Source organism: Monodelphis domestica, chromosome 2, assembly GCF_027887165.1.
Source record: "Monodelphis domestica isolate mMonDom1 chromosome 2, mMonDom1.pri, whole genome shotgun sequence".
Lineage (NCBI taxonomy): Eukaryota > Metazoa > Chordata > Mammalia > Didelphimorphia > Didelphidae > Monodelphis > Monodelphis domestica.
In genome coordinates, this window is record NC_077228.1 from 484,675,388 (window position 1) to 484,819,566 (window position 144,179).

The 144,179-nt window shown below is 40.2% G+C and overlaps 2 protein-coding genes across 8 annotated transcripts; both read left to right on the forward strand.

The window, feature by feature from the left end:
* Positions 1-21,197: 21,197 nt before the first annotated feature.
* On the forward strand, positions 21,198-69,038 carry HIPK1 (homeodomain interacting protein kinase 1). Of its 7 annotated transcripts, none has more exons than XM_056819232.1 (16): positions 21,198-21,461; positions 33,886-34,963; positions 42,529-42,652; positions 46,566-46,685; positions 47,516-47,602; positions 48,194-48,378; positions 48,742-48,904; positions 50,064-50,289; positions 54,350-54,471; positions 55,551-55,685; positions 58,356-58,495; positions 58,972-59,154; positions 59,666-59,878; positions 61,459-61,700; positions 62,929-63,059; positions 64,081-69,038. In XM_056819232.1, the coding sequence occupies exons 2-16, from the start codon at positions 33,888-33,890 to the stop codon at positions 64,564-64,566; spliced, it is 3,633 nt and encodes a 1,210-aa protein (XP_056675210.1). In that variant the 5' UTR covers positions 21,198-21,461; positions 33,886-33,887; the 3' UTR covers positions 64,567-69,038. The 7 variants fall into 7 exon arrangements, with proteins under 7 accessions (XP_056675210.1, XP_001382044.3, XP_056675211.1 ...); XM_001382007.5 differs by having other exon boundaries at positions 21,201-21,461; positions 58,353-58,495; XM_056819227.1 differs by lacking the exon at positions 21,198-21,461 and adding an exon at positions 21,828-21,959 and having other exon boundaries at positions 58,353-58,495.
* An 8,060-nt stretch (positions 69,039-77,098) lies between these two features.
* OLFML3 (olfactomedin like 3) lies at positions 77,099-80,581 on the forward strand. Its single transcript, XM_001373010.4, has 3 exons — positions 77,099-77,631; positions 78,600-78,885; positions 79,188-80,581. The coding sequence occupies exons 1-3, from the start codon at positions 77,518-77,520 to the stop codon at positions 80,006-80,008; spliced, it is 1,221 nt and encodes a 406-aa protein (XP_001373047.1). The 5' UTR covers positions 77,099-77,517; the 3' UTR covers positions 80,009-80,581.
* The last annotated feature ends 63,598 nt before the right edge of the window (positions 80,582-144,179 follow it).

The following is a 144,179-nucleotide window of genomic DNA, read 5'->3' on the forward strand; positions in this document are numbered from 1 at the left end:
GCAGAGGAAACTGAGGAAAACAGGTTAAAGTTTCCCAGGGTTACACAACTAGTAAATGTCAGAGGTATTTGAACTTGGGTCTTCATAACTCCAGGCCCACAGCTCTCTCTTCTGTACCATTTAGCTATTTACTGGTCATGCAGCCCAGAATGACTTTGGAAACAGGTTTGCCTAGTTTCCACTTGGTCCTTTGGATTGAAAGTAGGCAGGAAATATCTTCATATATTTTAAGGACCGGTCCCCCCTAGGAAAGTTCATACCCATTGCAAACAGAATAATCACTAACTTGTGTATTTTGACTTAAGGATCCACTTTTAGGCACATAATGCTAACAAAGTGAGACAGAAAGGTCACATCTATAACAAAATACAGCATTCTGTAGTAGCAACAAACTAGAAATAGAATGATGACTCATTGTGTTATTGAAGTATAGAAAATAGTGAATATGAGGAATTTGGAGGAATATGAAAAGAATTGTATGAAGGGATGAAGAACAAAAATCAGCAGAATGTAGAAAATAAAATGCATAAATTTAAAAATGTGAATTAAATCAACACTGAAAAGCCACTGAACTTGGACTAATTGCATTGAAAATCTTGGTTCCACTGATCCAACCATTATGGAGATCAACTTGGAACTATACCCAAAGGGCCATAAAACTGTGTATACCCTTTGATCTGGTAATGCTACTACTGGGTTTATATCCCAGAGATAATAAAAAAAAGGAGAAAGAACCTACTTATACAAAAATATTTATGGCTGCCCTTTTTGTGGTAGCAAAGAATTAGAAATTGAGGGGATGTTCATCAATTGGGGGATGGCTGAACAAATTGTGGGACATGTTGGCGATGGGATACTATCGTTCTATAAGAAATGATAAAATAAGCAGGATGATTTTAGAAAAAGTTGGAAAGATCTGCAGGAACTGATGCAGAGTGAAATAAGCAGAACTGGGAGAACACTGTACACAGTAACAGCAATATCGGATGATGATTATCTGTGAAAACATGGCTACTCTCAGCAATGCAATGATCTGGGACAATCCTGAAAGACTTATGATAGGGAGGGCCATCCACCTCCAGAGAAAGAACTGTTGGAGTCATCTTTCACATCAGGGTATTTATGGTTTTATTCTGGGATTTTGGTTATGTATGACTGTGCTCTTACAATAATGACCAATAGGGAAGTGTGTTTTGCAATTGGAAGGAAGGAAGGAAGGAAGGAAGGAAGGAAGGAAGGAAGGAAGGAAGGAGAGAGAGAGAGAGAGGCAGAAAGAAAGAAAGAAAGAAAGAAAGAAAGAAAGAAAGAAAGAAAGAAAGAAAGAAAGAAAGAAAGAAAGAAAGAAAGAAAGAAAGAAAGAAAGAAAGAAAGAAAGAAAGAAAGAAAGAAAGAAAGAAAGAAAGAAAGAAAGAAAGAAAGAAAGAGAAAGAAAAAGGAAGGAAGGAAGGAAGAGAAAGGAAGGAAGGAAGGAAGGAAGGAAGGAAGGAAGGAAGGAAGGAAGGAAGGAAGGAAGGAAGGAAGGAAGGAAGGAAGGAAGGAAGGAAGGAAGGAAAGAAGGAAGAAAGGAAGGAAGGAAGGAAGGAAGGAAAGAAAGAAGAAAATCCTGGTTCCAGAAAATAAATAAAGCATATAACCTTCCTCTCAGTAGAAATGAGGGGTATAATAGGTGGGGAATGCTACATAAAGGGGAAGGTAGGGTTAGTTGGTCAATTGAGTCAATTTTGTTAAGTTGTTTTACTTTGTTATAGGGGAGAGTTTAATGGTGATAGATGCATTTTTAAAAAGACATCGAAGGAAAAAAAATATACATGTATATATATTTTAAACACTAAGAATCAGTTCCAAGACAGGAGACGGGTAAGGGCAAGGCATGGGGATTAAGTGAGTTGCCCAGGGCCACATAGCTAGAAAGTGTCTAAGGTCAAATTTGAACCCAGGACCTCTCATCTCCAGGCATGGCCTTCTATATCTATGTCTATAATCTATATGATCTATATTAGATTTTTTTTTTTTTAAGAAAAGGAATAGTCAGGAGTGTAGGAGAAGCAGGAGACAGTCCTTGTTATAGCAGTAAAGGCAGGAGAATATCCAGGAGGGAATAGTCAACATTGTCAAAAGCTGCAGTGATCAGATAGGCTGAGGACTGGAACATGACATCAGAATTAGTAGCTAATGAATCAATTAGCATTTTAAAGTGATTACTAATGTATTAAGGTACTATGCTAAGGGAGAGGGGGACGGGCAAAAAAAGACCAAAAAAAAGTCACTTCCCTTAAAAAAAGGGTTTCCTCTAAAGAGGAGGCAACTCTCAAGACCAAGCTGTCAAACTTTGCTCACCTACCTGAGAGCTGGCATTTCCTTGCTTGCAGTTCCCTACATCAATGAAATCACCAACACTGTCAGTGACTAGTTTAGGCCAGTGAGTTTTGTTTTTTTCCCCCAGTGGGCCTTGCACAGCTGTGGCCCCTGGTGCCATGGCTCAGAGCAAACAGCCCAAGCAGGGAGTGGCCCCCTCAGTCCCTTTAAGAGCACGATGACCCAAAGCTTATCAGTGGACTCTGACCACCCCCACCTCCTACAGCTGCCCTCCTAGAACAACTCACCCCTCTTTCAAACTGATCCTCCTGCCCTACCCAACTCCTGGGCCTCTAGATCTGAAGAAAAGCAAGAAGCAGCCCTTCAAGAAAGGCACAATATCCATAAAACCACCTTCCAACACATCCCCATCCTCCCCTAAGAAAGCCTAAAAGGCTCCCTTCTCTCCAAGTAGACCATGGATGAGGAGGAGGTTCTCTTCCTGGGCTGCCTCCCATATCTTTCAGTTGGTCCTTACAACAACCCTGGGAGGGGGATGATATAATTATCCCTATTTAAGAGATGAGGAAACTGAGGTAGAGGCTAAGTGATTTGTCCAGAGCCACACATCTAGCTAGGATAGCTATGTGCAGTGGATAAATTAACCTGGTCAGGAAGACTCATTTTGAGTTCAAATCTGACCTCAGACACTCATTAGCTGTGTGACCCTAGGTAAGCCACTTAACCCTGTTTGCCTCAGTTTCCTCATCTGTCAAATGAGCTGGAGAAGGAAAATGGCCAACCACTTCAGTATCCTGAAGCCAACATACAGCTAGCAAGCATCTGAGGCCATATTTAAATTCAAGTCTTCCTGACTTCAAACCCAAAGTTCTATCCATTCTCTTCATCTAGTTGCCTTAAGATATGCTATGAGTTGTACCTGAAGGCCTATTGGCTCCTTGTATAAAAGCAGAACCTCCCTGCCAAACCCTAGGCCAGGAAGGAGATCAGGTCATCTACCATTGCCTTCAAGCACTGCCTATGCTCCCCAAATGGACTGCCACCTTTACTCCCAATGGGGCTATTTTTTTTTTTAAACCCTTACCTTCCATCTTAGAATCAATACTGGCTAGGCAATGTCTGAGGTCAAATTTGAACCCAGGACCTCCCATCTCTAGGCCTGGCTCTCAATCCACTAAGCCACCCAGCTGCCCCCTTCAACAGGGCTACTCTGTCACTGATGTCCCTCCTCTACACAACCACCAAGGACAACAGACCTGAATGGTATTTTACACTTCTCCCCCTGCTTTACACTTCATTCCTGGTTAGCCCAGGTGTTTGAGGCTCTGGTCTTGGTGGCAAGAGGCTGAGGATCCTGGAACCTGAGGTGGCATTGCTTTGTTCCCTGTTCCTTTCTGTATTTGCTCTGCCCGTTTGATTCTGATATTCTAAAGCCCAACTCAAATCTCCCCCCCTTTTTACATCTTTTCATTGATGCTTTATTTATGTATCCTCGTCATTTCCAAATGGTTTTGCAACTTGGTCTTGAAAGTTGCCTGTAGCAGAGATTTTTGGATTTTTTTTTTAACATCTCCATAACTTCCTCCAGGATCCTTTCCTTTTCCTGAGAGCTACCCCATAGAACAAATATTTTTAAAGACCAAAAAAGGAGGAAAGAAGGTGGGGAAGGAGAGGAAATCAGGAAAATTGATTAAGGTATCATACTTATCAAAAGTCTGTTTCTTTTCTTTGCTGGATCAATAATCAAGCTACACCTCCTTTGTTGGTGGGTGGACCTCCCTGCTCTCTCAGTGATCCCATCAGCTCCTAAAGGGCCAGAATATTATTTCTACTCATAGTTAAACTCATCAAAGCATTTTCTCAGCCCTTGACCCTACTGACCCATCTCCTGAATAAGGTGTGAATGGCAGAGAAGGTAAACTGTTCCATGGCCATTGATGAAGCTGATTGGTCTAACAATGACTCGAGTTCATAGCCTAGCTTTCTTTATATCAGGATCATTGAGTTTGGACCTCCTCTGAGTTCACACATCTCAGTTGCACTCCTTTAAAAGAAGCTGGCTGAGAAGGAGAGGTACAGAATGGAGATGGAAAGCCAAAGAGAGGATCAGAGAGAAGAGGAAGTTCTTCCTAAGGGAAAGAATGCCAGAAGCCACAGAAAGGCCCTCTGGTTACCATGGAAGGAAAACACGCTAACACGCAAAAAGGGGTTGGACATACATTTCTTGCAGTGGGGTAAGTCATGTGATTCTGTATATTTTAGAGGAAAAGCAGGATCTGGAAGACAAGAGAGTTGTTTGATATCTTCTGGGAAGAGAGGGAGAAGTTTGTTTGTTAGTTTGTTTGTTTGAAAAACCCTCACCTTCTGTTTTGGAGTCAATACTGTGTATTGGCTCCAAGGCAGAAGAGAGGTAAGGGCTAGACAATGAGGGTCAAGTGACTTGCCCAGGGTCACACAGCTGGGAAGTGTCTTGAGGCCATATTTGAACCCAGGACTTCCCATCTCTAGGCCTGGCTCTCAATCCACTGAGCCACCCAGCTGCCCCCAGAGGAGAGATTTTTTAACCATTTAGTAACTCTGGTACAAACCTGTTTGTTGTGAGTTTTTGTAATAACCTAGTATATTCATGAGGTTATTAAATAAATCTTGTTATCTGGTAGCTGGTTGGCTCAGATCTTACTAAGAGGTCTTACATTTCCTTCTTCAGGTCAACCAGATATCAGATACAAGAAGCCCTCACTGTTAGCCTAGTCTACCATGTCAAAGACCAAGACCCAGCCACTACCTCTGTACAGGGATGAGCTGAACTACTGTACTGATCAGTCCATTCCTGGGTTGCTCCTATGTCTTTCTTCTTATCTTTTTTCTCTCTGAAAGCTTCTAGTTGTTTTTTATTCTTTTAAACTCTTACCTTCCATCTTGGGGCAGAAGAGTAGTAAGGGTAGACAATGGAGGTTAAATGACTTGCCCAGGGTCATAGAGCTAGGATGTGTCTGAGGCTAGATTTGAACCCAAGACCTCCTTCCTCTATGCCTGTTTCTCTATCCACTACCCCATTCCAGTTTCTTTAACAATCTTCCACTTCCTAGCCAGGGTCACTATCCCTTAGCTCACTTCTCAGTCACATAACATAAAGCTTCATTCAATTAAATGTCCTTTCAAAAATGGGATGGCCAGATTTGAACACAATATTCCAGGCATGCTCTGACCAGATCTGACTCTGTGCCTTAATTTCCTCATATGTAAAACAGGAATTGGTCTACATTACTTTGAGATCCCCAAATCAATGCTCTTAGCTAAGACCCCACGACCTTCCTCATTCAGAATATTTTACCCCTTTTTTGCCAGTCAAAGTTTGGAGTCACTTTTTTGACTACCAAATCACATTGCTGACCCAATGAACTATGAACAATAAATGAGGGGTAATGAACTAGAATTTGTTTTTGTGGGATTGAATTTGTAGGATTGTCCTTTACTCTTTAGAATTTGGCTACTTCAAAACAAAACATTTTTATCATATTCTCTCACCAGTCTAGAAGCTTAATTTAAATATATATATATTTGTTTGTATATAGATGTAAAAATTATAAAAATATATGTAATTGGATATGATGTATATGAAATTATATGTGTATACACATACACAATCACTTTTAGGGTCAACTGCAAGTTCAATCTTCATTTGTTCCGTTGGATGAATTAAATGAATGAATGAATGTTGCACATCTCTCTTCTTACCTTTAGGATCAATAGCAAAATCCTCTACTTGGCTTTACAAAATAATTGTTTTAGCCTTCCATCTGAGAATCAATACTCTGTATTGGTTCCAAGGCAGAACAGCAAGGGCTAGGCAATGGGGGTTAAGTGACTTGTCCAGGGTCACATAGAATTATTCTTGACTTTTAAAGCCTTTCACAATCTGGTCCTTTGCTACCTTTTCATTCTTCTTGCCTCTCATGTACTCTAGGCTCTAAACACACTAGCCTCATTGTTGTTCCTTAAATAAGGCACTCTCATCTCCCCACTCCCAAAATGCTATCCTCACCTCTCCTTTCTAGATTCTTTCAAGACTCAGCTAACACCCCACCTTCTGCAAGAAGTCTTTCCTGGTCACACTTACTGCCAGTACATTTCTTCTATTATCCTGTTTACCCTCTATATCTTTTATGTACATAATTGTTTGTATGTTGGCTTTCCCATCAGAAATAAGCTTGAAGGGACAGGGACTTTTGATGATGTTTTTTGTTCTCCTTTGTATTCCTAGTATTTGGCATCTAGTTGTAAATACTTTGGAAAAGCTTATTGACTGAATGAATGAACTAAGGAATGAATGAGGAAGCATTTCTGTGGTTGCTATGCCCTAAGTATTTATTCATATTTGCAGGATGGTGTATTAGTAGGCATTCAAGAGATTTTGTTCCCAGCTGGCTAGTCTTTTTTGCCACTCAATGAGGTCATTAGGATAATCAGAAGAATTTGGGTGGGCAGTGAAAGGTCTCTCATCCAAATTGTTTGTGATGGAACTTTGGGCTTTGTAGGGAGCACTGCATAAAAGTGAAGCCAAACTCCCACTGCTAAGAGAAAAACAGAGATAGCAGGTTTGGGTTAGACCTTTTGTGGGGATGGGAGGGAGTCCTTGAAGCAGTCAGTATCAACATACTCCCATCCAATTCATAGAATTTGAGAACTAGAAAGGATCTCATCCAATCCCTCTCCTAGATTGTTGTCATGTGCTTTCCTCTAAGGCTGTGATGGCAAACCGATGGCATGGGTGCCAAAGATGGCACACAGAGCACTCTCTGTGGATACATGGCTGCTGTCCCCCAGTTTGTTACTAAAAAGGCAGAGGGGCTCAAGGGGAACCACTCCCCTTTCCTCCTCCTTTCCACCATGTCTGATAACATTTTTTCACATTCCCCACCCCTCTACCCAGCAGCCCAATGGAAGCACACAGGGGGTAAGGTGGGAAGCTCACAAGAGGCAGAGCTGGAGGGAAGTGGAGAGCTCCAGCCACTCCATTCTTCCTCTCCACACTCCCTGATGACATTACTCACTCCACCCTCCAATCAGCCCAGTGGGAGTACTTTCTCCCTCCCCTGTGTGGGCTAAGGGGGTGGGAGGGTGACTCATCTAGCACTCCTCTAAAAGGTTTGCAATCACTGCTCTAAGGGGTCTAAGGCAGCAATTTCCCAACTATGTGCTGTAGAAGTCTCATGGGCCATGCATGACATATGAATAGGGGTTATGTGAGAAAATGTAAATGTTGAAATATTTCCCCATTATAACATTAAATAGTGTGTTCTTTATAAAATAGTTCATGTGGCAGTATTTCAATACAAAATAGATTCAATGCTCTCTATTATGATCTAAATTTTTAAAAGCTTCTTGTTATTTTACATTGTCTTTCTCCAACAATAATGGTTCCTCATAATGTCATCCCTTGTGACAAAAAGTTCTGAGAAACAACTGAATTCTTCACCTTATGTGGCAGTATTTCAGTCTTATGGCCCACCACCTCTACTGAGAGGAGAATCAATCTTTGGAAAACAAGATCAGTTATTATGAGAATAATATAAATTCTGATGATTTTTTGGGTTTTCCTTTACATTATTTTTTTTAAACCCTTACCTTCTGTCTTGTAATCAATACTTTGTATTGGTTCCAAGGCAGAAGAGTGGTAAAGATTGGCAATGGGAGTTAAGTGACTTGCCCAGGGTCACACAGCTGGGAAGTGTCTGAGAACAGATTTGAACCTAGGACCTCCCATCTCTAGGCCTGGCTCTCAATCTACTGAGCTACCCAGCTGCCTCCTTTCCTTTACATTATTGTTGTCACTGTGTAAATTATTCTGTCTCCTTTTGCTTTTGTCACTCTTTATGAGTTTGTACAAATCTTGATGAGCTTCTCTGAAAATTCTCTTATTCTTTGTTTCTTTCTATACAATAATCTTCTGTGATATTGTAAGCTCCTTGAAAGAAGGCACTGTCTTTTGCCTCTTTCTGTATCTCCAGTGCTCAAGCATAGTGCCTGGCACACAGTAGGCACCTAATAAATGTTTGATTATAGCATTCATGTACCATAACTTCTCTCACATTATTCCAGCCCCACTCTATTACCAGATGTACTCTTTATGCCAAACACTGGGTCTAGAATTTATGGACTCTCTTAGCCTATCATAAGGCCTAAGATATCCCATGGCTAAATCAACTGGGGAAATACTGGTTTAATTAAAAAAAAAAACAAACCACACCAAAAAACCTTTTCCTTTTCCTTTCTCAAGAAAGATGCTTCCTTGATTGGATGTAGACAACCCCCAACTTAGAGTCCTAAAATGAGTACAAGTTCTTTTTTGGTCCTGTGGAATAGTTAATTTGAGGGGAGGTGCTTGGAATGAAATGAAATTCTACGGTATTACTTTCCTTTCTAGAATGTACATCATCAGAAGTGAGCTCTGATGATTCCCAGAGCCTTCAAGAATCCTAGGGGACACAGTAGATGGAATATTGGCCCTTGAGTCAGGAAGACCTAAATTCATATCCAGCCACTGTGTGACTCTAGGCACACTGCTTGACCATCTGTTTGCTTCAGTTTCCTCATCTATATAACAGGAATAATAATTATATGTTGTAAAGGAGGGAAAAGGGAAGAGGATAACCATTTATTAAGCACCGACTGTGTGCCAGGCACTGTGCTATGTGTTTTACAAATGTTATCTTATTTGTGAGTATCAAATAATATTAAAAGCATTAGCCCACCCTACCCCTCAGCACGTGGGTTGGATCTCCAGGGGAGGACTTAACTGGACACAAGAGGATGAGGACTGAGTGGGATGAGATCTGCATTTTGTCTAGAATAACCAATTTAATGTCCTCTTTGAGGACAAAGAAAAAGCCTCAATTCAGTTGAGGGTGGGTGGAAAAGAGATGTCATCAAGTACCATTCCATTAAAGAAAATCCCCCAACAAATCCTTACCTTCCATCTTAGAATCAGGATTGTGTCTGAGGCTAGATTTGAACCCAGGACTCCCATCTCTAGGCTTGAGTCACGTAGTTGCCCCCTACCATTCCATATGAACGACTTGTTGCTAAACTCAGTTGTTTCTATGCTGCTGAAGGACTTTGCACCCTCTCTACCCTGGATGCCTGCAGTTGTCTAGATTTCCTCTTCTCACATCAGAAGGTGAGCTCCTTGAGGGCAGGGACTTGTTTTTGCCCTCTTTTTTTCCCTAGGGCTTGGCACCTAGGGAGCATTTTGTTCACTGTCTGAAGGAATAAGCATTTATGAAGTGATTTCCTCAGTGGGTGTGATGATGCACTCATGGGGGCTCAGAGGGGTTTGTTTCCCAATGGCTGGCTTTCTGTCAATGATAAGTTAGTTCCATCTAAATTTTGTCTTTGACCCTCATGAGGCAAAATCCCACATCTCTTACCCTTTTGGCTAACAAAACATTATTATGTTTCCAAGTACAAATGGATGTCTTTCACACAGCATGCCTGAGTCCTACTCATGATTGGATGGTCTAAATATAAAGATCCCTCAAAGTGAGTTTGGAAGGAGAGGAAGGAGTTCATCTGATTTGCAGCTGAAAATGTCCATTGATTTGTTTCCTCTCCTAGAAATGTGAGCTCCCTGAGGGCAGGAGCTGCCTACTTTTAGACTTCTAGCTCCAATATAGTACTTTGCCCTTGATAAGAGCTTCATAAATGCTTCATTCATTAATTTGGAAGAGTGAATGGGGGACACATGTACAAATGTCTAGTAGAGGCTTTCTAACTTGCGTGATGTAGTCAATAATATTCAATTTTAATAAGCCACCTTCCTGCCCAATTCATCTTCCCCTGGCTCTTTGATTTCTCTGTAGGTTGGGGAGATGGATAGTAAATTCCATGAAGGGCTAAAAATGCCTCTCCAGGGGCAGCTAGGTGGCTCAGTAGATAAGAGAGCCAGGCCTGGAGACAAGAGGTCCTGAATTCAAATATGGCCTTAGATAATTCCTAGCTGTTTGATCCTGGGCAAATCACACCAGTTATCTAGCCCTTACTTAGTATTACTTCTTCTTTTAAAAAATTATTTAAATTAAAAAAAAAAACTTTACCTTCTGTCTTAGAATGAATACTGTGTATTGGTTCCAAAGCAGATGAGTGGTAAGGGCTGGGCAATGGGGGTTGTGACTTGCCCAGGGTCACACAGCTGGGAAGTGCCTGAGACTATATTTGAACCCAGGACCTCCTGTCTCTAGGTCTGACTCTCAATCCACTGAACTACCCAGCTGCTCCTACATAGTATTAATTCTAAGACAGAAAGTAAGGGTTTTTTAAAAATGAAAATAAAATTAAACTTCTTAATTTCCTACCCTAAGTGCAGAGGTTAATTTGAAGCAGAGAATCCCCATCTTATTCCCTTGTTTTTTTGTTCTTCCATTATTTTTATTTTTTTAAACCCTTACCTTCCATCTTAGAATCAAAACTGTGTACTGGTTCCAAGGCAGAAGAGTGGTAAGGGCAAGGCAATGGGAGTTAAGTGACTTGCCCAGGGTCACACAGCTGAGGAAGTGTCTGAGATCAGATTTGAACCCAAGAGCTCATGTCTCTAGGCCTGGCCCTGGATCCACAGAGCCACCCAGCTGCCTCCATAAACAACTGTTTTTAAACTGTTCTGTCAAATACCATCTCCCTTCTCCCCACTGAGCACTGTATAATCTCTCAAAACAAATTTCCACATACCCCATGTCCAAAACTACATTTCTAATCCTTTAAGTTCATCACCTCTGATAGATGAAAGCTATGTTTCACCTTCATTCTTTTGGACTAAAAAGCTTTTTTCATTTTGTTTAGAATTCGAAGGTTTTTAAAAATTGTCTTTCTCTGTAATTTTGTTATTGCATGAATTATTCTCCCAGTTCTGCTCACTTTATAACTTTTATCATTTTATAAGTCTTTCCAGTTTCTAGTTTTCTCTAAAACTGCCTGTTTCATCCTAACTTATGGCATGATATTATTCTACTACATTCCCATAGCACAGTTTCTTTAGCCGTTCTTCTATAGGAGGACATCCTTTTGGTTTCCAATTTTAAGATATCACAAAGGGCTTTGATAAATATTTTTATATGTGTAGACTTCCCCCTTCTTTCTCTGATTTCATTGAAGCATAGGCTTAGTAGCAGCATGGCCTATGGGGAGGGGCAGGGAAAGTACACACAGTTTGGTAAATTTCTGAGTATAGTTCCAAATTGCTTTCCAGAATGGCTGGACCAATTAAAAGCTTGACCAAGAGTGTAGTAGTGGACCTGTTTTCCCATAGCCCTTCTAAAATTTGTCATTTTCCTCTTCTGTCACCATTTCAGTCTGATAGGTGTGAGGTGGAACTGAAAGTTGCTTTAATTTTCTAATTATTAGTTATTTAGAGCATTTTTTCAATGATTGTTGATACCTTTATCGGCTTCTTTTGAAAATTACCTATTTATATCTTTTGGTCATTTTCCTATTGGAGAATGACTTAATCTTATAAATTTGAGTCAATTCTATTTACATTTTTGAATTGAGACCTTTATCACAGAAACTTGCTCCAAAGATTATTTCCCTTCTAATTATAACTACATTAAACTTTCCCCAAAAAACTTTAAATTTTATATAGCTAATATTTTCCACTTAACTCTTCACATGAACTTTCTGTAATCATGAACTCTTTCATTCCTATATCCATAGATCTGAAATGTAACATTTTCATTCTTTTTTTAAAATGTTGAGCTTCAAATTCTCTCCCTCCCTTCTTCCTCTTCCTCTAGAAGGCAAGCGATTTGATATAGATTATACATGTATAGTCATGCAAAACAGTGCATCTTTCTTAATAAAGGAAATGGGAAGGCCCAGTGTTTCTCAAATGGATTTAGCCCAACAATGCCTTGGGCCTTATAATAATCTAATAGAATTAATAAGATTTTGCAACTATTTGGATATGTGGGCTGAGGGAGAAAGAAGAGTTGAGGGAGACTCTAAGGTTGTGAAAATTGGTAACTGGAAGGATGGCATGACATGAAGCCTAAATAGGGAAGTTAGGAGGATGGGTATGTTTAGGAGGAAATAGAAAACATTTTTTTGGATATGTTGAATTTGAAATTACTATGAGATCCCAGTCGAGTTGTCCATTGGCAGTTGGTGGTACAGGGAGAGAGATGAGAGCTGAATATATAGGAGTTATCAGTTGATCCGTGTTAAATATCCTGGGTATTGAGGGACTCACCAAGAAGAAGGCCCAGAGTATTACCAGGATACCCAGAGGGGGCAGGATTATCATGTTAAAAGAATTGAAAATCTTGTATTGTAGAAGAGCAATGATAGTACAGTGGCAGGAAAACCCAGGCAAGAGAGAATTTTCACACTGAGGGGGCTGATACAACAGAACAGGAAAGTAGCCATTTCTTTCCCTCGTAGGTCTCCCCCAACTCCTTCCTAAACTCAGATAAACTTTTCAAACAAGAGTTCAGAGGGGAATAGAGAACGAGCCACAAAGGATCAGAGAAGTTTGACAATTCCTGCTGGAACTTGTCTGTCATTATCAGCTCAGTCCAGAGAAACTTTCTTCTCTCATCCTGACAGTCTTAAAGGGGAAGAAGAATCATTATTGCTCAAGCACTGGGTCACATCATATAAGGCTAACAATCTTAGAAAAATGAGTTTCAGAAAGTAATAGTGCAGCAATAGGGTTGAATTCAGAGCTAGTGACAAAGATCAGGCTAGAAACTTCCTAGAAACTAGGGAGGAAGGTAGCTAGGGAGCACAATGGATAGAGAGCCAGACCTGGAGTCGTTTGGGAGGACTTCCGAGGAGACCTCCTAGCTGTGTGCCCCTGGGTAAATCACTTAACTCCAATTGCCCAGCTCTTACTACCCTTCTGCCTTAGAAAAAAATAGGTAGTATCCATTCTAAGACAGAAGATAAAAAACAAAAATCTTGTTTAAAAAACAAGTAGAAGCTCCTATTATGGCTTACTTAATTCAGATACTTCTGGCATTACTCAACCACCTCACATAGGCTGCATGTCTCAGAAATCATCATTTGTTGATTTTTGAAGAGTTCTTAGGAAGACAACCTAATATAATTAACCTATTGACCAGATCTCAAGTCCTGAAAATTCCACTCCTACTTACATTCCGTTTCCACGGTTTTTGGCCACTGATTTAGCGAAAAGAGAGAGAGGGAAAAAAAAGACAGTAGAAAGTAGAAGCTTCTCTGAGAGTGGCTTAGAAGAGAATCAGCACAGCTGAAATCTGTAGTAATTAGTAAAGACCAAGGCAGAGGAAGAGGTACTAAGGATGGTATTTGTGAGAAGTGTCTGATTCAATCATTTAATCAAAAAACTTTTATTTAGTGCCTACTATATATCAGGCACTTGTAGTAGGCTTGTAGATAAAAATCAGACAAATCCTGAACTCAAGGAGCTATTGAAAGAGAAAAGTATAGGAGGGACAAGTGGGTCCAATTTACCTTTATATAATGCCCTAAGGTTTGCAGAGCACTTTACATATATATATGTATAGATAGATAGATAGAGATAGATTTTTTGGGGAGGCTCATGAGTGAAAGGCTACAGTTATTTCCATTTCTACCACCGAAGAAGAAACTAAGACAGAAGAATGTTTAGTGATCATCTAGAGTCGCAAAACTAGTGTCTTGTGGGATTTGAACTTGGGTCCCCCTGATTAACCCAGGTTGCCCCATAGGCATAAATAAGGTAGGTCAAAGGGATTACTCAAGGAAGTGAATAAATGAATGAGCAAGCCTTTATTAAGTCCTTACCATGTATGAGTCACTATGCTAAGTACTGGGGAATAGTCCCTGCCTCAAGAACTTTACATTCTAATAGAGGAGATAATATAGAAATAGGTATATGCAGAATACAGATTTGGGGGTGGGGTAATGGGGAGGGGGTTGTGAGTGTGCTGGCTCCAGCTTGAATTGGCTTGGCCCTTGTAAAATTTTCAGTGTAAGCATTTATACTTTGGAAATTGGCAAACCACCAGCCACAATTCATTCATTTTGTTTTGTTTATTGTTTCATTGATTTTCTAGACTTAAGTGGTAGAGGAGATGGCAATTTAACACAGATTAAATTTAAAAGTGTGTAGTGAGTACATATCCCCTCCCCACCAGCCATTTGTTAAACATTTACCAACATCCCCTTGCATGCAAAATAAATATAAAGTAACCTTAGAGAAATATGAGATGTCCTACTCCTTACAAATACCTTCTTCCTGTATCCAATTTGTTATCAGAGAATCATAGATTTAGGCATGGAAGGGATATTAGAAATCATAGAGTTCAGTCACTCACTGTACAGATGAGGACACTGCCCAAGATTACAAAGTTAATAAGTATCTGAGATAGGATTTGAATCCATGTCCTCCTGATACCAAATCCAATACCTCATTCATCATACCATATGAAAGCTAGCCTGTCAACACTTGGATGCTCCATCTTAGCAGAACATCTTGTAGCACAGTAGAAAGAGCATTGAGCTGGGAGTCCTGGATTCTGTTTTTAGCCCTGTCCCTGACTTGCTTCATGACTACTAGGGGAAAATCATTTGACCTCTCTGAGCATTGTTCTCTTCGTCTGTCCAAGGACTGGCATTGTTCAATCTAACAATCAGAACTGGCCCGGATGCTATCCTCTCTTCCAGTGCCACTTTTCTGTCCTTCTGTAGCAGTCAACTTGGACTGACTCATTGTTTCCAATTTCATAGGCATCATCCCAAGCCAAACCCTTACTGTCTAAGATCTCTGCCTCCTTCGTGCTGGATTTCTAGAAGCACAAAGGGTCAGGTCATTCAGTAAACATTTATTAAGCACCTGCTACGGGCCAGGCACTATATTAAGCATTAAGGACATGAAAGGCAAAAGACGGTTCCTGTTCTCAAGGACCTCACAGTCTAAAGGGGAGACAGTATCCAAACAATTATGTGCAATCAAACTGGATAGTATTAATTGGGAATAACAAAAGGGGAAGGGAGGGACTAGAATTAAGAGGCAGCAGGAAAGATTTCCTGTAGAAGTAGAATTTTGAGCTGAGATTTGAAGGAATCCAAGGAAGCTTAGTCAGAGATGAGGAGAAAGGGAATTCCAAACATGGGGGACAGCCAGTGAAAATGTCCTGAGCCAGGATGGACAAGCAAAGAGGCCAATGTCACTGGATCTTAGAGTAGGTGAAGATAAGGGAGGTTTAAGGTATAAGAAGATTAGAAAGTTGAGGGGGAGAAAAGGAAGTTATACTGGATTTGAATGAGAAGAGGCTATTGCATTTGAAATCTGAAAGTGATAGGGAGCCACTGGAGTTTATTGGGATAGGGAGGTGAAGATGCTCAGAGAGAAGGGCAACAGGGTCAGACCTATGCATTATTAGGAAGATCACTTTGACAGCTGAGTGGAAAGTGGATTGGGGTGGAGAGACTTGTGGCAGGTAGACCAACCAGCAGACTATTTCATCTAATTCTCCTGTGAAGTGATGAGGGTCAGCACCAAGGTGGTAGCAATGTTAGAGAGAAGGGGGCTTGTTTGAGAGATATTAGGAAGGTAAAAATAACACGTTTTGGCAGCGGATTGGAAATGAGGATTGAGAGAAGGGAGGGATCAGATCATGGTTTGGAGCCTGGGTGACAGGGAGAATGGTGGTCATTCTCAACAATAGGGAACCTTTGCTTTGGAAAGGCACTTCCTTATATGAGATGAGGGTGAAGGTGGAGTTAGTGGCAAAGGGAATCAGGAAGATATTAGTTGAGAAGGTTGAGAAGAGAAAGTATAAGCAGCCTGTTTTTTCTTTTTAAACCTCTATCCTTTGACATAGAATCAATACTATGGACTGGTTCTAAAGCAGAACAGTTAAGGACTAGGTAATTGGGGTTAAATGATTTACCCAGTCACAAGGCTAGAAGTGTCTGAGGACAAATTTGAATCCAGGACCTCTCATCTCCAGGCTTGGCCCTCTATCTACTAAGCCACCTATCTGCCCTTAGCTTCCATTTTCCCAATGACATATGAGACAAGGTTCTCCTGCTTAGCTGAGAACCTTTTTTCATGTTTCATTGGGGCAGGGGCATAGTAGGTTTGAGTAGGGATGAAAAGGTTTGGGAAAACCCCTGTGGCAAGTTGTCTTCTAGAATTTATTTTTTCCTGCTTCCTCGTCTGGATCTTCTACCCAAGAACCTGGGAAAATCTATGTTTGCTTTTCCCTTCTGTATTTGTCATATTTCAAATGAATTTAATTGTCTCTTAGTACAGTAAAACTAATGTAATAATGGCAGTAGAATGACCACCAAAGTCAGATGATCTTGGTTCAAATCCTGGCTCTACTTCTTATTAGCTTGTGTGACTTCGGGAAAGTCATTCAACTTCCCTGGGCCCATTTCCTCACCTACAAAGTGTGGAGGTTGATCTTTGAACTCTTGCCCAGGGTCACATAGCTAGGAAGTGTCTGAGGCTAGATTTGAACCCAGGACGTCCTGTTTCTAGGTCTGATTTTCAATTCACTGAGCCACCCAGCTGCCCCTTCTTTTTTCTACAGTAACTCACAACTCCCCTCAATTCCCTTGATGTATGAACCCCATGTACAATCTCAGTGACCCTGTATGCAGTCTCAGTCAGCTGTCTGGGGATGGAGAGGAGGAGAAACATTGTTCTTGTATTTCAGAAGCTACCCGTTTAATGAGGAAAGTATACAACGGAAGAAATTTAAGTTCATTTATAAAACAACCTATGGACACATGCAAATAGTGGTGTAGACAGGTATTGTACCATCTTGAAAAAATAAGACAGTGATGAGGAATTGAAAGGCTTAAATAGGGTGGAGTTAGAGAAGGCTTCTTGGAAGCGAGTCTAGAGAGGAAGGAAGGGACATTGCTGGGGGGAGACGGGGGAATGCCAAAAGCACACAAAAACATATTAACCTCTTATGGGTTAGTTTTGGTGCCTTGGATCCCTCCCCCCCCCCCCCCCCAATGATCCTGATAACAAGAAAAAGTTTCATAAAAGGAATATCCTTGGTTCAGACCACGTTTCCTAGTCTGGTGGGTGGAAAATAGAGATGGTCCCTATCATTATGGCAGAGTACATTGTCTGGGGTGTGTTTCAACTGCTAAAGGCCAAGGGTAGCTTTTCTGCTCATTTCTTCTGGGTCACCAAGCTGTTATACTCAGATTCATTCTCTGTCTTGTGTCTTGTCATTTCCCAGGGCAGTGGAATGTGGGGAATATGGGGACATCTCTGATTTCTCATTTCCTCTTTCTTTCCCAGCCCCCTTCCCTTGGCCTGTCACCTCAGTGATCAAGACTGGGTCGCTGTGTTCCTTTCTGTGTTGTTTCTCAAACAGAAAGGAGGAAGTTCCTGCAAAAACCAATAAATACAAATGCCTCATGGGATTGGGTATTCTGGCTAAGCCTGGTCCTCCGGGAAATGTACTTCCCCCATTCTCTGAACAGTGAAAATCAAATGATTCCCCCCCCACACTCTGGAAAAAAAAAGGCAATGTTGACCATTTCAATGCGTCTACACAGAGCTTGGCTGCTTTCTAAGGGGATAAGGATGCAAAGGAGGTAATAACTCATAGTGTTTTAAAATCTACTAAGTGCTTGACTCAAAATAATTTTTTGAAGTAGGTAACATATGTGAATACCTATTTTGCAGTGAGGAAAGAGTCTCAGAGGGGCCAAGGAACTTCTTAGGGTTGGTCATACCATGAATGTGAGCAGAGCTATGACTAGGCTAGGGTAACAGGGACTAGATGGGGACAGTGCTCATACTGTCACCTGGAAGAAACACCTCAAGTTTAGATTTAGCAAGAGTAATAGCTACAAGGTACACAATAGAGTTTTATTTTTGTCTGATACACCCTGGCTGGGGGACCCTGGATAGGTCATTTACCTCTCAGCCTTCCCTCCTACTCCACCCCCCAGGCAGCTCTCTAAGACCACAATTTGTAGAACAGGTGCTGATTTGCATTTGCAGAGGAAGTTTCCTTACTGAAAGTACCCACACCATGGAAATCACAGGCCCCAAAAACCAAAATGGCAACAACCCAGGTGAGCGCCTCCCTGCCCTGATCTCTTTAGTCATATACTCTTTGGAAGCTGCTTCATTGTGTTGTCATCACTTTTTTTTTCTACCAGGAGGCAGAGGCAGTGTTCAGGGTCTTTCCCTCTATTGGGGTCTTCTGTTCCAAGGTCCAAGGTTTCTCCTCATTGTGTTTCTTTCCTCAGATGAATTTATCATTATTTTTGGCATGTTTCTGTTTTAAGAACTGCTAGTTCCAGCTTGGTGCTAAATGTCAAAGCTAGGGCTCAGGCCCAGCTCCTCCTTACTTCAGATCAAATGCTCTTTTCATTAGACCAGGGTGGCCTTATGGAAAGTTTTTAATAGTAAAAAAAGTTATAATAAAGAATATTAACATCAGATTATCTGGGGTCTGGACTACCAACTAGCCATGTGATTTCTGACAATTCAGGAAGCTTTTCTGGGCTGCTTTCCTTTAAGATCTCTTCCAGCTCTAAACCTATGATCTTTTTTTCTTTGCTCGAGTCATTCTCTTTCATCCTTTCCTTAAGTTCTTTCTAATTTCTCCTTTCCAAATTCAATCTCTGGCCTTCTTTGCAAGTCCCAAATCTCTTCAATTTCCTTTTCCTGATTCAGCTGGATTTTTTTTTCTGTATTCTATCAAAGAAACTTTTCCTTCAGAAACGGGAAGTAAAGTCATCTACCCTCATACCCAATTAGTTGCCCTGACTTGATTTTATCTCTACATCTCTCACATCAGAACCCTTTTCTTCCCTCACATAGCAATGAGTTATTATGATAACTAGGATGGGGCAGGAGGGATTTTGGTCCTAGAAACTAATATCCAGGAGGAGCACACTTCTTTCCCTTTAGTGGTTTAGAAGTGTCAAACACATGGGTCTTGGGCACATGCCAACAGGCCTGAGTGTAGCTCAAAACAAATTAAAATATAATGGAGAAATATTTAACAAAATAAAAATATAAACATGGGTAATATTATCTGTGATTTTCTAAGTTAATATGCAGCCACTATGTCTAGCAGGCACCCAAAGGAAGACTGGAGGAGGTAGGTCCCTCAAAAGGGTGAAAAGGTGGGGTTTGGGGCCAGCTGAGGTCAAAGGAAATGAGAAGACAGGACACTCTCTTCTTGTCTTTTTTTTTTTTTAAACCCTTACTTTCAGTCTTAGAATCAATACAATGTATTGGTTCCAAGGCAGAAGAGCAGTAAGGGCTAGGCAATGGGGGTTAAGTGACTTGCCCAGGGTCACACAGCTAGAAAGTGTCTGAGACCAGATTTGAACCTAAGATTTCCCATCTCTAGGCCTGGCTCTCAATCTACTGAGCCACTCAGCTGTTCCCAAGTCTGACTTTACTTAAAGTTTGTCTTTTGTGTGTTTTTGCTACTATTCATCCTCATGTCATCTTTGCTGTTCTTCTCCCAATTGCTTTTCCTGTTTTTCCTCATGTGAAATACTTTCTAGCCATGTTTTCTCACAGTCACCATCCTAGATCAAATCTTCATCATCTCTAGCCTCTACTACTGTTAAACCTCCTGATTGGTCTCTGTGCTCCTAGTCTCTCCCATCTACAAATGATCTGTACCTAGTTGCCAAAATAATCTTAAAAACGTTCTGTGGTTCCCTATTGCCTATGGGATAAAATTCAAACTTCTTAGTCTGGCATTCAAGGTCTTCTACAATTTCTCCCTCTCTCTCTCCTATCTACATTTAAGACTAATTTCACCATATCCCCTCTTCATGAATTATACCTTCCAGTCAAACTTACATGTTCCCTGTGATATTCCATCTCTGTGGTATTTAAGTCATCTCTCCTGTCCAGTGTGCACTTTCCTCATCTCTACCTCTCAGAATCCTTCCAGGCTCATCTTGGGCACTTTTTTTTCTCTGTAAAGCATTCCCTGATCCTTCCAGTTATTCGTACTCTTTCCTTTCTGAAATTTTCCTCCTGCTGTATAAATCTTATTTCTCTTAGTAGAATGTAAACTCCTTAAAGTGATAAAATTCCTCTCCGGGGCTGCACTTGATCAGCCTCCCAAGAAGATTGTTCATCATGCCATAGAAACCTCTTTGCTCCTAAAGCTTACTTCATTCCTGGACTACTTCTCACATTAGAAATACTCTTATTATCCTTGGCTTCTCCCAGAACCTCCATTTTACAGAAGAAACCCAGAAAAAACATTTCTTCTTTCTTTCCAGTCTGAACTCCTGACTCTCTTCATACCTTTCTCTCAACCTTCCCTTCCCTTCAGCTGGGCAGGCCTTTATAGCTGCTTTCTGCCATTATAACAGAAACCCTTTGAGGAGAGGGATTATCTTGCTTTCTGCTTGAATTGCCATGGTCCAAGAGGTTGCAAGTGGATTTGGAAAAGGGGTTGCTTATTCTTGGGGGAAATCTATATTTTGTACACCCAAAGCCTTAGGGGATATGGTTGGAAGGATGGGACATGGAAAACGACCTTACACAGGAAATCTGGGAAGCAGTGGGAAAGAAGCTAGTGTCCAAAAGCCAGGGAAGGAAAATGTGTACAGGAAAAGGAGGTAGATATGGTGCAGGGAAGTCCTTAAATAATGCTCTGGTATTTTTTTTTTTAGCCCTTACCTTCCATCTTAGAATCAATACTGTGTTAAGAAGTGTCTTAAGTGAGATTTGAGCCAGGCACTCAATCCACTGAGCAACCCAGCTGCCGCCCCCCTCTCCCACCTTTCTAAGACGCTAGTGATGTCACACTGATCCGAGGTGATATCACACCTTGCTACTTGCCCAGGCTGGTAGGCTCTTCGGGTGGGGGAGTCTGGTCAGGCACGGTGACGTCACACTAAACAACGGTGACGTCACATTGCCCGGCCAGTTTCCCAGCTGGCCCCTCCCCCACCTCGGAAGGCGAGTCGGGTCAGAGTCACTGCTTCGGGATCTACGGGGAGAAGGCGCTGGCAGGCCAGCCCCACGCCCTAGACATCTAACTGGATCCAAGCTGGCTCCCCACGGAGGCCCAGCATATAGCCATCCTAGGATGCCCAAAGGGACAGACGGGCGCATCATGGCGGCATCGGCGCCGGCGCCGACGCCGACGGGCACTTCCGCCTCTGTAGGTGTCATGGCGGCGAGGGGGCGGGCTCCTGGCGAGTAGTTCCGGCCTGGCGGGGCTGGGCCGGGGCTGGGCTAGGGCTGGCTGGCGGAATGGGGGCGGCCGCTCGGCATTCGGCTGGCTGGGCCTGGCGGCGGTGCCTGCAGAACGAGGGGCCCGTCTGTGGCCCCGGACGGGCTGAGCGGGAGGTCGAGGCGGGAGCGCGGGGCTGAGGCCGCGTCGGCGGCGTCGGCGGCGGGAAGGAACCGGAGCCGGGGCCGGGGCCGGGAGCGGCGGAGGAGGCGGCAGAGGCGGCGGAGTCTCCCCGCCTCCGCCCGGGAAGGGACGGGACGGGCGGGCGCTGGGGCATCTCCAGGGGGCGGGGGCCCGGGACCCGGGCCGGCTCGGGCGGCGGGGATCATGACCCGGCGGCGGGGCCCCGGATCTCTCGGCCTCCGCCTCCGCCTCCTGCTCCTCCCGGCAGCCCCAGCCCGCGGCTGAGACCCAGACCCACCGGCGGTGAGTGCGGGCGGGGGTGGGGGGGACGTCCCGCGGCGCGGCCCGGCCCCGGTACTGCCTGGACTCGCCCGCAGCTCCTCAGGGGTGTGGGGGGGTGGTGGTGGTGGTTCCCGGGCGAGGTCTCCACCCTCGAGCGCCTGGCTCCCATCCCCCCGCGGACCGCCCCGAGACTGCCTGGGGGCACCCTGGGGGGGGCGCTGACGGGCGGCAGGGGCGCCTTCGAGGCCGCCCGGGTCCCCGGCCCCAACTCCTGGCTCGGGCTCGAGCTCTGGGTAGGGCGGGGAGGGGAGGGGTGGCCCCTGCGCCTGGCAACGAGCCCTCGCCTCCCTCCAGTTTGTTGTGGTAACAGACTCAGCCGCTGGCCTCGGCTGGCCCTGGGGCTCGGGGAGCCCCTTGAGGGGGCGGAGGCGAGCACGGAACCCCCAGGCCCCAGGGTCCTCCCCCCACTTGGGCCACCGGGCCCCATGGCAGCTCATCTCGGGGCAGCAGCATCACGTTTTCCATCTCAGATGATCTCATGGACTGGAGCCACCTTGGGAAGCATCAGTTAGAGCAGCTGAAGTGCTGAGGCCTCCCTCCCCACCCCCCAACTCCCCTTTTAAAAAAAAACAACAAAAACAAAACCCATCTGTTATCTTTCAGAGGGCCAGGTCAGAAATAGAAGCTTCTTGGTTGCCGACGAGAATGGGATGGGGAGGCAGAATCCTTCCAAGTTTCCTCCTCCCAACCCAGTGGGGTTAAATTATGTGGCTGCTGCTGCTCCCTTGGCCAGCGTAAGACCTACAATTTTGCCCTTGTTTACGTAAAAGTTATTTTTGATTCCTGACTGACTTCAGTTTTTTTTTCCTCTCCAAGATTACTGAAGATAACCAAGCTTGTGACTTATCTGCTTGTTGATTACTCTCAGATCTATAGCAGATCAAAAACTTTAAGGAATACATTTTAAAATCAACATTGGCTTTCACATTAACTAATTTAGCTTGACATCTCGTCACTTGAACCCATCAGTATTCCAAACCCTAAAACTTTTAAAGTTTTAGAAGTCACTTTTGGTAGAAGGAGCTTCCTAAACAAGAGCTGAAATTACAACCTGCCAAAAAAGTATGATGCAGATTGTCATTGATTTTGAGAGATAATAATGAGATTTGATATTGAAGAGTTTTTGCTCTGATGACTTTTGGAAGCAGAGGCCAGCAGGCTAATAAAACATTTATCGGTAAAATTGAGAACTTGATGCCTCAAACAAATTGGCTTTTGGTGAGAGAATATTCTTGTATGTACAAATCTTAATAATAGGTACAGCTTCTATCATCTGGGCTTATTGATTTTAGGACAGGTTGATTTGTAAAATGAGCTCAAAATCAAACCAGAATGCCTCATTTGCCTCCCCTTTAAAGTGAACTTTAAAGTTCACAGTAACCTGGTTTTTAAGGCACATCTAGTCTAATGCTGTGTAAGTAGAAACTAATGAAACAAACCATCCTGGTTTGCATTTAGCCTCATAATTAGGTTTTATAGAACTTTTAGTAAATGTTATTATACATTGTTGCATGTCCTTGTGGTGTTATGACCTCTCAAGTCTGGTTACAACATAACTCCGTCTTTCCATAATCTGTTATCCTGCACATCCCATTCTTTGTGACCTATCTACCCTTTGCATTGTACAGCCAGAAATTCTTCTCTCTTCTCCCCCTCTCACCCATCTTTGAAACCCTTCCTGGCCTTAAAGGCTTAGTTATAATGCCACATCCCACCCTCCTCACAAAACAGTTTCCTGATTTCCTCCCAGCCAGGCCTGGTGTTGCTTGTTTCTCTAGCCCCTTTCTTTTCAGAGCCTTCTACTATAATAGGCATTTAAATGGATATTGAATTGACCCATTAGATAGAATTCTTAGCATTTTAAGTTTGAACTCCAAACCTCTCATTAAGGATGATTTTAAAGTAACCATTCACTGCTGTTCAGCCTGATAGTATAATTAGTTTTAGGAGTTGGGAGGCACTTGAAAGTGTCCAGCCACATTATCATTTGCCTTCTCTCCACTTAATATAGAGCTTCCATCTTTTTCCTCATCTTTTGTTTATATTGCTGTAATAGGCTTCCAAATGACTTCTCTATTTACAGCCCTTGTATTTTCAACTCATCTTAAACATGACTACCAAAAGAATTATTCTCAAGTCACAAGTCTGACCATGTTGTTCTTCTGCCCCCAAACCCTTAATGGTTTCTTATTTGACACTAGGATAAAGTATGAACACATTAGCTTGGTATGTAGGACCCTCCGCAGGCCAGCTCCATTCTACCTTTCCAGCCCTCCCTTGTAATTACTCCCCTGTAAATATTCTAGCTGAACTGGTCTACCAAGCACCCCATCTTCTGACAAAAGCCTTTTCATAGGGTACCTCCATGCCCCGGAATGCATACCCTGCTCATCTCCATGTCTCAGAATTCTTATCTTCCTTCTAGGCTCAGCTCAGGTCCATCATCTCAGGAAGTCTTCTCTGATCCTCATCAATTTAGTACTCTTTCTCAGATTACTCTCTAATTATATACCTGTATCTCCCCCTGCCCCTCCACCCCCCAAGCTTCTTGTGAAGTGGGCCATTTTTATTTTGTACTTGTATTCTCATGGATTCTTTCCTCCTGAGAAGGAATAAGCATTATATAGCACTTACTATGTGCCAGGCAGTGTGCTAAATAAGCATTATCCTAGAAACAGCCCTGCTATGGAAGATCCCCATTTTATAGTTGAGTTTTAAATGGAGGTTAAGTGATTTAGCTAGTGTCATACAGTTCTTCAAGAGTCTGAGCCAGTCCTTCCTTGACTTTAGGCCTAGAGTTCTCTCCATTATACTACTATCTGCCTAATACACAGGATCTTGCCCATAGTAGACACTTAATAAATGTTGAATTAAACGTTCCCCTTCACTCTCCACTCCCATTTACAGATGAGGAAATTGAAGCTCAGAATTTTTAAGTGACTTATCCAAAGTCACACATATAATAATTGTCAGATCTAGGATTCAGATCCTTTTCTCTTGATTTAAATCCAGTTCTTTTCCCACCAGTCTGGCTTATGTTTAATGCTTTGTTAGAGTTCTTTTAGCTTAGCATAGAGTTATGCTATTTTTTGTCTTATGTTTTTTGTCTTATGTACCTTATCATCTACGAAATTCAAGCTCATTGAAGACAGGGATGTTAACCATTGCATATAGCAGATGCTAAGGAAATATTTGCAAAAAAATGGTATTAGGATCTTCAGAGTTTTAGGTTTCTTTTGTTGATCATACACTTATCCTGTCTAAAGTCATTTTCTCTCCCTTTCCCTCCCTTCTACCCTCTCTAATCTTTTCTTGTAGGATTATTTGGAGTAATTTTACTCAAGTACAATCTGGTCATCTTTTGTTCCTCAGAAACCCAACTCTGACTCTGAGGCTTCCATCAGCTGGTGAACCTGCATACCTCCTTTTGTGTCCTTTAATTATCCCATTCCCCCCCCCCCCCCCCCACACACACACACTCCATCATATAATTCTAAGGTAGAAGAGTGATAAGGGCTAGGCATTGGGGGTAAGTGACTTGCCCATAGTCACATAGCTAGGAAGTGTCTGAGGTCAGATTTGAATTCAGGACCTCTTGACTTCAGGTCTGTCACTCTATCCATTGTGCTACCTACCTGCCCCTCCTTTTAATTCTTTATACTGTGTTCTATCTCATGTGTCCAGGTGTCTCTTCTTCTTCTTTTTTTTTTTAAATATTTTTAAAACCTTAGTATTAGTTCTAAGGCAGAAGAATGGGTAAAGGTTAGGCAACTGAGGTTAAGTGACTTGCCCAGGATCACATAGTTGGGAAGTGTCTGAGGCCAGATTTGGACCCAGGTCCTCCCAACTCCAGGTTTGGTGCTCTTTCCCCCGTGCTACTCAGCTGTCCCTGTCTCCTTTTTGTAATTGGGAGAAATAGTAAATGCCTATTTTGAGCTAGGCCTGATGGTCCAAAGGCAAAATGAAATAGTGCCCCTTTTCAAGACTTGTCCTCTATTGAGGAGAAACAATATGTGCTCATTCCAGGAAATCCACAATGTGGTCACCAAACCTCAATAAGCTCTTGCTCTGGGCCCTCTTTAGTGCTGAGGCCACAAAGAAGGGCAAAGACATGGTGCCTACTTTCAAGGAGCTTACCTTTTAGTAGTGGAGATAGCAGGTAACATTTTTAAGTAAGTATAAGATCCATCCAGTATAAAGAGAAGCTGCTCTGTGAAGGAAGGTCCTAGCTGGGATGGGGACCAGAACAGCTTTTTGTAAGAAGTAGGATTGGAATGGGGTTCTTGAAGGAAGCCAGGAGGGAGAGTATTGTAGGCATGGGGGATAGATAGCCAATGAAAAGGCACAGAGTCAGACTTTGGGAAACTGCAAGGGGCTGAATTGGAGAATGACTGAAGAGAATAAAATGTAATAGACTGGAAAGGTAGGAAAGAGGGCAAGTTGTGAAAAGCTTTGAATACCAAATGGAGGAGTTTCCATTTGCTCTTGGCCATGAGGAACTTACTGAATAGCAGGGCCTAGGGAAATGACACGGTCAAACTTGCACTTTAGGAAATCCACACCAAGGAATTTCCAGGGAGAGTCTGTAAGCTGTCAGCAGTAGAACAAGGGTTCCAAAGGGCACAAAGCTGACCAGAGAGGTATAGGAATACTGAAAGGATGGAATATAGAAACCAATCAATGAGAATCAGGACCTGGGTTCCCATCTTAGCTCTGCCCACCAACTGTTTACCCTTTGTATAGAAACCTCTGCTGAAGTTCTCTCTTGTAGGACGAGGAGGATGGATTATAGAGAGGGGTGTCATGGACCTCTGGGGCAGTTTGATGAAATTTCTGCATCTTAGAATGTTTTTAAATAGATAAAATATATAGGTTTACAAAGGGAGCTAATAATATTAAAATGCAGTTAAAATATTTTTAAAAATCTCATGGATCCCAGGACTAGATCTTTCAGTTTCTTTCAGGTCTAAGAATTCTATGAATAGGAACAGCTAAGTAGCACAGTGAGTCAAGTGCCAGGCCTAGAGTCAGGAGGACCTGGTTCAAATCTGACCTCACTTCCTAGTGTGGCCCTTGGCAGGCCATTTAATCCTCATTGACTAGTCCTTGATAGACTTCTGCCTTAGAGTTGGTACTAAAACAGGTGAGGGTTAAAAAAAAGCTATCAACCTGTGAGATTTACTTCATTTATCTTATAACCCACAATTCTTCTGCCAGCATTCTCTGATCTAGTCAAGTAAATCTTTTGTTTTACATTATTCTCCCATTTTCTGTTTCTGCTTAGTTCATACTCTCAAAAACTGCCTCCTCCCTCCTCTGCCAAGCTGTAGCATTACTCAAGTTCTGTTTTCTCTATACAGTTTGGCCTCTCATTTGTTAATGATACACACTAAGATAAATGTGTGACCTTTTTTTTTACCTTAAAAAAATTGATCTTGAACACACCAAAAGAGAAAAGAATTTCTGTATGTGGAGAATTCAGTATTTTAGAATTTTTAATCATCCCAGTGTAAAACTGAACAGAAAAAGATTGTATGTGCAACCAGGACCACATAGCTCTTCTTCCTTCAACTGTGTAACAGATTCAAAATGTTATTTTCAAAGCTGTATGCTTGTCCATTTTCCTGCTGTCTCTAGTCTTTTGACTGTGTATAAAGCTCACCTAATTACTTTGGGGAATTATTTTAGAATGTGTTGTTCTGTGGATATAAATTTTTCATTTCACATTATCCTTGAGAAGAGTTACTGAAATTAGTTCAGAAAGAAATAACCTGCTTGGAAGGAAAGCAGTTCTTCCCCAGATAATGAAGACTAGTCTTGAATAAGAAGGCCCCATAAAACCCTAGAAACCTCATAAGACTATAGAGTGAATCTATTTACAGGAATTTCTGGAACACCCTTAACTTCATATGTCCACTGGGGAAGTGGTTTTTTTGATGGTTTCATTTGTGAGGTTATTCTGAAAGGAAAAGGGTGTGGGGAGTTTGTTTTATTCAAATTAAGGTCATAGTTTTACAAACCTCCTTTTTTGCATTTCTACATTCAACACCTGTGTGTGAAGTTCCTTCATTTCTTTCTCCCTCCCCAGGTGATATGATCTTTTTTTTTTTGATGGGCCCGGTTACAATAATAGTACTTGTTTAGTTTATTTGGAAGTATTTCTGAGATGCCTTTTACTATTTAGAGAGAGGGAATATGGCCTCTTAGGTAAAAGTCCTGAGAGTTCAATTTTATTTCTAGTACTTCTGTTGACTCCCTTGGTGACTTTGGGATCAGTCATTTAGGGGAAGCTAAGTGGCCCAGTGGATTGAGAGCTAAGCTTGGAGATGAGAGGCCCTGGCTGGCCTCAGATACTTCCTAGCTGTGTGACCCTGGGCAAGTCACTTAACCCTCATTGCCTAACCCTTACCAGTCTTCTGCCTTGGAACCAATACACAGTATTAATCCTAAGACAGAAGATAAGAGTTTAAAAAAAAAGTAAATTGTTTAGCTATAGTTCCTTAGTTTTCAAGGCTTTCAAATAAGAGAACTTGTATCTGCCACCCCATTTTATGTGAATGTTGAATGCCTGCAGAGCTCTGAGTTTTGCCTCCCAAAGAGGTTTCTACTGAAGTCCTTCAACAGGCGTTTGTAGCGTTCCACAGCTTCACTTTTTGTGTCCACTGGAACACTCCCATGTAGTATAAGAATGTGTATCTCTGTCATTTGTAGTTAAAATGGTCAATTATTTTCTTTTATTTTTTTATAATTTTCTTCATTTTATTTTAATAACAAATTTCCACCTAAGTTTTTCAAAGTTAAATGATTCACGTTGTCTCCCCTTCCCCCTTCCTGGACTTGACAAGCAGTTCAGTCTGGGTTATACATAGATTATCAAGCAAAACACATTTCCACATTACTCAAAAAATGGTCAGTTTTTAATTAAAAGAACCGATAGTAGCTTTCTAAAGCGTTTCTTTGTCCTTATAGTATACCAGCACTTTGCTTACCTGACTATCACTATAAATGCTCATTCTTGTTTAACCGGTGCTTGTAGATTCAAAGTACATACATATATGTATCTACATGCACATATATTATTAACTAAGTGATTCATAGGGCAACAAACATTAAAAAAACCAATAGGTGTTTTAGTCTTATTTCTGTCAAGATATAAATGCTAAGGATCACATTATAACAAGATTAACAAAATAGTTGACTTCATTCCTGTTTTTTTTTTTTAGTTCAGTGACTTGGAAATGGTCACATATACTTTTGTTCAATTACCAAAAAAGCATTCACTTTACCCATTTGGATAATAGTCTTCTGAACATCAAAGCCAAAAGAATAGTTTATGGCAACTGGCTCCAGGACCATTTCTTGAAAAGATGGTTTGAGGGGGCAGTGGATTGAGAGCCAGGCTTAGAGATAGGAGATCCTTGGTTCAAACACTTCCTAGCTGTGTGACCCTGGGCAAATCACTTAACCCCCATTGTCCAGCCCTTACCACTCTACAGCCTTGGAACCAATACCCAGTATTGATTCTAAGATGGAAGGTAGGGTTTAAATAAGAAAAAAAAGATGGGTTGATTCCCATTTGTAAAATAAAAATAATTGTCACTGTCAGAGAATAAATCAGCTTGTGATGAGTGTCTATATTTGGGTATTTGATAAAGAAAGGAGTCCTGGCCACAGATGTACCTTTTTGAAAGCCACTTTGTTGGAAGAGCAGGGTGAAAAACAGTATTTGTAAGAAGGCTTTTCATTGGTGGCCTCTCAACTCTAGATAAACTGTCAAAGTGGAGGAGTTGAGGGAGCAAAGCATTATTTTTTTAGTACATCTCTGGAATCTGTTGGTCCTAGCAGAATTTGAGTGGTCTTAAAGGAATGTGATGATGATTTTTTTCCTCAGGCAGTTATGATTGTGTTTTTTTCTGTTCCACCCTGCCGTGCTTCTAATTCTAGATGACAGTGGGGGTTGGGGGGGGGAGAGGAAACTCAGCCAGCAAAAGTGAAGAAGCTACAAGCACAAGGCAGTTCTGGTATTTCGATACTGAACAACTGTAGCTGTTGTGAAAGCTAGTGAAACACCTCTAGCTTGAAATCTTGACAAAATTACACAGAGGTGGGGTTTAGACCTGCAGCAGGATTATTAGTTCCTCTGTTGGGGATAGACTTATCAGTTTATGTCATTGAGTAAGAATTATTTTCATATGCACACTTAGAGCTTCCAAATTATTTCCAAGAACTTGAACCTCACTGATAATACTCAGCCTAGAGATTTTATAACCTTTGGAAGTATAAATTTTAACTTGGATAGAGGTCATTTGGTGTTGTCAAATTTGCTAACCTAGGGTTATCATTTTTAAAAACGTGTATTAGTTTACAGGACTTGAATTAGCCTTTCATTTCAGGAAAGGATTTCAGTACTCATATTTATAAACCCACCATGATATATGACTGTGGGTAAGTCACTATTAATCTTTTAGAGCTTCAGTTTCCTAAAATAGGCATGAAACTATTTGTATTACTACCTTAGTGGTGTTGTGAGGAAGGTAACTTTGTAAACCTTCAAGTGCTATGGAATTGTGAATTGCTAGTTGTTATGCTATTATGTTGACCACATATCTAGGCATAGCTGTAAACTGGATACTTGTGTTAATATTATTTAGGCTAATACTTACATATTTTTGAAAGCTTGTGTTTTGGTTTCAACTAGATGAGTAGACCTTCAAAATGGAAGAAAAGTAAATTTTGGTATCCCCCGTCTCCCATTTCATTGTTCAAAAACAGTTTGGCTTATAATTGTAAGTAAGAAACAATCCTGTAAATACTTTTGAAGGTTTTTTTTTTTTTGCATATGCTTTATTTGGCTTTACTGGTGGGCATGAAATAAGATGATTTGTAAGTTATAAACAGTGGGAAAACATTACAGTGAATTTAACTTTGTACTCTTAAAGTAATGGCTAGTCAACTTGGATTGCCTTTAAATAGAATACTATATAATTTGTTCAGTTATAGGCATGCCTTGTGAATTATGTAAACCTTTTCTTTTTTTTGTAAGTTAAAAAAAATACCAATAGTTTTAGAAACTGAAAGCTGGGAGTTGTTCATCATTCTTGCAGCTTAGGCTTAAATCCAGATGGTTTTCTCTTGTATTCAGGCCAAGAGAAATGTACACAAATGCTTTCTGATGTTCTGTAACATCCTTTGTCATGCTTCCTTCCTTTCTGGTTGTTCTGTGACTAGTAAACGTATTATATATGTTGAAACGAAGATTAGTCTCTAAATCTTAGACCTTTACATACTTTTCCTTGGTAAACTGAATTTTAGAAATGCTTATTCGAATCTACTAGCCTCCTAAGTACTCTGACTTTCTGATCAAAGTTTGCATCTTGGATATTTCAAGTAGTCAGAAGCATTGCTACAGTTCAAGGACAGTTTATCATTTTGCAGATTATCAGATTGTTTTTTCTCCCTGAAGAACTTTGCTTATATTTCTTTTCCTGGGTGCTAGTTTAATTTAGAAAAGTGTTCCAGGACTTCCTGGGAATGTATGTATTTTAAACAGAAGCAAAAAAAGGAGGGTGTGAGGGTGTTGTTATGCCTGTGTGGCCTGGAGTCTCAGTTCATTAAGCCTCTGTGTACCAGGCTCTGGGAAATACAAATACAAAGTGGAATTACTGCCCTCAGTGAGCATGCATTCTGCTAAAGAGATTCCCTGGATTCACAAATATATATAAACAGGCTGTATGGAAAGATTTGTTAGGGCAGTCATTACTGAATTGGTAGTGCTTGTTCATTTGTTTTAGTCATATCTGAATCTTCATGACTCCACACTTGGGGTTTTCTTGGTAAAGGTACTGGAGTGATTTGCCATTTTCTTCAGCTTGGTTTACAAATGAGGAAACTGAGACAAATAGGGTATAATTTTAGTCCATTCTCATGTGTCCTTCCATCATAAGAATCACATCAGCCTCTTGTTTGAGTTGCTGGAGCAGAATTTACAGGTGAACTTAGAAAATTTCCAAAATTAAAAAAGTTACTTTCCCAGCATCACCTAGTTAGGAAGTGTCTGAGGCCAGATTTGAACTGAGGAAGATGAGCCTTTCTGACTCCAGGGCCGACAGTATCCAGCTGCTTCACTAGGAGAATTGGGAGAGGCCTTTTGGAGGAGATAGAGCTTAATAGGGGCCTGAAGAGGTGGAGAGATATAGGGAAAGTATCCTTCGAGGGGGTGGGGGGGTTTGGAAGAGAAACAGAGAGAGAGAGAGAGAGAGAGAGTGTCAATCTGGAGAGATAGGTTGGAGCTATATATCCCAAAGGGTTTGAAATGCCAAATTTCCACATTATTTTTAAGCCAATGGGAAGCCCCTGAAACTTCTTCCTTTTTTTTTAAAAAACTTTTAGTTCCATGCCCCATATGCCACAAACTTTGCGCCTCAGTCTTTGGACTTCAAAGCCACATGAGGGTACATCAATAGATGATAATGCACAAAGACAATTGTCATTCTTGGTCACCGAGAGACTACCACTATACCTTCAATCTTAGAATCAATACTATGTATTGGTTCCAAGGCAGAAGAGAAGTAAAGGCTAGGCAATGGGGATTAAGTGACTTGTCCAGAATCACAGCTAGGAAGTGTCTGAGGTCAGATTTGAACCCAGGACCTCCTGACTAGGCCTGGCTCTCAATCCACCTGCCTCTTTCCCAAAACTTTTTGATCAGAGGTGTGACATGTTCAGATCTATACTTTTAGTTGTCATTTGTGTGAATTTACAAGGGGAATAGATTGGATAAATCAAGAAAACTAATACAGTAGGAAGATGACATTTTATGAATCAGAATGTTGTGTTGACAGTGTTGACAAACTCAAAACAAGGTCACTAAACATACTTAAGAATCCCTACAGGGCTGCATCTTAACTTAGAAAACTACAGATCAACATAAATTTTTTTAGTTTTATTTATTTTGTTAAATATTTTCCAATTACATTTTAGTCTGAGTTTGGGCTGCACCAGCAGTTATTATAGACCTATTTCTGAGATGTCACTTGTAAGATTACTTTAGAAGTAATTTAGTCCAATCTCCTATTAGTAATCTCCTTATACAGCTATTTGCATCTCCTTTATAGTGCTACCTGGTTACTTCAGCTTTTGAGATTTGACACATATGCCATTTATCCATTCTGTGAATATTTATTAAATGCTTACTGTTTATAAGACAAAGCTAGATACTTGAGAAAGACAGAATTTAAAGTTTCTATCCTTAGAACTTACCAACTGGTGAAGAGGGGATGAGATACAAGAATGAGTAAGAATAACATGTGCTTATTAAAAATTTTTTAGTTTAACTGTGTGTGTGTGTGTGTGTGTGTGTGTGTGAGAGAGAGAGAGAGAGAGAGAGAGAGAGAGAGAGAGAGAGAGAGCACACCCAAGAGTACAAGAGCAAGCAAGCTCGAGTATACTCTATGGTGTAGGACCAGTTATCAAACAAACATCTAGTTAGGTGAAAAGCCTTGACTTTCTATGGTAGGAAAAATCTTTTGGTGAGATATGTTCTAACCCAGCTTAGTCTCAAAGAAAAGGCAGGAGCAGGCATCTCTTCCCACTTCTTTGCAGAGATAGGAGCACCATGGATGGGAAACTAATGTCAGGCTTTTCTGGTATGTTGGGTAGTTCTGGTATGTTGGGTAGGCTTGGAGAGGGGAGAGATTTGTTTTAGGAATTAAGAGAAATATATGTGTTGTAGAAACAAAAAATATCAGCAACATTTTATTTAGGAAAAAAAAAAGGAAAAGAAATACTTAAAAACCAGACCAGACAGAGGCATACTTTTAGATTTTCCTGAAAGAAAAAGTTTGCAGACTTTGCTAATGGCTTTTCTGTTTCTTGGCTGTCTCCTTAGGTATGGCATCACAGCTGCAGGTGTTCTCCCCCCCGTCAGTCTCGTCGAGTGCCTTCTGCAGTGCAAAGAAACTGAAGACAGAGCCTTCTGGCTGGGATGTTTCAGGACCAAGCAGCAACGAAAAGTATTATACCCACAGCAAGACCCTTTCAGCCACACAAGGGCAAGCCAGCTCCTCTCACCAAGTGACAAGTTTCAACCTCCCTTCTTACGACCAGAGCCTTCTCCTGCCAGCTCCCACGGTGGAGCACATTGTGGTGACGGCCGCTGACAGCACAGGCGGCGCTGCCACAACATCCTTCCAGAACAGCCAGACCCTCACTCATAGAGGCAACGTTTCTTTGCTGGAGCCCTATCAAAAATGTGGATTGAAAAGAAAAAGTGAGGAGGTGGACAGCAACGGTAGCGTGCAGATCATAGAAGAACATCCCCCTCTCATGCTGCAGAACAGGACTGTGGTGGGTGCTGCTGCCACGACCACCACTGTGACCACCAAGAATAGCAGTTCCAGTGGAGAAGGGGATTACCAGCTGGTCCAGCATGAAATCCTTTGCTCCATGACCAACAGCTACGAGGTCCTAGAGTTCTTGGGCCGAGGGACATTTGGGCAAGTGGCCAAGTGCTGGAAGCGGAGTACCAAGGAAATAGTGGCGATTAAGATCTTGAAAAATCACCCTTCTTATGCCCGACAGGGTCAGATCGAAGTGAGCATCCTCTCCCGTCTGAGTAGTGAGAATGCTGATGAGTACAATTTTGTCCGCTCTTACGAGTGCTTCCAGCACAAGAATCATACCTGCCTCGTATTTGAGATGCTGGAGCAGAACTTATATGATTTCCTAAAGCAGAACAAGTTCAGCCCATTGCCGCTGAAGTACATCCGGCCTATCCTGCAGCAGGTGGCCACTGCCCTGATGAAGCTCAAGAGTCTCGGCTTGATTCATGCCGACCTCAAGCCAGAAAACATCATGTTGGTGGACCCTGTGCGCCAGCCATACCGTGTGAAGGTTATCGACTTTGGTTCCGCCAGTCATGTATCCAAAGCTGTGTGTTCCACCTACTTACAGTCGCGCTACTACAGGTAAGTGCCTCCCAACAGAATTGTTTCCATCAGTGCCCCGTAGGACCTCACAAAGATGGAGGTGTGATCTATACAGAAACTTGCTTCTAGACTTGCCTTGTTTAGGGTTAATTGGGGCTTCTCTATGACATTCCATTGTAGGCAGTTAAATTTTTTTTTTTAAATCCTTATCTTCTGCCTTAGAATCAGTACTGTGTATTGGTTCCAAGGCAGAAGAGTGATAAGGGCTAGGCCACAGGGGTTAAGTGACTTACCCAGGGTCACACAGCTAGGAAGTATCTGAAGCCACATTTGGAAACTCAGGACCTCCTGTCTCCAGACCTGGTGCTGTATCCACTGAGCTACTTAACTGTGATCCCCTCTTCCCCCCATTTGTTTTTTTTGCAAAGATACTGGAGTGGTTTGCCATTTCCTTCTCTATCTCATTTTAGAGATGAGGAACTGAGGCAGGCTTGCCTAGGGTTGCACAGCTAGTAAATAGGCTCTAGGCCTGGCACTGTATCCATTGTACTACCTAGCTGTTGGTAGATGGTTAGTGCAAAGAAGGCTCTACTTATTTACTGATAAGCTTATGATTACATACAGCTGTTTCTCTAAGCCTTTTAACTGGGAATAATGAGTAAGTATCTTAGAGAAAAAGAACCTCCACCAGCTACAGCCCTAGTAGCCATTATATCTGAATCACATTTTAGGCTATCTTTTCCTTTTCTTCCCCAGGATCATAAGATCAGAGGTTTAGAAGGGTCGACCCTAGGTTATATAGTTCATGTTATTCTTTCTGTTTTCCTTCTAATCATAGCCAAAAGATTTTGACTGACTTGGCCTTTAACCTGAGGGTCACATAATTTTTTCATTTATATTCCAAGACTGATACTTTTATTTTTTTATTTTAAAACTTAAAAAATTAAACATTTTTTATTTTAAAATCCTTACCATCCATGTACGATGTATTGGTTCCAAGGCAAAAGAGTGGTAAGGATTAGGCAATGAGGGTTAAGTGACTTGCCCAGCGTCACACAGCTGGGAAGTATCTGAGGCCAGATTTGAACCTAGGATCTCCTGTCTCTAGGCCTGGTTCTCAATCCACCTGAGTTACCCAGTTGCTCCCCCAAGACTGATACTTTAAACTTTGTTATCCTAATTAATATATAATGCCATAGTTATTGAAAGAACTTTGCCTTTTTAACAGACTTAGTTACTACCACTACTCTAGTTAACATAGAATTTAAGAAAAAATACAGCTATAAAATAAGTAAAGCAAAGCCCTTGACTAACAAAAACTTTTACTGCTCTTTACTTAGTCAAGAACTTTTATTTCCTAGATAATAAACACACTCCAGTATTATTTGCATATTACTTTCAGATCTTTCTCCTGCCCTCCCTCCCCCCTCTTCCTATTATATTAACTCTAAAATACAGTGGGGAAAGGAATTATGAGAACTTTTGAGTTTTGGTCACCTGTTGCCCTAGACAGCTTACCTCTTAACTTTTCAAAATCTGATCCTTATTTACTTGGGGGGGAAAATGGTGCTTTACCCAGAGTCACACAAGTTATGGGCAAAATTTACTTGACTTAATTTTCTCCCATCATAGATTATATGTATTTTGAAGGACTGTCTAGTCTCCTACCAATGAAGGTAACAGGGAAAAATATTCCATAGCAAAGGAGTAAGTGCTTTCTAGCTTTTCTTTCCTTCTCTTATCCTTTTATCCTTTCTGTGCCCCCATCCCAGCCACTTCTTCCGTGCTGTTCCTTTAATTTAACTCTTTAATTTGTATGGACACAATGGATTCCACTTTTAGAATTTTGCCTTTGTTAGCAATTGCTAATAATTTCAGAGATAAAGAAGTTGGGGAAACTTCAATCATAGTATATATAGAATTACTTATGGAAAACATTTTAATGGATTTTCATTTTACAGAAAGGCCATGAAAGGAGACTAGGCCTAGTTTTAATGTGTTAGATAGAATTCAGTGGCTCTCTAAAGAGAACTGATAACTGTAATCTCCTGGCTTTTCATTTGAAGTTGCCACTTGAGCAATTTTGATCCTCAGTCTACCCTGAATTGATGAAGTTGGATTTATTGATTTCCTTTTTCCAGAAAAGGGCATCGAATTTTCAATTGCTTTGAATCCATCCTCTGGCAATTCTTCAACAATGCTCTTTAACTACCCCCAACACTTGACCCTTCAACTATAGCTATGATATCTTAACCCAAGCTAAGCAAGGGTCTCACCTAGAACCAGAGCATATTTTTTGCCATTTTTGAGATTTATGATTCAGGACTTTGTGACTTTGACATTATCTGTGTTCCTCTCTGGTTTCAGCAGGGCTGAGGTTTTCTAGCTTTATATCACTGGCTTTTTTTATCCACAGGAGAGGTCTCAAACTTCTTTCATGCTGCTTTCCCCCCTTTTTTGGGGGGGTATATCAAACATTTGCCCCTTTCAAAGGGGAAACACAAACCTTTCTGGTTACTGAGGCATCAAAACTCCAAAGTTAGCATTTTATCTCCTTAATTATAAAACATGTCATCATGATACTATATACCAAAATATTAGCAGCAGTTGCATATTTTTTTGCCAGTCTTTTTCTAGTAGATAATATGACCTGCTCAGATGGTGGATATAACTAAAATCAGTGTGCTTAGCCCTCCATGAATGGGGATTTGCTTCAGACAGATTATTGTCTTTGAGCCTTGAGTTCTTAGGGGACAAAGGTTTTGCTCTATTGTATGAACTCTTGTATAACTAGCATCACCAATTTCCATGCCAGTGGTTTTCTGTTCTTCAACAGACCAGCTGGCCTCTATTTCCAGCTGAGATTCTATTATTTGATATGAAATAGGACAGGATCTAGTTAGGAAACGTACTTCCCTACCCTTTTATCATTTAAAGAAAAAACAACCAAAAAATTTTCAGCTAGTTACAATGAAAACTATACATCCTAACCATCACTGTAGAAAGTTAGATTTGATGTAACATCTCTGATCTGGTAACTGGACTTAATGCCTTTGAGATGAGAAAGGGGAAAATGATAGGTAGTGAAAAGGATGATTTGTCCTAAATGGTCCTGTTGTGAGGGCTTTCCAAACTCAGCTAGCTGTCTGGGCCTCAGTGAAAATAAGTTTTACTGCTTCAGAGAATTTTTCAATTTAAAGTAAGTTTGAAGTTTGAGAAGTCACAAGGGAGAGAGTACTGTTCCCACTGCTGACTTCAGTAATTAGAGCATTTTTGGTGTTCTGTCCAAAGTGGGCTGTATCTTCAGAGGTACAAAAAAACTAAATTAAGACCTACCCAGACCCAGAGATTTCCTTTCATGGACAGCAGTTAAAACCATTTTTCCACTAAAGTGGGGCCTCAAACATTTGTCATATTTTCTGCTTCAGTTGAAGCAGTGAACACCTGGCAAGTGACACTTCGCAGGTGTCATTGAGTTATGTAGGTTTTTTTGAGAGATTCAGAGGGTATATGGGGTGGGTTTAGTGATAGAAGATAATGGTAAAAAACATTTTTCCAAGAAATATAATTAGGGGTGGGTTGTTATTTATATTCCTGTTTCTACATGAATTCTTCTAGGATTGTTTTCTATGAAGAGGGAAATAGTTTGTCTTCATTGTTTTTTGTATATATGTGTGAGTTGAACATTTCTGGGCAAGGAAATACAATTAGAAAGATACCTGAGCACATCTAATTTTTTTGGAGCTATCTTGTGCTTTCTCTTGTTTGCCTTTGATTTTACACATGGGGCTGTTGTCTGGAGGCAACATCTATAGATTTCTCCAGCTGCTTTTGCTGCCCCAGAAACAGAAGGAAGCTAATGTGGGGAAGTTATGTTTTCTCTAGCCAATATTTGTTTTCATTTTTATTGGAAGGGGGAAGAGAGAGTATTTTCCTTCATTAACCAAAGCTTTGAGCTTGAGAAACATTAAAAAGAATATTTATTACCTGTTCCATAAATGAATCATTCATTGGATGACCAGGCCACTTCCTGTAACTCTATCCTTCAGGGATTTAACCTGTTTTCCTTGTATGGCTAGGGTGGCAGAATTCATTAGCCCCTCCTCTGTGGATGATTGGCAGTGTTCTAAGCCCAAATCTTGAATTTGGCAGAGAGTAGCCATATTTGAAAATGATGGTTCTGCTAGCTGAAAGTTGACATTTTATGACATCCTTTGTCTCTGCAGTGGTTTTATGTTGTTTCTGTACATGTTAGCTTTTCAGTTGATTAGAGAGAGCTCCTATCACCTTTGGTTTGGAAAAACACATGCCATTAGCATTGCATTAAATTGAAATTCCACTGTGTAGTTACAACCACCTGCAACAGGAATGGTGCCTGGACCTGGGTTGCTGCCCATAATTTAAGTATTTGAGTTTTTGAAGGTTGCTTCTTTGATTAAAAATTCCACCATCCAAGTCAAATAGTCTGCAAGAGGTAGCAACAAGTCACACTAGATATTGAAAGTTAGGAGCTGGCTATGAGCTTTCAACTTGCTGATCTGTTTAGAACCAGTAACTCACTAATAAAATGCTTGAAGCCTTCTTTCTCAAGGACTATGAAGCATTGTGTTTTGTGAGGAGTGTAGCATTGGGAATTAATTAAGGGACCTGATCTGACTTGCTAGCTAGGTGTTCGTGGGTACTTAACCTCCCATCTTCAGTTTCTTTATCTGTAAAATGATGATGGTGATACTTGGATTATTTGTGCACATAGTTGTAAGGGTCAAATGAGATGTATGATTTATGAGCCCTAAAGTACTTGAGGAATGGGTGGGACATTGTGATTGTAGTAGAAAGATTACCTGATATGAAGCTCCCAAGCTATATTCCAACCACTCTGGACAAATTAACCTCTCCTTTTCAGTTTGTTCACTTGAAAAATAAAAGACGGGGCAGCTGGGTGGCTCAGTGGATTGAGAGCCAGGTCTAGAGACGGAGGTCCTAGGTTCAAATCTGACCTCGGACACTTCCCAGCTGCGTGACCCTGGGCAAGTCACTTGGCCCCCATTGCCTAGCCCTTATCACTCTTCTGCCTTGGAGCCAATACACAGTATTGATGGAAGGTAAGGGTTTAAAAAAAAAAAAGACAATACTTGTACTACTTACCTCATGAGATCATTATGAGGAAGGTACTTTCTGAACTTAAAATGTTAGGGTTTTTTTTTAAATTTGGACCACTTAGTAAAATCCTTTAAAATACATTTTACTGGTGTTATTGGTTTTTCCAGTTATGGGAAAAAACAAAACCTTTCTTGTGACAAATAAAAACAAATAAAGCAAAGCATCTTATACCAGAAGATGGCATTTTCCATTATTTAGTGCAGGCTTCCCTAGGAGCCCCCACCTCTTTGCTGTGAGAAGAGGGATATGTTTGAGTTCTCTCTTTCCTGGGGCTTTCATTGGGGAAATCCTCTTTTTAAATTGTGAGCTCTTCTGAGATTAATAATGCCTAGAAAATGAACTTTTTTTGAAGTCTAGCTACTGCTGGCTAATAGGAAAGTTTCCTTCCTGGAAAGATCTATACTCGGAACAAATAGAGGAAATCCTTGGGACAAGATGTATTATAACTTTTTATTAAATTGCTTAAGTTGTATGTGAGGATTTCTGGGATTGTAACTTCTTAACAGAATATAAGATCCTGTTTCCTCTGATATAGTATAGGTACTTATTGGGATTATTGCTTTAAAAGAATTTGAAATGAAAGGAATTTGAGACTTTGCAGATGGCCTAATGTAATCTGAGGATAGCTAGAGCTTGTTATGGAAGCCTGGTCCTTTTTGTACCACTTCCCTCTTTAGCCACCCAGACTCATTCCTAACTTTAGCCAGGCCTTAGTACCTTTGTTTCTTTTCCAGTATTTCTCAGGTGAAGGGCTTTTCCTTCTGGGCATTCTCCATGCTGGCTTGTTTTACTTTTATGACAGGTGACTGCTTTATTTCTTCTGCAAAAGGATCAATTGAGAACACTATAGGACACGTTGTGGGCTCTGGATTTTGTTAGCATAAAACATGAACAGATCTTTGGAAAGTGAAAGCAAAGAGACCTTTTCCTTTTCCTTTTTTTTTAAACCCTTACCTTCCACCAATACTGTGTATTGGTTCCAAGGCAGAAGAGTGGTAAGGGCTAGGCAATGGGGGTTAAGTGATTTGTCCAGGGTTACACAGCTAGGAAATGTCTCAGGTCAGATTTGAACCTAGGACCTCCCATCTCTAGGCTTGGCTCTCAATCCACTGAGCTACCCCCCCCCCCCCCCCCCAATTGAAAGCCGAGGGCTACCCTTTGAAAAGGGTTGATTCTTCCTACATTTTTTCTTAAAGGGATGAGAGGTAGAAATTCCCAATTGTCATGAATTTTTCTGAATGACTTTTTAAAAGGGACAAGGGGCAGCCTCTTGCTGAAAACTGGTATTTATGGTGTCTTTGTAGTGCATTAAGTTGGGATAAAAGCAAGAGAAAAACCAGCCCATAAGGAATTTTCTGCATTTTTCTAGCACTTGACACTGAAGCTAATACAAGATGTATGAACAATTGTAGTGAAGTCTTGATTTCCTTGGGTCTTTTCAAAGCACAGTTAGTCTGTGAGTAGAGATGCAATAATAGGTTAAAAGAAAGACATTGGAGGAGAAGGGTTGGAACTCTCCTTTATTTCTTCTTTGTCTGAGAAAGTTTATATATGCCTTTAATTTTGTTTTGGTGATATTAGGCAGAATTGGTCAAGAAATTCTGTATCATTCTGTACTCAGTTCATTTACGTAGATCCTGAGAAATCAATGGGCACGTTATATTTAAAGGTCTACTGAATGCAAGAAACTCCCCCCCCCCCTCTTTTTTTGGAGGGGGAATTTAAATATATTTTTCAAATTACATGTAAGAACAATTTTAAACTTTCATTAAAAATTTTTTTGATTTCCACATTCTCTCCCTCATTCCTTTCCCTACCCTTTCTCAGGGCTGGAAGGCTAGGTAGAGATTATATAAGTACAGTCTTGCAAGACACATTTCCATATAAGCCATGTGTGCAAGGGGTTTTTAAAAAATATAACATTATTCCATAGAACTCCTAAGCTCGTTTACTTCTAGAACTTATTTCTTGATTCTGCTCTTTTTCTGGGCACTCACTTCAGAGTTCCCTTTGAAATTCCAGGAGTTATAAAAGAGGACAGAGGCAGTGCAATGTAGGAGGACCCATATTCATCCCAAGAAACGTACTAGCTGTATGACCTTGGACAAGTCATGTTAATCTCTTTGTACTTTAGTTTCCTCCTCTGTAAAATGAGGAATTTGGACTTAGTAGCTTTTAGCTCTAAGCTTATTGCCCTGTGATAAATCCTTCTGCTTTTGACTTAGCTTCACATTGGTAATGAGGCAAAGAGAACTAATTCATTCACTAAATACCTTCATAAGAGGAGAAAGGCACAGAATCCTTTGGTGTGTAAATCAAAGAGTATTTTGAGTTTCATTAACAAAATGTGCTTCATTTTCTGGGCAAAAGCAGGACTCACTTGACATTTTAATGTGCTTAATTACTTATAATCCATCTTTTGGTCTGATGTTTTTGTTTTGTAGAGCTCCTGAAATCATTCTTGGACTGCCATTTTGTGAGGCTATTGATATGTGGTCCTTGGGCTGTGTAATAGCTGAGCTGTTCCTGGGGTGGCCTCTGTATCCTGGTGCTTCAGAATATGATCAGGTAAGAATTGTATTTGGGTGGGAACAGGTCAAACAAGTTATTTCTAGTGGAGTGGTTAGATATTAAGAGGAAAAGCAGTTCTGGTGAAAGTCCAATCCCAGTGTTGTAAATTTATAGATTTTAGAAAAAGAATAGTGGCATGTTTTAATACTTTCCCCCAACATTTGTTCCTTGACTATAATGATCAGGGCTTTTCCTGATGATTTTTGATTTTTGGTGTTTCAAAAAAGCTCTGGAGGAGGCAGTCCTGTGATATTGTGTTTTACAATAGCATCTACTTTTCTCTCCCTTTGGAATGATTAATCATGGACAGCTGCAGAGGCTTAGCATCAGGTAATTTTTTTCTTACTAATTAAGGTACAAAAGAAAGATAAGGATGAGAAATTAAAATTTTCATTATGGAATTCTATGAGCTTCACAGGAATGTTTGAAATGAACCTGAGCTTTGTGAAAACTGTTACCTCTTATTTAGAGGTAATGTACTAGAATAAAATATTCTTTTCCAACTAAAATGTCAGCTCCCCAAAGACAGGTATTTACAGTGACACTGTGGAAAAGAATTTATGAAGAAAATAACCTAAGATGGAAATCATACCTCAGTTTTTTCTGTCTGTAAAAGGGGAAGTCTGGACTAGATAATCTTAAAAGTCCCCTCTTCCCTCCCCTCCCCTTTTATTGGGCTAACATATTATGAGTGTGATTCATTCTGATGGTTAAGAGAGAAATTGGCTGTAGTAGAAGAGCTGTACTTCAGTTTCCTATGTTGTTAAATCATTATGAAAGTTGCCCTAGAGTTTGAGAAATTTGGGAGGAGATTGGTATAGAGACCCTGTGGCCTAGAAATCATTCTCACATGATTGCTTCTAGACCCTTTGCTGTGCTGCCCCCCCCCCCCCCCCCAAGTGCTGTGGTACAGAGCCATTAAAAGAAAAAAGGTGAACTCAGGTTTTTTATTTCCTGTTCATATGAGGCCAGCAATATTGTTTGTTAGTCACTGGAGGAAAGATGATATTTACCAGTTTCCAGAAGTTGACTTTTGGCCAAGGGCTTTAACTAAAGCATAGGTTTCTTGTATTCTAAATCATTCATATTTTTGTGCTGTAATTTGTGTAATTCCATTCACTCCATCTTGTGAGAGTTATCCAGGAGCAAGTGGTGTTTTGCACTGAGGAGACTGGCCACTGCTTAACTGAACTATTTAATCAGCCCATTAGCCAGTCACCTCTGAAGGTACCAGTCTTCTCTTTCCCAGTGAAAGATTGCTATCATACCTTTTCCTAGGGAGTGGAGCCTTACAATTAAAGAATAAACTGAAGGCATAGATGGGCGTTTTCATTGTTTATGGAAAAAAATGATCTGATAGTTCTGAGAATCTTATCAGAGTTTGGGTGTGGAGCTGGAGTGGGTTGGACAGGAGGTGGTGGATCCAGGAAGGTGCTTTTTTCATGGTTCAGTAATGATGATGTTGCAGTTATGGGGAAGCATTAGAGCCAATGTTTCATCTGACCCATGTATGATCGTGCAGGAACATGGTTGCTGTCATTAACATCCATCAAGTGTTTCTTGGTAATATCTTCTGCAGCTGTATGTGAGTGTAATCATGTTAGTTATGAAGAACAAACTGGTGGTTTCCTAGGCTTTTATCACAAAGAACAATTTAAATTTTGGAGTTTTGCTATTTGTATTTTTCCTTGCATGTACAAACAGTCCTGAATAATGATCACAGCTGATATTTTATGTAGTGCTTTACATATTTGATCTTATTTGATGACATTCCGTCTCTGGGCATTTCTACTGCCCAAACCTAGAGCTTTATCCCTGGCATCTCTGCCTCCTGGCTTCAGCTAAGGTTCAATCTTCTGCAAGGAGTCTTTCCTAATAAATCTTAGCATCTGAGCACTCAGAGATTGCCTCCAGTTTATTCTTTTGTATATGTTTGCATACAACCATTTGCATGTTGTCTCCCCTCACCCCGTCAAACTGCCAGAGTCTTGAAAACTGGGATGATCTTTTGCCTTTTTACCCCCAGCACTTAGCACACAGTATTTGGCACATAGTAGGTACCTAATAAATGCTTGTTGACTTGACTTGAACCTCAAGAATTCTGTGGGACTAGATACTAGTGTTAACCCCATTTTACAGATGAAGAAATTGAATCCCCAAAAGGTTAAAGAACTTGCCCAAGGTTGTATCACTACTAAGTATCCCAGTCTATATTTGAACCCAGGTTCTCCTAACTCCAAGTCAAGCCCTCTGTCCACATGAAGACAGAAATCTTTTTCCATGTCTCCTGGGGTATGGAGTTAGGGGTAGGGGGAGATTGGAACCAATTTTTGCTTGAATTGGTACTTTTTTATCCTCCCTGCTTTGCTAATTGTTTTTCACCTTTCAAGGTTAAGTAGTATTTCAGATTTTGAAGAATGTACTACTGATGTGATAAGTTGGTTTGATTTTACTGCACAATTTTTATTAATTTTTCAAAAATATTTACACTTTATAGTTGGAGGCAGAATAGCCCCCCCCACCCCCACCCCCTTTACCTTCTGACTTAGATTTGATACTAAGTATTGGTTCTGAGGCAGAAGAGTTGTAAGGGCTATTCAGTTGGGGATAAATGACTTACCCAGGGTCACACAGCTAAGAAGTATTGAAGCCAGATTTGGTCCGAGGCCCTCCCATCTTTAGGCATGGGTGCTCTGTCCATTGAGCCCCCAGAACAATTCTTTTAGAAGAGAGGTACATTACCATTTTGGAGATTAAGCACAATTTATAATTTACATGGAAACCAATCAAGTATTTATCATCTTTGTGCTTAGCATCATTTTACCAGAGAAAAATAAAGAAGGAAAGACATGGTTTCTCTTCCAAAGGCATTCACAATGGGTGGTAGTAGGAGTTCATATAACTTTGGTGAAGTGGGAAAAGCCTAGATTGTGAGATTCTGAGACACAGGTTTGAATCTCAGTTCTGTCATTTAGCAATTGTGGGAAGTCACCTGGGCCAATCCCTTCATCTCTCTGAGATGCATTTCCCCATCTATAAAATGTTGATGGAGGAGATGGTGCTTGGACTGAATAATTTCTCAGCTCCCTCTTGTGTGTGTGTGTTTTTTTAACATTGATCCTTTTGCAATAGAAACAGTTAGCCATCAATATAAGACAATGTGTAAACCAAGTATTCAATTGAGTGGTACAGATGAGAGCAATTAAGAGAAAGAGGAGATACATGAGTGAGAGTTGGGAGTTATTAGGGGAGATTTCATGGAGAAAGTGGATCTCTTATATGTATCAAAACTAACTGAAGATCCTTGAAAGCTCTTCTAGGGGATCTTTCACAATTGATACCGATAGTTTCTTCCCCTCAAGTGTTCTAAACATCATATCAAAAGAGTTCATACTACGTTCAAAATTGTGTGTCTCTTCAGATAATTCACAGATGTAGTAACAAGGAAATGCTGAGTAAACATTTGGGAATTGCAAGAATGATGATGCATGTGTGTGTGTGTTGGTATATATATGTATTTATCAGTAAATTTTGGTTTTTGTGTATTGGTTAAAAATTGAACAGAATTTGTTTACCATGTCTTTTCTTTTTATTGTCAACTTGCTAAAGATCTAGTATTTTATTTTTTTTTTCAGGTTTTGGAAAATTTTTATTAATTAATTAATTTAGAATATTTTTCCATGGTTACATTCTTTCTCTCCTCCCCATAGCCAGCGCACACTTCCACTGAGTTTTACATGTGCCATTGATCAAGACCTATTTCCATATTATTGATATTTGCACTAGGGTGATCGTATAGAGAGTCTATATCCCCAAAGATTTGATATTTTAATGTGAAACTCAGTTATACATTTTTTTTTAAACCTGACATTCTAATTAGTGTTTTGAATAATTTTTTTTATGTTTTCAGATTCGTTACATTTCACAAACACAAGGCCTGCCGGCAGAATATCTTCTGAGTGCAGGAACCAAAACAAGCAGATTTTTCAACAGAGATCCTAATTTGGGTTATCCGTTGTGGAGACTAAAGGTCTGTTTTTTTTTTCTTTCTCTTAAATCCTAAGAATTCACTAGTTTAGTATAAAATTTTAATTAAAATAAGTTGAAATGAACCATATGTGTTTGTTAGCTGCTTTTAAAAATGACTGTATACATGTATGTATATATATATATATATATATATATATATATATATATATATATATATATATATATATATATATATGCACACACATCCACTTGGCCTTAGCTACTGGTAAAGATTTGTTTTAAAACATCAGTTATTTGAAGTTATTTTGCTTGTTTGGAATCAGTAGTTGTGAAAGAGAATTAAGTGATATAAGTAACTAGAATAATTTATATAATAACCATCTATTAGGGAATGTTCATTTTGCTTGTCAAAAACCCAGTATATTTTTCTGGTAGTACCAAGCATTGAGGCCTTAGGGGTTTCCTGAAAATAAATTCTGCCTTTTTTCTTGGGCCTACTTCTCTCTCAAGAGAATCTTTGCTCATAATTTGATTAACCCCTGGCACTTTGCCTCCTTAGCTTACCGGACGGACACTAACACTAAGCACCTCTAGTTTCTACCATATCCAACCAACCTCCATAAAAGATTGCATGTTATCATTTGCCAGGAACTGTGTTACACTACTGGGTTTTTTTTTTTTAAACAAGCTATTGAAAGGATGGCCAAATATTAGAGTTCACTTCTCTTCTTATTGCATATTTTTATTTACTATCTAGAATTGATAAGGTAACCATACTTGTTTCTTTGCTTTTTGGCTTTTATTAAAAGAAAATGTGAACACTGTCACCAGATGGAGTTTATTATTCCCCCTGCAAATCATATTTTTCAGACACCAGAGGAGCATGAATTAGAAACAGGAATAAAATCAAAAGAAGCCCGGAAGTATATATTTAACTGTTTAGATGACATGGCTCAGGTGAGTATGGAAAGTGCAGATACATGTCATTAAATGTTACCTTTCTAAATAAATAAATAAAAGACTTGTTGACATGGCTTACAGAAGAAATTACTATATTTCTTAATGCAGCATGATCAGTGCTCACTGCTTATAGAAAGAAATTTGCCTATGAATTCATGTGTGTGATTAAAGAAAAAAACTTGCCAGATTATTATTTTTAGAAATACTTGTTTCTCAATCATCTCTGATTATCTGTTCTAATTGGGCTCAGATATCTTGTGAAATGTGTTTATGAGCAGATTTCTTCCCCATTCTAATTCTTCAAAACAATAAATATGTGTTTATTTGTTTGTGTCTAAATTGTGAGTGAAAAAGCACTCTATATTTTTAATCTCTTAAAGTTCTTGTCTGATAAATTTGGGGTAGGTTTAAGGTCACACAAGGAAAGGAGAATTTTCCATTTGGATACTTGGGGAATCCATTAAAAAGAAAATTTTCCAATATATCTCTGTTGGGTAGCCCATAGTTTGGGGAAGAAGCAAATGGCAGATGTCTGTAATCCATGTTTTACGTGATTGAACATAACATCTGCAAATTTTCTTTGGAAAGGTGAATATGTCTACGGACTTAGAGGGAACAGATATGTTGGCAGAAAAGGCGGATCGAAGAGAGTACATTGATTTGTTAAAAAAGATGTTGACGATTGATGCAGATAAGAGAATTACTCCACTAAAAACCCTCAACCACTCATTTGTGACAATGACTCATCTTTTGGATTTCCCACACAGCAATCAGTGAGTTTGGGATCATTTTGGTATAATTTTTGCTTTAGTTTTTGACGTGTCAAAATTTGTATTGTCCACTTCATTCCTGTTTGGTATTTAAGGAAAATTCTTAACTTGAATATCATTTTAGTTCTTATATATTGGGAATGTTGGGGTATTTTTTCTTTTTAATTTATAAATCATGAGATTACAGTTCAGTTGCTGTTTTTCCCATTTTTTAAATGAGAAATGTTTTTTGAAAAGTATATTTATTAAGCACTTTAATACCCAGCCAAAGATTAAAAAAAAGAATTAAAAACCACATTCTTTGTATTAATGCCAAAGCATTGTGTATTTGTATGGTATTCTGACTCTTCAATTTTTGTGTTACAGTGTTAAGTCATGCTTTCAGAATATGGAGATCTGCAAAAGGAGGGGTCACATGTATGATACGGTGAAACAGATCAAGAGCCCATTCACCACCCATGTTGCCCCTAACACAAGCACAAATCTAACCATGACCTTCAGCAACCATCTTAATACTGGGCACAATCAGGTATGCCAAGGAGCTGGATAAAATCACTTTGGAAATATAAAGCAAAGTGGGATGAAACGAAGGTGGTCGGATGTAGCAGCAGGGGTAGGTAGCCAAATCTTTATTGATGAAGCTTTGTTATGACGTAAGGAATTAACTCTTCATGATGGTGGTGCCATGATTGAATCAAAAGGTGCTTTATTAAGCTACCTAATCAGAGATTAAGCAGACCTGAGCCATGCCCTGTGAGAACTTTTGGTTGACAAAAAGAAAAAAAAATGGAACCAAACTCTTGAACTTTTTGCCCATTGCTAGTTGTTATCCTGGACCTTAGGTTCATGGCTGTTATGATGATTTCATTTTGGGCTGATCATATTGAATGGTATTTTCTATAAGTTAACTTTAATAGCTTATAATTTCATAATCATTTGTTATTCAAAGAAAGCAATCATGTAAATCTGGGCTTTTGAAAACCTAGATTTAATATTTAAACTGGACTCATTTAAAAGTAAAAGATTGCATAAAGATTTTTGAGTGTGGGAGTGGGATTTAAACAAAGGGGGGTATTGTGACATCTCAAATCCAGCCCCCTCTTTTAAAAAATAAAAGCCCTTACTTTCTGTCTGAGAAACAATACTAAGTATCAGTTTCAGGGTAGAAGAGGCGGTAAGGGGGTCACACAACTAGGATATATCTAGACCTGGCTTTCTATCCACTGAGCCCACCTGGATTCCCCAGCTCCTTTTGACATGGCATGAAGTAGGGACATCCACTTTTGACTGGTTTGAGAACCAAAGAAGAGGTATATATTTTGAGCACCAGTCCTGGAATTGGGAAGACCTGGGTTCAAATTTGACTTGAGACATTTCCTAGCTGTGTGACCCTGGGCAAGTCATTGAACTCTCATTTGCTTAGCCCTTGCCCTTTTGTCTTAGAGCTGTTACTCTAGATAGAAAGTAAGGGTTTAAAAAAAGGATATATTTTAAGGGGGAATGGCCACTTAATATTTTAGAGAATTTTTCTTTGGCTAAGCTTATTCAAAGGCAATCTTAATCATAGTTCTCTAGTTTATTTTAGCTGCTGGACAAATGTCATGTATGTATATAAAGTTGCCCCACCCACCCCAATCCCCTCTTCCTGCCATCCTCTGTTGTACGACTCTAGTCTCTTTGTTTTTTAGGCCAGTGTTTTAGCGTCCAGTTCTACTGCAGCAGCTGCTACGCTCTCTTTGGCTAATTCGGATGTCTCCCTGCTAAACTACCAGTCTGCTCTGTACCCGTCATCTGCAGCACCTGTTGCAGGAGTTGCCCAGCAGAGTGTTTCCTTGCAGCCTGGAACTACTCAGATTTGCACTCAGACCGATCCATTCCAGCAGACATTCATCGTGTGTCCACCTACTTTTCAAAGTATGTGTACTGCATGTGATTGGGACTCCACTATGTTGTCCAGTTGTATTTGTTTTGTTTTAGTTATTCCTTTTGGAAGCTTGTTATTCTTTGAGTCTTATAGGCAGTGTAATTTGAGATCAGGTCTTGGCACCAAATTCATTCCCTTCTCCTTTCCCTCTGGTCAGATGCACATCTTATATTCAAGGTCTGATAATTCTTTGGCTTCAGTACATATATCAAGAGAAAATAAATATGTTATTCTTAAAAAAGTTGAGTATAAATGGAATTTTATATATTAAATTTAATTTCTATTCCAAAAATTATAAAAAGAACTAAAACATAATAAAATCAAATCCCATGTAGAAGTTTAGAGTTGGTAGGTATTGTAAACACAGTTTGCTGGCCTCCTCACTTTGGGTTGAGGGAAAAGCATATTTAGGTGAAAAAAAATTATAATAAAGTATTAATTACAATACTTAAATTACAAAATAATGTTCAATAGGAAAATGTAAAATGTCCAAAGCTGTGATCCTTGCTAAATGCAAAGGAAGACTAAGAGAAAGTATTAGGATTTTCTTACCTTGTGAATCATTTTGTTGTTTCTGACTCCATTATTAACAGAAGAGCAAGACATCTGGAAAGGAGGGGGGAAGCTTTGTCTTAAGGTGTCTCAAAAAACCATTTTTGTTTTTCCTTTGTTCCTCTTCTTCCATGATTATATCGTCTTGGAAAAAAGCCTCTTTAACTCTTCCCTCTCTGGCTCTTTCTGTAAGGAGGTTTTTGGAAAAAAGAAGTTTAGTGGTCTGAAAGTCTTTTAAAAAGTTGCTTTAGGGGCAGCTAGGTAGCTCAGTGGATAGAACACTAGGCTTATTGGAAATGGGAGTAGTTGGTTCAAATATGGGCCTCGGACACTTTCTAATGGTGTGACCCTGGACAAGTTACTTAACGCCAGTTGCCTAGCCTTGACCTTTCTTCTGCCTTGATACCAATGCTTAGTATAGATTCTAAGTCAGAAAGTTAAGGTTTAAAAAAAGTTGTTATACTATTTTAAACAAATCTGAGTAGTATCTCTTATTTCCTCAATGGAGAAATACCTGTGCTAGAACTTCAAGGCAAGCAAGCTAGGGTTTAAAGTACTTTTGGATGCTTCCCAGCCCTTTAAGAAAGCAAGGTGGTTTTTCTATTCATATTAGTTGTTGATTGTCATTCTTTTGTTTGTCTGGTTTCTGCTAGAGTTGGAAGAAGCAGAAAGGAAGGAAGGACTAGAGGAGACAGATTGCTGGCATGACAGGAGAGCAATAGCCATGTATGCCAGAAACCTCAGGGAGAGTAGAAGATCAGATTTGAATTTCTATAAATGCAAATTTAACCTAACCCTATGCCAATTTCCCAGATTTATAAAGTTCATACCAGGAAAATTCCCTATGTATATATTGGGTTGTAATGAATAATGAAAATAAATGGGTTTTGAATAAAACTGTTCTGACCTTGCTGGATGGCTTCTTTTCCTCCTTATATATAGCCCTCCTACTTTTCCATCTTCACTTCTTTAACTATGCTTTTGGGGGTAGTTTTCACAGCTGTGGCTATTGCTTCTCAGTTGGAGTTTTTTAGGATATAGGGGAGCTGGAAGAAAAAATAACTTCTGGAAACTTGGGGGGGAAAGTATTGTTTTGGTCTTAGGAAATATCTGAGCTGTGGTGGAATGAGCTTGAAAAGGAATTGTTCTGTATCAGAGACTTCTGTATTTTTCAGCTCAGGACATATGTAAGAAGGGTTGGGCTCTGGACAGGCTTATCTCTCTTCTGCAGTAATTATTCTTGGAGTGGCTAGAACTAGAAAGAAGGAGAAGTAGAAAACTGAAAATGGAGAAGCAATCTGATAGCTTATAAAGCAGGATAAAATGAGTGTTTCAGAATCTTGCCATTTCCTATAGACAACAAAAATAATATATTCACATGAAGGTAGTTTGCAGTTTTTTTGATGCTTCACAATTTTGACTTTTTGTACTATCCTTATTTTTATCTTGTGATTCCATATTGATTTCTAACATTTCAATCAATGCACTTGATTGGTGTCCACCTTGCAACTTTCATGCAGATGCCAGCTCTGAACAAGATAAGTTAGAATCATGGTCCTTTCTAGTGACTTTAGTCAGGTCAGAATCCCATACTTTTTATTTTTAGGCTTTTATTTTCTGCACAATTGCAATTGAACAGATAGATTATGGCTTTTGTTTAGAGGTGACAATCACTGCCCCAGTTTTCTTTTCTTTTAGACCATTACCTTGAGGGTTGCTTTCTTCAGTGACTTCCCTAGCGTTTGCAATTTTGAGGAAGCTGATACATTAATATATAGCCTTGTAGGTAGCCAAATGCTTTAGGCATATAGACTGGAAATTTGTTTTGCTGCTTGCTAAGATTGTGCAACCCAAGGGGCAGGATGGTTGGCATATCTTTTTATTTTAATCTCAGACTGCATTAAAGTTGTTTCTGAAAAGATCATTTTAATTTACTTCTTTTTTTGATGGTTCTGGATTGGCCTTTCCCTTTATTCTAACATGTTAGGATGCAGCTGAAGCACTGCAGACAGAAAAGGTTGTTAGGTTTGTGGATTGTTCTTATTTCATGCCAGCATAGTGATATTAGAAAGGAGTTTGGGAGATGATGATAGTTTAGAAAATGTCACTTGGTGGAGTTCTCTGACTAGAATAGCTTATGTTCTGGATCCAAAAATATTTGAAGGCTTGAGTGACATGGAAGAAAATGGTGATTAGCTACAGGCAAAACTGACATTATTTTAATTTCATCATTTTAGTTGATTATTAGTAAGTTAGAGTTATGTTTTTCTTAGTAATTTGTTGAATGCTACTTCTTTTCTTAAAAGGCTTAAAGATACTCCCTTCTTATGAAGCAAACTCTCTAAGGTCTTTTCCCTTTTTTTCCATTGTCCCTTCTCCCAGATGAAATATTTTCATTTGCATGAAAAGTCTGTGAACCCTTGATGTTACCATAGGCTTTTCCTAGAAACCTTAGTTAAAATGGTTTTGCTGCTGTGCTCTTAGGAAGCAAGGAAGCAGCTGCCCTTCCTTCATAGCAGCATACTAACTGCAAGAGAGGCTGGCCATGTCTGTGAGATCCATGCTGTTGATGTTTGTACTAGGGTGATCATTTAGAGCCATATCTCCATCGACTCATGTGATCAACTAGTTATTTTTCTTTGGTGTTTCTGCTCCCACAGTTTTTCCTCCGAATGTGGATAGTGTTCTTTCTCGTAGATCACTTCGGGTTGTTTGTGATCAATGCATTGCCATTAATGGAGAAGTCCATTACATTTGATTGTACCACAGTGTATCAGACTCTGTGTACGATGTTCTCCTGGTTCTGCTCCTTTCGCTTTTCATCACTTCCTGGAGGTTGTTCCAGTTCCCATGGAATTCCTCCACTTTATTATTCCTTTGAGCACAATAGTATTCCATCACCAACATATACCACAATTTGTTCAGCCATTCCCCAATTGAAGGGCATCCCTTCATTTTTCCAAGTTTTTGCCACCACAAAGAGCACAGCTCTGAATATTCTTGTACAGGTTTTTTTCCTCATTATCTCTTTGGGGGTATAAACCCAGGAGTGCTATGGCTGGATCAAAAGGAAGACATTCTGCAAAAAATCATTTTGAAAAGCAGGTTTAAATTTTTACTTCAGTAGATAAAAATGGTTGGGAGAGAATATAGATGTGAATAGAAACATTTATTGGATTATTCTTAGATCAGAATAGAATGATTAAGTCATAATTTATGGAATAATTTTTGTTCTATTCTGATAAGGAGAAGTTGGAGAAATTGAGTTCAATTTTACTTTATATATGTCCTAGGAAATAGCATTTGATTTTTTGTTAGAGGTGGGCTTAGAGCTCACCTAAACCAGGTTATCATTGAGCAAACTTTTTCCAGGACAATCTGTTCTGGAGGGAGCCCACTTTGCTTTCCTTGACTCCTAAGAAAATGGCTCTGAAGGCCTGAGAGAGCAGAGTCTGACTAATCAGTAAAACAATCTCACCATATTATTGTTCCTTGCAGCTGGACTTCAGGCACCTACAAAACATTCTGGATTCCCTGTGAGGATGGATAATGCTGTGCCAATTGTACCCCAGGCTCCTGCTGCTCAACCACTACAGATCCAGTCAGGAGTCCTCACCCAGGTAAAATAGCCAGGATGGATTGGAGACCCACTAATGCTGAATTACTAGTGAGACCTTGGCTCTCACTGCTTTCTGACAATTGTCCCTCATAATGGTCTTTGCTCTGCCTAGCCGATCTTTCTTGGTCACAATTCAGTGGACTTGAAGCAAAACCTCTCCAAAAATGACAGTTGAAATGCTTGTCTTTATTGAGGACACAGTTCTGTTTGTATATCCTTTAGATTTGCAGGAATAAAAGCCAGGCAATAGAAACCCACCTGAGTGGGACTTTTCCCTGCTCCTGTGGCTGGAATTAGAGCCTTACTTTTAAATTGATTAGAGTGAGAGAGAGAAAGAGAGAGAGAGAGTGTGTGTGTGTGTGTGTGTGTGTGTGTGTGTGAGAGAGAGAGAGAGAGAGAGAGAGAGAGAGAGAGAGAGAGAGAGAGAGAGAGAGAGAGAGAGAGAGAGGGAGAGGGAGATAGACATACAATACTTTGATTCATAAATACACGCTACCCACCCAAGTTGTATTCCTGGGCATCTCCATGATAGGTGTTTGGGTGACTGGATCGCAACCTCATATTTCTTTAAAGACTGTATCCCCTGATCCCAGTGTTAATTTCATTAGTTTATTTTAAGAGTAAATAGTTGATTCTTCCTTTAGAATATGCAACTGAGAATCCAGGATGGCCTGTGGTATATGTGTATAAAATAGATAACTTGTTATATAATTCAAATGTATACATTTTTGGTCCTTGGCTATGTAAGGAATTCTAAAAATCTTAAAGCATTATTTTGAGAGAGGGAATAAACATTTTTTAAGCAATGCTTTAATTGACTGAGTTTCAAAGAACTTGTCCTCTGAATCTATCCCAGGAAAGATTCCTAGACTTTTTTTCCTTTGGTCCATTGGTATTTGACCTAATGGGTGACCTCTGTGGAGAGCTGAAGGGGAAGGTTGTGCCTGGTACATGTGTTTAGGTGATTTAAGATTGCTGATAAGTGTCAGTAATGATCCCGGGGTGGGGCAAGACCCTTCTGAACCCAGTTAACCTGCCTCCATATGTTTGTTTCACTCACCTGCCTAATCTACGTTTCAGGGAAGCTGTACACCACTAATGGTAGCAACTCTCCATCCTCAAGTAGCCACCATCACACCGCAGTATGCGGTGCCCTTTACTCTGAGCTGCGCAGCCGGCCGGCCGGCGCTGGTTGAACAGACTGCCGCTGTACTGGTAATTCCCCTCACTTGATTGTGTTACTAACGGAGTTTCTTTGGTTTCTTTTTTTTCTGTTTGTTTTTTGTTTTGTTTTCTCATATTTTTTTTTTAACTTAGACTTTGCAGAGGGCATGGAAGCATGTGCCATCTTGTGGCTGTGTTCTTGCTCCATCTTTAATGTCTCATTGTTTTCCTCCCTGATACTTGCTGAAGCACTGTCTGACTGATGTTCAGTGTGGCTCTGTAAAGATTCCAGAACCCTTGGCTTCTGTTCTTTACCAGCCTAATGTGATAAGCCTCTGAAGAGCTTCTGCTAGTCTGTGCTTACTGTCCTAGCTTGGCCCACCCACCCTTCCTAAAGGAAGTGGGCTTGAGTTTGGCTTGGCTACAGGCACCCCCGGACGGCCAGCATGTGAATTTCTTGGCAAGTCATTAGCTTTACTGGTTTGTTTTTTTTTTGCTCTTTGAAGCATCTTTGTTTTTACATAGAAATATGGCAGGTGGTGCTCAAGCTGTGGTCACAACTCACATCAGCAATGCTTTTTAATTTATCACTTTAGTTGCTGGTATTAACCTCCTTTGAACACATGGAGAGAGTCTCTAGTCTTTAATTTTCCACAATTAATGATAATTTCCACTATCTAGTTAAAGCTGTTGTTCTCTTCAGATGCTTTTAGGTCAAGTTTCATGTTTAGCTAAAATTAAAGAAAGATGAGCTCATTTTTGGGGTCTGAGATGCCATCTATTTTACAGTAAATTTAAGTTACTTATCTTTGCTTAGAGTATAAAGAGAAAACTTATCTAGAGGTAAAAATCCATCTTCCACTTAATGTGCTAGGCACGTGTTTGATTTCAAACAGCAGTTCAGTGGGGATGGGAAGAGTCTAGAACAGTTGCAATTGTAGAATTAGGGGAATAATAGGAAAAAAAAATAGACATCTGAGAGACATTTTAGAATCGATCACCATTTAAAAAAGTGGTTGTGGTTGCCCCTGACTTTGATTTTTTTGGTATTGGAATTGACTAATGGAGATCTAGTGTTTCTCTTATTTGGAAAACTCTTAAAATTAGATGAGAGAAGCTTTTACGCTCCTAATGATGCACTTAGGTCTCAAAGCAAATACGAATTTGTCCTTTGTGGCTCATATCAGGTATTCTTCCCCAAATACTCTTTAGTTCTTGGGAGAACTGTCCTGCCACTACTGCACAACCTGGTTATATATTATTTTCCAAGCATTGGGGAAGGAATGTAGCCCTATTTGTCTCTTAATTTTCTCAATGACTTAAAACCCATATATGGCAAAGGGAGTCATATTTTTGCAACTTCCTTGACTTGAGCCCCTGATTCTAACTTGTTTATTTAGAGTTTAGAAGTCAGGAGTGTTCATTGACACTCCTTTGCTGCTTTGCCTCAGTTTGCACTAGCCATTTGCTAAGCTTTGCATATTTTTGTCTTTCCTCTGTCAAAACAGTTCGTCGCTTGGAACGCCAGATTTCTGCCTCACGTTGGGATGTTTTTTCTTGCTCTGTATTAAACTACATGCTTTGTCTTGTGCAGGTGTTGGCTTTTGGAAAGACGCATGGTGTGACTTAACGTATTTCTCTTTTTTTTTATTATTCTGCTTATGGTAGCAGACGTGTTTGCAGTTTCTCTGCTTTGAAGGCTTCTTGTTTGGAACCAGTATTTGTAATAAGTGGATCTGTTACTTGCAGAAATATTTCAAAAACACTATGTGTGATGGTAGTCTTGCAGTTTTCAATTCAAGAAATAGACCCATCTGTCCCCCCCAGTCATTGTAGGTATATTGTACTGCAGACTTTTAGTCAAAAAAGGAAGTTTGCAGATCTGCTTCTACTTTTTTTCCCCAGTAAATACCGGAACTCTTTTGTGTAGCAGACACAGTAAACATGTTTGCTGCTATATGCCAAGTAGAAGTAATTTATATTATAGGGATTAGTTTTTATGGGACTTTTATTTTTTTAGAATCAAAACAAAAACTGAATTTTGCAGAAACGGATACTTTGTATACCTTTCAGTTCTTTAATTTCAGATTCTGTAATCATACAACTATAAATGTTTTGTTGGGTTGTTCTTGATAGCATAAGCCTGAATTTCTGTCAAATATGACCTTTGGTCATTCACATCTGTCATATTTCCATTTTCTTAAGTTTTTTTTCTTTTAATCAGAAAGATAGGATGAATCTTTTTTTTTTTTTGTGGATTGAATTGCTCCGATCCATGTCATCTACTTACAGTTTTAAGTTTTAGAATTCTTTTTAATTTCATTGTGAATCAGCCTTTTTCTGTTCTTTTTTAGGAATATAGTTGTAGGTGCTCTGTGAAAGTAATGCCCCATAGCATTTAATCAGATTCTGCTTATGAACTCTGATTCTTTATCTCTGCAGTACAATAGAAACTCTTACAATAGAGACATTTTTACCTCCACTTCCCAGGGGAAGAGTTTTCTGGGGAAGGTGTTCAAAAGATAGTAGTACATCACCTTTTCCTCATGATAAAAATTACAGCCATAAGTCCTTCCAATTTTTTCTTGTTCTTTATAATTTTTGCAAGTTAACAATCTACAAATAACTTTTTGTTTTTAAACAAACTTTTCATTTTTTTTTCTTGAGGGGACCAATGATAAGTCAAGTTTGGGTCTCTCTATGTGTGCTTCCTTGCAGCAGGCCTGGCCTGGAGGGACCCAGCAGATACTCTTGCCTTCAACTTGGCAGCAGTTGCCTGGGGTAGCTCTACACAATTCTGTTCAGCCTACAGCAGTTATTCCAGAGACCATGGGGAGTAACCAACAGCTGGGAGATTGGAGGCAAGTGACTTGCTATTTCTTTGTGAGCAACCATACAAGGATGAGAGGAGCCACTAGAGTATGTGGGACTTTGGTGGCATGGGGTATGGGAGAATAAAGGGAGATGAGAGATTTATTCCTCTTAAAATCCCTGGGAGTTAGGGAGAAATGATAGTGTTCAAATCAAGTAGAGACATAAGATGATAACTAGAGACAAAAACTGCTGATACGGAAAAGACTGAGCCCTATAGGATCACGAAACATCTAGGATGGTTTTAAATAATTTCTTGGCCAGCAGTTTTAGAAAATGTAAGATGATATAATAGAAATGTAAACCTAGTAATAATCCATGGGCCAAGTGTTAAGAGAAAATCTCTCTCTCTTTCTCTTTCCCTCCCTCCATTGTTTGGCTGCCTCATTGCCTGTTAGTGCCTTTTGATTCTGTCTTCCTCAAGTCTGAAGAATTCAAGTTTCTTCTGCTTCCGTCTTTAACCCAGGAATGCCCACTCACATGGCAGCCAGTACAGTACTCTCATGCAGCAGCCCTCCCTGCTGACGAACCATGTGACTCTGGCTACAGCTCAGCCTCTCAACGTTGGTGTTGCTCATGTTGTCAGGCAGCAGCAGTCTGGCTCCCTCCCCTCCAAGAAGAACAAGCAGCCGGCCCAAGCTTCGGCCAAGTGAGTTGTCTTTGTTCATGTCTAGAGCTGCATCCCTGCTTTGTAGGGTTTGGTTGCCTAATATATGGGGAGCTATATTGAAGTATCTTGACTATGGGCAGTTTGAATTAGTAGTTACATGGTGAAGTGGAATTTTGGATGGTTTGTCTTTCTGTCAGAGCAGGAAGACCTTGATGTCTGCTTTCTAGTTGCAGTCATCCTTGCTCTCTCGGCTGGAGTCAGCTTTTCTTAATGTGTGAAGGCATTTTCATATCTATCCATTTGACTGGAAAGTCTCCTAAAAAAACAATGTTTCTGTTGGACCGCTTTGTTTTCTGTTTAGAAACTCAAATTATACTAGTCATTGTATTTGTTTTCATTATGATTATTTCCTCATTGACAAGTTTATCAGTTTAATTATAAAAGATAAAGCAGGTTTAAATGGGAAAAAGGTGTAGGGAAGCCAGTGAAAATTTTCCTCCTTTGTAAGGTTAAGCATTGGCCTTTCTTTCCCTGTGACCTTTTCTTGCAGAACTGTCTCCACATTGGATGTCTTACCTACCCAAGTCTATTCACTGATTGGGAGCAGCCCACTCCGTACCAACTCTTCCTATAATCCCCTGGTCCCTTCACAAGATCAGCACCAGCCTATCATTATCCCAGACACCCCGAGCCCTCCTGTGAGCGTCATCACTATCCGCAGTGACACCGATGAGGAGGAGGATAGCAAGTATAAGCCCAGCAGGTAAAGCAGGTGGAGGGCTCTCTGGCCACGTGGCCCCTACCCTTGACTTCGGACGGTGGACTCCTGGTTGTGACCCAGCTGCGCCTATTCGGGAAGCAGGCATTGTGACGGGAAGAAAGGACCCAGACGAAAGTCATTTGGGGAGTGTGGCCATGTTTGAGGCTGAGTCCGCTCCTAAGATCCTCTGCCTGAGCACTGGGAATAGACTCGGCTGTGAAGTGCTTGTATTCCATTGTACATCTCAATCAACTAAATCAGTTTTGCAGAGAAGTCAATCAGCAAGTTTTTATTGAGCTCCCAGGGGGCAGTGGCCATGTCTTAAGTACCTCGGGTGTATTTTCAAGGGCCACCATTATACCTGCCATGAGGAACTTGATAGTTTTAAACAAGAGAGTAAGATTAACCAGCCAAAACACACAATACTTCACATTTGTAGAGAACTTGACATTTCTCATGAGCACTTTCACATGTGTTACCTTAGAAATTCCTCACATCAATCCTGTGAGGTAAGCCAGGCAGATGGTATGTTTACCTCCAGGTTTTAGGTGATTGGGTTGATGTCAGACAGAAGTGGTAGTAGAACTAGCTTCTGAGGTATAGTGTTCCATTTCATAGAACTCTGCTTCCTAGGATGGACACAAGTAGTGGAAGTCAGAGACAGTGGATGTAGGGATTTTGCCGGGAGGCTGAGTTAATTTGAGAAGCCCTCTGGAGAAAGAAGGTCAACCTTAAGCCAAATCAGTCTATATTCGATGGCCTGGATCAAATAGGAAATAAAGCACCAGTCTTGACTTTCTTCTTACATTGGCCAGTTTGCAAAAGGAAACCTCAGCTAGAAAGTTTGGCAGAGTTCTCTGAAATGGAATTACCTCCAAATGTTGAAGTGAAGCCAACAGTACTTATTGACCCTCTACTTTGTTTAGAACCCCATACTGGACATCATGGGGGTAGAGGGAAGAATGAAAAGGAGGCCTTTGGAGATCTGATAGCTTAATAAGGGTGGCAGAATGTATGTGTGGAAAACAACAAGAGAAACATTTAGTTGTAGATAAATAAACCCAGATGAATTAGTATCCTGTGAACACAAAGGCAGATGAACCAGAGCACTCTTAGCCAAGTGGCCTTTACCGGAAAATTTCCTTAAAAAGGAGTGTGGGGCAAGGGACATTTGGTAAAACTAGGTTTTGAAGATGTTGTCTTGGATTGGGGGAGACCAAAAGAGAAGAACATTTCAAGTGGGGAGAAGTGGATTGTGCAGTGGCCCAGCAGAGGAGAGGAACACAGCACATGTAGGCCATGTGGAACAATATTGCTTAACCAACGCTGAACAAAATCTATTGGGAAATAAGGAGAAATGAGGTCGGGAGAGATGATCCTAATGCATGTGATGAGAAGTAGAGATTTCAGGCGGCCACTGTAGACTCTTGACCTCTCAAGAGTGACATAAAAGTGGTATTTGAGAAGATGATTAGTTTTGCTTAGGATGTCTGGAAAAAGGGTTAGAGACCTGAGACAGGCTCACCAGCTAGGAGGCTTTGCCAAGAGGACACACGGATTTTTATGAACTTTCTCCTCTGCAGCTCCAGCCTGAAGCCAAGGTCCAATGTCATCAGCTATGTCACTGTCAATGACTCTCCTGACTCCGACTCATCTCTGAGCAGTCCATATTCTACAGATACTCTGGCTGCAATTCGGGGCAATACAGGGCCCCTCCTAGAAGGACCAGGCCGGGTTGTGACCGATGGCCCTGGGGCACGAACCATCATTGTGCCACCTTTGAAAGCTCAACTTGGTGATTGCACAGTGGCAACCCAGGCCTCAGGTGAGTGTCTTAAGAGGTACAAAGGTACCAGGGCCCTGGCATGAAATTATCTTCTGACCATCTGTGTTATATTTACTTGGAGTTGCCTTACAGACCTCTTCAAGTTATCCATGCTGATGCTGGCGAGCAACAGCATAGCTTTTCCTAAAAATCAATTACTTAAAAAAAAAAAGTTTCATTTGACTTCGCAGCACTAGAATTGTTTTTGGTATCACATTTACTTATGTTTTGTTTCAGTTGATATTTAAAATGAGTGGCATTTTCTGAAATATCCAGTTATTTCCAATAGGGAGGAGGTGGTTTAGATGTGTGGGTGGCAGAGGGAAAAGATTTGTAATTACAAATTTGCATCAGAGAATATGAAGTTGGATGGTAGAGTCAATAGAATATGAAAAAAAAATTTATTACTATCAGCCAAGATCCCTTCAGATCTTTTGATTATGCTGTTAGTAGCACTCTAAGAAAGGACAAGACCAGGATTGTGTCACAGATTTCAATTTTTTTTCCTATGAATGATCATTTTCCTTAGATCTGAGAATGTGGGTGCTCAGCTCAGTTGCATGACTAATGATTTACAGTAGACTGTCCTGTTGGTGGGTGATTGGATTCAGAGTGACATGGAGTATGATTTTTCTAATGTAGCTAATGTAATGAATCAGTTGAGGTATTTATGTCAGGATTTGAGACCTGGAATCCAGGAACAGGAAACCTCCCCAGGGTAGGCAGGTAAGCTGTTATCATATCAAGCCACTGGACAGAATTTTCAGACTTAGAGGCCATTGCTTTTCCATTCTAATTGGTAAAGTATAAGAATTTTAGGGTAACCAAGAGGTCATTGAACAAATGTCCTACCTGTCCTTTGGCACTGCTGAGAGGAGAATTGTAGAAGTGGGTTGTTTAAATCCAAAAGCATGTGAAAACTGATGTGTTGAAAACTTGTTCAAAGGTAGTTGATCAGCGTTTTTTGAGGCTCTGGCCTTGAGGATGCAGTAAGGCTTTTTTTTTTTCTTCTAGCACATTCAATAAAAGGTATACATAGGCTCTGACCTCCAGGTGTGAACTTGAAGAATTAGGATACCAACATATTTAAAGCAACATCTGAGTCAACAGAGTGGTGACTCAGTACATTGATATTTTGGGCACTTGTCGTGAGAGCAATGGTGAATATAGCTGAGTTCCACTGAAGAGATAACCACCCAGGACTAACTCCATCATGATCCTTTTTCAGGCCTCCTAACAAATAAGACCAAGCCAGTTGCCTCAGTGAGTGGTCAGTCGTCTGGCTGCTGTATCACTCCCACAGGGTACCGGGCACAGCGTGGGGGAACAAACATAGCACAGCCGCTCAACCTTAGCCAGGTAAGCATTAAGGGTTGCTGTGTTCTGTTTAGGGCCCCTTCTCCAGACTTTCCCCTTGAGAGTTCCAGGTCCCACTGGACTCTGGATCCTAAATAAAGCCAAAAAAAGTCTCCTTTGGTGTGCTTTGCCCTTTGCCATATCTGTGTATGCCATGTCTTTTCTCTCCAACTGTGTGATCCACTTCACACCCTGGGTTTCCCATGAGATCCCCTGCCTGCCCCAGAGGAACATCTGAAAGTATAGAGAGAGCTTGGCATGCCCAGATCAGTGCCTGGTTCTGTGTTGTCTGCTGCTTCGCTGCTGCTTCTGGGCCCCTTGCCAGGATCTCTTCCCTTTCTTAGGGCAGAGTTAAGTTAATTTCCACATTGACCCAAGGAAAAAGGGATCTGGTTCTCTGGCTGTCTAAGCAGCTGTCCTCAGGCCTGCTTATTGCTGGATGCTAGAATCACATGCTTCCCTTTTCTGTGTAATCCTCTAGTTGGTAAAGAATGATAGTTTCATTGTTTGAGCGGATGCTCTTCCTTTGCTGATTTTCTGGGGAGGGAGGGTGGCTCATGATGTCTCCAAGAAGTCAGAAAATAGAGTATAGGAGGGTATGCTCAGACAGTGTGTGTCTAGGGGAAGGGAGGAGAAATTGGAGGAGTCCAAGATGAAAACAAGGCAAGAAGAAAGTTTAGAAAATAAGACCAGGGGGAAAAAATCCACTTGAAGAATGGAGTTGAGGTAGACTTCTTCATTCTATACAGAATGACTAGTGGGCCATAAACCATTGTTTTCTGAATACAGAGTAAGGTGAGGTGAGTTGGTAATTGTTAGATACAGAGCTGATCACCAGAAGAGGACTTACCTTCTAGAGAGGGATATTTAAGAATGGAATCCTGCTATCTACTGTCAAAGGGGAGAGGCCTATAGCCAAGAGGGGTGGATGGATTAGTGACCAGGAAACCTCTGCTGCCACTGCCTTGGTGTCTTGAGCCAGAATGACTGCATGATCCCTCATTTCCCTTCTTCCTCCTTCCAGAACCAGCAGTCATCAGCTCCATCCTTGCAAGAGAGAAGCAGCAACCCTGCCCCCCGCAGGCAGCAAGCGTTCGTGGCCCCGCTCTCCCAAGCCCCCTACACCTTTCAGCATGGCAGTCCGCTGCACTCAACGGGACACCCACACCTGGCCCCAGCCCCTGCCCACCTGCCAAGCCAGCCCCACCTGTACACCTATGCTGCTCCCACTTCTGCAGCTGCCCTGGGCTCTACCAGCTCCATTGCACATCTCTTCTCCCCCCAGGGATCCTCAAGGCACACTGCAGCCTATACCACCCATCCTAGCACCCTGGTCCATCAGGTCCCTGTCAGTGTTGGGCCGAGCCTTCTCACCTCAGCCAGTGTGGCTCCTGCCCAGTACCAGCAACAGTTTGCCACCCAGTCCTACATTGGGTCCTCTCGAGGCTCAACAATTTATACTGGATATCCACTCAGCCCCACGAAGATCAGCCAGTATTCCTACTTGTAGTCAGTGGGCATGGGGACAGGGAGGGGCATGGTGATTGATCATTCCTGGCATAGAGGTCTTGGAAGTGGAGAATATCAAACCCTTTCCTTAACCTCACTTAAAGCCCCCTGCTAGCAACCTGTCCAGGGAGTCAGCCAAAGCAGAAGGAAGGTCTCTCTCTTTTTTTTTTTCTTTCTGGGAATCTGTATCGGTATTGACGGCATTGTGGTAGTCTCCCAAAGGCTGTTCTGTTTTTTAAATTTTTTGTTTCTGACAGTGTTTTTTTGCTGATAGAAGAGTTCAGCTCTCCAACTTCTGCATAGGGGTCTAACTCCTTCTGTTACCAAGAGAGGGACTGTTTGCCCTCTGGAAAATATTTTAACTCTTACTTACGTGATTTATAGAAATGGTTTAAAGACATCTCTCTAATGTCATTTTATTGTAACTGCTGATGAGAGGAATATGCTGATGTAAGGAAACTAAACTTTGATCACAAATGAGAAAAAAGGAAAACTCATTTTAAATTTGTTTTGAACAAAGGCTTATTTGCCTTGTAGGTTTTAGCAGCAGCTTGCACGTTACTTGTATTCTCCCCCCAAATAGAGTGCACATTTTAGCTTTATGGACATTTTAAACTCTTGCTGTTTTAGTTTTGTCTTGGTGACTTGGCTTGTCCTCACTAGGCAGTGGCTGTTTCTGCAAAACTCGTTACATATCACTTAGTGTTGCTCTTGGGGTACTCTCAGTTACTCCTATGCTGATGTAAAGCCACAAGATCAGGCAGCTCACCATTGGCTGGCAACCAAGTGTGGGGAAAACCCACACCCATCGTGAAAGGCTCCATGTATTCTTTTTAAATTATTTTTTACAAGTCTGTGATTCAGCTTAACTTTTATCATTGCAAAAGCCATTAAATTAAGGTGATTATTATTGTTGTTATTGTTGTTGTTAATGTTATTGTCTTTGCTGTTGTATGGTTTTTACCCTTCCTGTCTGAATTATCTCCAAGATCTAATTGTATTATGTGATACTGGCAGAGGTGGGCCTTGCCTCAAAGACTGTAAGGGAGAGCAGCGCTTAACGGGTTTGTTTGAAATTTTCATTTGACACCGGATCTCTCCCAGAGCAGAATTTCTTTACTAAGAATTAAAGCACAGGACTTTTTTTCTTCCCACTTATTTTTTCTCCCCTCACCTCGCCTTTTTATTTTATGTGATTTGCTTGAAGAGGAAGTTAAAGGATATGTTGTGTATAGCTTTTTATACTTCAGAAAGAGTAGCTTCCTTGGTATGTCAGCAGCAAATGGAATGCTCTCTCATTAAGACTTATACAATAAGTGCATGTTGGAATTGTGGAAAGCAAAAAAAAAAGAAAAAAGAAAAAACAGATTTTAAAAATTTATTACTGAATTTAAAGATATTTTAGAAGTTTTGTAATGGTGGTGTTTTAATATTTTGCATAATTAAATATGTACATATCGATTAGAAAAAACTATAACAATTTTCCTGCTAACCCCAAATGTTCTTTGTAATCAAAATGTGTAGTGACTACACTTGAAGTCTGTACTTGGTGTGTATGGGTGTGTGTGTGTGTGTGTGTTTGTCTGACCCTCCAGTGTTCCCCAGGGATGGAATTGATGTCTCCATTGTATTTAAACCAAAATGAACAGATCTGTGTCAGAATGTATGTGAAACAAATTGCTGTTTTTTAGAGCACATCACCGTAGCTAGCACTGAGTGAGAGAGCAGTGGAGGGAGGCACCCGCAGGGAGCGGAGACCTTTGGATTGTTTTGCACAGGTGTGTGTGGCGACGAGCTGTTTGGTGTGTGTCTCTTCCTTCCTTCCCTTCACCCCTTTTATTGTAGTGCCTTATATGATAATGTAGTGTTTCAGCCCTGTGGACCCTCCGCAGTTCACCGAGCTTTATTCTGAGCAGGATTGGTAGCGTGGTGTGTAAATGCATTGTTCTCCGTTTCCCTGTCAGCGTTAAAAATGAATTAAAAGCAACTCCATTTGGTTTTGAGCCTCAGCTAATTTCCTTAGAAACTTTGCTTTTCATGTGGCTCTCATGCTGTATATTTGCTGCCTTGCTCCTATGAGAGAGTTCAGGAAGCAGCTGATTAAGAACCAAGCAATATTAGAGATTAAAAACAATTTTTTTTTTCTAAAAGCATGTGCAATCACTTTTAGAATGAATTTTTTTCCCATTGTGGCACTCACTCTCCTGCTAATAATAGTCAACATTCCTTGTAAAATACTTCCTTGTTTGGGGGGAAAAAAACAAACAAAACCCTTAAAACTGATGTGTTTATACCAAAGAGCCTGTTGTGTAGCTCACTGTGTTCCCCATATCATGAGAAGTTTTGTGATGCCACTGGTGACAGGGAACTCACAGAGATTTCTTAGTAGAAGTACTAATAGTATTAAGAGGAAACTGAAGCCTTGCGGGTTATGAGAGATTGTGTGATTTCAGTTAACAACTTGTATATTCTAGGGGACCTTCGAGCAGTGGGATTGGCTTTGCCCTGAGCTCCTTGCCCCCTGGAGAATAGAGGGTGGTGAGGAGAGGACTTAGGCCCTTGAGGATTTGGTTGTGGGGAGCTGCCCCATTTGGTTAAGGAAATGTCTTTAGGGGCTACTTCTAGGACTGGTTCTGTGTGGAGATGGTGTCGGGGAGGTGCCAGATGGAGACAGGAGATTTCACTGGGCCCCGGGCAGCAAGCTGTGATCCGGGTCAAACACAGGAGTTGTTGAGATCTTTGGAGTCTCTTCATTGGGAGAAGTCAGGGCTTCCAAGAGGGGCAGGTAGTCAAGTCATTTGTACAGCCTGATAGGAGCCGGTCTGTGCTGTGTATAGTTTTTAGTCATTTCATGAAGGTGTGTTTTGGGCACTATCTGTGTCAGGATAGCTAATCAGTCTCCAGTTTTTTCACTCCCTGTTGTTGGAAAGGGTTTTGTTTTTTCTTTTTGTCAGCATGTGTGAACTTCATGCCTATTTATTGCCAAACACATGCTGACTTTCTTATCCAATACACAAATTGTTTTGAATGAAATTCCTGTTCTATAACCTTGTTCTTCATGGTACAGGATAAGAGTATGTATGTATGTGTGTGTGTGTGTGTGTATGTGTGCACGTGCACGAGCACGCACGTGTGTGTGTGTGTTTTTCCCATAGAAACGATGAAATGCAGAAAAATCTACCCTCCCAAAGCCAACAAGTAGATCTCATTTCAAACATAAGCCCAACTCCACTGAGGAAGAAATGACCAAGATCGTGCTTAGTTCCATGAATCAATGTTTCTAGAGTTGTGGCTTTACGCATTTAGCAATTCTCAGTCTGAGGCTGCAAATTGGTATTTTAGATTGCCCGAGATGACATTGCATGGGCTTGCTGAGTAGGGTGTTACCTTGAGATATGGCTTTAGTCTGTCCTTGTAGTTTTGCTTTGCCAGCTTTGACCAGATGAGGGAAACCTACTGAGCTTTGTGGGTCATTATAACCTGAAATCAAATCAGCTTAAAGAAATCTTGTCAAGCTTCAGTCGCTCCCTCCGAAGGTACATATCTCACATCTCTTCCTACAAGGCAAGAGGAAGCAGGGAGAGCCCTAGTGAGACAGTTGTCCTCTGTCTCTGGGGTTACATAGAAGCAGAAGCCATGTTCGTGGGGTAACAGTTGACAGTCAGTCCTGGGCTGGGAATCCCTGGACAGAGAACTGCATCTCAGGCTAGTCCTCATGATTCTCAAGTGGCATCTGCTTTTCTGCTCATCTCAAGTCAAAGTCAGCAAAGTTGGGGCTGCCCCCAGCCAGCCACATCTCATTCCATCACTGTTATACAGAATCCATTGGTTAGGATGGTTTGTTTGGGGACAAGGCATGAAATGGAATTGCCTCTCAGTGACAGGAATGGCCTGAGCCTGCTTCCTTTTTGTTTTGTTTTTTTTAAACTGATGGATGGTGCAGCATGTCTACATGGTTGTTTGTTGATAAACTTTATATAATGTGTGATTTCAGATTCAGCTTGAAAAATAATCTCACTACATGTAGCAGTACATTCTATGTACATTATATGTAATGTTAGTATTTCTGCTTTGAATCCTTGATATTGCAATGAAATTCCTACTTTATTAAATGTATTTGATATGCTAGTTATTGTGTGCGATTTAAACTCTTGCTTTCCCCCTTTTTCTGGTTGTGCTCTTCCTTTTACAAACCTCTAGAAACAGGTAGTTTCTGAGAATTACTGATCTATGTTTGTATTGCAGATGTACTTAGGGGATATGTAAAATAATCATTTTAACAAAAGAAATATAGATATTTAAAATTTAATACTAACTATGGGAAAAGGGTCCATTGTGTAAAACATAGTTTATCTTTGGATTCAATGTTTGTCTTTGGTTTTACAAAGTAGCTTGTATTTTCAGTATTTTCTACATAATATGGTAAAATGTAGAGCAATTACACTGCATCAATAAAGTGGGTTAATTTTCTGATCCATGTTGCTGTTTTGTGACTCATGCTGGGGAGAAGATGAAGTGGGAGGAGAATATCAAGAAAAGACCACTTCAAAAAAACCCAAAAAAACCCTTACCTTCAATCTTAGAATCAATACTGTGTATTGGTTCCAAGGCAGAAGAATGGTATGGGCTGGCAATGGGAGTCAAGTGACTTGCTCAGGGTCACACAGCTAGGATGTGTCTGAGGACAAATTTGAACCCAGGCCCCCTTCCCATTTCTAGGCCTGGCTGTCTATCCACTGAGCTACCCAACTGGCCCCAAAATGACCACTTTGGGAACAGCTTTCCTAGGCTTCCTAAGAGCCCTACACATGAACTGGAGATGCAGCTCTCTTGAATAGAAATGAAACAGGGTAAGTGAGGAGTACTTGCAACTTCTGGTGCTCCCAAAGTCCTGTCTTAGGTCCCTCTGGACAGGACCCAGAAATAGGCCTGGCAGCAGGTGAATTAAGCTTTATTTTCATTGTGTGTCTGGCATTAAACATCTATGACAGCAGAAGGAGGAGGCATTAGACCAGAAAGAGACTTCTCTCCTCCCAGCACTGGTTGCTGCACCTTGAAGGCTTCTCTTCCTTAGGAGAGGCAACACCTCTTCTTGGATTTTCTGGTTTCCAAATTGAACCTCATTTCTCCAATGAAGTGCATGGGTGTGCTGAGTGACAGTTTCCCTTAGCCAGTTACTGTTGCTCCCAAACATAAGCTTTTTCTGACTTTTTAGTAGTCTATACTGGAATTTTTATACTCTGGGGCTTCTGGAGTTGAGCTGTATAAACTAAACAGCACCTACTACATTTTAGGCCCTGCAGAGGGAGTACTCGGGACTGAAAGGAAAGGCAGAAGACATTCTGCCCTTGAGGAGCTCATGGTGTAATGTATGAGGCTGTATGAAAGCAACAACATACAAATACAGGATAAAATGGAGATAATAGCTGGAAAGTACTAGAATTAAGGGGGATTAGGAAAGGCTTCTGGAAGAAGATGTGATCTAAGATAGGGCTTGCAGGAGGCAGAAATGAGGAGGGAGAGAATATTGCAAGTATGAGAGATGGTCAGAGAAAATGCCTTAATCTGGAGATGGAGTTTCTTCTAGGAATAGCAAGGTCAGCTGTCACCATGCCACAGATTATGTATGGGGTCTGGGGAGGAAAGAGAGAATCATAAAGGAGTCCATGTTGTGAAGGGCTTTGAATACAAAACAGAATTTTATATTTGATCTTGGAGGTAATAGAGATCCCCTGGAGTTAAATTGAGTGGAAAATGGGGTGGTGATCCATTCAGGTCTTTGAGTTAAGAAAATTAATGACTGAGTGAAATGAGGAGACTTGACAGACCAACAAGAAGAAGCCTACTTCAATAGTCCAGGGGGTAAGGTGATGCATCAGAGGGGGTGATGATTTCAGGAGAGAAAGGTGTACATAGGAGAGATGCTTTGAAGACTGAAGTAGGCAGACCTTGATAACACCTTGGATGGGAGTCCTGAGAGAGGGAGGAGTGGAGGTTGATACCTCGCTTGTGAGCCTGGCTGACTGAGTTTTGAAGAGGGGAAAGCCTGGGGGGGGGGGGGGTGAAGATTTTGGATCTGTTGAGTTCAAGACAATCTGAGATATTTAATAGGCAGTTGGAGGTTTAAGGTTAGGCGAGAGGTTAAGGCTGGAGAAATAGATCTGAGAATTATCTACATAGAATTGATTATTTAAATGACAGGAACTTTGAGATTACCAAACAAAATATAGGAGAGGGAAAAGAGCCATGATTGGCAAGCATGATATGGATGGGAGATCCTGCAAAGGAAATAGCAATTAGACGGGTAGGAGAACCAGGATAGAGGAGTATTATAGAAAGTTAGAAGAGGACAGTATCAAGAAGGAGGTGGGGAGATCAAAATTTTAGAGGTGATATTGAAAAACGTTTAGATCACCAAATCTGGAGAGAGCAGTTTTTGTGAATGACAAAGTTGGAAACCAGTTAGCGTGAGAAGACAGTTCAGTGGTACGGAAGAAAAATATTAGATTTAATTAGAACCTAGGTTCAGCTCTCTGCTCTATGATTGTAATACTGGAATTGATTGAACGATTCCTCTGGACTTGGAAGTACCAACATAGACTATAAATATATTAAATCCTTGATTATCTGATTATCTCAGGCAAGTAATGACCTAGATAATCCTAGGCAAATCCAAAAATAGCCAACTCCAATTTGGTGTGTGTGTGTGAGAGGAGAGACACACACACACACACACACACACACACAGGTGTTGGGGAATGGGGACACAGATTTGAGACCAATATGTGACACTGACAAAGACAACATTCTTAGAGAATGTAGGCAAGTGATAACAGATGGACAATTTGAGTTTCACATTGAAGCTTACCTGTAAGGATTTAAAAAAAAAAGCATATAAAACCTCTATCAATTTGGATGGAATGTCTTTAAAAATTTATATATTTATTTCATTAGCTATTCCCAATTACATTTTAAAATATTAACATTCATCTTTTAAAATTTAAACAATTTCCCTCCTGTCCTCTCAATCCTCCTGCCTCTTTCTTACCCATTCAGAAAGCAAGCAGTATATCATTTATACATGTGGAGTCATACTAAATATTTCCATATATCAGTCCTTTTGCAAAAAACAAAACAAAACAAAACCCCCACAGGCACAGAAATGCAAGAAAAATGAAAAGAAAAGAATCTTTTAATCTGCTTTTAGAATTCATGAGTTCTCTCTCTGAATAGCATTTTTTGAGTCCTTTGAAAAATTGTCTCAATCATTGCCCTGAACAAATAGCTAAGTTTTTTTTTTTTACACAGTTGATTGTTGTTACATAGTACTGTTACTGTGTACCATGTTCTTCTGGTTAGTTAAAAGGGAAATGAGGAGAACCCCAGGGATGATGGTTTAAGGTTAGTTTGATTATGCTGGTGAATTAACCACCCCGCCCACCCCCCACCCCCCAGAAGGCAGAGAGCTGATGTCTGCCTTCTGTTCCCTTTCAACTATGTAGATGAGAAAGGTAAGCTGAGGGCTTTACCAGAGTTGGGCACACCACAGGAGTGGAGAATACCGAGTGATTAGGAAGTTTTGCAAAACCTAATCTGGGAAATACCACTGATTAAAACCACAGCTACAGGGAGATCAATAACATATGAATCAGGGTTTTTCGTTACCTGACTCTTAATAGAGATCTCCTCCACCAGGACCAAACCTCCTCCCTTTATCCTCCTTTCTTCTCTTAAAAGATCTGACTGCTTTTGAATAAATGAACTCCTTTTATTTGGGATAGGAAATTATGATGGGGTTAGGTAAGTGGTTAAACAGGAGTCCCTATGCTAAAAGTCCAGACTGGAAGTGAGTCCCCCAGCTTTGGCCAACAGCTGGGACCAGTCTAGAAATCTATTCTTCCTCCTCTCTTATCCTGAACTAATGTTAAAGAAGTAGCCTAAGTCTTTAAGATAAGCAGACACAGAGGAAGATGTTCTTGTCTTCAGGACCGACACACAGCCCACCCTCCAGGGAAAATTCCTCTTGGACCAAGCTGAAATGTTTAGTCATTCCACATAGATCTTGATATGACTAGAATCAGGAACTGTATACAGACAAATTGGGTGTTGAGTTCAAATAGGAAATCCTTAGGGAGAATGGTGGGATTCAAATCCTGAGATCAGGGAAAACACTGCTTCCAATCCAAGGCTCAGAACCAAACCCTCGTCCATTGGTAAAGTCTCCCAGAAACCCTCTCTCTTCAGCCTTCAACTTCTTGTCTGTCACTCATGCTTCTTGCATTTCCACTCTGTTAAAATCCACCCTTACAGGTTCTGCTCACTTCCTTTTGCAACGGTTTGTATAAGTCTTCTAGGTTTTTCTGAAATCATCCTGCTCATCATTTCTTATATAGTACAATAGAATTCCACCATAATCATATACTACAACTTGTTCAACCATTCCCCAGCTGATGGGCATCTCCTCATCCATATCCAATCCTTTGCCATCACAAAAAGAGATGCCATAAATATTTTTGTACATATAGGTCCTTTTCCTATAATCTCTTTGTGTATTGCTTGGTCAAAGGCACAGTTTTATAATAACCCTTTGGGCATAGTTCCAAATTGTTCTCTGGAATAGTTGGATCAGTTCATAACTGGTTGGAACATCCTAGAAGTATTAAAAGGATTTTTCTTAATTTCACTGTCTCGCTAAGAGCAGAGTTTTCTAATGAGCAGAAGTTACTTAATCTTACTTTGTCTCATTAAGAGCAGATTTTATAGGGACAGTTTTCTGTTAACAAAGGACTCCATTTTCTCTGACTTCTTTGGGAGCAGGGTTTTTGGGTCATTCGCTCAGAAGATCTTACTCTTACTTTTGAGAGTTTGAGATACACATACAAATTTGAGAAAGAGTCTGATTTCTGAGAGCTTTTCTCAGTTCCTCAAGGGAGAAGAAGCTGTTGGAGGGGCTTGTCGCCTCTGACTTCGGAGAGAGCAGGGCTGCATCAGTTTCTCTCTATCAAGAAGATCTGACAGTTATTTCTGACAGTTTGATTTCATATCCTAATTTAAGGAGTTTGTTATTGATTTAATGTTCATCTATTAATGAGATAAGATAGTGAATTTAATATTAGATAGAGTGTAGTTTTAGTTAGGTCTGCTTTGCCAGACAAGAAGATTCTTAGATATAGGTTTTCTTAGAGATATTAGTATAGGATTTGGTTTTAAGATGTAAAAGAATTAAGAGTTATAATCTCCCATTTCCTAACTCCTATTTCTTATCCCTACATCTCTTCTAAATAAATAAGGATGCTGGTTTACCAAACTCTCTGCAACTTTCATCAAACTCCCACCAATATTTATTACCTATAACAGAAGATATATCGAAAGAATGTAATGAAAAGCATGAAGTTCATATGATTTGGAAAGGACCACATGGCTAATTTGGTCCAACTCCTAATTTACAGATAGGGAACTTAGGCTGAGAAGTTACCTGCCTGTCCAAGGTTACCCAGGTAGTAGATGTTAGAGCCAAGAATGTCTCTGATCTGATTGATGGCAGCAGTGGCAGCACTTGCAACCAATGAGATCATGAATTCACTGTCTATATTCATCTACCCTTATACATACATTTTTTTTTTCTTAGACCCTTACTTTTTGTCTTAGAGTTCCTCTCAGGTATTAGTTCCAAGGCAGAAGAGCTGTAAGGGTTTGGCAATTGGGGTTAAATGACTTACCTATAGCCATATAGCTAGGAATTGTCTGAGGCCATGTTTGAACCCAGGAACTCCTGTCCCTACCTTTATTTTATGTCTTATTAACAACTCTTAAAACAGAAAGACAAAGGCTAGGCAACTGGGATTAAGTGACTTGCCCAGGGTCTCATAGTTAGGAAGTGTCTTAGTCCAGATTTGAACCCAGGTCCTCCCGACTCCAGGCCTAGTGCTCTATCCACTGAACAATCCAGCTTCCCCTTCATATATGTGTTTGCATAAATATGTATATGTATACACACATATATGTAGATCAACACATCAAACACATGTGCTTTTATTACTGTGAAAACTCATCCCACACAGATATAAATCTGAATTTGAGATTAAGAAATTTCCTGGGATCAAGAGATTAAATGACAATTTGCCAAAGTCCACACAACAATTGGAGTGTCAGGAGTGGGATTTGATCCCATGTCAATCAACTTCAAGTCAATCAATCAATAAATGTTAAACTCCTACTATGTGCCAGGCACTATGCTAAGCAATAGGTATACAAAGTAAGGGAAAAGATAGTCCCTGTCCTCAAGGGGCTTGCAGTCTAATTCTGGGAGACAACAAAGTACAGAATTATGCCATTATGCCTGCATTTTGCTGCACGAAGTGTCATTTAATTGGCATAGGGAACTAACTCCCAACTAAGAAACTCTGGACCAAAGGAGATCCACAATTCCTCTGTAACTTAGAGGCTTAGCTTTTCTTGTGGCCATGGAAGGGAAGAGACATCAGTATATGTCCAAAGGGACACTTGAAGGTAGGTGGTCCTGCCTCTGAGGCCAGCCCCCTTTTTTCCAAGCTCATCTATCCTTATGAATATCTCTCCCCCGTCTTTCTAATTATACTTTGCTTAGATAGATATTAAATTAATTTGAACTCCTTGAAGACATACCCTGCTGAAAGGGGGGAAATGGCATTTTTAAAGCCCTTGGGGAAAGGGGACGGAGAATTGAGAAATGACAGTTGTAGGGAAAGCAAAATTAATTTGTGCATCAGAAAAGCATTATAGACTGGTAATAGAGAAAAGTCTCTCTATGATAGCTGTTCTCTCTCTCACATGGAATTTTACTAACTTCCTATTTGATCTGGTTTCACTTCAGGCTGTGGGGTTCTTCCTTGGGCCTTCCAAGTCTAGGGATAAAGAGAAAAGTCTAAACCCCATTCTGTTCTTCAAATACCTGAAGACAGTCACCCTTTGCCCAGGTGAAAGGGGAAGAAACCAAGCATTCCTTTAAAATTTTTTTTGTTTGTTACATTAACATTTCCAGGCATCTCCTACCCTCCCAACTCTTCCCTGTAAATAAAAGCATTACTTAACAAAAAGATATATATGCATATATGAAACTATATCTTGCTATGTCTCTATTGTATCAGTTCTAGCAGAACCAAGGAAACAGAGATAGAAATATTTGAAGAATGACTTTGATGGATGGATGGATAGATAGAGAAAGGGAGGGAGTGAGGGAAAGACAGAAAAATAGAGATGGATGGATGGATGGAGAGAGAGGGAGGGAGAGAGATGGATGGATTGATAGATGGATTAATATAATAGTAAGCATATATACATATACTCATAGACATAAATACATACTGTATATCTATTTTAGGCAGCCTAGCTGGAACAGTGGTTAGAGTACTGGGCTTAGAGGCAGGAAGACCTGTGTTCAATTCTAAGCATCTCAGACACTAGTTGTGTGACCTCACTTCAGTCCATCCCCTGCCCTTGGAAACCAAGATGAACCAAGGGAAGATAATCTTCCCTTCAATTTAAAAATCCTTCAAATACTTGAAGACAAATTATTATAACTGTCCATGTGAACGGGAAAGAGACCAAACTTTATTAAGTACCTACTTTGTGCTAAATACTTTGCAATTATTATCTCATTTGATCCTCCCTCCCTCCATTTCTCCATCCATCCATCCATCCATCCATCTCTCCCTCTTTCTCTATCTGTCTATCTATCTATCTATCTATCTATCTATCTATCTATCTATCTATCTATCTATCTATCGATCTATCTATCTATCCATCTCCCCTCTCCCCCTGTCCCTCCCTCCCTCCATCTATCTAGTTGTAGCTTTGAGAGTTACAATGGAACTACTATAGACGAAAGAAATTTCCCTCTTTCTGGTTGTAGGAGGCAATTCTGTTCAGCTCCGTGCTTGATATTTATGGAAAGAACACCAGCTTTGGAGTTAGAGGACCAAGTTTCATATTTCACTCCTGACTTTTAAATTGCCAGTCATCTTGGACAAGCCCAATAATTCCGTAAACATGAAGTGCCTACTATATGTTAGGCACTGTATTAAGCTCTGGGGGTACAAAAAGAGGCGAAAGACAGAACCTGTTCTCAAGGAGCTTACTATACCTTAGATTACCTCTCTAGGACTCAGTTTCCATAGCTGTAAGATGGAGGAACTAGATGACCTCTGTATTGCCTTCTAGTTCCATGGTTTTATGATCATAAACTCTTTGAGGATCCCCTCGCCTCCAGGACTGATGAATTTTCCCAACCAGCCAAGTGTGGGAGCAAGACCAGGCATTTGGCACAAGGTGGCGCCAATGAGCTGCATAAGACAAATCTGGAACAAACCTGTCCACCCCCCCCCACCCCCCCCCGCCATCCATCAACCAACCAGTTTTCTCCGTTCTCCTCCCCCCATTCAGAGCTCCTCCAGCCTACTCTTCTGAGCCGGAGCCGGCCAAGAAACCCTCCCTCCTATTGTAGGGGAAAGGAGAAGGATGGAAGGGGAGTCAGAGTTTCTGAAAGGAATCAGTTTTCGAACCACAAGTTCAAACCCCAGGCATAGATTTGCCGTGCTTCCCCAGGGCTCTATTTATACATCTCTCCAGTGTCCCTTTCCCGTCTTACTCCCCCTGGTCACTGCTCCCCTCTTTGCCTTTTCCCCCTCCTCATTCTTGGGGAGCCTTCAGCCTAGGAGGGAGGTAGTTCAGGCTTCTGGCCACCCTGTAACGGGACCATCTGTATTTGATCAGCTTCAGAGGGAGGTGGGGGATTAGGGGGGAGAAAGAGGCAGTGAAAGCATTCCAGAGTGGTGAGAGAGACCCAGAGACCCAGAAAAGACGCAGTACCGCCCCCCTGGCCCCAGACTCCCTCCGCCTCCCGGGCTAGCCCAGGGGTTGAGTCTAAGACGAGGGCTGTTCGCTCCTTCTTTCCCCTCCCAGAAGTCTATCGGCCATGGGGCCCCACATTCCTCTCCTCGTTCTCTTTCTTTTGCTCCTTCCCAGGCCCCTTCAGGGACAGCAGCAGCACCTCGTGGAGTACATGGAGCGCCGGTTGGCTGCCCTAGAGGTGAGGGTCCCTCATTCCTACCCCCTTCCCTATTAGCCCTGCCCTCCAAGCCCGGGAACCCCACATAGCCCCAGTGTGCTCCCTCTCTCCAGAGCGGTCTCACTTCCCCGGGTGAGGGACAAGGGAGACATCTCCAAGGAAACCAAGCCTCTTTTAGCCCTCCTATTAAGATGTCCTGTGTCCTTGAGGAATTCACTCCCCAGCTCTTGGCGTCCGCCTTCCCGTCTATAAGATAAGAAAGTTGGGCTAAATGATTTCCGAGTTCCTTTCTTTACTATGAAATTCTAAGATGGCCCCTCTAGCATCCCTAAGGATGATGGCATTTCCCACCACACTTCCCTTTCATTGACCTGGGCTTAGAAAGGGAGAGCAGTGGGAATTAGGGCTATGGATTTTGAGATGGGGACCATCCCAGCGCTGCTGAAACGAGAACTCCTCTGGGCGAGGGAACCAAGTGGGAATAACACCGAACTCTCTTAGTTTGCGACCTGGGACAACACAGCTCACTTCTCAATTTAAGAGGAAATCTTTGTTTTGGATCCTTAAGGCCCTTTCTAGCATTAGGATTCTGTGACTCTATGATCTGGGTCACAGCTTCCATCCTTTAGGTTCCCAAATGGCTGGCGCTTTGGGTCATCTGGTTCCCATACCATGAGGATTTTTCTTTAAACTCTTAACGTTTGTCTTAGAATCAATACTTTGTATTGGTTCCAAAGCAGAAGAGCAGTAAGGGCTAGATAATGGGATTAAGTGACTTGCCCAGGGTCATACAGCTAGGAAGTATCTGGGGTCTGGTTTGAACCCAGGATGTCCTGTCTCTAGGCTTGGCTCTCAATTCACTGAGCCACCCAGCTGCCCCTGCCATGGGAATTTGAAGGGGTTATGAGGCTTGGTTGAGATTCTGTACCTTTTCCTTTGTCTGGGGCCTCTTCCTGTTGTTCCTATCTACCCTTCACCCTTTATCTCAGGAGCGACTGGCTCAGTGCCAGGACCAGAACATCCGACATTCTTCGGAGCTTCGGGACTTCAAGAACAAAATGTTACCACTGCTTGAGGCAGCAGAAAAGGAACGGGAAACCCTCAGGTCTGAGGCTGACAACATTGCAAGCAGGGTAGACCGCTTAGAGCGGGAAGTTGACTATCTAGAAACCCAGAACCCTGCCCCACCTTGTATCGAGGTGGATGAAAAAGCCACAGGAGGACCTGGGGTCAAGACTAAAGGCAGAAGGAATGAGAAGTATGATCTTCTGACAGGTGAGTGATGAAAAAGCAGACCAGCCCGTACCCCTTCCAGAATCCTTCCTTCTCACTAGGGATTCCTCACTTCCTCGATTCCCTCTGCCTATGGTGGCTTGACTCCCCCAAAGCTAGCTGGATAAGTGCCCATGGTGCATAGCGCTTCTAGGGACCCAGGGCGAGTCTTCCCCACACTACAGAAGGATAAATCATTCTATGGGTCATGGGACAGATTGTTGACAGCCCTCATGGAGTGGTTAACCTTGAAAGACATGAGGTAGAGGCCAATAATGCTTCTCTTTCCTCCTTCTCTACCCCAGAATGTAGTCATGCAATCTCCCAGGTAAGATCCATGAAGATCTTAAAGCGTTTTGGGAGCCCAGCAGGGATGTGGACCAAGGACCCACTGGGGCCAACGGAGAAGATCTTTGTGCTTGATGGGACCCAGAATGACACAGCCTATGTCTTCCCACGCTTGCGTGACTTCACCCTCTCAACAACTGCCCGTAAAGCTTCTCGTGTCCGGCTGCCCTACCCCTGGGTGGGCACTGGGCAACTGGTATATGGAGGATTCCTCTATTATGCCCGAAGGCCCCCAGGGGGACCTGGTGGAGGAGAAGACCGAGGGGACATGTTGCAGCTCATCAAATTCCATTTGGTGAATCGGACTGTGGTGGACAGTTCTGTGTTCCCTGCTGAGGGGCTGATCCCTCCCTACGGACTCTCTAAGGATACATACATTGACCTGGCAGCGGATGAGGAGGGGCTGTGGGCTGTCTATGCCACCCAGGAAGATGACAGGCATTTGTCCTTGGCCAAGCTGGATCCCCAGACTCTGGACACAGAGCAGCAGTGGGACACCCCCTGCCCAAGGGAAAATGCAGAGGCTGCCTTTGTTATCTGTGGGGCCCTTTATGTGGTCTATAACACCCGTCCTGCCAGCCGGGCCCGTGTCCAGTGTTCCTTTGATGCCAGTGGCACTCTATCTCCAGAGCAGGCAGCACATCCTTACTTCCCCCGTCGTTATGGAGCTCACGCCAGCCTCCGGTACAACCCCCGAGAGCGCCAACTCTATGCTTGGGATGATGGCTACCAGATTGTCTACAAACTAGAGATGAAGAAGAAGGAAGAAGAAGTCTGAGAGACCCTCCCTCCCATTAATTTTGTCTCACTTAGTTCTCTGTTCCTCAGTCTCCAGAGTCTTCAAATTTGGGTAAATTGTAGTTGAATCCTCATTTTTTATGCTGCTCAGTGCCAAACACTCCCAGCACTTGGTTTGACAGGGGACACCAGGCACCAGAGCTTTGAATGTTCCAGTTATAGCCAGAAGGATAAAAATCCTGAACTTAGTATTCATTCTAGCTTGGATCCCTAGCTCCATCTCTTCAGATTTCAAGCTCATCCAGGCAGAACACAGTCCAGAGAGCTCTGGGTCCCAGTGGTGGGAGTAGAGGAAAGGTGGACAGGGAAGGAGGAGCAGAGACCCTAGTGGGTAGGGGGAAGCAAGCGCAGGACTTCATGCTCTCAGTGTTAAGGCTGTGTAATTGGGAGGGGGCAGGAGTGAGGTGCAAAACCCCATCATTCTATTACGTCACCATACCTTACTTTTGCCTTGCCACTCTCACCTTCCCCCTATCCTCAGAGAACTGAAATTCTCTTAATGTCGTTTTATATTGCAGTATTTTGCATTAAATGGGAAGAAATCAAAACATGATTTGGTCTTCGATGTCTCTATCTTCGATGGGCTTGGGGAGGGGCTCCTCAATCCTTATCCTCCATTCCTACTCCTCAGTCCCTTGCCTCTGTCTAAATGACCCTTTTGTCTTTGCCATTCACCCCTAGCATTCTTCCTCGGAGCTTAGGGGGAGCACTCTGCAAGGGCTAACCTTTTGCTGACGTGGCTCATCCTCCTTGCCGGTGGATCCCCTCCCCACACCTCCAGTCCAGGAGGCTCCCCGCTTGGGTGCTTGGGTTTTCTTGTCCCTCCAGTGCTTTTAAGGTCTGATTGTCAATTTCCCGGGCTTAGGGGTGCAGGCAGTGATCCTCTTCCCATCCCCACCCTCTCAGACCATCACAGAGTGGCCATTTGAATCCTGGCGATGGAGAGAATTGACCAGAACAACCTCGTTTCAATTCTCAGAGGTCTTCAGATCTCAGTTCTCTGCAGGGAGCTCTTGGTGGTCCGCGCAGGACCACGGAGAAACTCCCAGAACCCTGCATGCTTGTGCAGTTAGCAAAAGGGATGAAATCTGAACCATGCAGACCCTAAAGATCACCCCAAACGTTCCTAGAACTGGTCAGAGCTCTTGACCCCTCCTCCCTGCCCAGGCCTGGCTCTTCCCAGTCTCCTGGTTGCACAATTGTTCTTGGTCTAAACGGATCTGGTTTTTCTGTTGCCGCAGCGTCTCTGCGGCTCCGCCGAGGGGGCGGGGCAGTGGCCCTATCCTGCATGGTGAAGTTGCACAACCCCCTCCCCTCCCCTCCCCCTTTCTCCTGCTTCTCTCAGCCCATCGCCCAGTAATGCTTGGTGCTCAGCCCTGAGACTGGCCTGCGGGGACGGAGGTTTCAACTCCCCGGTGGCTCCATCTTCTAGCCTCCGGCTTTGATTTGTGGGAGACGGTGATGCCAACCGGCGACCTGCCTCTCTGGTCCTCAGTAGGGGAGTCTGCAAGAGATGGATTGCAGGCTATGGGAAAGAAGGGCGAGAAGCCCTGTGTCTCAGCTCTCTAGAACTGCTATTCTCCCTGTTGGAAGAGAATGAGGTGCTAGTCAAACACCCCTTGACCCTTCTCCTTTGGTCAAGGGGAGAGGAGGAACAGGAGGAGAAAGAAGAAGAGGAGAGACTCTATGTTTCAGCTGATGCCTTCTGGGTTAGGGGACAGATCTGGACATTGTTGATTGGAGAGATGGTACTTCTTCACACCAGGAGTAGCCCTGGCTAGAGAGGAAGGAAGCAGTGCTCCTGGGCAGCTTAGGCAGGAAAAACAGGTGGAGGGAGTCTCTTGGGTCTCCACCAGAGATTTCTTCCCCTTTGACCTCTTTTGCCCCCCCACCCATAAGTATACTCCCTGCCCTTTGCCCTAGAATTCTTAGTAGGACCTCAATGCATCCCTGGATCACTTTTTGGCCTCAACTATCAGGATCTTTCAGTATATTCCTTCTGGGAAGGGGGTAGATTTGGGGACCTTCTGGGGACAGGGCTAGTTTGCTCCAAATCATATTCAGACAAGGAAGAGGGTGATCACAGCGACTGGGGAGCCCTAGGACTGGGCTAGACTGGATGATCCTTGGATCATCATGCAACCGCCTCTTCTCTTTCCACTAAATTTGCTCCAGTTATGGAATTTCTAGTTATGGCTCTGGTTTTGGGTCACTGTGGGGAAGGGGAAATAATCTGAAATCAGGACAAAGGAGTTACTGTGCCTTTGGTCCTCTCTCTACTCCCCTACACATAGATACACAGACACACAGAATCTGTCTGTCTGTCTCTCCCTGTCTCTTTCTGTCTTCTCTGTCTGTCTCTCTGTATCTCTGTCTCTGTCTGTCTCTGTCTCTGCCTCTGTCTCTCTGTATCTCTATCTCTCTTTTTTTGTCTGTCTGTTTCTCTGTTTCTGTCTCTCTGTCTCTGTCTGTGTCTGTCTGTCTGTGTCTCTGTCTCTCTCTGACACAACTTCCAAACCAGAGCCCATTCTCTTCTCCCTTTTTCTCATGGTTCAACATGTCAAGTCCCTAGAAATCAGGCGAAGCCCAGGGCCACGATTCCCTGGAATTGGGGCATTTGGCTTGAGACAAATCCGTTGGTCTGTCTGGAACAGAGTCTCTTCCATCAAGGCAGTGCATCCTGTGAGTGAGGAGCAGGGTGCCCCACCTCCTGGGGATGGGGTGGATCCGACAGGCCCATCTCCGCCTTTTGTCTCTTTCCCTTTCTTCTCCCCTCAGTCGTAGCTGCTCCTGACGTAGGTTGGAGGGGACGGGGAGAAGAATGACTTACAAAGGCTCTATTGTAGGGAGCCCGAGAGGTGGGGGCTCTTCTCCCCTTCAATTCTCTCTTAATGTGGGGCTGGCAACAATAATCACCGCCTGTCAGCCCACAGAGGTGTCTGCCCACGGAACATCTGGCGAAGTGCGTGCAGCACCCACAGGGCTGGGCTGGGGGTGGGGTCTCCCTGGGGCAATGGGGAAGGAAGGGTGTCCAGAAGGTGCGGAGAGATAGACCGCCGGGTGTCCACATTACAGATAGCCCCCTCTCTGAGCATCGTTGCTCACCTTCACCATTGTGGCCTTGGGTTCTAGGTGTGCTTGCGTGAATGTATCAGCAAGTGTGTCTCCGGCCACTGTGTGCCATTCATATGCATGTTCCGACTCTCTTTGGGTGCAGTTGCATGTGTCTGTGTATGTCTCCATGTTCTGCAGTCTCTGTGATTGCTTGTATGTAGGTGAGTGCGTGTGTTGGCATGATGGTCACTCTGTGTGTGTTTACATGTGTCTGCGTGTGTATCAATGTCCTGGTGTGTGCATGTGTATAAGTGAGTATCTGCATCTTGGCGTGACTCACTCTGCATGTGTTTGCATGGATATATATGTGTGCATATCCTAGTAGGACTGTCATTCTGTGTGTGTGTGTACAATATGTGTTTGTACATGTATGTTGGGGTATATGTGCATGTTATATATTTTTCAGACTGTGGGCTTCCAGAAAAAAAGGGACTATGTCTCTGAATACGGCTATGTATATCCATATCCAAATATATATAAATATATGTATATATTTCAAGCCCTTACCTTCTGTCTTAGAATCAATACTAAGTATCAGTTCCAAGGGAGAAGAGTGTAAGTGTAGTTAAATGATTTCCCCAGAGTCACACATCTAGAAAGTGTCTGGGGTCAGATTTGAACCCAGGACCTTTCATCTCCAGGCTTGGCTTGGCTCTCCATCCACCTAAGCTACCTCACTGCCCCCTCTGGAGAGATCTTTGGTAATGCATGTAGCCCCACACTATGTAGGAAAGTAGCCAGTGATGGCTTTTTGATGGTGATAGTGGAATGCTCATAGTAATAGGTAACATTTCTATAGCCCTCGAAGGTTTACAAAGCATTTCATATTTCATTTGAGACTCAAAACAACTCTGTGAGGTATGTCCCATTTGTTATCATCCCCATTTTCGAGATGAGGAAACAGAGGCAAATGGAGGTTAAGCAACTTGCCCAAGCTAGGTAAATATGATAAATATGTGTACCTGTATATGGGTGTGACTGTAAGGAGCACAGAATTCCAGGCCAGTTCAAATCTGACCATGGACACTTTCTAGTTGTATAACCCTGGGCAAGTCACCAACCTTAATTTGCTTCATTTGCAAAATGGGGATAATAATAGTACCTAGGTTTGTCATGAGGAACAAATGAGATAATAATTGGAAAATGCTTAGTACAGTGCCCAGAACATAGTAGGCACTTATCAATTGTTAGCTATCAATATTATTATTATTGTTACCTTAAAAAACCCTTATGTTTCATCTTAAAATTAATACTGTGTATTGGCTCCAAGGCAGAAAAGTAGTAAGGGCTAGGCAATGGGGGTTAAGTGACTTGCCCAGGGTCACACAGCTGGGAAGTTTCTGAGGCCAAATTTGAACCCAGGACCTCCCATTTCCACACCTAGCTGCCCCCAATATTCTTCTTCTTCTTATTGTGTTGTTGTTATTATTAATGTATATACTCCGTGTATAAGAGGATAGGGAATGAGCAAAGGAATATTTCTTATCAGTTCCACAAAACAACCTGTCTTGACACTTTCTGTTTCCATTTGGTCTGTGTTCATGCATATATGTGTGTGAAGGGGTATGTGTGTTCACATGTGTGTTTTGGGGGGAAGGGGAACGTTGGCCCATTCCTCTCAGGGAGAGGTGGATTAGGAAATTCAAGGGAAGCTCTTCCTTGGAGAAAGTTCCCTGGACTTTTCTGAAAGGGCAGAAGGCTCCAGGGACTCGTCCTTTCTGACTTGTTCCATTTCCCCTTTTGGCTCCAACACAACCGACAGGACTATTTTGGAAGCATTTTGGACGGTGAGCGGAGTTGTGTGGGCAGATGTAGGGAAGTGTCCAAATTCATTAAATTAAATTATCTGCTGCTCAAGGAGACAGCCTCTGGATGGGAGCCAGGCCACCGAATGACATCCGCCTACCTCTTCATCTCCAGCAGCTCTACCCTCGCAACCCCATGGAGCAGGTTGAGCCTTGGAACCTGGGCAGGGCTAGGAAGAGCTGGAGGGAAAGTGCCCATCCTGGACAGGAGTAGAAGGGCTCTTCCCTTCTTTCCCCACTTTCCCCAAAGCCCTGGGCCTTTGCTAGTGGACAGCAGTGGGGACGGGGATTGGCAGGCTGCAGGGAGCAGAGACAATGCCTGCTGCTATGGAGACAGCTGCCCTTGAGGGGTCTGTCCTCTCTCTGCTCTCCAAGCTGCTTCTACTTCCTCCATCATGAGCCTCTCTCAATTCCCTGAATGGTAGTTGATGGCCCCAGCAGGCTTGACACCCATTTCTATCCCTCCCCTCCATGACCCCCTTGAATTCTTCCCCTTTTCCTCAGCATCCCCACCTTACTTGGGCTGCTTTCCAGCATCAGTTGGAGAAACTCAGTATTCAGTTTAATGTGATTGATTAATCAATCAATCAATCAATATTTCTGATATATGTCAGGCACTGTGCTAAGCACTGGAGGTTCAAAAAGAGGGGAAAGAGTTCTTGTCTTCGAGGAGCTTACAATCTACTGGGGAAGACAACACATAAACAAGCTATATAGAAATAGGAAGTACTTAACAGAGGGAAGGCACCAGAATGAAGGGGACTCTTAAGGGGGGCTTCCCACAAAAGATAGCATTTTAGTTGGGGCTTAGAGGAAGTCAGGGAGGCCAGTAAGGTAGAGTGGAGGAAGGAAAGTGTTGAAGACTTGGGAGAGACCCAGAGAAAATACCAGAGCCAAGAGGCCAGTGTCTTTGGAGTTCTGTGGGATAACGTGTAAGAAGACTGGAAAGATGGGAGGGGCAGAACATGTTATGAAGGGCTTTAAATGCCAAAACATTCATATTTAGTGTTAGGGTTGGAGTTGGAATTAGGGTTAGGGTTCAAGGTTTTGGGTTAGAGCTAACGCTAACTAGAACATTTTGTATAGATCTTAGAGGCATTAGGAAGTTCCTGGGATTTATTGAGCTGGAAAATCATTTTTGTAGTTGAATCTTGGAGGATGGGTAGACAGACCCAGTGCTGCAAAAATCCTGGATGCATTAGGGCAGCTAGGTGCCTCGGTGGATAGTGTGCCAGACCTGGAGCTGGGAGGTCCTCAGGCACTTCCTTGCTGCGTGATCCTGGGTAGGTCACTTAACTGTCATTGCCTGGCCCTTTCCCCTCTTCTGCCTTGGAACTGATACTCAATATTGATTCCAAGTCAGAAGGTAAGGTTTTTTTTTTTTTTAAAGAACTGACTAGAGTTCCCTCACTTGTTAGTATGCTTTTGGGGATTGGGCTTGGATTTTTGATGAAGCCAGTCTCTGAGATCCATCCTTTTTCCTCCCTTTCTAGTTTGAATGTGTCTGGAGCCCTCTGTTATACCCCGACTCCAGAGGGGTTCACAGCAGAGTCACCTGACCATTTCTTTTTCTTTAAAAATAATCTTTCAATATTTCATTTTTTCCCAATTAGAAATAAAAACATTTTTTAACATTAATTTTTCTAAAATGTTGAGTTCAAAATTCTCTCCCTCCCAGGGGCAGCTGGGTGGCTCAGTGGATTGAGAGCCAGACCCAGGGATAGAAGGTCCTAGGTTCAAGTCTGGCCTTAGACACTTCCTAGCTGTATGACCCTGGGCAAGTCACTTGACCCCATTGCCTAGCCCTTACCACTCTTCTGCCATGGAACCAATACATAGTGTCGATTCTAAAAAGGAAGGCAAGGGTTTTTAAAAAAAGTCCTTTCTACTCTTTTGGGATACAGACTTAGTAGTGGTATTTATTACTGCATCCAAATGTGTGCACAGTTTTAGAGCCTTTTGGGCAAAACCACTTCCTTTTCAAGAAAGTCTCACTAACCTTCCCTCCACACATCTGCTTGGGAGGTATTTTATATTTATATTTATCTATATTTTTATATTTATATTTTATATTTAGCTTGGGATGCCCCAGAACTAAAACTAGATCCAAGATGATGCTTTACACAGTATTCGCTATGCCACAGATATTTCAAATATATCTCCTTAGGAGTAATTGCCTCACGACGACTGTCAAAGCTTTCTCTTCAGCCAATTATTCAGTCAACAAACATTTATTGAATATTATATGCCGTACAATGTGCTAAGTGTTGGGAAACAGAAAAAATTTTTCTTGCCCTCAAGGAGCTCACATTCTAATGGGTGATATACCAGGCAAACAACTATGTACACTCAAGATCTATACAGTGAGGGAATCTCAGAGAGAAGGCACTAGCATCAAGGAATTCTGGGAAAGGCTGCTTGCAGAAGGTGGGATTTTAGCTGAGAGTTGAAGGAAGCTAAGAAAGTCATGAGGTGAAGGGGGAGAGAGTTCAAATAATGGAGGACAGCTAGTGAAAAATGTCCAGAGTGGGTAAAAAAAAGCTGTTTATATGAAACTATTCAAGGAAGCTTTGTTTATTATGACAAAAAAACTGGAAATAATACAAATGAGGAATGGGGGAAATGGGCGAATAGAGGGTGATATTTGAATGTAATGGATTATATTGTGTTATTAAAATGACAAATAGGTGAAGAGGTGAAAAGAAAAGAGGATAAGAATAATCATACCATGATTACATTAAAAAAAAATAGCAGCCACAAAATCAAGAGAAAAAATGATCCAACTAGAACAAATCCAAAGGGAAGTCAAAAGCAGAGAATGTTTATATTAGCATACATATATAATTTATATATTTCTAAACAAATTATAAACAATGTGGAATTTGTGGTGGTTTCACACACAATCTTTTTTATGTATTTGTTTAGTTAAATGTTTTTGGTGGTGGTGGTGGTTAGTAAGCTTATAATAATAATAAAAAAAGGGAAAAGAAAAATGGCTGGTGTAGGGAGAAGCAAAAAGGCCAGTGCCACTGAATCACAGAGTGAAATATAAGAAGAATGGAAAGGGTCTACATATGTTAGTACGTATCTATGATCCCTGCTACCAGAGGAGGCTGGGGCTGCTGGATTGCTTGGGCTATAGTTTTCTGAGCTGCAGTATAGCTAGGTCAGTCAGGAGATGGAGTATCTTATGAGAAGAATAGCAAGGAGATGTCACCGGATAGACAGACAGGGTCTAAATTGATTATTACGGCTTTAAAATACAAATAGAAGAGTTTACTGAGGGGAAAGGGAAGAGAAAATGATATGATCAGACCTACTTTTAGGAAGGTTAATTACAGCTGACTGAAGGATGGATTGGAGTGGAAAAAAATAGGGGCAATGAGACCACCCAGAAGGTTATTGCTGGGTGTCCAGGTATAAAGGGTGAATATTATGGTTGAGACTGAAAAAATCTAAATTTAAGTGGTCGCTAAGGGAAATCCCAAATAATAAAATACCCAAGTCAGCTGCCAAATTTTTATGGTGATTTAATTACAACAGGAGGAAGAAAATATTAGAGGGAGAGAAGGAAAGAGGGAGAGAAGGAAAGGAGTTTAACTCAGAACCACTCTGGCTCAGGCTAAGCCAAAGTGGGCATTACTGCCTTGGAGAGCCAAGGCAGAGAAAGGGGTCAGTCCTTATCACTCACATGACCGGTCTGAAGGAAATCTGTCTGCGGGGCTCCTCCAAGCTCAAGCTCCAGGATCGAACTGACTCTAGCCCTCTCCACAGGAAGTCATGAGAACTCCAGTGGCTGTTCTCTACCTCACTTCCTGCATCTCACATGTGCCAATGGTGGCTCAAGCTTGACTTAGGATAGCCCAGAGGTCTGTCTTTTTTTTGCACATGTCTGTAGAAGGCCATTTTCTCAGATAATTAAATCTTGAGTTTAATGCAGACCTTCCTAATCTTGTTAAACAAAGAAGGGAGGAGAAATATAGTTTCCAAGACCTGATTCTGTTATTCCAAGTATCTCTATTGTTATTGATCAGGAAATAGCTAAATCACATCTTCTAAAAAATGGTCTGATTAGGGTGGAATAGTTTTGAAATTCACATAGGACTTGCATCAGGGTGGTGGTAGAGTAAGAGGAGAGAAGGGGGCATATAGGAGGGATGTTACAAAGGTAAATTGATAGAACTGGGCAACAGATTGCATATGGAAGGGAAGAGAGAAAGAGAGAGAGAGAGAGACAGACAGAAAGACAGATAGAGACACAGAGAGAGAGAGAGAGAGAGAGAGAGAGAGAGAGAGAGAGAGAGAGAGAGGAGGGAGGGAGGGAGGGAGAGAGAGAATTAGATCTAGGTCATGAGCCTCAGAGGGTAAGGAGATGTTTGCTGGTGCCTTTGAGAGTAAGAAGGAAGCTTGGAAGGGAAGAACTCTTTTGGAGAAAGATAAAGAAAGGAAACAAGCTTTTTATTAATTCAATATTATGTGTCAGGCACTGGGATAAGTAAGCATTTTATAAATATCACCCTGCTGGATCCTTACAATAATTCTGAGAGGTAGTTTTTTTTTTTTTAATATCACTTTACAGTTAAGGAAATTGAGGCAAATATAAATTAAGTGACTTGTCTAAAGTCACACAGATGTGTCTGAAGCTGGATTTGAACTCAAGTCTTCCTGATTCCAGACCTGGTATCTTATCCAATGCACCAAGTAGCTGTCATACTAAGTTTAATTTTGGAAATGTTGAGTCTAAGATATATATGGGACTTCAAGTTTGAGATATCTAAGAGACAGAGATATGAGATTGGAGGTCAAGAGAGAAGTTAGAGTTAGATAACTAAGCTTGAGAATCATATTTTAAAGAGATGATAATTAAATCCATAGGAGCTAATGAGATCATCAATTTAAAAAGTACCGAGGGAGAAGGGGATAGAGTCTTGAGGAATAACACAGGTAGAGAGCATAACATGGATAAAAAGTAAGCAAAGAAAACTGAGAGGTCAGATAGGTAGGAGGAAAAACAGAAGACAGAAGTTTCACAAAAACCTAGAGAGAATCAAGAAGAAGATGATTGACAATGTGAAAGCTGCAGAGAGGTCAAGAAGGATAAATATTGAGAAAAGACCATTAGATTTGCTGATTGAGAGATCATAACTTTGGAGAGAGCAGTTTTAGTTGAACAATAAAGTCAAAAGTCAAAATATAGAAAGTCAAAAAGAGAGTGAGAGGAAAGGAAGTTGAGGCTCTAATTTTTTTAGCCTTCTCAAGGAGTTTAGTTATGAAAGAGAGGAGAAATATACAGCAAGAGGGGGTGGACAAATTAAATGAGGGTCTTTTAAGGATGGTGGATATTTTGGCATATTTGTAGTAGGGAAGTAGTAGGAATACTGTTATTAGACAAGGAGATGCTGGAGATGAATGACAAAGTGAGGATGGTAGAGGGAGCACTCTTGAAGAAGACAGACTAGAAAGGGATCACTTGTTTGGGAATGACTATTCTTGAGTCTCTGAGGTTTTAAATCTAGAATTGATCCTTAGCTCTTCATTATCATCTACCTTACCCTCTATCTAATTGGTTGAAAAGTCTTGTCAATTTATCTCCATATCTTTTGCATCCATCTCTTCACTTATAAAACAATCTAGTCCAGCCATTACTCTTTGCTTGGACTATTATTTCAAGAACTTTCATCTATTTATTTGTTTGTTTATTTATTTATTTTAATATTATTCCCAATGTTGTAAGAATTTATTGATTGGTCTCCCTGCATCCAGCCCTTCCCCTTTCCAATCCATCCTTCATATAGTTGTCAAATTGATATTTCTCAAAGATAGACATGATCTTTCTAAAGAAGTTTCAGTGGCTCCCTATTGCCATTACAATAAAGGCAAACTCCTCTGGCATTTAACACTTCACCATCTGGCTCTGTTTTATTTCTCTAGACTAATGTTTTACTGCCTCTCTCTATCTACTACTTTCTAGCAATTGGCCTATTTACTGTCTTGGTTCACATTTTATTTACCATTGTTGTGTCTTTGCATAGTCTGTCCTCTATTCTTGGAATGATTTCTCTCCTCACCTCTGCCTCTTGGAACCTCCAGCTCCCTTCTCAGCTGATATTTCCAATTTTTTGATTTCCATCTGCCCTTTTTCACCTTTCTCCAAAATTACTGTGTATTTGTTATGCCCAGAGTGGTAAAACTCAAGCCATCAAATACCTAGGTTCAAGTTCTATCTCTGGGGCATACTAGATATTTGACCAAAGGCAAGTCATTTAACTTTCAAGTACACCAAGGCCACATCTCAGGATGTAGAGCAATCGTTAATTTGCTTCTTCAAAGAGAATCTCTCTCTCTCTCTCTCTCTCTCTCTCTCTCTCTCTCTCTCTCTCTCTCTCTCACTCTCTCTCTTTCTTTCTTTCTCTCTTTCTCTCTCTCTTTCTTTCTTTCTTTCTTTCTTTCTTTCTTTCTTTCTTTCTTTCTTTCTTTCTTTCTTTCTTTCTTTCTTTCTTTCTTTCTTTCTTTCTTTCTTTCTTTCTTTCTTTCTTTCTTTCTTTCTTTCTTTCTTTCTTTCTTTCTTTCTTTCTTTCTTTCTCTTCCATCTTGGAATCAATACTGTGTATTGGTTCCAAGGCAGAAGAGCAGTAAGGGCCTTGCTCAGGGTTACATAGCTAGGAAGTGTCTGAGGTCAGATTTGAACCTAGGACTTCCATCTCTAGGCCTGGTTCTCAATCCACTGAGCTACCCAGCTGCCCCCCCAAAGAGAATTTTCTTAAAGGGAATTCAAAACAATGGTACCAAATGTCTGCACCAAATATACACACACATATATGAACATCAATTTTTATTACAATATATTAAATATTTTATAGATATCTATTTACTTACCTCTGCACATCCTCGAATGCCTCCTCAGGGTGATTCCGAATGGTCTCATCTAGTTGGGAAAGCTTCAATAATAATTCTAGCAATAGATCTTGTCTGCTTTCTGAGAATCAGTATTATAATGACTGAACACTCAGTGATGAATTCTTTGGCCATGGGAACCCATGAAACAAAAATACAAAATAGCTTTTCTGTATTATCCACTTTACCATTCCTTTCTGCTTCTACAGTGAAAGAGGCTGCAAAATGGAAGGAGCAGAGAATTTTGTAGCTTTTAGACCACCTATAAACTTTAACTTGGTTGTTGGTACTTTAAATATGAGGTCCTTGTCCAATTATCAGTGGGTAGACTTATATTACTTACTAGAGGAATGAAGTCACAACAATCTTAAAATTTAAAAAATTGAAATTAAATGTAAAAAGAGCATTTCCATATAGAATAGAATTCCCACCCCTGCAAAGAGAATTCTACATGAAAAATTCAATTTCCATTTCATACTACTTGCCTTTAAAAATACATTAAGAATTCTACATATTTTCAAAACCGCCTCACTTGTTTGTGCTTCCTTCTGAAGTTCCTTCTGTTCTCTTCTGTGAATTAACAACAACAAAAAAAATTATGGCTCGTTTTTGCCAAAAAATTGCTATTTCTAACTTCTTTTTTAAATGCCTCTCCCAATTAAAAACCAGAAGAAAGAAAGGAAAAATAAATGTCTTGTGACAAGGAAGTATAGTTAAGCAAAATAAATCTATGTAGTGTCGAGGTCCAAACTTTCGGAATTTTGTGTCCTCTCTGTCAGATTATGGGTAAAATTCTTCATACATCTTCTATAGACATGGTTGGATATTGCATTATCAGAGTTCTTCAATCTTTCAAAGTTGTTTTTCTTATATTATTGTCCTTGTATAAATTCTTGGAGTTCTGTTCATTTTGTTCTTCATTAGTTCATACAGTCAGGATTCTCCAAAAATCATCTCTTTTTGCAATTCTTTTACAGTGCAATAATGATTTGTTACAGTCATATGGCACAATTTATTCAGCCATTCCCTGACTATCTATGAAGCAAAATAACTAAGACATTCCCTTAGCCTCTATCTTGCCTCCCCCCTCACTTTTTAAAAGGATTAGGAATTTTTGTTCTACTTGCCATATATTTCCATAACAAATTATATGAATGTGTGTGTTCAACTCTCCTTTGTCTATTTCAGATAAGAGTGAGGTACATCTGATACCCGTTCCCACTCCTTCCTCCAGTTCATATATATATATATATTTTTTACAAACCTCAATTATAAGAACAAATACATTCTATCTCCTTCTTCTTTTCTACAGTAGTGCGTTTATTTTCTCTTTATCCTCTTTAGACCCTCAGAACAGAAGTATTGAACACTCCATCTACGTTTTTCTTATTTAACTCCCTCAATATGCTTTGAAAATATCAGGTTTGTGAAGGGATCCTTTTTTTCTCTTCCCTCAGATGTTAGTATTACATCATCATAGAACTCCTTCCAGTTTCACAAAAACAGCTGTCTAGGTTTCTCTTGATTATTTTGCTTTTGTTAATTTTTTTAAACCTTTATCTTCTGTCTTAGAATTGATACTGTGTATTAGTTCCAAGGCAGAAGAGTAGTAAGAGTTAAGCAATGAGAGTTAAGTGACTTGCCCAGGATCATACAGCTAGGAAGTATCTGAGGTCAGATTTGAACCTCTTATCTTTAGGTCTGGCTCTCTATCCACTGAACCACCTAACTACTCCTTGTGCTTTTATTTCAAAGATCTTATTCTGGTCTCTCTTTCATCAGAAATGCTTGAAAATTCCTATTCCACTAAAGGTCCATCCCATCTTCCCCACCCCACCCTACTGGTTTATACTGAGCTTTGAAAGATTAGTTATTGTTGATGTAAGTCTATATCTTTTGCTTTTTGAAATATTGCATTCTAAGATCTCCTCTCATTAATGATAGAAACTGCCATGTCTTGTTTGACTCTTGACTGTAGTTCCTTGATATTTAACTGCCTCTTTTTTGGATTCCTAAGGTACTTCTTCTTGGATATGGGAGTCTTTGGCCATGATTCTGGCCATGATATTCCCGAGACTTTTTACTGTTTAGGCTTTTTTTTTCCCCTACATAGTTTTTAGGAGATTCAATTATTATAAAATGATGTCTTCTTGACTTGTTTTCTAGGTTAGTTGCTTTTTATATCAGATATCTTATATTTTTTATAATTTTCCCTCGGTCTTTTGACTTTGTTCTAATATTTCCTGCTGGCTCATGGAGTTCTTGATTTCCATTTGGTCTATTATACCCTTCAGGGAATTTATTTCTTTTTTTTTAAGCTACTTTTCCTTCAAATTATTTTCTACAGAGCTCTTATTTAATTTTCTTTTATCTCTTGCTTCATTTCTTCTAGGTATTTATAGAATCCTTTGGAAAAATCCATTTTTTTCTCCTTTGGATTTCTGCTTCAGGTTTATGGAATTGCTCTCTGATTTTTAGGGATCTATAGATTTGCAACAATTATAGAAGCTGTCTATTGTTTTCTTTGATTTACTTATTACCCCAGCTTCAATTACTGAATTGGAACTTGGAGCCTGAGCCAGGCTCTGCCCTCTGCTGTTCTTTTAGGTGGGGGTGGTCAGCTTTGTTTGATCTCTCTCTAGGTCTTCTATGTGCTGACCTTCATATCCTAGAATTAGACCCTTCCTTTTGTTTTTTGCTGAATTTTTTCAGATTTGATACTTGATTTTTTTTTTCAGATCTCATATATTGTAGATTGCAGGATCTTCAGTGCCCTGTCTTGAGTCTAAGGACAGAGTTTTAAGGATTTCCAAGCCCATCCTGGTATGAGTCCTTCCAAACTATAATGGTCACACTACCTGTTACAATCAATCAATCAATCACTAGTTATTAAATGTTTACTCTGTTATAAGCACTGTGCTAAGTGTTGGAACCCTTTAAGTTCTCTTCCCTGGTCTTCTCAGGAAAACCCTCCACTCTTGTTGCCCCGCAGACACTGAGCCTTGTTCCATTTCTGGTCCTGCTGCCCTGGCACTGACTTTGTTGGTATTGCCCTTCTCTTTTGTCTTTGGGCTTCTAGAGGATCTCTTGGATAGATAGGTCTGGGGTGGAAGAAACCTCTCACTCTATTTTTTTATTGGGTTTCTTGGCCACTATTCAGTCTGATGGGAATTTCAGGGTAGGTATATGGGAACTAAGTGGTCTGCCTTCCATTCATGCAGGCATTTTGGCAAGAAGCCCAAACTATATTAATCTTGACATTTGATCAGTTAATAAGTATTAAGTTCCAGATATATGACAGGTACTGTGCCAGGTGCTGGGGACACAAATACAAAGGATGATACACGTTCTTGCTACAAATGAAAGAAGTAGAAAGAATATTATCAGAGAAATGTCTGATTGAAAGAGAAAATGGACCAGTCCAGTGGTGAGGACAAGGGATAATAGATGGAGAGTTGAATGTTCTGATGGTGACATCAGGATGTCAGAAGAATTTGAGGAAGTCCTGCAGCACATTGGGTATATCTCCTGGGGAGAGCTTAGTAGACAGCAAAGTGATTTACAGAAAGGGTACCCCAAAACTCTTAGTGCAACCGGAAGCTTTAATAACTTTTTAAAAAAAGATCAGTATAGGGACAGCTAGGTGGCTCAGTGGATAGAGAGTCAGATGTAGAGATAGGAGGTCCTGGGTTCAAATCTGGTCTTAGACATTTCCTAGCTGTGTGACCCTGGGCAAGTCACTTGACCCTAATTGCCTAGCCCTTACCACTTTTCTGCCTTGGAACTGATACTTAGTATTGATTCTAGGTCAGAAGGTAAGATTTTTTAAAAAGTTAAGTACATTTTCAAGCTGTAATAGTTTGAAATTGCACTGAGGCATTTGGAATACCCTGTATGTTATCTCATGTGAACATTACAGCAACTTTGTAAAGTAGGTTCTTTGCTATTATCCCCTTTTTGCAGGTGGAGAAACTGAATCTGAGAGGGATTAAGGGACTTGTCCAGAGTCGCATAGCTACAGGAGATTTCTGAGGTAGGGATCACTTTCAGGTTGACTTGACTCCAAGTTCAGGGTTTTATCCACTAGGATACTGAGCTGCCTAAGAGTATAGCCAAGAGTTACACTGAATGGGCAGGTGTGGATGGGCTGCCATAAGCAGTTCTGGATGGAACCTCCACATTGAAGAGCTGAATTGAATAGGCATTGGTGGAGAAATTTCTATAGGATCTCCAGACAAGGGGATGGAGAAATGGAGACTTTTTTTTCCTATCCCAACTCTCCTCAGCAGCTTCCAAAGCTTCTGTTGATGCCACTTTTCACAGGAAACTGAGTAAATTTGGGTGTTTCCATGACTGGCGTTTTGGCCAAGTAAAGCTGGAGTTTCCTGCCCTGTTCTGCTCTTTGACTCCTGCTCTCACATTGCAGAAGAGCCTGCACTGTTTTTGAAATGAAACCTGAATTTATAGTTTTAATAACCCTAAGGAACTCACAGACATAGACACTTTACATTAGAGAAGTGGAACAAAGAAGGATAGAGAAAGAAGGGGGGAAAGGAAAAAAGATCCCTGTGGCTCCTTTCCATGCTTTTGGAGAGCTTAGGTCCAATTGAAATCAAGCATTCCTGTTAAGAAGGGCCAGCTCATCTTTGGGACACCAGGCCCACAGACAAGAGTTCTCTGGGACGGAGACAATTGCTATGCTCTTATCCAGCCAGGCTTATCATTATCACAACTCCCCAAAGACTGTAGCTTACCACACTTGCTTGGCAAGTATCCAATTGCTGCTTGTAGCGGGGGGGGGGGGGGGGAGGGGGGGGCAAGGCCTGAGGGTAGGCAAGAGAGATGGGGAAAGGGGCAGCAGAAAAAGCATCAGATATGGAATCAGAGGACCTGGGTTTAATTCTCAGCTGTTATTTCAACCAATCAATAAGCATTTATTGAACACCTACAACTCTGGTTTTCCGGGTAGATAGTATTGTTATGGGACATCAGGTTCCTGAAACCAGAGTCTAGGTTCTACTCAAGACTTTACTTCTTCTGATGATGCCTTTTAATTAATTTTTTAAAACCCTTACCTTCTGTTTTAGAATCAATACCAAAAACCAGTTACAAGGCAGAAGAGCAGTAAGGGCTAGGCAATTGAGGTTACATGACTTGTCCAGGAAGTGTCTGAGGCCAGAGTTGAACCCAGGACCTCCTATCTCCAGGCTTGGCTCTTTATCCACTGGACCACCTAGCTGCCCTTCTGGTGAAATCTTTATGAACTGGACTGTGGAGATTTCCAGGAATAGGAAAACAGAAGTGGAATTTCTTTATTTTGCTCCATGTGGGCAGAAGTGCTGTTAGCAGGGTTCAAACAGGTCTGATTTCAAGAAACTGACTCCCATGCTACCCTCCTCTCCTCTAGGATTCTGGTAGATGTTTGACACCAGAACTGAGGGGGATGCTAGTTACTGGTTTCCTCTTGCTCAAGGCCACCAAAGCCAGGTCCAAAAAGCTATCACCAAATTGTTGAAACCAGAATTACTAGTGGCTAATGGGCCAGGCACTAGGCTGCTTGTGTGCCTCTGGGTAAGTCATCTTCTCTCTTTTGGTCAGAGCTTCCTTATTTGTAAAATAAGGAGACTGGATTAGTTGATCCGTAAGGATCTTCCGGCTCTAAATCCTAGCTCAGATAATAACAACAATAACAATAATAATATAATAAGGGCAGCTAGGTGGCAAAGTGGATAGAGCACCAGACCTGGAGTTGGGAGCATCTGAGTTAGAATGTGGCTTTAGACACTTCCTAGCTGTGTGACCCTTGGTCAGTCACTTAACCCCAAATTGCCTAGCCCTTGCTCTTATGCCTTAGAGTTGTTAATAAGACAGAAAGTAAGGGTAAATAACTAACACTACATAGCACTTAGTATATGCCAAGCACTGTGCTAAATGCTATTATAATTATTATCTCCTTTGATAAAACCATACCTTAGAAAAGGCTTCAGAAGTCCTCTTGTGCTATTCGAAAACCCTAAGGGAAGAATTATGAAGAGGCTTAAAACCACCCTATTCCTCGAGCATTCATTCATACATACATACTATATATATTACACATATGCTCTGTTGTTTCTTTTATTAGAATGTGAGTTTCTTGAGATTATAGTTTTCCTTTTGTCTTTTTTGTCCTAAACATTTAATAACTTATTGATAACTGATTGACTAATGGGGGTGGTAGTGATGTGATACAGGAAATATGGCAATTTGGGTTGTTTTGTAGTAAGTACAGAAAAAGGCATCTGTTCCACTAGCCAGTGGCATGTGGTTAAATGTTTAACAACCAGCTCTCTAAAAGCCAGGGCACATGTAAATCTAGTCTGTGTTAGTAACATTTTCTCTGTCAGTTTATTAAGTTTAGAAATCAATGAAATAACAAATCAAGTCCTGATCTCTAGCATTTACCAGTTTCTGAGGTGTAAATGCTTACATTACAAGTTTAACATTAGGCTCTCCAAGTCAGGATAAATTGGCTCACCCCAATACTATCTCTACCTGTTCCTTTTGCAGTCTAGTGGGACATCTGTATCCACAGTGGATATGTTCCAAGGCTTACTGTGGATGATTGAAACCAGCACTATTAGTGAATAGATACTGACCCTATATATATATATATATATATATATATATATATATATATATATGTACGTATGTATGTATGTATGTATGTATGTATGCTCTTTCTCTTGGTTCCTGCCCCTTGACTTAGTGCCCTGAAGGTTTCCTGTCCCCAACTCCTCTGAAAGTGAAAACAGAAGGGGTGGTAGTGGTGGGACAGACCATTCTATTGATATCTACCATTTGGGTTGACCTTGATTAACTGAAATCACAGAAACTGAAACTTTTCATAAGGGGTATCTACTATATTTCTTCTTAACTGATTTGCCTGGTCACTAGTAACTTATCAGGGTTGGAAAGAATCCCTCCACACAAGCTCCATTCAGCTCCTTTGAAGTTTTGCTAAGTGGAGTACTTGGGATGATCTGAAGGAGACCCAGGATCCTGAACCAAGTACATGATAGAGTTTAAAAGGGATTTCACACTATGATTTAGATCAAATTTCAGACTGAAGCTATGACATTGGACCAAGCTATAACAACAGGAAAGAAGGAGTTCAAAGGATGGACATAAAAATGCCTAAAGCAGTGATGGCGAACCTATGGTACGAGTGCCAAAGATGGCATGAAGAGTGCTCTCTGAGGGCACAAAGCTGTGTCAGCCCCCCCTTCCCACATCCCCACCATAATTTATTACTTGAAAGGCAGAGGGGCTTGGGTGGAGCTGCTCCCTTCCCCTCTCCACTGTGTCTGATGACATTTTTTCAAATCACCCACCCTTTTGCCCAGCAGTTCAATGGGAGTGCACAGGGGGTAAGGGGTGTGTGACTCACAGACAGCAGAGCTATAGCGGTACAGAACGCTCAGGACACTCCCTTCCTTTTCTCTACTCACTGAGGACATTCCTCACTTCATCTACTTTGCAACCAATGGGAGTGCTTCCTCTCTCCCCTGTGTGGGGTAAGGGGAGGGGAGTGAAGTGTGCCCAGCACGTGGTGGAAGGAGAGGGGCATGGCAATCCATCTCTAAAAGGTTTGCCATCACCGACCTTCTTATCTGAGGGTATCTGACTGAGATCTAAATTTCAAGTGAAACTAGAGGATTCCAGTCCCTCATTCCCCTTCTTCCCTTCTGCTTCAGCACCACCAGTCCCTACAGCTGTCTGGTGTGCAGCTTAGTTTCCCCATATTCCCTGGTGGTTAGTTTGGCTTAAGGGTCTTGTTGCAATCCCCAAGTAAGGGTAAGGTAGAGTTGAGGGCCTCTGGGATCTCCTGTCTCCCTTCCTAAGCATCCTCACCTTAGAATGGGGCTGCGAGGTAGAGGGAATAGTTTATGCCTCAATTCAGAGCCTGCATCTTTCACTCTCAATCCTATCTCCTGCTTTGGATCTGGTTTAAGGTGATTCATGGGAGACCTCCTTGGATACCAAGGGATGATCTCTTCCCCCCAGCAGACTCCTGGTCCCAACATTGGCCTACAGGCCTATTAGGAAGTAAGAATTCTGGTGGCCAGGCCATGCTGTGTACCTCCCCCCCCCCCAGTCTTATAGCCCTTCTCCCTAACTCCTCTATGCTTGCTCATTGGGGGACAACTCCTAGGAAACAAGAACCTTTATCCACGAGCCCCTCCTGTCCAAAAGAGACAAAACTAAGCACTAGAACAAAAAACTAAAGAACCAAGCATCCCCTTCTCTCCAAAGAGAAGACTGTGTAGTAGCCACAATCCCACAGAAGATTGCAAAGATCAGATGAGCCAGTAGCAGCAGAGATATTCAGCAGAGAGAAGAGACAGCAAAAAAAGACTAACTCATTACAGAGAGGAGTGCATCTGATGACATCATTACAAATATTAGCAGTACTATATAGTGTTGAAGTTTTGATTTACCCTGTCCTCAGGGGCTCCTTGCCATGCATTCCCTGTGTAAACGTCCCTTCATGCAAGTTCTCAGATCATGTTTGTTCCTGTTTTTGGTCCCTTTCCCATTGCTGGTAAGGTAACCCATGAGATAGTTCTTTTTTTCAAATAATTAAAAAAATTTTTTTTGTGTTTTTTGTTTGCTATTTGTATCTATTTATTTATTAAATATATTTTTATTTTTTCTTAACATTTCCCAATTAAATGTAAAGAAATTTTTAAGAATCATTTAAAAAATATTGAGTTCTACATTCTGTCCCTCTTTCTTTCCTTTCACCCTTCTTTGAGAAGGCAAATAATTTGATATAATGTATACATCATGCAAAATATATTTCCATACCAGATTGCAAAAGAAAACATAGGCAAAAAATAAAACAAGAAGAATCAAGAAAACTAAAAAAGTATGCTTCAATCTACCCTCTACCTTTCTCTGGAAGTGGAAAACACTTTTCATCATGGGTTCTTTCAAATTGTGCTGGATCATTATCTTAATCAGAGTACCGATGTCTTTCCCGGTTGATCATCTTTACCATATTGTTGTTACTATGTATAATGTTCTGCTGATTCTGCTCATTTCACTTTGCATCGGGTCATGCAAATCTTCCCAGGTTTTTCTGAAACCATACCAAATGGAATTTTGAGATTATCTAGTTCAGTGTTTTCATCATATAGGGAAAGAAGATGAAGCTCAGAGATATAAAATGAGTTGGCCAAAGAAATTAGTAGCAGAGATTTAATTCAAAGGAAGATCTTCTAAGGTAGAAATAGCAACAGCAGCTGCAGCAGTAGCAGTAGTAGTAATAGTTATTATTGCTGTAGTCATCGTCATTGTTATAGTAATAGTAATTGTAAGAAAGTTGTAATACTAGTGAGTAGTGATGCTACTAATAGATACAGTTAATAGGAATAAGAATTAATATTCTGATTGACTCTTTTGTACTACCTTTCTCAACTTGTATTCAAGATTAGGTCCTGAAGGAGATGATTGCTGTAGGTTCAATGTGGTTCTAACTCATGAGTCCCCACAATATATTCACCCTTAATCATTACATAGGTATAATGGGAATAGTGCCATTAGATACTAGTAATTATACTAAATATTAGTACATTAACATTAAGTTCAGTGTATTCTGTATGTCTAGTATGTGAGCCCCCACCAATCATTCACTCTTTTTAAGAAAAATTAAATTAATTTTTTTATTTAAAAAAATTTTAATTGTTTAAAGAACATTTTTCTTGTGTTTCCATGATCCTTGTTGTCTCCCTCCCCTCTTCCCTCCCCCCTCTGGGAATTGATAAGCAATTCCACTGGGTTATACATGTATTGTCAGAGAGAGTATTCTTTTGTGTATATGAGTTAAGGGAAGGAACTTTTCTGTCATATTTTACCATGCATACAGCCTTGAATATTTTAAATGATTGTCATCTGATTGACCTGGTACAACTAGAAACATTGATGGGGACTTGTGAGCTATGAATGGCGGCTAACATAAAAAGTGCCTTAAATTTAGGGCTGCTTTCTGAGGGAATTTATTATTATTTCTTATTATTTTTAAAAAATTAAAACCCTTGCCTTCCATCTTAGAATCAATACTGGGTATTGGTTCTAAGGCAAAAGAGTGGTAAGGAATAGGCAATGGGCGATAAGTGACTTGCCCAGGGTCACACCCAGGACTTCCCATCTCTAGGCTTGACTCTCAATCCACTGAGCCACCCAGCTGACCCCTCTGAGGGAATTTATGAGTGAGGAGGAGGTATAAAGACTATAAGTATATGTAAAATAAAATAAGGAGAAAGGGCAGCTAGGGATTTCCTGGAAAATGTTGGTTACTAGGGACAGCTAGGTCACTCAGTGGATTGAGAGTCAGGCCCAGAGATGGGAGGTCCTGGGTTCAAATCTGACCTCAGACACTTCCTAGCTGTGTGACCCTGGGCAAGTAACTTAACCCCCATTGCCTAGTCCTTATTGCCCTTCTACTTTGGAACTGATATACAGTATTGATTCTAAGGTAGAGGTTAAGACTCTTCTTGTTTTTTTTTTTTTAAAGAGAAGATAAAATAGGGAGAAAAACACTTGGGAGAATCAGGAAAAGCTTCCTTTCAAGAGGTGGCACATGAACCGAACCTGGGAGGAAGTTAGAGATTCTAAGAGCCATGGGAGATAAGGGAGTACATTCTAGGCACAAGAAACAGCCTATGGAAATGCATGAAGGATAGAGATGGATTGCTGAGCTTGGGCAACAGCATGTAGATCAATATGGCTGGAATATAGAATACTGAAGACTAATAATAAGAAATGCCTGGAAAGAAGGATTGATTGATAGCTAGATTATGGAGGGCTTTAAATACCTGGCATTTAAAATAGTGTATATTTTATCCTAAAGGCATTGAAGTTTTTAGGGCAGAGAAATAATGTAGACCGATGCCTTAGGGTTATTTGTTTGTCAGCTGTCTGGATGATGGATTGGAGAAAAAAGAGACAGGAGATAGCGTGGACCCTTATGGTGGTCCAATAAAGAGGTGATGAAGACCTCAACAAGGCAGCAGCTATAGGAGCAGAGGGAGGAAGGTCAGATATTTGGAATGTTTTTAAGATAGAATGGACAAGACTTGGCAACTGATTGGATATGTGCTGTTCAGAAGGGGGAAGAATTAAGGACTGCTCCAAGGTTGTGATCCTAAGTATCCAGAAGGATTGGTGGTCAAAAATATATGCTTTGAGAGCCAGGCCTAGAGGTGGGAGGTTCTGGGTTCAAATCTAGTCTCAGACATTTCCTAGTTGTGTGACCCTGGATAAGTCATTTAACTCCCATTGCCTAGTCCTTACTGTTCTTCTGCCTTAGGACCAATACCCAGTATTGATTATAAGAAGGAAGATAAGAGTTTTAAAAAAGAATATATGCTTGTCTCAGCAAGCTTGAGACTGGATCTCAAACCCCTGATTGTCTCTTCTGTTTTCCTGATGCTAGATCACTGAGCAGTGATCCTGGGAAATGAATGATCCAATTGGAAATGAATGATCCAATTCTGACTGTACCCTCATGAGAGGTAAAGCGTTACAGTCAGGAACTGATTGCTCAGCAGGAAGTGACTTCTGCTATAGCTTCTCAGAGGAGATGACCAGGCGGATGCTAAGTTGAACAGAGAAGAGACTCTTTTTATTTTGAGAGAACTTTGTGAGCTACTCCTACACTACAGACCCGAGATGAATGTAAAATATTTTTGAGTAATCCTAAAAAGGACTCCTTCCCGGAGGGCAGACTAGAGTGAGAGGTTACTATTTCATGTTTTAAGTGTTTGTTAATGCAGACTTCTGAATCCTTTTCGATTTGAAGCATTTCTCAATCCTTTAGGGGAGACTGTAGATATAAGACATACATAAACTACAACTGGGGAGCAGGGTAGGGACACAAGGAGCCAGAGACTACTCATATCCCTTCCACATCATGGGGTGATCTGGAAAATCCATGTAAAACTTTTTGACTCTCCCTTCTTACCAGAGAAGTCTGAATTTTTTCTTTTTCTTTTATGGGCTGTTTACAGTACCTTATTGGAAAATTTGGGTTAGGTATTGGGTCATAGGCTACATGTAGGTCACTGTTAAGTAAAAATACTGTGTGAAAAAGAAAATTTAAAAATACAAAATAAATACGAAAATTTAAGAAATGAAACAAAATGTTATTCTACAATGCAATTCATATATTATGATACAATATAATACATACATTTTAGTATACAATACGATAAACATATTTTATGCATTTCTGAGTTTCTAAAGTGTTTCTGTGTCATCCTCTGGCCTTCACGTGTCATCTGCAGCTTCTATAAAACTTTCCCCCAATTAATCTAATTTCTTATGCCAACCTGATATATCAAAACCTCAATGGGGAAAGTCATGATGAGATGTGTATTGTTGTTACTCTTCCTTTGTTTTCAGACAATATCAATGACATCATGAGAATGATGTCTTGACTTGTGAGTGAGTGGGATGTAAGTGATTCACAGCCATTGGAATGCATTATTCTCATTGGCCCATTCAACTGGAGATGTCTTCACATGCCACCGCTGGGGGTAGACATCCTCTCTACCTTACTGACAGGTTCCCCAGAGAGTATAAGACAAAGCTGAAGGCCCTCTTCAGGATAAATCTGATCTCTGCCTGATTTCCAGGTCTAGAGCTCCTCATCAAAGGGTGCACCCTTCCGAATCACGAATAACAGCTGCCTGTTTGTCTCCGTAATGTTTCCCCCTCTGTAGAATTGTAGACTCCTTCGTGGAAGGCTCTGTTTCATTTTGTTGTTGAATCTGAATTCCCAGAGCTTAGCCCAGTAACATAGTAGGTGTACATTAGTCTTTCTCCCCCCGGCTGCTCTTCTGACTCTCCTAGATTTTCTTTCAAATGCCTGGGCACAGATTATCTTCATATCGTCTCTTCAATTCCCTTTGGGTACTGTATTCCACATTAGAATGCAAGCTGCTTCTTATTCTTCTGAACAAGTTGTGGTATGTGATGATAATGGAATGTTGCTGTGCCATAAGAAATGACAAGCAAGATGATCACAAAACAGCCTGGAAAGACTTCTATGAAGTGATGCAAAGTGAGCGGACCTAGGAGCATGTTGTTCACAGTAACAACAACAATGTGTGATGATCAACCGGGAATGACAACTATTCTCAACACGGCAAGAATCCAGGATAACTCGAAGGGACTCAAGATGAAAAAAGGCTCACAACTAGCATAGAAGGAACAGATAAGAGTCTGAATGCAAATGAAAACAACTCATTCTGCACTGTATTTCCTTCATGAATTTTTCTCTAGTGTAAGCAGAATGTGTCATTTCACAACATGATGAACATGGAAATATGTTTTAAATGATACTATCTGCACCATCTATATAATATTTTTTGCCTTCTTGGGAGTGGAGAGGTATGAAAGGGAGGAGAAAAAAGAATGAGAAAGATTTTTGGACCTAGCTAAAGTGAAAATTTGTTTCTCTTGGATAAATATATTTATTATAATTTATTATGTATTTATAACAAATCACATGTAATGTTATTGTTGCTCATTATATATATAAAAATAAGTCATCACCAAAATGTAAGCTTCTTGAGGGTAAGTACTGTCTGTTTATATTTTTATTTGTAGCATTTAGCACAGTGCTTGGCATATAATAATCACTTCAATGTTTTTGAATTATTGATACAGAATATAAAAATCAATCTATAAAATCATCATTTCTATTAAAATAAATACATTTATAAATTAAGCTCAGTAAGAAGAGATAGAAAAAGAAATTCTATTTTGAATTACTAGATAACATATAAATCTACTTTTCAAAATATACCTAAGAACTAGATAGTACAACTACAACTTATAGAAATAAAGCCAAGGGGTAACTGGGTGGCTCAGTGGATAGAGATTCAGTCCTGGACCCAGGAAGTCCTGGGTTTAAATCTGATCTCAGATACTTCCTAGCTGTGTGACCTTGCACAAGTCACTTAACCCAGATTGCCTATCACTTACTACTTGCTCTTTTGCCTTGGAACAGATCCTTAAAATTGATTCTAACATAGAAGGTAAGGGTTAAAAAAAAAAAAGAAAGATAGACCCAAAACATTAGTTGCTCAAGGACTAATGTTATGCTGATATCATAAAAATGTCAGTGCTACTTTAATTTACTTATCCAAGGCCGCACCAATCAAATTACCAGAGAATTACTTTACAAGGAAATTTTTAATGGAAAAAATAATAATGAGTTCATATGGAGGAAAAAATGGTCAAGTATCTCAAGAGAAATAGTGAAAAGAAACAGGAATGAAAGGAGCCAGCAGTACCAGATCTCCAGCTACAATGCAAAGCAGTAATTATTAAAACTATTTGGTTCTGGCTTAAAGAAATAGAGATAGCAATCAGTGGAACAGATTAGGTCCACAACATACAGAGGCAAATATATCTAATCCCCTAATATTAGATAAATACAAAGACCTCACCCAGCTACTGGGATAAAGACTCCCTAGTTGATAAAAATTGCTGGAAATATTGGATAGCAGCATGAAAGAAATTAGATTAAGACCAAAGCCTTATAAAAAGATGAGCTCCAAATGGACACACGACATAAAGGAGACATAAAAGATTACATCATAAACAAATTAGAGAAACTTGGGAAAATTACCTATGAGAATCTATGAATAGGAACAGAGTTCATTACCAAATAAGGAATAGAGAAGAAAACAGAAGATAAAATGGATAATTTTGATAACATAAAATTAAAATGTTTTTGCATAAACAAATCTAATAAAGCTAAGATTAAAAGGGGAAAAACCAGGAAAAATTTTTGTGCAAGTTTCTCTGATGAAGGTCTCATTTCCAAAATATATAAAGAACTGATTCAAATTATTAAGAAAAATAGTTGGTGAATGGTCTAATTATATGTACAGATAATTCTTAAGAGAAGAAACCCACATTATCTATTGCCATATTTATTTATTTTTGTAAAAATATTTTGTTTGACCAATGACTATAATAACAATTTTCACCCAAGTTTCCTGAAGTTATATGACCCAAATTGCCTCCCTCTCTCCCTTCCCTTCCCCTTCTTAGAAATCTGGGTTATACATGTATTATCATGGAAAACATTTCCATATTGCTCATTTTTTGTAAGAAAAATATAATATAAAACCAAAAGTCCAAAAAACTAAAGTGAAAAATTGTATGCTTTGATCTGCTTTCCTATTCCAACAGTTCTTTCTCTAAAGATGTAGAGCATTCTTTGCCAAAGTCCTTCAGAATTGTCCTGGATCATGCAACTGTTGAGAATAGAGAAGCTTTTCACAGTTGATCATTCCACAATATTGCTGTTACTGTGTACAATGTTTTCCTGGTTCTGCTTATTTTGCTCTGCATTAGTTCATGTAGGTCTTTCCAGCTCTTTCTGAAAACATCCTGTTCATCATTCCTTGTAGCACAATAATATTCCATCACCATCATTTACCACAATTTGTTCAACCATTCCCCAAATGATGGACATCCTCTTAATTTCCAATTCCCTGCCACTACAGAAAGGGCTGCTATAAATATTTTTGTACACGTAGGACATTTCCCACACTAAAAAATCTCTTTAGGATATAGACCCAATATTCTATTGCCATATTTTAAAAATGCTCCAAATCACTACTGTTTAGAGAAATGCAAATAAAGCAAATATGAGATTCTACCTCATATCTATCAGAATGGCAAATAAAAAGGAAAACGATAGAATGTTGGCAGGGCTGTAGGAAAATAGGCACATTGATACACTGTAAGTAGATCTGTGAATTGATACGTCATTCTGAAAAGCAAGTTGGAATTACAATATACATAAAAAGTTACTGATTATGGCATACCCTTTAACCAAGCTATACCACTGCTAGAATGAACAAAAAATCACTCTCTGCCCTATGTCCACCCTTTCCCCAACATAAAGGAAAAAACGAAAAGAAGAAAAGGTCCTTGTTAAAGGACCTAAATGTTAAAGAATATTTATATCAGCCTTTTTGGGGTGACAAAAACTGGAAATTAAAAGGTTGTAGGTTAAAAATGTTTAAAGGTTGTAGTTGGATACATTGTGATATATGAATGTTATAGAGTACTATTGTGCAATATGAAATGAGGAAATTGATGACTTCAAAAAGACATGAAAAGACTTCTATGAACTGATGCAGAGTAAAGTGAAGAGAGCCAAATGAATTCATACTATAACATTATATTATAAAAGTGAATAATTGAGTGAATTTTTTTCTTGACTATACATATCTTGTCTTGTTTTTCTCCAATATGGTCTGAGTTTGGAGGGAGAGAAAATTAATTCTGTTAATTAAAAAAAAAGAGGTTGAGGGCAGTACAAAATATGTTTACTGTTGCCTTGCATAAGGTCACTGTATTATTAGTTTTACTTAACTATTTTACTTTGTAATGAGACACCTCTCATTAAGCAGGATCAATTGGTCAATGTTTGTAATGTAAAAACATTATAATACAAACACATCAGTAAAACTTTTAAAAACAAGTCCAATCCCTGAATCAATATTCCTTATTATGGGCTTACATGGACCGAGTTCAATTTTGAGGAAGTATCCCTTCCCCCCAAATCATCACTCATTGACTTATTTTATACCAACCCCCAGTTTCCTTTGGGAAAGCTCTGAATAAATAGTTCATATTTAACCCTAACCCTAACCCTAACCCTAACCCTAACCCTAACCCTAACCCTAACCCATAGTTCTCCATAGATGTGGGCAAAAGTTTCTCTAGTTCTTTGACAAGCATTCAACAGTCTTTGCATAGGATAATCTTTAATCCAAAGAAATGTTGAAAACACAAAAAGGATTTAAGAGCTGTTCATTCAATACAACTTTTGTCCCTTTATGGCAAAATCTCACTATCCTCAGGATCCTTTAAAGAATCCTAGACTGATGGAACCAATACTGTACTTTGAGCTTAACAAAGGAAAACAAATTTGGAGCTGTTAGAGAAGGAATTCTCTTAATATTTCTTTGACTTCCTTCTTCAAGGGCATATATAGTCCTTTAGCCTTATGATACTACCTTAAAGGCTTCAACTTCCCTCAGAAAGAAAATTAATTTGAAGTTTCTAGAGAGGCAACCCTTTTCGCATACTGTTACACTGTCTTTGTTTAGTAGCTATCAATCATGTTGAGCTCTTCATGAACCCTTTTGGGATTTTCTTGGCAAAGATTCTAGAGTGGTTTGCCATTTCCTTCTCTGGGTCAGTTTTACAATTGAATAAATTAAGATATTAGGGTCTGAGGTTGGATTTGAACTCAGGTCTTCCTGACTTCAAGGTTTGTGTTCTATCCATTATACCACCTAGTTGCCCACTTGCAGTAAAAGCAGAGAGCAAATTTCAGGTGTTTTGCTCCCTTGGATTAATCAATCAGCTGATACTCATTAAACGCCTATGAATTAGGGTGACTCACTGTAGCAGATTGAACAAGGCATCTCTGCGTGAATTCTTGGAGTTTTAAAATGAGGATACTTGATCAGTTTCTCTCACTCATTTCAATTCCTACTGGCCCTTTCAAATGAGTGATTATGTAGCAGTGATTATGCAGGGAAGGGAAAGAGGAGAAAATTCATGCTGCAAAATTATGTGTCCAAATGATATTTATCTTTTTTTTTTAAACCCTTACCTTCTGTCTTGGAGTCAATATTGTGTATTGGCTCCAAGGCAGAAGAGTGGTAAGGGCTAGGCAATGGGGGTCAAGTGACTTGCCCAGGGTCACACAGTTGGGAAGTGTCTGAGGTCACATTTGAACCCAGGACCTCCTGTCTCTAGGCCTGGTTCTCAATTCACTGAGCTACCCAGCTGCCTCCAAATGATATTTATTGAAGGGTATTCTATACATCTGATGGAGGAGACAGGAGGGGTATGGTTAGAAGGGAGACTTTGCCTCAACTTTGTGTCTAGATTGGCATTGTATGGAAGGACTATAAATATCACTTCCTAACTCATTCTTTTTGTACAGGAAATGCCCCATCTCTCAATTGTTTTAGGAGGAAGGAAGAAGGGAATAAGCATTTATATAGTACCTACTATGTGTAAAGCACTCTGCTAAGTGTTTTACAAATGTCATTTCATTTGATCCTCACAACAACCCTGATAGGTATTATCCCCATCTTTATAGCTTTGGAAATTGAATTAGAGGTTAGTGACTTGCCCAAGGTCACACAGCTAGCTAGTAAATGTCTGAGGCTGGTCTTGACCTCAGATCTTCCTGATTCCAGGCTAAACGATCTATCCAACTGTGACACCAAGCTACTTTTTTTTTTTGGTACAAGAAATAAGCCCTCTTTAAAATGTTTTCTGGCTCCTTCCTCCTTTTGGGTTTTTCCAGGGTGATAGCTGATGGGAGTAAAGTGTTATATTGTTGTTGGTTCCAGATCTACCCTTTGGGAATCTTTGGATACTATAATTGGTTGACGAATCTAGGAGCATAGCATTGGAATGCTCCTTCCCCCTCAAGGTCTGCTATCAGGGGGAATTGGGGAGGATCTTCTCTGTAGTGCTATGGGGATGTCTGAAACCAGGTAGATGCTTATCTATGAATTTGTAATTGGGAAGAGAGGATGAGGAGACCTTCTTTGCTGGTTTGAAGGGTGAAATGAATGAGAAAGGAAAAGCAATTAAAACTACCTAGGTATACAGAATAGTAACTTATTTCCATAGGCATTAATCTTTCCAGGGAGTTCTGTTTTTAAATTGCTTGGCTATTGCCAGGAAAATGGCCTTGGGTTGTTCTCTTAAGTGAAGATCAAAAACCTACAGATGGATATACTTATGGCTTTTCCCTTTTGGATGGGGAAAATACATATGAAAACTATCTTAAATTCAATAGAAGATGGGGGAAACCGATTTCCATTACACAAAGATCCTAATATGAGGGGAGAGGAAAGCTTTGATTATTAATATGATTATGCATAAATATGAGTATTTGTGTATGTACAGTCTTAGCTGCACTATATGACTTTTGGAAGCTGTATTTTTTAGCATGCAATAGCAATTCATTTATATTCATCAGCACTTAGTCACAAAATTCTAAGAACAAGAGGAACCCACAAACACCTATCATGTGCTGTGCATGGTGTAAGCACTTTACAAATATTGTCTCAACCGCATCAATATATATATATGTATTTTTTGCAAATATCATCTCATATACCCAATACAATCATAAGAAGGGTCATAGAAACCAAAACAAGACAATGTGAAATTGATTATGGCAGCCATAGTTTAATCAAGCTCTGAAAGATCCTACTATGTGTCAAATGCTATGTTTGGTGCTGGGGGTACAAAGATAAAAAGGAAATAGTCTCTGCCCTCAAGGACCTTACATTTTGGCAGATGTAACTATATACAAAGGGGCAGCTAGGTGGTACAGGGGATAGAGCCTGGAGTCAGGAGGACCTCAGCTACTCACTAGCTATATGATTCCAGACAAGTTACTTAATACGGTTTGCCTCAGTTTCCTCATCTGTCAAACAAGCTGGAGAAAGAAATGGCAAACCATTCTAATATTTTTGCCAAGAAAATCCTGAATAAGGTTATTAAGAGTCAGACACAACTTAAATGACTGAACAAAAAGACATATAAAATACTTACAAAATGAAGACAAGATATTTCTGTTAGGGAAAATGTTATGTGAAGGAAGCAGGACAAGTTTCATGTTGGAGGTGATGCTTTCTTCAAACTTTCAAAGGAATGAAGGACTTGGAAAGGTAGAGGTGAGAAGGAAAGTCATCACAGGTTTGAGGGAGGGCTAGTGCAAAGACACAAAGATGAGAGATGGAATATATGTAAGGAACCACAAGAAGGAAAGTCAGTCTAGACGAGAGACTATGAAGGGTAGTGAAGTGTAATAAGCCTAGAGATTTAAGCCAGGTTGTGAAGGGCTTTAAATACTAAACAGAGGATATGATTTTAATTCTAGAGGTAATAGGGAACCATAGATGTTTACTGAGCAGGGGAGTAAAATGTTTTAAGTAGTTGATTGGAAAGTGGAAAGGGAAGAGACTTGAAACTGGATGACCAATTTGAAATCTGTTCCAATTGTTCAGAAGAAGAACTTGAGCTAGAGTGGTGACTGTGTGTGGGCAGAAGATGGATGGGTACAAGAGATGTTATAGAGACAGAATCAGCAAGACTTTGGAACTAATTGGGCACATGGAGAAAAGGAAAGTGGGGAGCTGAATATGACTGAGGTTATAAACCTGGATGACTAGACAAATGATGGCGTCCTTGACAGAAACAGGAAATTTGGGAAGAGAAGTGGATTTTGGATACGATGAATTTGAAAAGCCTGTCTAGGGAGTTAGCAATGCAGGACTGGAATTTGGGAGAGAGATTAAGGCAGGACATAGATCTAAGAACTGTCTATGTAAAGATAATCATGAAACCCGTTGGAGCTGATGAGATTGTTGGGAGAAAGAATTTAGTAAGAGAAGAGAAGGCACAGGACAGAACCATGAGAAATACTCACAATTAGGCAACAAGAAATGGATAAAGATTCATCAAAGGAGACTGAGGAATGATTAAATGATTAGGTAGGTAGAAGAAACAGAGAGAGACAGAGATAGAGATAGCAAGAAAGAGAGAATGGTATGAAAACCTAGAGAGGAGACTATACAGGAAGAATGATCAACAGTATTAAATGCTGCAGAGATTTCAAGAAAGATGAAGATGAAAAGAGGCCATTGTCAGGTTTGGCAATTAAGAAATCACTGGTAACTTTGGAAAGAGCTGTCTCATTTGAGTGATGAGATCAGAAACTGGATTGCAAGGAATGGAAAAATGAGGGAGAGAAGAGGAAGTAGAGGCAGCTTTTTCATGGCTTCATTCCTTGTTGGTATTCCAGTTGTGTGGCCTTGTACTCAAATCTCTTCTCCCCAAGAGGTTGGTGCTGCCCAGGAACTCCTTCTCCGCTCCTCTCTCCCCCCCTGCCTTCCCCTCTTCTTCCCTCCTCTCTCTTCCTATCTTGGTTTATTTTATCTTGTCAATGAGATACTTGTAAGGCATTTACCATAGTGTCTTGCACACAAAAGGTGCCAGAACAAATGCTTATTGTCTCCTCTTCCTCTCTTCTTTCTGTCTAGAAGGTTGAGTCTTGAATTTTCCTTGTACCCAACATTTTCTTTTCTTTTCTTTTCTTTTTAAAAAAATAAAAACCCTTACCTTCCATCTTAGAATCAATACTGGGTATTGGTTCTAAGGGAGAAGGGCGGTAAGGGCTAGGCAATGGGGGTTAAGTGACTTGCCCAGGGTCACACAGTTAGGAAGTGTCTGAGGCCAGATTTGAACCCAGGACCTCTTGTCTGTAAGTTTGGCTCTCAATCCACTGAGTCATCTAGTTTTTCCTGGTTCCCAACATTTCCCCAGGAAATCCCTTCTTCCCCTACCTAGGACCCATCTTCTTTTCTGGGTTTTTGGACCCTCTCCTTCACTGAACTACATGATTTCCCTCTCTATGGCTGCCATCTCTCAGGCTGAAAATGTATATCACTATGTCTCCAGGGCTGGGGCCAGAAACTCAGACATTATGAAGCAATAGCAATGGACACTTGTCCTTTCTACTGTCCCCTCCTCTATTCCAAATCCCTTGTATTATATCAGTCTGGTACTTCATTGGTTTATCTCTTTGTCAGGCATATAGTAAAGAGACATTATGCATCCCCTATTCATGGCTCCTTGCCAAGCATCATGGAAGGAAGCTCCATGGTGATGAACAGTTTTGTCTTCTTTGTATCAGTGACTAGTCATTCCGAGGTGATGCTTTCCTCTTGCCTGAGCTTGCCTGGGCTGCTCCTTTTCCCCCACTACACTTTCCCCTCCAAGCTATTGCCACAGTTCAGACACACTCTGAAGTAGACATCACTATTGACCTTGTTAGTTTTTCTGCTGTCCACACTGACAGGCCCTTCAGTGCAGTATCCATGGGGCAATATCTGCTCGGTCTTAGAGATATTTATTTCCTTTCTGATTCCATATAATTCCCCTTGTAACTGCTGGATTTCAGGCTGTAGGGTCCTTTGTAAAAAACAAAACAAAACAAAACAACAAAAAACAACCAAACCAAGGCAGTTGTCAAATGTGTCAGCTGTTCTCCATCTCTTCTGACTCCACTTTCAGACAGGGGTCAGTGTTATGTGTTGGAAAGAATATGGGATTAGGCATCAGAAGGCCTGAGGTCTTGGGGACTTGGTGCGCTTCTGTCCTGGCTTGTTGCTAATCAGCTATGTGACCTTGGACGAGCAAGTTCCGGAAGTTTTCTGAGTCTTAGTTTCTTTAGTTTTGTTTCTCTAATTGTAATTTTCTTTATTATATGTTTTATTATAATTATGTGTTTGATCATAATTTTCTTTAATTATAAAATGAGGATAACAACCTGTATTCCACCTGACTCATAGAATAAGTGACAGGAGTCAGCAAAACAATGTATATGAATACCTCAAAAGAGGAAGCAACATGGTCCTCTGGCAGTCAGCAGGCATTTATTTGTTTTTTTATAAAACCCTTACCTTCTTTCTTTAAAAAAAAAACCAAAAAAACAAAAAACAAATTACCCCCAACCTTTGCCTTCTGCCTTAGAACTGATACTAAGTATTGGTTCCAAGGCGGAAGAGCCATAAGGGAGAGGCAATGGAGGTTAAGTGACTAGCCCAGGGTCATACAGCCAGGAAGTATCTGAGGCCAGATTTGAATCTAGGATGTTCTGACTCGAGGTCTGGGACTCTATCCATGTGCTACCTAGCTGATGCTCAGCAAGCATTTATGAGATGCTTACTCTGCACCAGACATGGCAGAGTAGAAAAGTACTGGCTCTGGAATCAGAGGACCTAGGTTCAAATCCTACCTCTGATGTCTCTGTTTGACGTTGGGTAAGTCCCTTAAAACCCCTTGGCTTCATTTTCTCCTTTTGAAGATGAAGGTATTGGGGTATATATGCCCTTTAAGATCTCTTTTAGATCTCTATCTATAATGCTATGACCACTGACTTCTTTCATATATATATATACTTCCTTTAACCTTTCCTGTCTGTTAAGTGTTTTTCCTCTGAGCTCATAATATCCCCTTCTCCCCATTTATCTAGCCTCAGGAAGTTCCTTCCTTCCTTCCTTCCTTCCTTCCTTCCTTCCTTCCTTCCTTCCTTCCTTCCTTCCTTCCTTCCTTCCTTCCTTCCTTCCTTCCTTCCTTCCTTCCTTCCTTCCTTCCTTCCTTCCTTCCTTCCTTCCTTCCTTCCTTCCTTCCTTCCTTCCTTCCTTCCTTCCTTCCTTCCTTCCTTCCTTTTATCAGGGACTCCTGATCAAAAACCTATTTACCACCATAGAAGGAACTGACAGAGCCTCAATGCAGACTGAAGTATGCCCTTTTCTACTTTATTTCCTCCATGAATTTTGCTCTTGTGTAAATGATGCATGTCTTTTTTCACATGATCAACATGGAAATCTGTATTTTATAATATCAAAGGTACAACCTATGTCACATTACTTGCTATCTTGGGACAGAGGAAGAGGTGGGAGAAAGGGAGAGAATATGGATTGCAAAATGTCAGAAGATAATTATTGAAAGTTGTACCAACATGTAATCTGAAAAACGATCTTAAAAAATACCCATGATGCAGATAGTACAAATATCATCTCTATTTTACAGATGAAGAAACTGTCACTCTGAGAGGCTAAAAAACTTGTCTATGCCACAGCATATCAAAAGAGGCTGAACACTATCAACTATTCTCTCTGTCTCTCTCTCTCTGTCTCTCTGTTTCTCTCTCCCTCTCTCTCTCTCTCTCCCTCTTTCCCTGCTCTGCTCTCTTTTCCTCCAGGTTTGGAGTGGGGAGAATGGGAAACGATTTCTACTGGGTTATTGCTTAGGCATTTAAAAGTGGCTTTGACAGGGCCAATTAAAAATGTAAACTAGAAACACTTGTGGATAATGAAGGAGGTAAGGGGAGGCACAGGGGAAATGTTAATTGTATCACTCATTTTGCACCGGGAAAGGGCTAATTTCATTTAGACTGAGCTTCAGTTTTCATTTGAAAGCCCATAAATTCCCAACAAATGATCAGGCATGAGCTGGATGTATGTTCTGTGGGTTTATAACAGGGGCAATTGAAGGAGCAAAAAATAGCCTTTTAACAACCCAGGGAAGAAAACATCAAGGTCACCCATGAGTCTACAGAACTCAACGTATGCAATAGTAATAGCAACGCAGAGTGAAATAGTTATAATAATAGTAACAGCTAACATTTATTTAGCACTTTAAGGTTAGCAAAGAATTTAACATAGTTTAGCTCTTATAGTGAAACACCCGCCATAGCAGCTTAAAAGTCTCTCCAATACATATCCAGATAGTAAAGAAACTGGAGTAGAAATTGAAGACAAGATGGTTGTGTTCAAATATAGTGCTTTGTACCTCTCTTAATACACTTTCACATATTACCCCATATTGTAATTATTCCATTGTCTTTCCTTCCCCTATTAGTCTATAAGCTCCTCAAGGGCAGAGATCAATGTCTAGTTCAAAGCAGATGCTTGATAGATACTTCATTGGCTCAAAGAATTAGAAAGGACTCTGGAAGTCCTAATTCAATTCCTTTCCTGAATCCCATTTATAATATCCTTAACAAATTAATATTTGTTCTTTGATTAAAGACTCCCAGAAAGAGCAGCTAGGTGACCCAATAATAGAGTGCAAGGCCTAGAGATAGGAGGACCTGGGTTCAAATATGACCTCAAACACTTCCTAACTGTGTGACCTTGGGCAAGTCACTTAACCTCCATTGCCTATCCCTTATGGCTCTTCTGCCTTGGAACCGATAATTAGTAGTGATTCTGAGACAGAAGGTAAGGGGTAAAAAAAAGAAAAAGAAAAAGAAAAAGACTTCCCGTAGAGGAATGATTATGTTCTCCAGAAGCTGAGTACTGCATTTTAGGTCAGCTCTAGTTATCCTTTTGTTAAGTCAAAATCTACCTTTCTGAAACTTCTACCTATTTCTTAGTCCTGCTTTCTGTAGCCAAGTATAATAAAAACGAATCCTACTTTTATTTGACCAGCCACCACAAATGGAATAAACTACATTGTTGCACCTAAAGCCTTTCTTCTTTAGGCTGCACATCCCTATTCCTTTAATCAATCCCCAATGTAACTTGCTAGCCCTGGGTTTATGTATGAGGACTGATAATGAGGGTTATGCCTCTACCTAGAGTTTCATCTGGGAAATCTCAGAATATATAAATATGTCCAGGTTTTCACAGATGTAGGTGAAAGGATGCTCCAACTATCATAGGAGAAATCCATTTAGCAAATGGATTTGGGTATACGAAAGCCTTTATTTTCTACCCCTGAAAAGAAGAGAGAATGTAAAGCCTTGCAGGATCCCTTTAATAAATGAACATACCCAGGGACTCATGTTAGCCCATTTACCATCAACATCGTTTTTCTTTCTTTCTGAATGGTTCCCTGTCAAAATGGCAGTGCCAACCAGTAGTTAGATCTCTCTCCAGAAGGGAAACCCACCCCAAGTACAAACTGGGTTAGAAGAAAGTCTGAAGGCAAAAGGGAAAAAACAACTAAATGAAATCCCCTATTATAGATCAGCCCAAAGGGTTGAATTGATGAAAGTCCATCTTTCTGAGTCTGAGGCAACCAGTTAGTCTGGAAGTCCCTCCTCTGGGAGGTACCAAGAGGCATGCAAGGGCTCTTAACCTGAGATCCATGGACAAATTTTAGGGCAGAGAGGTCCATGAAAGTGGATGGGAAACAAAATGACATTTTTTTTTACTGATTTAGAACTGAAATTGAGCATGTCCTTCAATTATATAAAAACATGATTCTGAGAAGGGCTTTACTAGACTGTCAAAGGGGCCTGAGCTTAGGAAGATTAAGAACTCTGCATCTAAAGGCAGGCGTAATCTAAGGTTCCAAACAAAGACCCATCACTCTGCAAACTCGTCAAGTACATTAGAGAGCTCTTCTGTTAGCTTTCTATATGTGGATTTGAATTTGATGGAAGGAGTCACCTGTAGACTTCTTGAAGGGCATGGCATCCTATTTTATAGGTTTTGTAAGGTATTTTTTTAAAAGCAAATTTTGTATTCCCTTGTTTTCCTTTTTCTCCAGAGGAGGAAAAATTAGTAAGTGATTAGGTAGGAATGTGGATGAAATAGCTAAAAGCCTGCCATGCAATCAGAAAGCTTGCTGATTGAATGAGAGGGAACCTTCAGCCCATAAAGAGACCAATCAGTTTGATAGAGAATGCCCAGGTGGGCCAATCAAAAATCATCAGGGGGTATTCTAATTTGAATGATACCATTCTTTGGGGTTATCTCCAAACGTGGAGAGGGCTGTGGGTCAGGTTAGAATTTCCATGGATTAGGAGAATATTTGTTTAAAATCAGTTTAGAAAGCTTAGGTGACATCTACTGTGGGACTGAGCAATTTTCTTTTATATGTGTTTTGAATTGCCTTATCTGGGTGTATTGTTCTATTTGTATTCTCTTTTTGCTTCTACACAAACCCTGGAAAACACAGACTTGTGGTCTGCAGCACATGGTAGACAGAGATAAGAAGGCAAATAAAGAATGGATATCAGACTAAGTAGGCAGTTATGGCAGCCATAAAAAAATAGGAAAAGACAATGAGGAGCTGAGTTCTGCAGGTCTCTAAAGTCCAGGGCCAAGAAGGTTCATGGACCTACATGATCAGAGGGCTTGGTGTCTCAAGTAGATTCAGAAAATCATGAAAGGAGAAAGACCCAGGCCAAAGGTAAAGGTCTTCTAAGGAAGATCTAGTTTATTTTTTTATTTAAAATTTTTAGAGAATTAAAAAATATTTATTTATTACCAACTACATGTTATAACAAATAAATAATTTTATTTACATGTTTTCCTAAGTTGTATGATCAGACTTATCTCCCTTTCCCTTCCCTGTGCTGGCAGGCAATTTGATCTGGCTTATACATGGAGTATCATGTAAAACATATTTCCATATCATTCATTTTTGTGAGTAATTTTATATATCCAAACCAGTAAAAGATAAATCCAAGTAAACAATTGAAAAATTGTATGTTTTCATATGTATTCTGACTCTAACAGTTGTTTCTCTGGAGGTGACTAGCATTCTTTGTCATGTCTCTCAGAATTGTCCTGGTTCATTGTATTGATGATAATAGCTAAGTCTATCACAGTTGATCATTCTACAATATTGCTGTTACTGTGTACAATGTTTTCCTGGTTCTTCTTATTTTGCTCTGCATTAGTTTTTGTAGATCTTTCCAGCTCTTTCTGAAATCATCCTATTCATCATTGCTTACAGCACAATAATATTCCATTACCATCTTTTACCATAATTTGTTCAGTCATTCTCCAATTTATGGACATCTTTTCAATTTCTGATTCTTTGCCTCCAAGAAAAGAGAAGCTACAAATATTTTTGTATAAGTAGGTCCTTTCCCCCTTCTTCAATCTCTCTGGGATACAGACTTAGTAGTGTATTACTAGATCAAAGGATATGCATTGTTTTATAGTCCTTTGTGCATAATTCCAAATTGCCCTCCAGAATGGTTGGATCAGTTCACAACTCCACCAGCAATGCATTAGTGTCCCAATTTTGCAACATCCCCTCCAACATTTATTATATTCCTTTATTGTCATATTAGCCAGTCTGATAAGTGTGAGGTCGTACTTCAGAGTTGTTGATTATTGATTGCTTTGATTTCTTCATCTGAAAACTGCCTATTCATATCCTTTGACCATTTGTCAATTGGGGAATGACTTGTATTCTCATAAATTTGATTTAATTCTTTATATAATTGATGAAGGAGACTTTTATCAGAGAATAAATCCCCCCAGTTTTGTTGTTTTCTTTCTAATCTTGGTTTCATTGGTTTAGTTTATACAAAGCCTTTTTAATTTAATATAATCAAAATCATCCATTTTACATCTTGTAATGGTTTCTATCTCTTGTTTGGTCATTAATTCTTCCCTCCTCCATAGATCTGGCAGGTAAATAATTCTATGTTCTGCTAATTTATTTATAATATCACCCTTTATATCTAAATAACATACCCATATTGACTTTGTCTAGAAAAAGATGTTGATCTCTACCTATTTTTTGCCATGCTTTTTTACAATTTTTCCAGCAGTTTTTGTCTAATAGTGAATTATTATCCCCAAATGAAGGATCTTTGGTTTATCAAATATTATATTGCTGAGGTAATTTACCCCTGCTCTATTCCATTGATCCAACTTTCTATTTCTTAGTCAGTATCAAATTGAAATGAGGATTACTGCTTTATAGTATAGTTTAAATTCTGGTATCCCTGGGCCACCATCCTTTATGTTTTTTTTTCTCTATTAGTTCTCTTGATATTCTTGACATTTTGTTCTTCCAGATAAATTTTGTTGTTATTTTTTCTAGTTCAAAACAGGTTTTTGGTAGTTTGATTGGTATGGTCTCTGAATAAGTAATTTAGGTAGGATTGTCATTTTTATTATATTAGCTTAGCCTAACCATGAGCAATTAATGTTTTCCCATTTGTTTAGATCTAACTTGAGTGAAAAATGTTTTGTAATGGTGTTCAGATAATTCCTATGTTTGTCTTGGCAGATATAGTCTCAAGTATTTTATATTGTTTAGAGTGATTTTTAAATGGAATTTATTTTTTTAACTCTTTCTTCTGGATTTTTTGGAAATTTATAGAAATTCTAATGATTTATGTGGGTTTATTTTGTATCCTGCAACTCTGCTAAAGTTATTAATTATTTCAACTAGTTTCTTAGTTGATTCTCTAGGATTTTCTAAGTATACTATCATATCATCTGCAAAAAGTCTTAGTTTAGTTTCTTCTTTGTCAACTTTAACTCCTTCAATTTCTTTTTCTTCTCTAATTTTTAAAGCTAACATTTCGAGTATTATATTAAATAATAGTGGTGATAATGGGCACCCTTGTTTCACTCTTCATCTTATTGGGAAGGCTTCTAACTTATCCCCATTGCAGATGATACTTGTTGATGATTTTAGATAGATACTACTTATTATTTGAAGGAAAGGCCAATTTATTCCTATACTTTCTTTTTTTTTTTAAATAGGGATGGGTGTTATATTTTGTTGAAAGCTTTTTCTGCATCTATTTAGATAATCAGGTGATTTCTGTTAGTTTGTTAATGATATGATCAATTATGCTGATAGTTTCCCTAATATTAAAATCAGTCTTCCATTCCGGGTATAAATCCCATCTGGTAATAGTGAATAATTTTTGTGATAGATTGTTGTAGTCTCTTTGCTAGTATTTTATTTAATATTTTTGCATCAATATTCATTAAGGAAATTAGTCTGTAATTTTCTTTCTGTTTTTGGTCTTTCTGACTTAGGTCATCAGCACAATATTTGTGTCATGAAAAGAATTGATAGGACTCCTTTGCTTATTCTGCCAAATAGTTTATATAGTATTGAGATTAAATGTTCTTTAAATGTTTTCTAGAATTCCCTCGTGAATCCATTTGGCTGTGGAGATTTTTTTCTAAGGGAGTTTATTGATGGTTTATTCAATTTCTTTTTCTGAGATGGGATTATTTAAGTATTCTATTTTTCTTTAGTTAATCTAGGCAATTTCTATTTTTGTAAATATTCATCCATTTCATCTAGATTGTCAAATTTGTTGTCATATAATTGGACAAAATAACTCCTAATGATTGTTTTAATTTCTTCTTCATTGGAGGTGAATTAACTGTTTTCATTTTTGATGCTGGATATTTGTTTTTGTTTTTTTTCTTTTTAAAATAAAATTAATCACTGCTCTATTTATTTATTTATTTGCAGTGGACCAACTCCTAGTTATTTTATTTTTATGAATTTCTTATTTGATTTTTGTGGTGTGATGGTTGCAGTTTGGGCATTTGGTGTCTAAAGAGTTCTCTATAATTGCCCTTGTACATGGTCAATTTTTGTGTATGTATCATGAACTGCTAAAAAGAAGGCACATTCCTTTTTATCTCCATTCAATTTCTTCCAGATATTTATTAAATCTTACTTTTCTAAAATTACATTTTACTTCCTTTGCTTTTCTTTTTTTCTTATTTTTTTTGGTTAGATTTATCTAGTTCTAGTAGGGGAAGCTTGAGGTCTCCCACTAGTATAGTTTTACTTTCTCTTTCCTACTTAACTTCTTTTTGTTTCTCCTTTAAAAATCTAGCATTTGGTGCATATATGTTAAGTATTGATATTACTTCATTGTCTATACCACCTTTTATCAAGATATAATTACCTTCCTTATCTCTTTTAATGAGATCTATTTTTGCTTTAGCTTTGTCTGAGATCATGATTGCTACTCCTGCTTTCTAAAAATCTCAGTTGAAGTCCAATATGTTCTTCTCCATATCCTTACCTTTACTCTGTGTGTGTCTACCTGCCTCTAATATGTTTCTTATAAACAACATATCATAGGACTTTGGTTTTAATCCACTCTGCTAATCACTTCCATTTTTTAAGGTGAGTTCATCCCATTTACATTCACACTTATGATTATGTATTCTCCACCATCTTGTTTCCCCCTTTTAATACTGAACTTTCTCCTTTCACTCTTATCCTCCATGCAAGTGTATTGCTTTGAATCACTCTCCCCATTCCTCCTCCCTTATAATACTCCCCTTCCCACCACCATTCTTCTTATTCCTCTCCTACTTCTCTATAGAGTCTTTTAATCACCTCTAACTTCCCCCTCTCTTATATTACTCTCCTCCCAACCACCCCCTTTCATATTCTTCTTCTGCTTCTTTATAGGGTATATGAAGATTGGATTTGTCTCTCCCTAATTGTAACAATGAAGGTACTTATCTTGTCTATTTTTAGATTTTAATCCCCAAAGTGTAAAGCACAGTACATAAAGTTGAGTATGGAGATCTATCCATCTTGGATTTTAACCACAAAAAGATGTGAACACCCATTTCATACATTGAGTGGGAGGTCTATGACCCATGTGTGAAAGAGTGGGCAGTCCTGGAGTGGGGCATCAGCTGTGATTGGTAGACTAAAATTTAGGGAAAGTGACATAAGAGAAAAAAGGGCTTTAAAAGTGGAACCATAGGATAGACAGTTGGACTTGGAGTGAAGAGAGACTTGAAAGGAGACACATAGAGTGAACATAGATACTTGGAGAAGAAGAGACACTTGGAGTGAAGCCTGCTGGAGTTGAGGCTGATAAAAGAATCTGCTGATTGAACTGACAACATGGAGAATGTAAAGGCTCCCTTCCTTGCTCTTTCTTGGAGGCACGAGCCTCCAGGATAGGCCCATCGTCTTGAGACTCCTTACCCCTGGCTGGGGCCTTAGAATTTCTACCTGGATCAGAGGAACCTGGAGCTCTCTCCCTCTTTCTCCCCTTTTGTCTCTTCCTTAATATCTTCCTTCTATTGTAAAATAAACTACCATAAATTCCATTTTACTTTAGTAATTCATTTTTGGGATTTAGAAGTTAAATCCCTGGTGACCAATTAAATATTCAGTCAAACCATAAATCTAACAGGTAATATAGGATTATATACTCCAAAATATCTGGTTGTTATTTCCTCTCTGAGTCAATTCCAATGAGGGTAAAGTTTAAGTATTAACCTATCACTACCCTTGTCCTCCCCTCCATTTATGTTTTGAACAGTACTGAATCAGCAGGACCATTGTCTTTTTTGTTTGAGATACTATATTCCTATTAATAAGGCTCAAGTTTTCTTCTTTCTTCTTCTTCCTTCTTTCTCCTTGTTGTCCTACTCCTCCTTCCTTTCACTGTAGACTCACATGGAACTTGCCTGGGCCTTTTTCATATAACCTTCTCTAAATCCACATCTTCAGTCTGTACATGAGCTATTTAAAAAACAAAATTAAAAGAAATAATTCTGAATTTAAACACTGTGAAAGAAAAGGCATTTCCATATATACAGCAGACTACAAAAGAGTATTCTCTATAAATTATGAATCTTCATTCATACCATTTGTTTATAAAATTATATTACATATAAGATTAATTCTTCATATTACCTTCAAAAGTGACATGCTTGTCTGTTTTTCCTTTTGAATTTCCTTCTATTCATTTTAAATGTTTTAATGGCCTTCTTCCCCATAGCCCACTTCCCAGGTTTGCTAACTCCCCTTGGAATCTCTCCCATTTAAAAATCTAGGGAAAGAAACATCTCATAAGAAATAAGCATAGTCAAACCAGAAATCCATACAGCAGAAGTACAAAAATGTGTATCTCTGCACCTCTTGTCCTCTCACCTTTGGTTTTTTTAAACCTAAATGCAAAACTTAATATACTTGAGTCCCAAGGCTCATTGGTATGAGGTTCTTTCTTCATTCAGGATTTTCATTATTTCCTCCTCAAGTGTCTTTATTCCTAGAGCACTAGAAGGTTTCTGAAATTATTCTTCTTTAGGTCTTCCCCTGGGGTAGCACCACTTTAGGAGTATCCTTGTTACTATGACCTTCTGAGCTCTCTACCAGTATTATCCTCCTTTCCACAAACTTTAGAACAGGAGGCATGGACAGTCAAGGTGTTCTAGTATTGATTCCCCACTTCCTTCCTCCTTCCCACAAATGTATATGTCATTCTGCATTTTGAGTGCAATATCTCTTTGATATGAGATGGGTAATGTGCTTCATCTCTGGTCTTCTGGAATCACAGTTTGGCATTTTATTGATTGCAGTTTTAAAATCTTTATTTCTCTATAATGTTATTTTCATCATGTAAATTGTTCTACTTCTGCTCACTTCATTCTGCTTCAGTTTGTACTGCCCAGGATTCTCTGAAATTATCTCCTTCATCATCTCTTAAGGTGCAATAACATTTCCTTATATCCATATACCACAACTTGTTCAGCTACTTTGCAATCATCTCAGTGCTAATCTAAGTCACCACCTTAGATTCCAATTGTTTTCCTTTTTTTCCTCTTTCCCTTTCAACTTTCATTGACATTGTTCTATATAGTCCTTTACAAAAAGGGGAAAAAAAACCCCACCATTTATTTCTCTGTAAAACTCTGAACATAAAAGATGAAAAAAAAAGAGCATTTTGGTGCACACAGCAGAACACAAAAAGGGAATTTTATGTGAAATCATAAGTCTTCATTTAATACTACTTGCTGTAAAAAAGAATATAAGTTCCACATGTATTTTCAAAATAGTTCTGGTGGTCCACAGTTCTCTCTGAACTTCCTTATTCTCTCTTCTATGCATTTTAAAGTGTAAGGGTAAGGACAAAACTGTTCCATTTAGCTCTAGTTTCTTGACTAGGTGAGATTACTTCATGTTTGAATCAGACCATCAGAAGTGAATGTGAACAAGGCCTATACATCTCCTTGAATCTATCAAGGTATTGTTTGAGAGACTGGGTCATGACCTTAATAATTTATTAAAAGGGAGATGCTATCCCAGAATTGAGGGGGAAAGAGTTTTGAGAGTCTGAGGCTGAAGTAGAGCTGTAGTGGGGAAGAGATATATCAAGGAGATTCATTGACTTTAAAGGCATCTCAGAGAGGAGGATCCAGGTTGAGGAAAGTCCCAAGAAAATGCTGGCTTTCCTGTCTATCCACAAACACTATAACAGAATCTATTTTGCTACCCAAATGCTTATCGTAAACTTAATTTTGCTGCAACCACAAAGGCCAGTTAGAGAGGTCAACTAGAGGTAGATAGCAAGGTTAGGCAGAATCCAACCTCTACCTGGGTCGGCTGAAGGATCTTCCTACCTAGACACTTAGAATATTTGTGACAGAACTCAGAATTTTTTGGGAAAAATAATCTCCTTAAAGTTTAAGAGTAAGGAACCAAGTGTGTCTTAGGGACAATTATATTGCTCCCTAGGCTTAAGACAATTTAATTATTGTTACATGGCATTGCAAAATATGTCATGATAGCTTTCTTTTCTGGATTCACTATTGCTATTCTCCCCTTTCCCTTCTGCCCAAATTAAAGACTGAGAGAGAGAAAAATCCACCTGTAATAAGTAAGCAGTTAAGCAAAACAAATCTATACAATGTTTAAGTCCAAAAATGTATGTATCTGCACCTTGTGTAAGTAGGTAGCATGTCTCGTGGTAGGCTCCCTGGATACATGGATACCTGGTAAGTTATTGTACTGATTAGTTTTGAAGTCTTTTAAAGTTGTTTTTCTTTACAATGTTCCTTGTATAAATACAATGGCCTGGCATAAATTGTTCTCCTGGTTCTGTTTACTTTGTTCTGAGTCAGATCATATTACCCAGGCTCTTTGAAATAGTCTCTCATGTCATTTCTTATGGTGCAAATTACATTCTTATACCACAATTTGTTCAGTCATTCTCCAACTGTCCAAGAGGTAGTCTAAGGTAACTCCCTTAGACTCTAATTTTTCTTTTCAAATCTCCCCAGTTTAAGAATTTTATTTTGCCTAGGACTATTGCTTCCCTGGTATTATCCCTTTTCTTATCCCTTGTGTTCTCGGTCCCCAACATGTTTATTTCTCTGTAGAGTTTGATATATTTCTATAATAAATTGTGTGTGTATGCATTAAATCCTCTTCTGACTGTTTCTGACAATACAGAGGCTCATCTAATTCCTACTCCCTCTCTTTACACCTTTCTCTATGTTTATATACTCTTCATATTCATAAGAACTCTTTTAATTTCTAGTTCTTTGCCATAATCAAAAGAACGGCTCCAGTATTTTTGTACATACACATATATTTCTTTTCTCTCTATTTGATAGCTTTGGGATATAGGCTTAGAAGTGGTATTACTAGGTCAAAGGCATGAACAGTTTAGTGTCTTCTTTTAAGCAATTAGCTCTTCCTCAAGATGCCATGGCCTTTCCCCCTCTTGCATTCTGGTAGAGGCACAGGGATCAGAGCCCACAAAGTGGTTCCCTGCTCCAAATTATCTTCAACCCTCCACCATTTTTTTAGGGTTGGCAGGTTTAATTTTTTAAAGGCCTCCAGAGGACTGGCCAGTCTTTGGGTAGCCATTACTAACTTCCCCTTACAGTTCAATATGAGAACCTTTCCCCACTTCCTAAAGGATTTTGTTATTCAGTCATTTCAGTTGTGTCTGACTCTAGATGATCCCATTTGAGGTTTTCTTGGCAAAGATCTTGGAGTGGTTTACCATTTCCTTCTCCAGCTCATTTTATAGATGAGGAACTGAGGCAAACAGGGTTAAGAGATTTGTCCAGAATCATCCAGCCACTAAGTGCCTGAGGTGGATTTGAACTCAGAAAGATGAGTTCCTAAACATAAAAACAATATCTTAAAGGAATATCAGTGTATCAACATGTCTCTCTGCACTTTGTTACCAGTTCAATATTTTGTTACCTCTGTTATCTGCTGCATATTTTATGCTTTATCCATTAATATGGGGAGGAGTAATCAAATCCTTGCCCCCTATGTTTAGATGAGAAAATGAGGACCCAGAAACTCCAAGTGACTTGTCTGAGGTCATGCAGTTTTTAATTGGAAGAGCTGGGACCTATACTTGGGAATTTAGACTATAAATCCATTGTTTATTCTTTGATAGTACCAGTGGTCTTCAAACTGTGGTCTCAGGAGCCCTTTATACTCTTAAAAAATATTGATATTGGGGGCAGCTCTGTGGCTTAGTGATAGAGAGCCAGACCTAGAGACAGGAGATTCTGGGTTCAGACCTAACTGTGTGACCCTGGGCAAGTCACTTAACCTCCATTGCCTAACCCGTACCACTCTTCTGCCTTGGAACCAACATACAGTCTTGATTTTAAGATGGAAGGTAAAGGTTTAAAAATATTGATCATCTACCACATGGTTGTGGTGGTTGTTGTTTTTTTTTTTCACAAGTAAGCAGTTTTTAATGGCTAAGGAAACCTAACAAAGGCTAATGAAGCGATATTCCTCATCATAGCTTGGGTATGTATATGCAAGTGCTGGGAACTTGCACAAAACTCATGATCTGATCCTTTATTTTTCTAAATTTGTTTTTTTTTTCAGAAAACTCTTGGAAAAGTCATATTATGTTGCTATTTGAACATGTTATAATATACTTTCAAAAGAACATATAATATGAACCTTCATCCTTTATCAAGAGGAAAGGTAAAATAAAATAATTCTTTTGCAGGTGACAATTCACTCTGGTAACTTTCTTACTTTATTAATACATTCCTTAAGAAAACAGAATTCTTTTTCTAGTTAAAAATATGTAATAAATGACAAATATACGTATCCAAGAGAAACAAAAAATTCACATATTATCTATGTCCCAAAGCCCCATGTTTCAATATTTTTTCCCCTCTCCCTTCTCCCCCTCTTCCCCCACCTAAGTAGGTAATATTAAATAGGTTGTACATATATTATCAGATACTATGTATTTTCCCGTTCATCGTATCATGAAATTATGTGGGTTATATCTCCCGATATTTACCATATTAGAGAGAAAGATGCCTTAGTACTATGAAAATGCTTTTGACTTTGCCAGTCCCCTCCTGCATTCTCCCTCTCTTTGCCTTTATCTTTCTCTTAGCTTTTTAAGCACAGAAGCCAGAGAGTGTGCCCAAGTCACATCAGGCTGTTTTGCAAGTTAAATATTCTCCTGAAGTAGCAGACTCTATTTGGCCTCATTAACCTAACCACAGACTCCACTGCTCCAAATCACCAATGTATTTCCTGCAGGTACAAATTCGCCTTAATGAAGGAAGGCTGGTAACTGGTCAATGAACTGCGGAGCAGTAAACAAGTGAGCCCAGAGGCCTGGAGCACAGACTGCTAAGCCGTTTACCCAAACAGAGAACCATGCCAATTGCTTTAATTGCATTTGTCCTCACAACAGTAACTGTTTGCTAATACTTTATCCATCTTGGGAGTATGGCGGCTCCGAGTTCAGCTATTTCTTTCTTAGGAAAGCAGGAAAAATGGGGACATCATTTTCTCTTCCTCTAGTCCTTGTCTTGCTATCAACCCACACTGGTCCCAAAGAAGGATGTATTAGTCATACCTAATATTTTCAGAAGGGTGTATGGGATGTTCAGGGAAGACTGGTACCTCTGGTGCGAGGGTTTGCTCATTCTTTGGTGTCCAACCAACATCCAACTCTCACCTGTGGCTCCAAGAATTTGTATCATGTACAGTGGCCACATCCCAAGAACCCAGCTCTAAAGATAGGCTAAACCAGGTTGGGTGTAACTGATGGGCCCCAAATCCATTGATGAATTAGGTGGGGTGTCTACTTCAGGCGCATAGGGACATCCCCCAATGGAAGGATTGAAGGAAAACAATTTCTTCCAACTGGTCATGAAGGTGGAAGAATCAGATTCTGTGAAGGGATCAAAGCTGGGTGAGACATTGAAGAAACTAAGGCCATCCACTGCATCCTGTGTACAAGGGAATGACCAGAAGCAAGGAAAAATTGAAATTTGAAGAAATGCCTCAGAAGATGAGCAGATGGAACCCCAGAGGACCTGGGGGGATGGGATGGAATTCCAGCCAGGCTCAAAAGACATTTGGGAGAAAAAGGAAGAGTTCTTCTTGTCTTGTACTCTTTGGAGCTGGGAGGGAGAACTACTTGGCTGTGAAGATACACAAAAATCTCTCAATACTTTTATCTGAGCAGAAGAAGAAGATCTCATCTCTCAACTGGTGGCAATCTTTATAATAAAGACTCTCTTTTTCCCTTTGGAGAACCCAGAGCTTATTTCTGAAGAAAATTCCCTAGTTCAAACCCTCAAGATCTATATAGTGAAAATACCTTAGGGAATTCCTTTCCCCCTGTCCTTCATTTCCCTTTCAACCCTTTATATCTTAAACAAATTAGACATCTTTATTTGTAATAGAACTTGAATCAGATTCCATGTGTTAGGAGGGGGAACTTCAAAACCCATCATTTCAAGAAGGAGGCTAAGGGAAAATCTGATTTACCCTTTAGTCTAGTCAACTGACTCCATTGGTTAACAGCTCAACTTGGGGGAAGGGGAGGAAGTAAGGAAGTGTCACCTTATATTGATTCCCCCAATTAGCTGAACTTTGGGTTCCTCCTCTTCAAAGTGCCCCTTGCTAATACAATCCTGAGCCATCACCAGTTATCTTGACTTTTGCCACTGGACTTAGATGACTCTGGAAGAGAGAGTGAGGCAGATGACTCTGAGCAACACCATCTCACTTAAATCCAATTTATGTGTGAGTCAAACTCATCACCTAGTGATATCATTTTGGTCCTCATGTAGTATGAAGGACAACAACCAAGCAATCATTTCTAGAAACCTTTACATTTTTAAAAATTGATGTAATCTATGGTAAGAACATCTATTTTAGCGGAGTTCCTGAAAGTGACTTGTTCATGATCACATAACTAATTAGTATCTTAGGCAGGATTTGAACCGAAATTTTAGCACTCAATCTACTATTCCTTGATTTAAAGAAATATTTTATGAACTGGTAAAGTTTTCTAGAAATGATTGGTTGGTTGTTGTCCTTCATACTTCCTTTTTAATGTATGTTTTTATGTATTTACAACCACTTGGGGGAAGCTAAGTGGTTCAGCAGATAGAGTGCCAGATCTGTAGTCAAGAGGACCTGAGTTCTAATTTTGCCTTAGACACTTCCTCGTGATGTGATTCTGGGCAAGTTACTTAACCTCAGCTGCCAGCTTTTACCATTCTTGTCTTGGAAGTGATACTTAGTATTGATTCTAAGACAGAAAGTAAGAGTTTTTTAAAAAAAGAAACACTTCTGAGAAGGGGTCCATAGACTTCCACAGACTGCCAAAGGGGTGCAAGACAAAAAAAGGGGTAAGATCCCTTGCTCTAAAACTTATTTACTAATTTCTAGCTATGTTGGGATCTGTGTTCTCGAAGCAAGTTGCTAGGCTAATGAAAGTACAGGTTTTTTGGTGTGATGATCCTTGTAAAAACCATATAAAGTAGGTAGTGGAAAAATGATTACTCTTATTTTGTAGCTGAGGAAACAGAGGCAGACAAGTAAAGGGATTTGTTCGCAGATACACAGCCAGAAAGTATTAAAACTGGGATGTGAAGCCAGATCTTCTAACCTTGGAAGAGCAGGGTTTTTTCTCCTATTCCATATTGCATTTTAGAATGATATCTCCTATTTCTAGAGGACCTTTTTTTTTTTTAAACCCTTACCTTCTGTCTTGGAGTCAATATTATGTATTGGCTCCAAGGCAGAAGAGTGGTAAGGGCTAGGCAATGGGGGTCAAGTGACTTGCCCAGGGTCACACAGCTAGGAAGTGTCTGAGTCCAGATTTGAACCCAGGACCTCCTGTCTCTAGGCCTGGCTCTCAATCCACTGAGCTACCCAGTTGCCCCCCTAGAGGACCTTTTCTCAAAATAATACTATGAGGAAAGGATTGTATGCATTATTTTACAGAAAAGAAAATTGAGGGGCAGCTAAGTAGCACAGTGGATAGAGTGCCAGACTTGAAGTCACCTGAGTTCAAATCTGGCCTCACTTACTTACTGGCTTTGTGACCCTGGGTAAGTCACTTAACCTGTTTGCCTCAGTTTCCTCATCTGTAATATGACCTGGAGAAGAAAATGGCAAATCACTACAGAATCTTTGCCAAGAAAACCTCAAATGGAGTCAACCAAGAGTCAGAAACAACTGCAATGACTGAATAACAATGAGGAAACCAAGGCTTATAGTAGTGAAATAATTAATTCATGGTCACATAAAACCAGGGCTCTTGGGTTCCATGTTCTTTGAACTGTTCTTTGCTTCCTTTCATTGCCCTAAAGGTTGGCTTGAGCCAGCCAGTGAGAGCAATGAGGATTCATGAGTTAGAGGGCTGAGGGTTGGAGAACTATAGACAATCCTTCTTACATAGGAGGATCCTGTCTGTGACTTTGACTACTTTGGCCAGGGAAATGAACATATTAACAAAATTGTTGGGGGGGGGTGCTTTGATATGTCAGGAAGTAGGTAAATTGCTGATGTGAGGACAGTGGCAAATATAAGGGCAGCCTTGATATGGCAGATGTTGGAGCAAGTGGGAGAGTCAATGGTTTTGGTGAGTTGTGTAGTCACTCCTTGATATGTAGTTACTTGGTATACAGGATTGGGTACCACATGAGAGGAAAGTCATAGGAGCTTATAACTAGAATTCAAAGGACCTCAGAGGCCAACACCTTCATTTTAGAGGTGAGAAAACAGACCCAGGGAGGTGAAGGATGACACTGGGCAAGTAACTTCTCTGAGACTCAGTTGCCTCATCTGTACAAATAACTAGGTTAGACAGATGTCCTCTAAAGTCTATTCTAGTTTTAAATCTATGACCCTACAATTTTCAGTGACTTGTCCAAGTTCACACAGAGGAAGATTTTGAACTCAGGTCCTATGGTTGCAGGATGTCTTATTTAGCATTGTACTGTGGCTACCTCTGGGAGAGTCCAGAAGGTTCAGTGGGGGAATTCCCACCGATGTTTGTGTTTACTCTTCTCCCTTTATTTTGTCTTTGTAGTGCGGGTGGATGTGTTCATAGGTACCTTGTCTCTTTTGGCTTAGTTTCTTTGGAACCCCCTCTCTCCTGCCTCCTTCCCCCAGTGTAGAGCAGAGAGTGATGAGAACTCTCTAACTTATTTGATTGTGCCCTCTCTTGCTTGCCCCTGCTCTTATTCTATAAGGAAAGTGCTTGGAGGTCACCTTGCAATGTAAGTTATACCAGCTATATCATGGAAGCAGTGCTCTTTCCTTCTGGGACCCAGAAGGGATGGTGGTGGGTATGATGCAGTGACAGGGTGAACAGTTATATGGCAGCTGTCAGCTGTCCTTCATGTCACACATCCATTTTCACATTCTTTCATTCTATCCAGTGTGGGTAGCCTTTAATGACTGGGAAATGATGAGGAGCTGCGAATAACTGTTTAGGATGTCCTTGATGGAAAAGGGAAGCCACTGCAAGATCAGAATTCATTCAGATTGCTCTATGCAGGTGGTATTAATGAGTTCACAGTCTTTCCTGAAGGAACCAATGATCACAGTCTCTTCTATTTCTCAGGGAAGGTAGAAGGAAGCCTCAACCTTTCTTGAACATTGCCAGATCATCTTTAAGACGTGATGCCATCTATTTTCATATTTTCTTCACTATCAGGTATGGATAGTCTTAATTAATGAGAAATTATGAGAGGCTGTAAATAACCATGTGGGGTGTCCATGCTGGAGAAAAAAGTCAGTTATTATGGACTGTCAAGGCTTTGAGACAGTTGTGCTCAATATTTGGATCACCCAAAGGACTTATATTGTGATTTCAACACTAAATATGTAGGAGAGAAAGAGTCTTGTTCTCCTCCACCCTCTCTCTCCCTGTCTTCATAGATGAGAGTCATTTGAAGTGGGGAGGAAATGGATGGCCTTGGGAGAGAATTTCAAGAAGGGCTGAATGAGAAACATTTAGATTTAGATTTAGGCAAGACACTGCTCCAGAGAAGTAAGAAGCTTCAATAGGCTTCCTTATTGGGTTATATAATAGATAGAAACATGATGGAGGAAGGGAAGGGAGGCCCTCAAAGAACAGCATCATAGGATCATATATTTTGAATTAGAAGAGAGCTTAGAGGCTCCTGAGTTCAACCTTCTCTTGCTTATTCTACAGTTAAAGAAGTAAGTCAAGTGAAATGAGATCAAGTGAATTGTGTGAAGTCACACAAATAAGCAGCAGAGGTCACATTTGAATTCAGGTCCTTTGACTATAGAAACAATACTCTTTATACTGTATCATTTTGTCAACGAACAACCAAAAGACCTACACCCATGCAGTTGAGTAGAAGACTTTCTAAGCTGGGCGTTACTTTGAGGAGCCTAAGACATCAGATCTTCCAGGGATAGTAATCCTGGTAGTAGATTTGGTGTCAGAGAACGTAGGTTCAAATTCCTTCTCAACAGTTTTCTACGGGTGACCTTGGACAATTCACTTAATTTCTCTGGGCCTTAGTTTTCCAATCTGTAGAATGAGGGAATTAGGCTAGATGACTTTTGAGGTACTGTCTAGATCTAAATCTGTATTCTTGGATCAAGATGGAAAAGGAGAGTCTATGGGTTGGTAGGAGCAAATGGGGGAATTAGCCACTAGAGGTCAGTCAGAGACTTTATTTCTCTAGAACATGGCTGCAATGAACACACCTGGGCTCACCTGGACATATGTTTGTGGTAGGAGAGTCCAGGTCACCTGTTCGAATGGTTTAGAGAACTTCCATCTTGGCAGATCAGCCCAAGAGGGATGGACACATTAGCAGGAATTCTATTCCATTTGCCTGAGAAGAGGACCTCAGATTGTCAAGATGAGGTCTGGAAATGGGAAAGAACCAATTTATTGTCTCCTAACCGAAGAAGGATTTTAAGAGCCTTTGTATATAGAAGTGAGAAAAAAACCCCAGTGGACAAGAGCTTTGAATTCAGACTTCCACTTTAGGGACAGATCCAGGCAAGAAAGGAGGACAGAGGGCATGTGTCAGCATTTTGAGAGGGACAGAGAGAAGGCCCTACAAAAGGAAAGTTGGCAAAGTGTTGGACAAGGAAGCAGTGGGACAAGGAAGGAGAAATTTTCCAAGTATTGCATAGGCTATGCATGGGAGATGCAGGGTCACTCCCTAAGTTGCTGGGGATTGCTATGGGGGGTGCTATCAGAAGAATGGAATGCGAGGAGGTTGGGAGGGTAAGTTCTTACTGCTGCCTCAGGAGTGACTAAGGAGAGTTGTGATTGATTGCAATATTGTAGGGATCTTTAGGAGAACCAGGAAATGGGCAGTTTGCCTATGGAGGGTGGAACTCGTGGGACCAACACTGATGCAGAGAATGCAAGAATGTGGTAAGAGGGTCTGGTTTTGGAGTGTTGGATGCTATATGACATAAGGGATCAGAATGACCTGGCATTGGGCTCAGTTACTGGACTTCTGCCCCTTGGATGACTTGCTCTCCCGACCTTTCAAAACTCATAGTTTGTAGTCTCCAATCTTGACATATAAAAGAAAAGAGCCAATGATGAAATGGGCCAGGAGCTGAGGTCTAAGTCAAGAGAGAGAGACAGAGAGAGAGACAGAGACACACAGAGAGAGACAGAGAGAGAGATTGAGAAATAGAGAGAGAGAGAGAGAGAGAGAGAGAGAGAGAAAGAGAGAGAGAGAGAGAGAGAGAGAGAGAGAGAGAGAGAGAGAGAGAGAGAGAGAGAGAGAGAGAGAGAGAGAGAGAGAGAGAGAGAGAGAGAGAGAGAGAGAGAGAGAGAGAGAGAGAGAGAGAGAGAGAGAGAGAGAATCATGCTGCCCTTGGAAGGAGAGGATCCAAGACCTTTCTCCTTACAGTATTGTTTCCCATCAGCCACCATCAGCAAAGAAGGCAAACCAAGAGCTAAAGTCTAAGTAAAAAAAAACAAAAACAGACAGAAGCCAATGAATGGCCTTTTGAAGGGTCTCCAGGTCTACAACTGTAGTGGATCAAAGTAGGTAGTTAGCAGACTGGACCTAGTTATAGAATGTCTTCCCTTGTTCCATAGTCTTTCCAATGTACTTCCTTTACACATTGTCATGACTCTCCTCTTTGCAAGCAGGTTCCCCAGCCTCTGTAGATTGATAGATAGAGAGATAGAGACAGACAGACAGACAGACAGACAGATGGAGACACAGAGAGAGAGAGAGAGAGAGAGAGAGAGAGAAAGAGAGAGAGAGAGAGGGAGGGAGAGAGATTGGGTTCTTAACTGCTGACTTATCTGCACATACACAGAACTGGTGAGGTTTAGCTTTTTAAGAGGTCATTAATAGTATGGTTAATTATTGCCATTCAATGCCATTTCTCCTTCCAATTAAATCAAATTAAATTACATTTTTGTAAAAGGATAACAAGACATAGTTACATTTTCATAGTTAAATGCCTCATCACTTGCCCTTTATTTTCTGTGACTTCATCAACTGAGGTGTGCATGTGTGTGTGTGCATTGTTCAGAGACCTTATGGCTTCTCCATTCATGCTAATGTCATGTTTCTAGGACTTAGTGAAATGAAGGGAGTAGGTAGAGTTTTCCAGGGATTAGGGGCTCAGAACTATTTTGAAAGAAGAAATTGATACCATTTATATCTGAAACTGGAGTACAGAAGGACACTTACTCTCTATTTTATTGATGTAAGCATTTAGAATTACAAAATTTCCCTTAAATACTGCTTGGGCCAAGTCTGCTTTTTAAAAAGTTTTTGCCTTCAGTAGATTTTTGTGCCTCTTGCTATTTGGCCTATTTTGTTTTTTAGGGTCTGATTTTTTTTTCCAGAATGATTTTGTGTCTCCTTTACCAAGCTGCTGACTCTTTTTTCATGATTTTCTTGTGTCACTCTCGTTTCTTCCCCAATTTTTCCTCTACCTTTTATTTGATCAAATTTTTTTTAGCTCTTTTAGGGCCTGAGATCAATTCACATCTTTTTTTGGGGGCTTTCCATGTAGTTGCTTTGATTTCATTGTCTTGTGAGTTTGTGTTTTAAGCTTCCCTGCTACTATAGTAATTTTCTATAGTCAGATTCTTTTTTTTTTAATCCAATTTCTTGATTTAACTATGTTAAATTTGGGCTCTGCTTCTAGGGCTTCTAAGCCTTCAAAATTTTCATTTTTCTGCTTTCAGAACTAGTTCTAGGGGTCTATAAGTTTTCAATTCTTCCAGCATAGCATGATCTAAGGAGAGGTGTGGTCACTATTTTTCTGTCCTGTTCTTTGGTCTGTGAGTGACCATAAACACTCTTTTCTGACCTGGAACTGTGACGAGCATCCCTTTTCTTATTAGTGTTCCTCCTTGCTGACTATGACCTGGAACTGTGTATGGGCAAGGTAACAGAGTCCCATTCTTGGTGCAAGGAAAAAGTCCCCTGTAATCTTCTTCTGACTAGTTGTCTGACCCCTTACCATCTGTGGGCTGAGTGCTCTGGAAGTCACTGCTGCCACTGTTTCATTCCACAGCCAGGACTGCTGCTGGCTTTCTGGGTCTGGCCTGTGTTGGCATGGCCCATGCCTAACTGTGCTCTACTCTCACGTCAGTGAGACAGACCTTTCCTGCTGACTTTCTAAGTTGTCTTAGGTAGGAAAATTGTTTCACCCTCTCCTTTTATTGATTATACTACTTCAGAATTCATTTTGAGGCATTATTTTAAAGTTGTTTGGAGGCAAAGTTGGGAGAGCTCAGGCAAGTCCTAGCCTTTCTTCTTCCATCTTGGCTCCATTCCACAATTCTTATTTTTTAGATGTTAGTTTCTTCAGTTCTTTTTTGTGCCTCTTTTATTAAGCTGTTAATTTTCTTTTCATATTTTTTTCATTGCTATCATTTCTTTCCCTAATTTTTCCTCTGCTTCTGTTATTTGATTTTTAAAATATTTTTTCATTCTTTTATAAAATCTCTTAGTTCTTCCAGGAATTCTTCTAGATCTTATACCTAATCTGAATTTTTTTCTTTGAAGCTTTGCTTATAGATATTTTAAAGTCATTGTCTTCTTTTGAGTTTATATCTTGGCTTTCCCTGTCACCAAAGTAGATTTTTATAGTCAGGTTATTTGTTTGTTTGTTTGTTTATTTTTGTTATTTGTTCAGATTCTTGACTTTTAACTTGTGATGGAGTGGGGATATCTATATGGTCTGAACTTCTGTATTTTTTACTTTTCTGATGCTTTCACAGATTAGTCTGGGGGCCTACAAGATTTTAGTGCTTGCAACATCAGTGTGCTTCTGTCAAAAGTGTTATTTGTTCTTCTACCCTGGATGTGCATTCCTTAGATATCTTCTGCTGATATCAGTGTATTGCTTCCATTTGTCTGTTCCCCTCTAGTCTCATGTATTTTGGAGTCTCTTTTAGAAAAGAAAAATTCCTTAACCTTTCAATGCCCGAGGTTATTCTCCAAGGTAATTAGTTGCCATGATGATTTTGAATGGATTTGGATTCATAGAATACAGTGAACCTCAGGTAAGCCTTCATTGGGGAACCCATATGTAAACTGGGAGGGATAGCCTTGGGGAACAATGTAGTCACAAAGTCATATACTGGCAGGCAGACAACAGGCATTTATTAAACACTTACTGTGAGGCAGCTGGGTGGTGTGGTGGATTGAGAGACCAACCTAGAGATGGGAGGTCCTGGATTTAGATCTGGGTTCAGATACTTCCTAGCTGTGTGGCCCTGGGCAAGTCATTTCACTATCATTGCCTAGCCCTTGTCTTTCTTCTGCCTTGGAACCAATAAACAGAATTGATTCTAAGACAGAAGGTAAGGGTTTAAAAAAACTTGCTATGTGCAAGTACTACACTAAGTGCTGGGATTTCAAGACCAAGCAAGAGATAGAAAATATTACAAATATAAAATGAATAATTTTGATTACATTAAATTTAAAAGATTTTGTACAAACAAAATCAATACTACCAAAATTAGAAGGGAAGAAACAAATTGGGAAAAAATCTTTTTTTTTTTTTTTAATACATTTTATTTGATCATTTCCAAGCATTATTCGTTAAAGACATAGATCATTTTCTTTTCCTCCCCCCACCCCCCCATAGCCGACGCATAAGTCCACTGGGCATTAGATGTTTTCTTGATTTGAACCCATTGCTTTGTTGTTAGTATTTGCATTAGAGTGTTCATTTAAAGTCTATCCTCTGTCATGTCCCCTCGACCTCTGTATTCAGGCAGTTGCTTTTTCTCGGTGTTTCCACTCCCATAGTTTATCCTTTGCTTATGAATGGTGTTTTTTTTTCTCCTGGATCCCTGAAAGTTGTTCAGGGACATTACACCGCCCCTAATGTAGAAGTCCATTACATTCGATTATACCACAGTGTATTAGTCTCTGTGTACAATGTTCTCCTGGTTCTGCTCCTCTCGCTCTGCATCACTTCCTGGAGGTTGTTCCAGTCTCCATGGAACTTCTCCACTTTTTTATTCCTTTGAGCACAATAGTATTCCATCACCAACATATACCACAGTTTGTTCAGCCATTCCCCAATTGATGGGCATCCCCTCGTTTTCCAGTTTTGGGCCACCACAAAGAGCGCAGCTATGAATATTTTTGTACAAGTCTTTGTGTCCATTATCTCTTTGGAGTACAGACCCAGCAGTGCTATGGCTGGGTCAAAGGGTAGATATTCTTTTGTCGCCCTTTGGGCATAGTTCCAAATTGCCCTCCAGAATGGTTGGATCAGTTCACAGCTCCACCAGCAATGAATTAATGTCCCTACTTTGCCACATCCCCTCCAGCATTCATTACTTTCCTTTGCTGTTATGTTAGCCAATCTGCTAGGTGTGAGGTGATACCTCAGAGTTGTTTTGATTTGCATCTCTCTGATTATAAGAGATGTAGAACACTTCTTCATGTGCTTGTTAATAGTTTTGATTTCTTTATCTGAGAACTGCCTATCCATTTCCCTTGCCCATTTATCAATTGGAGAATGGCTTGATTTTTTGTACAATTGATTTAGCTCATTATAAATATGAGTAATTAAACCTTTGTCAGAGGTTTCTATGAAGATTTTTTCCCAATTTGTTGTTTTCCTTCTGATTTTAGTTATATTGGTTTTGTTTGTACAAAAGCTTTTTAGTTTGATGTAGTCAAAATTATTTATTTTACATTTTGTGATTCTTTCTATATCTTGCTTGGTTTTAAAGCCTTTCCCCTCCCAAAGGTCTGACATGTATACTATTCTGTGTTTACCCAATTTACTTATGGTTTCCTTCTTTATGTTTAAGTCACTCACCCATTTTGAATTTATCTTGGTGTAGGGTGTGAGGTGTTGATCTATTCCTAGTCTCTCCCACACTGTCTTCCAATTTTCCCAGCAGTTTTTATCGAATAGTGGATTTTTGTCCCAAAAGCTGGGATCTTTGGGTTTATCGTATACTGTCTTGCTGAGGTCGTTTTCCCCCAGTCTATTCCACTGATCTTCCTTTCTGTTTCTTAGCCAGTACCAAATTGTTTTGATGACTGCTGCTTTGTAATATAGTTTGAGGTCTGGGACTGCAAGGCCCCCATCATATGTGTTTTTTTTCATTATTTCCCTGGATATCCTTGATCTTTTGTTCTTCCAAATGAACTTTGTTATGGTTTTTTCTAAATCAGTGAAGAAGTATTTTGGTAGTTCAATGGGTATGGCACTAAATAGATAAATAAGTTTGGGTAGGATGGTCATTTTTATTATATTGGCTCGTCCTATCCATGAGCAGTTAATGTTTTTCCAATTGTTCAAGTCTAGTTTTAGTTGTGTGGCGAGTGTTTTGTAGTTGTGTTCATATAGTTCCTGTGTTTGTCTTGGGAGATAGATTCCTAGGTATTTTATTTTGTCTAAGGTGATTTTGAATGGGATTTCTCTTTCTAGTTCTTGCTGCTGAGCTGTGTTGGAGATATATAGAAAAGCTGATGATTTATGTGGGTTTATTTTGTATCCTGCAACTTTGCTAAAGTTGTTGATTATTTCAATTAGCTTTTTGGTTGAATCTCTAGGATTCTTTAAGTAGACCATCATGTCATCCGCAAAGAGTGATAACTTGGTCTCCTCCTTGCCTATTCTGATGCCTTCAATTTCTTTATCTTCTCTAATTGCTACTGCTAGTGTTTCTAGTACAATGTCAAATAGTAGAGGTGATAATGGGCATCCTTGTTTCACTCCTGATCTTATTGGGAATGCATCTAGTTTATCCCCATTGCAGATGATATTAGCTGTTGGTTTTAGATATATACTGTTTATTATTTTTAGGAATGAACCTTCTATTCCTATGCTTTCTAGTGTTTTTAATAGGAATGGGTGTTGTATTTTATCAAAGGCTTTTTCTGCATCTATTGAGATAATCATGTGGTTCTTGCTAGTTTGCTTGTTGATGTGGTCAATTATGTGGATGGTTTTCCTAATGTTGAACCAGCCCTGCATCCCTGGTATGAATCCTACTTGATCATGGTGAATGATCCTTCTGATCACTTGCTGGAGTCTTTTTGCTAGTATCCTATTTAAAATTTTTGCATCTATATTCATTAGGGAGATTGGTCTATAGTTTTCTTTCTCTGTTTTTGACCTGCCTGGTTTTGGAATCAGTACCATGTTTGTGTCGTAAAAGGAGTTTGGTAGAACTCCCTCTTTGCTTATTATGTCAAATAGTTTGTATAGTATTGGGGTTAACTGTTCTCTGAATGTTTGATAGAATTCACAGGTGAATCCATCAGGCCCTGGGGATTTTTTCTTAGGAAGTTCTTTGATGGCTTGATGGATTTCAATTTCTGATATGGGATTATTTAAGAATTCTATTTCCTCTTCTGTTAGTCTAGGCAGTTTGTATTTTTGTATATATTCATCCATTTCTCCTAAATTGGTGTATTTATTGCCATATAATTGGGCAAAGTAATTTCTAATGATTGCCTTAATTTCCTCCTCATTGGAGGTGCTGTCCCCCTTTTCATCTTTAATGCTGTGAATTTGCTTTTCTTCCTTCCTTTTTTTAATTAGATTGACCAGTACTTTGTCTATTTTGTTTGTTTTTTCAAAGTACCAGCTTCTTGTCTTATTTATTAAATCAATAGTTCTATCACTTTCGATTTTATTAATTTCTCCCTTAATTTTTAGGATTTCTAATTTGGTTTTCTGCTGGGGGTTTTTAATTTGATCGCTTTCGAGTTTTTTCAATTGCATTTCCAATTGATTGATCTCTGCTCTCCCTTGTTTGTTAATATGAGCTTTCAGGGATATGAATTTGCCTCTGATTACCGCTTTGGCTGCATCCCAAAAGGTTTGAAAGGATGTTTCACCATTGTCATTTTCCTTGATGAAATTATTAATTGTTTCTATGATTTCTTCTTTAGCTAAACGGTTTTGGAGTATCATATTGTTTAATTTCCAATTGGTTTTAGATTTGGTTTTCCATGTACCATTACTAATCATTATTTTTATTGCCTTGTGATCTGAGAAGGCTGCATTCATTATTTCTGCTTTTTTGCATTTGTGTGCTATGTTTCTGTGACCTAATGTATGGTCAATTTTTGTGAATGTGCCATGTGGTGCTGAGAAGAAGGTGTATTCCTTTTTATCCCTATTTATTTTTCTCCATATGTCTATTAATTCTAATTTTTCTAAGATTTCATTCACTTCTTTTACCTCTTTCTTATTTATTTTTTGATTTGATTTATCTAAATTTGATAATGGTTGGTTTAAGTCTCCCACTAGTATGGTTTTATTGTCTATTTCTTCCTTCAATTCTCCTAGTTTCTCCATTAGAAATTTGGGTGCTATATTATTTGGTGCATACATGTTGATTAATGATATTTCCTCATTGTCTAGAGTCCCTTTTAACAAAATATAATTACCTTCCCTATCCCTTTTGATCAGGTCTATTTTTGCATTGGCTTTATCAGATATCATGATTACCACTCCTGCCTTCTTTCTATCAGTTGAGGCCCAGAAGGTCTTACTCCATCCTTTAATTCTGACCTTGTGGGTGTCAACCCGCCTCATGTGTGTTTCTTGAAGACAACATATGGTAGGGTTTTGGATTCTAATCCATTCAGCTATCCGTCTACGTTTTATGGGTGAGTTCATCCCATTCACGTTCAAAGTTATGATTGTCATTTGTGGACTCCCTGGCATTTTGATTGCCTTCCCTAATTCTAACCTTTTCTTCTTCGGCTCTACCTTTTAGTCCAGTGATTTACTTTGAATCAGTCCCCCTTGTCCCCTCCCTTGATGTTTCCCTTTTTAGTCCCTCCCTTTTTGTTCCCTCCCCCTCCCCCCTCTCTTTCCCTCCCTTTTTGTTCTCCCTCTCCCCCTCCCCCCCTTGGTTTTCCCTTCTCCTTACCCTTGTTGGGTAAGATAGAATTCAAGATCCCAATGGATCTGGATGTTTTTCCCTCTCAGAGTTGATTTCCCTGAGATTGAGGTTTAAGTAAACCCCCCCCCTCTTCCTCTCCTTCTTATAGGAGTTTTCTTCCCCTCCCCTTCCCCTGTGAATCTTTGTGTGAGAACCATTATTCTATTTGGTCTTTCTTTACCCCCTATTTATACATTACATTTTCCCCACATATTAGTATACATAGGTTGATATAAATGTAGTCCTTATAGAAGAGAGTTTGAGTAAAAGAAGATAACATTTTTCCCCTTTCCTTAATATTTACCTTTTCAGGTATTCCTTGCTCTTTGATTTTCGGTATCAAACTTTCCACAGAGCTCTGGTCTTTTCTTTGCAAAAAGTTGGAAGTCTTCTATTTTGTTGAATGCCCATACTTTCCCTTGGAAGTATATAGTCAGTTTTGCTGGGTAGCTGATTCTTGGTTGGAGACCCAGCTCTCTTGCCTTTCTGAAGATCATGTTCCATGCCTTATGATCATTCAGCGTAGAACTTGCAAGGTCTTGTGTGACCCTGATTGGCATTCCTTTATATCTAAATTGTCTTTTTCTGGCTTCCTGTAGGATTTTTTCTTTTGTTTGATAGCTTTGGAATTTGGCAATTACATTCCTGGGAGTTGTCTTTTGGGGGTTTAGTGTAGAAGGTGTTCTGTGAGCTCTGTCAGTGGCTGTATTGCCCCCTTGTTCTAGAATCTCTGGGCAATTTTCTTTAATTATATCTTGTATCACCATGTCCAGTTTGGTGTTTATTTCTGGCTTTTCTGGGAGTCCAATTATTCTTAAATTTTCTCTTCTCCCCCTGTTTTCCAGATCTATCACCTTGTCGGTGAGATATTTTATGTTCTCTTCTAATTTCTTGGTGTTTTGGCTTTGCTTTATTAGTTCTTGCTTTAAAGCCTGGTTTTCTTTTACAGTTTGGTCAAACTGGTTTTGTAGATGCGTGAATTTCTTTTGCATCATTTCCCACTTTTCCTCCCAGAGGGCTTCCATCTTTTTGGTCCTTTCTGATTCAAATTCTTCATGGGTTTGTGGAGAGTTTCTATTTCCTTTGGAAGATTTTGGAGAATTTTCTTGTATATCTTCTTCTATCTGCTCTGTATTTTGTATTTTGGCTCCATAGAATGTGTCCAGAGTCGCCCCTTTCTTCTTATTTTTCTTGGTATTTTGGGGCTTCTGTGCTTCTGTGGAGTTTGTCATCTCTGAACGTGGAGGATTGGCTTTTCTTGTCTTTGTCTGGTGATCAGAGGCTGGGCAGATGTTGGTTCTATGAGCGTTCCCTGGGTTAAACTGAATATGCCTCACTGGAACTGGAATGGAAGGGTCGGACCACGAGGCCACACTCTCCCCCTGGCTCGATTTCCGGAACTTGCCTTCAGAATCCCTGGCCGTGAGGCTGTTTCGTTGGCCTGTGGGGGGATGGGCTGCCGCTTCCCCAAGCTCCGAGAGCACAGACTTTCACTG

Excerpts from the sequence above, each read along its gene's own strand:
- HIPK1 (XM_001382007.5), top strand. The coding sequence starts at position 33,888 with ATGGCATCACAGCTGCAGGTGTTCTCCCCCCCGTCAGTCTCGTCGAGT. Across the intron at positions 61,701-62,928 it reads AGTGGCAACCCAGGCCTCAG|GCCTCCTAACAAATAAGACC; the intron begins GTGAGTGTCTTA and ends ATCCTTTTTCAG. Across the intron at positions 63,060-64,080 it reads AGCCGCTCAACCTTAGCCAG|AACCAGCAGTCATCAGCTCC; the intron begins GTAAGCATTAAG and ends TCCTCCTTCCAG.
- OLFML3 (XM_001373010.4), top strand. The coding sequence starts at position 77,518 with ATGGGGCCCCACATTCCTCTCCTCGTTCTCTTTCTTTTGCTCCTTCCC. Across the intron at positions 77,632-78,599 it reads GCCGGTTGGCTGCCCTAGAG|GAGCGACTGGCTCAGTGCCA; the intron begins GTGAGGGTCCCT and ends CCTTTATCTCAG. Across the intron at positions 78,886-79,187 it reads GAAGTATGATCTTCTGACAG|AATGTAGTCATGCAATCTCC; the intron begins GTGAGTGATGAA and ends TCTCTACCCCAG.